The sequence below is a fragment of the Chiloscyllium punctatum genome, chromosome 12 (genome assembly GCF_047496795.1).
Source record: "Chiloscyllium punctatum isolate Juve2018m chromosome 12, sChiPun1.3, whole genome shotgun sequence".
NCBI lineage: Eukaryota > Metazoa > Chordata > Chondrichthyes > Orectolobiformes > Hemiscylliidae > Chiloscyllium > Chiloscyllium punctatum.
In genome coordinates this window covers 96,322,992-96,444,517 of record NC_092750.1, presented here as the reverse complement: position 1 = coordinate 96,444,517, position 121,526 = coordinate 96,322,992, and the positions used below count along the sequence as shown (strand labels likewise).

At 46.2% G+C, this 121,526-nt stretch overlaps 1 long non-coding RNA gene across 4 annotated transcripts; it reads right to left on the bottom strand.

The window, feature by feature from the left end:
- Positions 1 to 21,873: 21,873 nt before the first annotated feature.
- Positions 21,874 to 81,991, bottom strand: LOC140483965 (uncharacterized). 4 transcript variants are annotated; one of them, XR_011962105.1, is made up of 7 exons: positions 81,970 to 81,991; positions 75,454 to 75,562; positions 65,420 to 65,526; positions 59,803 to 59,928; positions 46,237 to 46,814; positions 30,892 to 31,058; positions 21,874 to 24,988 (listed from the first exon to the last, which is right to left on the bottom strand). It is a non-coding gene; the product is annotated as an uncharacterized lncRNA (long non-coding RNA). The 4 variants fall into 4 exon arrangements; XR_011962106.1 differs by lacking the exons at positions 21,874 to 24,988; positions 30,892 to 31,058; positions 59,803 to 59,928 and having other exon boundaries at positions 42,115 to 46,810; XR_011962103.1 differs by lacking the exons at positions 21,874 to 24,988; positions 30,892 to 31,058; positions 75,454 to 75,562; positions 81,970 to 81,991 and adding an exon at positions 66,585 to 66,640 and having other exon boundaries at positions 42,115 to 46,814.
- Positions 81,992 to 121,526: the final 39,535 nt, after the last annotated feature.

Below are 121,526 nucleotides of genomic sequence, written 5' to 3'. Positions count from 1 at the left end.
AAATGTTAAATCAATCACAATGATCCCATTCTGCAGACTTTAGTCCACAGCCCTGCATGTTCCAGCATCTCAGTTACATCCATGTCCTTTTATTCTAATGTGATGCTGGTTACTGCCTCTGCCACCCCATCAATGAGTTCCTGCTCCCCACCATCTCTGAGTGAAATGAATTCTCCCCTCCCCTTCTTTCTGGGAATTAGTTTCAATCTAAATCCTCCAGTTTCTGACCTCTCAGTTAATGAATAGCTCCTTCCTATCCACTCGATCTGGATTCCTCAGCATTTTATCACTTCAATTAAATCTCACCTCATCCTCCTCGGAAATCATCCCCAGCCTATCCAACCTTTCCTCAGAGCAGAAATTTTCCAATTGTAGAAACATTCTGATCAATCTCCTGTGTACCCTCTCTGGTGTGATCACATCAACCCTGGAATAAGGGGATCAGAAGTGTGTGCAGTACTTTAACTGTGGTCAAACGAGTGTTCCTGACATTTCCCGTGTCACGTCCGTGTTCTTGTGGTTGTCGCTCAGACAAGAAGTGTCCTGGTTTTCCCACATGGAACTGGATGTGCATTCCATGGGGCTGGGATTCCCTACCATGTGTTTATTTGTTAACTAATCCTAAATTAACTTCAGATTAAAACAACATTATCAGCTGCTCAAGTCACCTTTTTAAAATCACTTTAAAATTATTACTATCTAAACACAACAGGCTTTAAGTTACTGATCCAACTATTCAGATGTCTCCACTGTTACAATCACTTGAAGATTATCTTTACCTTCAGCTACATTTGGTGAATTGAAAACTGATTGTAAATATATGAATATCAAACAGATTTGAGTTTTATGATAATTAACCCAGTCTGACATTCTTGTTGGTTAATGTCTTGAAGAGAACTGTCCTCAGAACTCCAGCTGTGCTCTGACTTCATTCACAACTGGATGTGGCTGGACTGCAGATCTTAGATCTGTTCTGTTGTTTCCCGGATTGCTTCACTCTGTCTATCACTTGCTGCTTATGCTGTTAGGCACAAGTAGCCCTCTTTGGGAACTTCATCAGGTTAACACCTCATTCATGCTGCTGTCACTGACATGCCCTCCTGAATTCTCTCAGTTGAATGAGGATTGATACTCTGTTTGATGGCATGAGGTAAGTTGGGGAAAATGGGGGGCCGTGATTCTGTAAGTTTTGCTGGAGTACAATTCTACTGCTGTTGTTGGAAGGAAAGAGCTAAACTCTTGCACTCTTGACCCTATGTACTACATGCAGTATCATGAACACTGATAGGCCAAGACATGAAATACGAGCAACACTGTACAATGATGCAGAATCACAACTGCAGCAAGGGGAGTTCAAGATCCAACTTGACATAGGAGTTGGGAAAGAAGCAGTTGATCAGATTGTCTCATTCATAGTCACAAAGAGACTCTGTGAGATTAATGTATTGTTGGAGGTGAGGGTGGAGGAGGTTGGGGAGATAGAGAGCCCTTCAAAAGAAACTAATCTGCCTGAGAGTTGTGAGATAGAATTGATTGCCATGCATTTAACAGAAAGCTAATTGAAACTGTTTTTATCCCCAAAAGATAACAAGACTGATGGTGCTTCCAATCATCCCCAGAAACACACCCCAGAATACATGGTTCGGAGATGGATGTCAATAGCCCATCAACATCCAACTCCTGTAATCATTGAGCAAACATATGTGTGATTACCCTGTTCTGATGAACCAGAAAATCACTGTTCACTCTGTGCAGATGTACAGCGATGTGGGGAAGGATTGGCCTCATGGTGTTGTCGTGAGACAGTTAATCTAAACCCCAGATAGTGTTCTGGAGAGCTGGGTTCAAAGCCTGCTGCAGCAGATGAGGGGGATTTGAATTCAATAAAAAAGCAACTTGTGAATTTAGAGTCTAATGATGACCATTAATCGATTGTCAGAAAAACCCATCTGGATCACTAATGCCCTTTCAGGAAGGAAGCTGCCATTCTTACCTGGTCTGGCCAACATTGTGACCTCAGACCCACAGCAATGGGGTTGACTCTTACCTGCCATCTGGGCAATTAGGGATGGGCAGTAAATGCTGCCGGACCAGCGACACCCTCATCCTGTGAATGAATAAAGGAAAATAAAAGTCTCTACCCAGTGTGAATCTGCGTGTTCAACGATGTTGTGAACATTTCCAAAACTAAGATCTCTATGTGCACAACTTTATGAGCTGCCAAAACCATTGTTCATTACTTGGTGTGAAAAAGAGAAAAAAAAATCCTTCAATTGTGGCTATCAGTAAATTGACTGGGGTCTCAGCAGGATGGATGCCTGAGTGAATCCCTTCCCACCCCACACACACACAGAGCAGGTGAACAACTCCCTAGTCTGACTGGTTTGGCCAGTTTCCAGGTGGGATGGGTAAAGAATTCCCTTCTGGCATTCCCCACATTTCCAGGGTCTGTCCCTAGTCTGGCTGCACTGGTGTTTTGCCATTTCAGATAAATGCTGGCAGACTGTTACACACACCGTTAGCCTGCCCCCAAAAGAACCCAGTATGAAGCAGTAAACATTATCTCCTGCTGTGGAGGGACAGACTGTATTGGTCTGAGTAGGAACATTGAACAGATTTACCTAAATGACAACGTAATCGGTGGCCAGAGCAAGTTAAGCAAGTCCAAATAAAATGCATTATAGCACAGACAGAGGCCCATCAAATCCAGGCTGGCTATCTGTAGCAGAATCCCATATTCTCATTCCCCATACGTACCCCAAACTCTGCAAGTTTATTTCCCTCAGATCTGATCTAATTGTTTTTATCAATCATTGATCTTCTCTACTTGCACCACCATCGTAGGCAACATATTCTGCATATTTCCAGCCAATACAGTCAGCAGAGATACTTACTCATCTCCCACTGTCTCAAAACCTTACAACTGGTCTTAATTCTTGTGCCATCACCTATCAAATACAGATATTTTTGTCTGCTATATCTAGGTCTGTTATAATCTTATACAGCTCTATCGAAAATATATTTAACCTGTTTATTTCAAAGAAAATAGCAATTTCTTCAAATCAATCCAGTGACTGCATTTTCTTCATCAGTGAACCACTCCAGTAAGTCTGTACTCCACACCCTGAAGATCACTCATATCCTTCCTTGTTAATGTCTGTTTTGTTCCACAAATCCAGCCGACACAAGTTTTCTGTACAACAGCAGTAGCTTTATTATTGGACAGCTGGCAAGAATTTCAAAGCATCTCTAAAGTAGCCGAATGTCTATTTGTACAGACTCATCTTCACAAATCTCTGCCTTACGCACAGAGACAGTATATTTAATAAGAATTAGACAAAGGCATATCAGTCACATGGGCGATTGCCATTACATAGTTTAAAGCTGGTAATTATGAATTTACAAAGCTTGATGAATGCCAATGTCCTGTGATAATGTGTGATGGATTACAGAAACTGATTATCGTATTGCCCATGATTATGTGTTGATGGGAAGAGATTAAGGCAGAAGGGTTCTTCCTTCAGTAAATGGGGGATTCACTTACCTATGCTCATATGGAGGGGAGGTAAGACAAGGGAGCAGGAGGCAGTTTAACAGGGTTGTGCCCAGGGCTCTCAGTCTTGTTTGGAAAGGGCAAATTGCTCTATCTGGGGTTATGGTAGAATCCACATGTGTGGCTCCAAGAGGTTCTAATTCGAAGATACGGTCTGCCTCACCCCTACTGAGGTGTTCAGTCTGTATTGGAAGAGTACAGGCCTTGTACTCTTACAATACGTCAGGAAGACCTTTGGCAGGAGAATGTTTAATCCTTGAGTCGCCAATGCATCCTGAAAGAGAAGCAAAGTATGGAACAGGCCCCTCTGTGGTATTTTAACTTCCTCATCCTGACCAGGAATCTGGTGACCACAATTGGATGCAATGATTGACTGTGACCTAACTAGAACTTCGTCAACGGTCAGCATCTTTTCCATGAGTTGTTATCATTCCCTCTATTAATGAAGCCCAGCATCCTATACGTTTACTCAAAACACTTTATGTTATCTCTCCTTTAAGGATTGGTACACATTGTCCCCCATTCCTGCTGTCCTGCTCTCTATGTCTGTGCCATTCAAATATATATTCCCTTTCGACATTGCTTCTCTCAAAATGCATCAACTTACTGTGTGTTCTAAAGAAGAGACATATTATACTCAAAATATTATCTCTCACTCCACACATTCTCCCCCCTGGAAAACAGAACAGTGCAGCACCGGAATAATCAACCCACCATGTCTGTGCGGACCATGATGCCATTCCAAACTGATTCCATCTGCCTGTATATGATCCATATCCCTGCCAACCCATGGCTGCTTATCTGTCTGTCCAAATGCCTCTTAAACATTGTGATTGTTTCTGATTTTACCATCTTTCAGGCAAGTACATTCTAGTCACTGACCACCTTCTGCATAAGAAACTTGTCTGACACAACTCCCTTTTAACTTGCACAGATGTTGTTGAAAATGCTCAGCAGGTCATGCAGCATCTGTGAAGAAAAATCAGTTAATGTTTCGGGTCCAGTCCTCCTTCCTCAGAAATGTTAACTAACTTCTCTTCACAGATGCTGCTAGAACTGCTGAGCTTTTTCAGAAACTTCTGTTTTTCTTTCTGGTTTACAACATCTGCTGTTCTTTCGGTTTTCATTTCCTTTAAACTTGCCCCCTCTCCCCTTAAATCTATGGCCTGTGGAATTGGTAATTTCCACTTGAAAAAAGATTCAGATTATTCACTCTGTCTGTGCCTCTCGGATCACTCCACAGCCACTGACTTTCCAAAGACAACAATCCAAGATTTTCCAACCTCTCCCAATCCAGGCAACATCCTGGTAAACCCATTCCCATCCTCTCCAAAGCCTCCACATCCTCCTTATAATGCGGTGCCCAACACAGCCCACAATCCCCCAAAGGTGGGCCTAATGACAGTTTTATATTCAGTCCCCTGACAGAAGAAGGCAAGCCTGCCATCCACCTCCTTCACCACATTCAGGGAGCTGTGAACCTTGCACCTGAAGATCCCTCTGTATATCAATGCTGCTCAGGGCACTTCCTTTTAGTGTATACATTCTTCTTACAATGAGCCGCCCAAAACGCATCACGTCACACTTGTCTGAATTAAAATCTATCTGAAATTTCTCCGCATAACCTTCCAACTGATCTCGTCCTTGATGTTTCCTTTGACAACATTCTTCACGACTCACAACTTCTTCACTTTGTGCCATCTACAAACTTGCTAATTAAATCATTTACATTTTCAGGCTAATCATTTATATGTGTTACAAACAACGGATGTCCCAGCTCTGACCCTTGTGGAACAGAGGCACTGGTCACAGACCTCCAGCCACCAACATACCCCTGCACAACTGTTACTGGGAGAAATATCAAAGAGGAGCCTTGAGTCCTGTGCTGAGCAGCACGACCAATGTTTATTCAGAGCTCCTTACGAATGCATGATGGAAGAGTTCCCTCTCTGGAATTCTGTGGCTCCCCCAGCCAAGTCCAGCATTTTGATGTGTTTCTTTCATACGTTCCACTAATATTTCCCCCCCCCGACCCGATCTCCTGGTTTCGGGATGTCAGCTCGGATGTTTATGAGCTCCCTTTCCCAGTCTCTGATTCTCTGTCCATCTGCAACTTCCCCTCTCAGCTCATGCAGTTGCTTTGTCAGTTCTTTCACAAATTGTTTCATCCTATTCTTGCCATTGTACATCTCCTGCCCTCCCACTACCATACCCTCTGGCAGCTGCATAGTCCAAATTCAAAGGGGGATTGCTCAGTTCCCTTTGCTGGGGTTGATGTCAGTTTCATTAGGATTGTGGGGAGTACACTAACCCATCCCGGCCTGTCTCTGTCAGGGCCTTAGTCAGACTAGCTTTCAGTGTCTGCTTCATTCCTTCTACTGTCCCTGAGCTCTGGGGGTGGGATGTGAGATGGGATTTCTGCTCAGTACCAAACAAGCCACAGAGCTGCTTAACTTCGTTTCCTGGAACATGTGTCCCTTGGTCAGAATCTGCAGGGGAATGTTTCCACCCACTGAGTAAACCTGTTTATTAAGACCCAGCAGGATTTCCTTCCCTGGGATTGGGATGGGGGTGTATGTAAAATCCATCTGTAATTTTTCACGTGGGCCCCTGCTGCTGTCTCCATTTTATCCTGATTGTTTTTCCTTGCTCGCACTTTATACAGACTACACCCCTTCAACAAAACCTTCTTGTTCCAGAACACTCCTGTAGTTGATCATCCGATATTGCATTTTATCCTGCTCAATATGGGCCAGCCCATGATATGTTTTTAACAATGTTTGTCTTATACAGTGGCACTGCTGGATCATCCTATGTCCTATTACTGCCCCACCCTTTTCCCATTCCTGTTTCTCCTGCTATGGGACTGTTTCTGGAAATGTCTTTAAACTTTCCTTTCTCGCTTCTGAAGCTACTGCCACTGCATCCTCCTCAAATGTTTGCACTGTTTCAGTAAGTATGCTCACCCATGCTCACCAATTACCCCGTTGGTGTGGAGTTTCTACTTTCCTGTGAGCTCTAATCTTCATTATTGCTGCTTCACTGGGAAAGTTAGCTGCTTCCACTAACTCTCTAACCTGTTCTTCATGCTCAATGTGGCCCCCAGACAGGGTGATATACCTTCACCAAGCCCAGTCATGAACTATACCAAAGGCATGCTGACTGTGTGCATTTTGCCCCCCTCACCCCTGGTTAATGTCCACGCTTCTGCCAGGGCTCATGATGGTTCTCTATTTCTGGATAATTCCACACAAAATTCCCACAATAATTAAACAATCCTAAAGTTTGCCTGATCCCTTTACGGTGTGTGGGTGGATAATTTTATAATCATAGTTTTTGTTCCCCCTGGGACATAGTTTTTGTCCCCTCTCCCTTCCTGATTTGATCTCCCCAATATGATGTCCCAGTTCTGTCTCTCCCTACCTTCCCAGTTTCACTCTCTGTGCATTAATTTTCAGCCTGACCTGTCTAACCTGATCCAATACTCTGTCTAATATCTGGGTATGTTCTTTCTCACTGCTTGAGGTGATGAAGTGTTGGTAAGATCAGTGTGACTAAATCCATCAAACACACATCGGTGGGATATACTGGAATATTGCGGGATCCCTGAGGTAATAGTATCCTGGTGGACTGTTCTTCTCGGTCAGTAAACACCACTTTCATATGCCATTCAATGTCCGCAGGTATGGACCCAGATTATTTCCAGTTTATGTCAATCTATCACTCACAATTACTGCCTCTTCAGCCCCAGCTTTGATGAGATCCCGTTTGTGTGGGGAGTGAGAGGGCCCTCAATCTCTACAGGGTCGATAGATAACAACCCACTTTCCTGTTTGAGTTACGCACACCGCTGAGTGGGTCCGAGCTATAACCCACCAGATTCTCTGACTGTCCCAGTCTCCCTGCAATGTAGCTACTCCGGAGAGGTTGCCTCTCCTTTTCTTTCTGTCCCAGTCCTGGCTGGAGCATCCCCATGTTTAAATTCGGGTGTTGATGTCAATAGTTGCCATTTTAGAATAAACAGGAGCAACTCCCAGAATGGTCCCTTCTTGAGTTTCACACCTCCATATCTGAATACGTTTTGTCATACTCCCGGTCTACATCGGGATAGGTTTGCTTCATCCAGCTTCCTAGGTTCCCTCTCTGACTGCTCTCATTTTAGTAATTGAGGGGGTGAGGGGTAAATCCTTATCGGTAACTGACAAAGATGCTCCGGTGTTAGAATCATGCAAATGTTGGCCCCTTAACAGTGCATCAATGAATATTCATGGGCTATGCATATACCTACATGAACACAGGCCACTCACAATATGAACACCTATCTCCCTCTCTGTGCCTACATTCCTTGTCTGTGTGCCCTTTCCTGCTTCCCTTGTAACATTGTGGGTCTGATTACCCTCCCTGTACTGCAGCTATTCCCCTGTGTTTCTGTGTTTGCCTCAGCTCTCACGGCCCAATTCAGAATGTGGTTAGAATTATCTCCCACTGAGAGTCCCATGTTTATAATTACAGTTAAATAGGGTCCCATGTCATCTTTTAAATACATCAAACCGATTTCATCATCACTGGTTGGGGTTTGGTAATTCCCCGTGGTCCTTACATACATCAGACTTCCTCTCTGTATGATCCTCGATATTACCCTTGGGTCCCTGAGTCACCAAGGTTATTTTAGCCCATTCAGTCTGTCCCCTCCCCAGTGTGTCCCTGTAATATCTGTAAATGCCTGGAGCCACTGATCGGCTGTGCATTGGGGGAACCGGCTCACACCCCATCCTCTCATTGCAGGTACAGTTTCTGCTGTACACTTCAGGGCATCTTGGGCCGAGGGAGGGTCCATACATCACCTTCGGTGAGACTGTGTACCTCTACTAATTCATCCATATTGTCCCAATAAGGCCCATTATTACCATTTCTCTATCAGGCTGGGTGTTCATTCACCAACATCTGTCATTCAGCGGGTGAACGGTTCAGGTTTGGTTTCTGTCAGTTCCCTTTGTTGCTCCCTACTGTCTACATTGAGCTTTGATGCCCAGTGGTGCCATAGACACGGCCTTCTGGGTCTTACAGGGCGGTGGGTCATCCCACCCATTGCCGTCCCTCTGTCCATACGTGGGTGCTTTGTCATCGAACCTGTTCCAGTCAGTGACACCATCCTCACTGCCTTCTGAGGACAGCGGGGCACTAGGTACCTCCCCCACTGTAACTACCACCTGGCCCTTTGGCTTTAAGGCCTCACGTCTGACAGCCACCACCTTCACTTGTTCCTGTTTCCCATAATAATGTAACATATTCCGTCATGTCTGGATTCAAACAGAACAAAATGTGAATTTGGTTTTACTTGAAATATTAATAATTTGACATTCACTTTACATATCTATAGAGGTGAAAATTCTACTTTGATTATTTAAGTGAATTTAACGTGATCATACAATGAACTGATAGTCAATGACAATGAATGAACTGAATAATATGTGATTATTTGTACAAGTTCTTACAATGAAAATTCAATTTTATTTAATGTTTGTCACCTATTACACCATGGGCATTGTTATTAGGGAATAGAGTAATGGAAGGATATCAGAGAAAATAGACTTTAATTTTAGCTTCACTGCAATAATGAACCAAAACAATATTTGGAAATATGGTTAAACTACATAACAAAATTTCCAGTGTCATTATTGACATGAAAACTCTTTTAGTTTGCAAGTTGTTTTGCACTAAGAATAATTGAAAATGAATTGTGATTTGGAATACACCATTGAAATTATATTTTGAAGAGAATAATCAAATACATTTTTGGGAGGAAATTAGGAATGGAAATAAATATATATTCATTGATATTAATAGTTTTAAAATGTTGAGAAGTTGACTGGGATTATTTGATTGAGAGAGGCTGCATGATTATAAAGACCAATTCACCTTTTTCATTGCATTGTTGGTTTCACTAGAATCTGTTGTGGTCTGAGCTCTTGTTGTGTGCAGTGGACTGTCACTAATAGCTTAATTAACCTGCGAGTCCCTGATCAGATTTCCTTTGTCTGCAAGTCAGTCTGTAAGTGAGCAACACACCTCCTTTTGTGAGGGGAAACAGGTTCTCTTCAAAGGACAAAAGTGGCAGATCACTCTGAGAATGATTTCTAGCACACACCATCAGCAGGGAAGGGTTTTTTTCTAAAGAATTCCAATCTCTATCTACAAATCTGATTTGTCAGTTTGTGGAGGATTCACCCCCTTTGTTCTGAGCTGTTTTTATACAAGCAGTTGGTTCATTATGTCTTTGCCAAGAATGTTGTTTACTTTCCCCTTTTACTGTGATTCTGCAGGTTAGAATATTCTGTGAGTCAGTAATGTTCAGTAACTGAACATTGAATGATTTTGACTCTAACAGAGCAGTGGCCTTGTTTTCAGCTAATTATTCACTTTCCATTTCCTGGTTGTGTTGAATGTTCCAGAACCAGACTCTGAGCAATGTTTCCATTCACTTGTGTTGGAGTCACTGACAGCCACATGGTCAGTCAGTTTCAGCAGTTTGAATTCAATAATCATCTAGAATTATGAGTCTATTAATGAAATTTTTCTCGATTGTCAGGAAAAACCCATCTCGGTCACTGATGTCCTTTAGGGAATGAAGCTGCCATCCTTACCTGATCTAGTCTACATGTGACCCCTGACCCACAGCAATGTGGTTGACTCTTACCTGCCCTCTGGGTAATAAATGCTGCCCATAGCCAGTGGCACCTACATCCAGTGAATGAATTTTCAACAAAGCTCTTAGTCCAGTGTCATGTGAAAAAGAAGCAGAAGGTGACCATTTTGCCTCTCAAGTCCACTCCATCATTCAATAAGGCCAGGCCAGATCTGTTAGTGATTTGTGTTCCATCTTCCCCCAAGGTCCCTTAACAAGAACCTATCAACCTGTGTCTTAAATTTATTCATTGAGCCCACCTTCTGGGGCAGAGAGTTCCAAAGTTGCACAGCCCTCTGAGAGGAAATAAATCTCCTCATCTCTGTCCTGAAAGGGTGAATCTAATTTTAAAGTAGTTCTCTCGAGTTCACGTATGACCCACAAGAGGAATCATCCTTTCCACATCCTCCTTAACAAACCAAGCAGGATCTTAGACACTTCAGTCATGTCACCCCTCACTCTCCCAAACTCCGGTTGAAACAAATCCAGCCTGTCCAACCGATCCACATTTTATTACTGTTACGCCGGGTTGAAATGTTGTATTGTGTTTATTATGCAGTGAATGTGTTGTTCCACTGTGTGGGGTCTAAGAGTCAACGTGAGCCATACTAGCTTTCCTGTCTCACTGTGTTACATATATCTTACATCACTGTGGTGATCCAATCCCTCCCTACCTCATATAACCAAAAAGAATGGCAGAGAGAGATCAAGAAAAGTTGTTAGAAAATTTGTTGTTGCCGAAAAAGTACTTGGTCTGTTTGTAGAGATTGCATTGTAATTGAAGTAACTAGTTAATGAAAAGTTACTGACAAAATATTTTAAGCGGAGTTGCTGCTGGTGATGGAAATGCTGCTGGTTGGTATAAGAGAGGGCTGGGGGGAATACTGTACTGAGGAGAAAGTTGAGCAAGGTAACCTTTTATCTTTGTCAATAAGAAGAGGCAGAGACTGCAGCTAGGACAGTGTTGAAGCTGTTTTTATCTTGCAGACATTATTTTAATATTTATTTGATGTGATTTGGGTGTCACTGGCTGAGCCCAGCATTTATTGCCCGTCCCGAGTTACCCTTGAGAAATTGGTGCAGAGCTGTCTTCTTGAACCGCTGCAGTCTACCTGCTGTGGGTTGACCCATGATGCCATTGGCGTGGGGATTTCCAGGACATTCACCCACCGACAGTGAAGGAATGGCAATATATTCCCAAGTCAGGGTGGGTTAGTACCTTGGAGGGGAACTTGAAGGTAGTTGCCTTTCCATCTAGCTGCTGCCTTTGTCCTTCGAGATGGAAGTGGCCATCAGTTCCTTGAGTGTTGTTAGGGTGGCACTAATCCAGGCAAGTGGGGAGTATTCCATCACACTCCTGACTTGTGCCTGGTAGCTGTTGGGCAGGCTTTCAGGAGCCAGGAGTTGAATTACTCTTGTAGCCACTGTGTTTGTGTGGTGAGACCAAATCAGTTTCTGAGCGATGATTATCCCCAGGATAATGTTGATAGTGGGTGTTCAGTGATGGTAACAGCACTGAATGTCAAGTGATGGTAGTTAGGTCATTTCTTATACGTGATGGTCGCAGCCTGCATTTGTGTGGCATGTATGTTACTTGCCCCTTGTCAGCCCAAATCTGGATATTGTCTAGATCTTGTTGTTCTTGGGGTTGGACTGCTTCAGTACCTGAGGAGTTAATTGGTTAACAATGTTCAATAATTACAAGATTATGCAAATTCCTTTTTCTATCAAATGTCATGGACTGTATCTTGTGGTCACTCTAATATTAACTTTCGTTATCTCCTTATTTTCTTCCTAATTCAGACACAAATGTTTGAACATCGATCAGGATAAAATTAAATAATTTAAAAACATACGTTTCTACATGTAAACTAATTGAATGAAATACATTACTTCTGTATTGTCTGCATTTTGAGCAAAAGTCATTTCTTTTCAATCATTACCGAATGGCTCATTTATTGTCCTCAATCCATCAATCCAGCTGTTAGATTTTAGTCTTCAATTTACCGATCTTAATGATGTCTAATCAACATCAGAGCAAAGTGCTTTTTAAAATGTTGAGTCAGCTTGTTTGTTCTGATTACAACATTTATTATGAATTCATTATCCTTATAATAATTACAGAATAATTTGTTTGTCTTTCTAACATGTATAGTCAGATCCATATTTTAATTTAATCCATTGTTTCATTTAATCCATTGTATCAATACTATTTTTTTTAGGTCAAGTATCCCACAATGGAACCAATGATTTTGCATCCAACATGCTTTGAAAACTGACTTTTGCTCATTTGAATAATTACAGTAATCTCAGCCTTATAAATTCAGAGAACTGTAATTACTTTTCACTGCAGTGATTGCTGTTCATGTCTACACATTGCACAGTCACATAGCAACATTAAATATCTCCTTCTTTGAAGTGCACTGATATATTTTCAAAAATCTATGTGTTGCTAATATGTAACTCTTGTTCAGTTCAGTAAGGGGTATAAATGTGCAATAATAGCTCAGTACGTGAACTGATGTGAATATATTACAGTGTACAAACTCACAATCATTGTGCAAATCAATTTTTATTTTAACCATGGAAACACAGTTGAATTAATTCAATTATATTTCACTTTTGTGCTTGCATTCATTGTATTTCTAATCACAGTAAGAGTGAACTATTTCATGTGACACAATTATTTAAAATTCATGTCACTTTTTTATGGACACAAAATAGAATTAATACCCGTTTTTGCTTTCCTTTACCTTTCACAGTCAAGTTTGAATTGTAGAAAGTTAGACTGATACAGCACGGAAACAGGCCATTCAGCCCAACTTGGCATTCCGGCCAGGTTTCCGAAACTAAACTAGTCCCATTTTCCTGTGTTTGTCCCATATCCCTCTGGATGTTTTCTATCCATGTAACTGTCTGAAAGTCTTTTAGATGTTGTAATTGTACCAGCCGCTGCCTTTCCTCTCACAGCTCATCTCAATATGCCAAACACATGTTGTGAAAAGAGTTGCCCCTCAGATCCCTTTTAAAACTTTCCCCCTCGCCTTAATAACATTCATACTTTAATCAGTGACCTGAAACAAATAAATTCAAGATATTGTGACCATTATAATCAACAACAGATACAAGTTGAGAAAATGTTGGATTGAAAAGTAATTCAATTGACACTTAGATATGTTCTAATCAACTCTGAGGTGCTTTGACACATCTCTGTTTAAGGTAGGAATTGAACGCCTGCCTCATGGTCTATTTGTACAGACATTACCAGAGCCCTCCATAATGTTCCCATGCAGGAAGGGCAGGACTATAATCACATACTTACTGTGGTTACTCACAGGGAAAACTGCTCAGATATTTATCGTGATAATTGGACTAGGATTATATTAGACACTTCCAGTGTGTAATGGATAAAAAGAATTCCTAATTTCTCGTAATGATGGAACGAAGCGACAATGATCTTAAATAAATATAAGTCTCATGATAATCAAATAATTTAATATGTTTGAAGCAGTTATTCATATACATAAATTAACATTGACCTGCTTTGTAACTCACATGAATTGGAAATAAAGCATTCGCCATTCAACGTGACTACTCAGCAAAAGACAACTTTCCTCACTTTCACAAAATTGTGATTTCTAAGAATTCAAGATTTATTGTAAAAGAATAGATCAAACATTTGTAAATTCAGGTTTGTGTACACAAGAATCACATGAAATTTAAATAATGTTTAATGTGAAAAATAGTTAGCTCTTTTGTAATAATCAGAAATATAGAAATGTTAGCATTGAAGTGAAAAACAATCAGTACAAGAACGCAAAAATCTGTGGATGCTGGAACTCAGAAACAAAATCAGTAATTGCTGGAAAACAACACAGCAGGTCTGGCAGCATCTGTGGGAAGCATTCAGTGTTAATACTTTGGGTCCAGTGACCCTTCCTCAGAATGTATTTTTGCTCACAGCCAAGTCAATCCAACTAAGCTTCCATACTGAAAATTATTTTGCTAAGATTAAAAGATTGTCGAGTGCAATATTGTTTGTCAGTTGATGTATTGAGCCATTGTTCCACATCGACAGCTGGATATATTGCATTTAAACAATGATTACCAGTTAGACATTAGTAATAATTAGTTTTAAAATGGCTGAAACCAAATTTAAGGTTGATAAGAAAATCCTTATTGCAATGTAATTGTGCAGTATATCTGAAAAAACTGAAATATTGAAGTGAAAAATAATTAGCCATTTCTTAATTGATAAGGCTGATTAATAATCCTTCCATTAATGTGAGAATTCAAATGAAAGAGAATGAGATAGTTACTATGAGTGTTGGGTGAGAAAACTCTGGTTGATTGCATGTGTGTTGACCTGAAAAGAATGTTAATATTTCATCGTGATACTGGCACTAAGAAATAATGGATTCAACTAAAATGTGAATCTCATGATGATATGAGAATTGAAATGACAATCAAATAATAATTAATGTTAGAACTCAACGCTTAAAATGATTCAATATATTCAAAGCAGTTTGTACTGGATATTCATTAAGATTAGTAAACTGAGAATTAAAATATTGGGTTAATTTAAAACAAAAATCACAACTTCAGAGATTATTCATCAGAATTGTTTTGTCATTGAAAAAAACACATTTATTCAAGACATTTCCCTCATTTTCTGTCTTTTTTCCACAGGGATCTGTACTGGAACCCTTCTGGTTACGATACAAATATATAGAAGTGACATGAATTAAAACCTAATTGGGTGAGTTAATAAGCTTGCAGATGATACAAAGTTCAGTACAGTTGTGAATAATGTAGAAGGTTGTCAAAGAATGCAACAGGAAAAAGATAAACTGCAGCTATGGGCAGAGAAATTAAAGGTAAAGCTTAATCCATACAAGTGTGAGGTGTCACACTTTGGGAGCTCAAATATTAAAGAAAAGTAGATAGTTAATGGCAGGACCCTGAACAGCTTTGTTGTTCAAAGGGATGTTGGCGTTCAAGACCATGGCTCCCTGAAAGTGTCCATGCAAGTAGATAGGGTGGTAAGGAAGGCAACTGGCAGGTTTGCCTTTATTGGTCAGGGAACTGGTTACAAGAGTCAGGATATCATTTTGCAACTTTGTAACACTTTGGTTAAGGCATACTTAAAGTATTGTATTCACTTCTGTTTGCCACATTTCAGGAAGGGTATGGAGGCTTTGGAGATGGCACAGAGGACGTTTACCGGGATGCTGCCTGGATTTGGAGAGGCTGCTTTTTTGTGAAGTGGCGGTGGCTGAGGGGAAGAATTGATTGAAGTCTATGCAATCATGAGATACATAGGTAGGGTTGTCAGTCAGGACGTTTCTTCCCAGAGTTGAAACGTCAAAACTATGAGGCATGTATTTAAGGTTGTGGGGGGTAGTTCGAGGGGCATGTGAGGGACATTTACTTTTTACACAGGGAGTGGTAGGTGTCTGGAATGAACTTCAAGGGTTGGTGGTGGAGGCAGATACATTAAGGCTATTTAATGTTCATTGAGATAATTTGGACGGATATGGACCAAGGATAGGCAGAAGGGATGAGTTTCTTTTGCATTATATTCAGCACAACGTTACGGGCCAAAGGACCCATTCCTGTGCTGCACACATCTTTCAGAGAAAACTAATACCTCACTCATATGACATTTAATCTAATCAATATTTAGCCACTGGTGTCAGAAATAGGAAGAAAATAAGTAGAGAACAAACTTGACTATAATCTAAAGATAGAGTCCAGGACATTTACAGCGGAATTTTTTTTGGGTTTTTTTGAATGATAAGATTAATAACTTTGGAGATGTGTTGAAAATGTTTGCAGTTACTGATGTGCTGAGCCAAAATTACCCTTTTTAAATTGAAGATTGGACTAGAAACCTTTTAGAAAACTTGAAAATATTCAGTAAGGTGTGATGCACATCATAATTTAATCCATTGATTATTTCTGCTAATGCTACAATAAAAAAAATTCAGCTCTACACCAAAAAGCATCAATTTTCCATCCAATGCTCATTGGAAATATTGGAATGCTACTTATTTCAACAATCAAAGTAATCACAGCCTCATCGATTAAGTGATATCTAATGACATTTCACCAATAATTACTGTTTATTTTGACACATTGCTCGTTAAAACGGCAATGTGAAGTTTCTCATTAATATTCGGTTCACTGACAGCATATTAATAATTGATTTATTGCTAATATCTAACCATTGATCAATCCAGTCAGGGATAGAAAAGTGGAAATATGGCTCAGTACATCAACTGATGGAAAGATATTGCAGTGTTCACTCTGCCAATTATTGTGAATATCGATGTATATTTTGATTTGATTTGATTATATTTTTCTTCAACACAAAGATTTATTGTAATTCTGATGTCAGTAAGATTATTTAAATTTGTGACTTTTTTGTAAACAAAAAAAAATAGAATTTTCAGGCGTTTGCTCTTTCCTTTATCAGTCAGAATACATTTGGAATTGTTGCAAGTTATACATTTGTGGAAGGAAGAGAAGATGTCTGCAGCTGAATAGTCACAGTGAATGACCTTTTCTTCCGATTCCGTCCGACTGCTAAACATTCTCATTGTCTTTTTCTTTATAAGAAAAACTGCTTTAAACGTATTCAGCAGTTGTATTTTTTATGAATTTACAATAAGCTCATGATATGTCGATTTATCTTTCTTCCCATTATTCTGATATTAATTTGTAAGTAAGAGCATATGTGCTTAGTACCATTATTATAGTGAATTACTATTTCATTCTCAGTCCATTACACAGAAACAGTCTAATTCTCGGAATAAACACTGGTTAGTTTTCATTTGAGTAATCCCAATTGATTATAATCCCACCCTTCCTTGTTGGGACGATAATGAAAGGCACTTGTGTATCTCTAGTAGTGTCTCTCCTAAGAGACCAGATCACCAGATGCAGAGCCATAGCCTTTCAAGCTAGTGCTTATAAATAAACCTGTTGGACTATAACCTGGTGTCATGTGATTTTTAACTTTGTCCACCCTAGTCCAATACCGAGATCTCCAAATTATTGTTGCACAAAGGAATTCTCGTAATTTTTAAAAGAAAATATGACTTTAATTAAGATCTTTAACACACGATTATTAATCCCTTCCTATATTCTTAAAATATAGTTGTAATTGAAAAAAAATGCTCACTGAACACGGCACACACAGCTACACAAATGTCTTCCTGGTCATCTAATTACTGCTCCAGAGAAAAACCTGAGTAAGTATCTTATTGTTTCTGAGAACAAGAACCACAATAAACATTTGGTGAGCAGTTCCATCCAATAAATGCACTTGATTTCTTATATTTCACTTCAGTAATTGCACACGAAATATTTTACTAAAAACAATAACAATGCTTGTTACAAATGAACGAGGACACTAACGTCAGCATACATAGCAGATTTCCAATCCAGTTGAAGTATCGCAAAATAAAATGATGTATTTTGGCTTCGTACAACTGTAGGTGAAAACACTTTGAGCTTGCACCTTAAAAATCTTTATCTGCTTATTCAGAGAAAATAATGAAAGATGGCACTGTAAATTTATTTTGACTTTCACTCATGAAAATACTCATGTGAATCGCTTCTCATTTTCTTCCTAGTTCTGATACAAATGTCGAAATATTTACGATAATAAAACTTTAGGAATAATAAGAGTGTTCTTTGCAAGAACGACATGAAGATGTTCAAGGTCCTCGAATTCCTGTTGAGTAGAATCCCCTTCATAAGGGTCTTATTGTCTCGCCCCGATGTTTTTTGTGACTGGGGACTGATGCGTTTTCAAATCATGTGCACTGCAGAAGGATTATTTTAATTTTCAATTTGTTATGAGCAAAAAAACTGCTTTGAACACGTTGATTTACTTTTTTTACTCCAAAGTTATTTATCAATGTACAATCATCACAAAATTATGGAAGTTCCCTGTATCTTATGTTCACTGTCATACGTACTTTCACTATATACTTATTAACTTCCTACTTCTGACAGGAATATCGAAACATTGGTCATGATCAAAAGTATATAAATTAAAAGTATGTCTCAAGAAGCAAACCAATGGATGGTAACATGTCATTCTTGTAATCCTGCATGTTTGACCCAAAAACAATTCTACTGAATAAGAACTGAATGGATCATTTTTGTGAATCCATAAAGCTAGCCATGATATTGTATTCCTCAGTTTATCGCTCTTAATGAATATCCAATAATCATCACAGCAAAGTGCTTTTAGAATATTAAATCAATTTATTTTTTCAGATTATAATGTTATTTTTCCAGTCACTGCCATTACGATAATTGCACAATTATTGGAGTTAATCTTTCTAACAAATATAGTGAGAATCGCATTTTAATTGCATCAATTGTTTCTGAGTACGAACCCTACAATATAAAAATCAATTTACTGTTCAGCTGAACGATCCCATAATGGAACCAATGACTTCCCATTCAATGCCTCATTGTAAATATTTGATGATTGCTCATTTGAATGATCACGGTAATCTCAGCCTGAAGCGTTCAGAAAACTGTAATTACTTTTCATTAGAATAATTCCTGGACGTTTCTCCACATTGTTCAGTGAAATAATCAACTAAGATTTCTCAGTATTCTTAAATTAACTGATAGAACTTTGACAATCCAATTGCTGCTATTATCTAATCATTGTCCAATATAGTTCAGGGTATATCTGTGGAATTATGGCTCATGCATGAAATAATGTAAAGATTTGCAGTGTGTGTTGTAAATATCAATTTTTATTTTAACCCTAGCAAAAGTTGAATTGATTTAATTATGTTTCACTTACATGTTAACATTTACTGTATTTATAAACACGATACAAGTTAATCATTCTTCATGGAACAAAATAATTTAAAATTCTTGTGATGTTTTGAAGTACAACAAAAGGACCTAACATTGTTCCATGAAATAGTCACAGTACATTTTGAACTTTGGGAATTTGAACATTTTGGGAAAGAAGGGAAGTTGTCTTCAGATGAATAGTCGTATTGTGTGACTAATTCATTTATTTTCCTATTCATTTATGTTGCAAAAGCATTTTAATTTTCTTTTCATTCTGTGAAAACTTGCTTTGAACATATGGAACTATTTGATTGATTTTTGTTCATCAGTGTACAATGAGCAAATGATTAGGCTTTTTTTCCTATCATGGATCATCATGAGATTCATATTTAATTAAAGTCATTATTGCTTTGTTACACCTTTACTGTAAATTACTAATTCATTTTGTCAGTTCATTACACACAGAAAATATGTAATTAATTCCCATACAAATTATTACAATAAACATCTGATTCGTTTTCATTTGTGTTGCCACAGTAAGCATGTGACTATGGTCCTACCCTTCCGGGGGTGGGGACATTATGAAGGGTCCGTGTGGAGCTCTGACAGTGTCTCTACGACAAGATCAGGAGGAATGATTTCAATTCCCACCTTCAGCAGAGATGTGTCAGAGCAGCTTCAAATATTCATGAGAAAATACCTGGCATAGATTGAACTGCTTTTCAAAACAACATGAAATATACTTCAATCTGCTGTGCATTTCAATCATCACCATATCTACTACTTATTTTCTTCAGGTCACTAATAAAACGTATCATATCTGCTAGTTCAACATTCCTTGAAAAAGTAGTTGAGAATGTTGCAATCTTAAAGTTGGAAGAGTCTAAGAAATGATACTCACTGATTTTTTTTTTCTCTGTTTGAAAGAACCTAGTTCAGACATTTCAAGCACATAAATACTTATTCTCCAGTATTATAAAGATGAAAAAATAAACAGTCAAAATTCCTCTTCAGCAAAATAACCAAATGCAACTTCATATTATTCATTGGTCAGTTGATCACCTACAATTGTAACTAAATATTGCAATTCATCTAAATATTGTTATGTGCTTTGAACAAATTAAATTTCTTATTACTATTCATTCTTGAATTGTCAGGAATATGTTTTTATTTTCCATCCACCAATTCATAATTCATAAGATTGATATGCTTTCAAAATATCGACGTGTTCATTTGAACATTTAATTTGTCTCTCTCTCACTTATCTCACTTCATGCATGATAGCTTCAATGCATTTTGCTAACTAACTCTACGAAACATAAAAATGTTGTTGACTTTACTTCTTTTGTATGCAAGAAAACAATGTAGGTACACCCATTTGTTTTTTAGCTCAAATAACACGAAATTTTAAATTATTGAAAAGACTACACTGGGGGAAAAAACGATTCTTCATCTCAAATATCACATTAAATGACACTTTTTCAAATCAATACAAAATGATTTGTATTTTAATTTCATTATAAGAAAAAAAAACCTGCTTTGGAAATGTTAGAATCTGTTTCTTTTACTTCCAGCATTAGTTGTCAATGAACAATAATTACATAATTATCAGTCATTTTGTGCAAAATAATTTTCTGTACCAAATGTCATTTATTTGACCTTTTGTTCACAATAGTACTCACTTTCCCGGTCTAATTATTTTCTTCCTTATTCTGACATAGATGTCTAAACATTTATCACGATAAAAATTAAAAAAATAAACATGACTCAACAAAAAAACCCAATGTTGAACTGTGTCAATTGTTGCAGAGTATTTTTTATAATTATTAAAGTGACTTTTTATATATTAATTTTCTGTTTATCAATCTTAATTATGACACAATCGAAGTGCTTTCAAAATATTAAGTTAATTTATCTATCAATATTCTAGAAACAATTAACAATTACAATAATTACGCAGCACTTTGTGCTTGTTACGAAGTCTACATTAATGTGTTATTAATATTTTCCATATTTCTTATTGTGAATGCTACAATATAAAAACCTGTTTGGTCGGGCCAATACACCCAAAAAAAGACTAATAACTGCCCTTGCGACATCCTGTGTAAATATCTGACTTTTGCTCATTTGATAGATCACAGTCATTGATATTCAAAGAACACCAGTTACTTTACACTGCAATATTTCTTACCATTTCTGCACATTACTCAGTGGAATAGTAAGATGAGATACCTAATTATTCTTAAATTCATTAATAGTAGTTTTAAAATCAATTTGTTGCTAATATTAAATAATTGTTCAATTTGGCAAAGATTGTAAGTGTGGAATTATGGTTCCATATAATAACTATTGCAAGGAATTAGCAATGTAGAATCTCTCAATCATTGTGAATATTGCTTTTCATTTTAAACTTGGAAACACTTCTGAAATGATTTGATTGTAATTCACTTCAATGTTAACATTTATTGTGCTTCTAATCACAATAATAGTTGAATATTTTTCTTGTGCACAATTATTTAAATTCTGATGAATTTTTTTGAAGTACACAAAAAAAGGATTGACATCTTTCTTGTTTCATTAAACAATCACAGGAAATGGTGTCTTCTTAGAAACCATACATTTTCAGAAACAATGAAAGTTGTCTTCAGCTGAATAGTCCCATTGACTGACCAATTCATCATTTTGTTCCAAGTTACATGTAGAACAAACAAAATTTACGTTGCATTTTATAAAATGAGAAACTATTATGAACATGTAGAATGATTGTATTCATTTTTATTGATCAATTTACAGTAATCACACAAATCTGTCAAGTTGTCATTCCACAAATTATCATAAAATCATATTTAATTAAGACATCTGTTAATTCCCATCATTATTGTAAATTACTATTTAATTTTAAGTACATTACACACAGGATCCATCCATTTAATTCCAATCCAATTATCACAATAAACATCTGATTATTTTTCACTTGAGTAACCACAGTGAGCATTTGATTGTAGACCTGCCCAGCCTGGTTGGGAACATTATGAAGGAATGTTGTGCAGCTCTGATAATGTCTCTGTTACCAGACCAGGAGGCACAGTTTCAATTCCCACCTTGCACAGAGTTGTGCCAGAGCAGCTCTGAATGTTGATTAGAAAATATCTAAGAATCAATTGAGTTGCCTTTCAATTTAATATTAGATATGTTTCCATCTGTTGTTCATTCCAATAATCACAGTATTTGCTATTTATTTTTTCAGGTCACTAATAACAGAATGTATCTAATTCCACTCAATCAATATTCGTTGGAAAATATTTGAGAATGTTGCAGTCATACAGATGAAATATACAAAGTAATGATATTTGATTTTCTTTTGTTCTGAAGAGCTGAGTTCAAACAGTACATAGAACTTGATGCTCCAGTGCTATAAAAATGAGGAGAAAAAATAAATTTCTTGTTCAGTCAAATAAACAAATGCCAAATCCTTTTATTTATCCATTTTTAATTATTGATCTGTTTATAAATTGTGTGAAATTTGTTTTTCGTTTTCCACTCATCTATTTATATTGAATGTGAGATTGAACTGCTGTGAAAATATCCAAGTGCATTCATTTGAAATTTGACTTTGCATATTTATCACTGTGGGCTATATGTAAAGCAGCGTTACTTCTGCAATCATAATTGTTTATTCAAGGTAAATAAACTCACACCAATGTATAATTGCTTCAGCCAAGAGCCGAATTAACAAGAATGAAAACTATGTGAATGAAATATATTATTGCTTTTGTATTAGCTAAAATGTGCATACAAGAATGAAATGTGTCTGCAAATAATGGTAGATGTTATAGACAAACAGTTAAGGTGCTGTGAGGAGAGGGGTGTAGGATAAGCTATATATGCCTGTACAGTTACAAGCATCTGTTTCCCGCTTCAGCAGGAATAAAAAAAAAACCATCAAAAGGTCATAAGGCTCGGTGTAAATAAAGAATAAAAAGAAATTATGCTTTGGTTAGCACGGAAACAGATGGCAGTGAAGAAGGATAAATAACAATAAGACCACAGAGGGAGGTGGTCAAACGGCCTTATGAGGCCAGAGATAAACATTTTGTCAGGGACGAGGCTGGATGAGTTCAGAGATAAACAGCCGGTTTAGATTAGAAATAGATGTAAACAGGGGACGAGCAATAGGAGGAAGGAAGAGAAACGAATTACATAAATATTGTGTACTCGTTAAATTCAGTGTGTGTGTGTGCCTTGTGGACAGTGGACATCACACCCCTCTTGCAACAGCGTAATAAACGATACTACTGATTCAGGTCTTGTTCCAGACTGAAGTTATTGAAGTGACTGAACTTCATTTCTCACAATCACTTATCTCATTTATTGCATGATGTCTGAAGTGTGTTTTGCTCAGCAATTCTATCAACTATTTAAAAAGTCTAATCGTAAATAAGATCCTTAACACCCAAATATCAATCTATTCCTAATTCATGTAAATATCTCAATTTTCTTGAAGTCAATGTTCACACAACAGTGCACATAAAGCGACACAAAGATATTCATCATCAGCTAATTACTGTTCAGTGGAATAACCTGAGTATCTTATTGTTCCTGAGACTAATGACAACAGTAAGCATTTGTTTACTCGTCCATGCAGTAAATGCATTTGATATCTTACATTTCAGTTCCGTCGTTAATGAAAATTTTTGTTGTTTAAACCAATAATTCTAATTTATCATGGATAGTGACTGTAATACAATAACACTGGAAACATTTTTTAAAAATATTCTAACAATCTTTAAGCTCCTCTTCTGTTGTGTGTGTGCAAAAGACAATTCAAATTATAACCATTTTGTTGCAAATTCAACAAACGCTACATTTTGAATTTATGAGCTTCTTACAGTTTTGCAAAAAGGTTAGTCTTCACTGTATGTCATATTAAAAGACTGCTTTTTCCAATCATGCATGCTACAAAATGATTATTGCTTTCATTGCATTGTAAGAAAAGAAGTGTTGATTTTTTTGTTGTTTCAATTCCAACATTATTCATCATTGTGCAATAATGACACAATTATTACAATCGCTTTATATACCACCCAGCAGTGACTTCATTGTTTGTTTATTTTCATGCTCATTTTCATGATCTATTAATTCTCTTCCTAATTCTGACACTTTGATTATAATATTAATCAACGTACTATCTCTACAAGGAATCCAGTGAAAAGAAATTCGCAATTTGTATATTGCATATATTTTTGAGTTCAGAAAAGAATTTTGTTCAATAATTACTGAATGTCTCATTTTTTCTTTAATACGTAAAGCTAGCTACTATGTTTTATTCCTTAGTTCACTGATCTTAATAAATACTCAATCGACATCACAGCAAAGTGCTTTTGAAATATTGAATCATGTTAATTCTTCATATGTATTGCACTGTACAATCTCTCATTCATTGTAACAATCAATATTTATTTTACCTGTTGAAACATAGTTGTATTAATGTAAATATATTTCACTTCAATGCTAACACTTAAGACTTAAGCATTTTTCATGCAACAAAATCCAATGAAAAAGCATCAGCATCTCTTTATTATTTCATTAAATAATGACAATAAATTTTGAATTTTTGAAAGTTGAACATTTTTAGAAAGAAGGAATGTTGTCTTCAGTTGAATGTTCGTATTGAATGACTTCTTCACAGTATCTGCTGTTTATTCTCTTCTTCGGGTTCCCAAGAAAAGAAATTAACTAGTTCTGCTGGTTCTAAATTCCTGAAAAATATTTGCGAATGTTGTGGTCTTAAAGGTGAAATGGCTCAGTGATTGTAAGTGATTAGTTTTTTGTTCGAAAGAGCTTGATTCAAACATTTCGGACATTCACATTGTTATTCTGCCGTGTTACAAGGAGAGAAAACAAGTCGCTTTCTTTGTCTGTAAAGTAAACATATGCCACTTCCAATTATTCATTAGTCAGCTCATTACCTACATTTGTTATTAAAAATTGCAATTCATCTAAATATTGGAATGACATTTGATCAAATGAAATTTCTAATTATTTTTCATTCATGAATTGTTGGAGTTTTTTTTGTTTTCCATTCATCTATTCGTATTGAATGTAAATTTTATGTGCTTTGACAATAGCGGAGGGTGTTTATTTGAAATTTGTCTTTGCTTACCTCTCACTGATTTTACTTATTGCATATAGTTGCACAGTGGCTCAGTCATTAACAATGCTACCTCACAGTGCCAGTGATCTCGGTTTGATCCCATCCTTGGTGACTGTCTTTGTGTACTTTACCCATTCTCTCCAAGTCTATGTGACTTTGCTGTGGTTTCCTCCCACAATCCAAAGACGTGCAGGTTAGGTGAGCTGGCCATGCTAAACTGCACATTGTGTTCAGGGATGTGTATATTAGTCAGCAGTAAATGTAGAGGAGTATGGTTGGGAAAGTGTTTGGCTGGGTTACTCTTTGGAGGGTCATTTTTTTCAACGAAATGACCTGTTACCACACTGTGCTAACAGGGATTCTACAATAGTTTAATTGTGTTTCTCTAAGCAATTCTAACTTTTTTAAAGTTGACTTTAGTTAATACCTTGAACACTTGATTATCAGTGTTCCTAAATCTTGTAAAATATCTCAATATTTTTAAAATCATTGCTCACACAAAACACTAAACATGAGGCCACACAAAGTTCTTCATGACCATCTAATTACTGTTCAGTGGAATAATCAGAATTGTTCCTGAGATCAATCCCCACTGCGACAGTAAGGATCTGGTTATCATTCCCTCCAATAAATGCAGAAGTTGTCCTCTGGTATTTCAGTTCAATAATTACACACGATACTGGTTGTTCAAAGCAGTGGTTATTCTTTATTATGAATGGCAAAGGATTCTAATGGAAGAGGTGTTCATATGTCCGAATGTGTTGCATGATCACAAACAGTTTTCAGTCCAAATATTGCACAAAAAAGTGTAAATTTGGTTTTGTTCAACTACTGAGGCTAACATTTTCAGTTCATGTCCATTACAAATATTTGGAGAAAGTGAGGAAAGCAGATGCTGAAGATCAGAGTCAAGAATGTGGTGCTGGAATAGCACAGAATGTCAGGCAGCATCTGAGGAGCAGGAGAAACCATGTTTCAGGCATAAGCCTTCATCGGGAATCTCCGGCTCCATGGATGCTGCCTGGTCTGCTGTGCTTTTCCACCACCACACTTTCGACATTAAAAAAAATTTGCTTATTTGGAGCAAATACTCTCTGTTTCCTCTATAATTTAAATTTACTGTGCTTTCTATTCACTCAAGTTCTCATTTTAATAGCTCCTCATTTTCGTCTTAATCTGATACAAATCTCAAAACTCCGGGCACAATAAAAGCGATATGAATTATTAACTAGCATCTGGACAAGAGAACCAATGAACAGCTACATAGACCTCTTGAACAACAAAGATATTAGAATTAAAAAAGCAATGCCTTCCAAAAAAATCTCTGTACATCTGTATCCTTTTTCAATTCAATAATCCTGCAAATAGCTGCAATATAATTGTCAGTTGATCTCTCTTAATGACTATCTAATCAATGTCATTGTAAACCACTGATAAAATTGAAACATTTTATTTGTTAAAATGCAAAGATTCATTCTCAATTCGTTATTACAACAATAAGTGAACCATATTTTATCTGTCCGCTAAGGTCAAGTGACCTGTGGCCCATAATTGAACATTCTAAATATTCCTACAGCTGGGGAAAGCAGAGCTAAAAAGGTCAAAGTAAAGGAAACAGTAGACAAAGTAACCAGCTCCAGAAAACAGTGGAAAGCCCGGTCAAAGAGCTCACAAAGGTTCGGGAGATCCTGTTACAACCAGCCCAAGAGCTGTGTTTTGGAGAGGTTGAAGCAGACTTCCTGGCACCTTGACTTCCAGCCAGTGCCTGAGCATTAGACACCTCACTTGAGAATGACGACAAGTGAAGGGTGTTTGCACGAAACACATTGAATGCTTAGAATCCAGAATTTTGGTAAAATGTTGTGAAACATTTCCCAGATCATGGAAATCAGCTCAACATTATTGAAATCAAAGTACTTGTAATGGTCTTCAAGACCATTAATTACTGGTCGGTGAAAAACACTTTGTACGTGCCTTATTGTGCTCAGGATGAATAATCATAGCAAACATCACAGTCTCACCAGATCCAAACATATGGAGGAGACACCTTATTATCATTTACACACTACATCTTTCCCAGACCCATGATGACATGTTATGACTACGTGTAACATGTATCGAGATGAAGCAAGTCCTGAATATAGGATTTATTTTCTGATAGATTTCCAATCCAAAAATTATGATAAAATGATATTGTGGTTCATTACATTGTCAACAGATCCCCATTAAATGTATTTATCCGTTTATTCAGAGACATTATTGAAACAAATACGTTGATAAATGCTGTTGACTGTATGCTTCTGTGAAAATAAATCTTCCTTATTGACTTATTTTCATTATAATTCTGACTCAAATGTCTAAATATTGATGATATGAAAAATTGCATGAATTAAATACAATGCAGAATTTGTTCTTGTTATATATTATATTTCTCCAGAAGACAAGTAGAGAAACCAAGGATAGAAGTCTTGAAGATCTGAGAATTGTGAATGACAAACCATTTCTGATCAACGTTCACTGAATGTCTAATGTCTTTCCATGTCATCACGCCAGAATTTGCATTCTCAGCTGACAGATTAAGAAATATCTAGTCAACATCAGAGCAAATCCATTTGGAAATATTGAATCATTTACTTTGCCAAAGTTCTAAAATTAATTATCAATTCATTGTCATTCCAAAAATCACACAGTAATTCAGTTTAGGTTTTGAAACAAACATCATCAAATTCACATTTTAATTTAATCCATTATTTCTTAGTGTCAATATTAAAAGAAGAATAATAGTTCTCTTATTCCTGGATAACGCAAACACAAACTAATTAATGATTCCCTATCCAACACTCACAGATAATATCTGTTCCCTTCTCATTGGAACGTTCACAGAAATCATTGGATTAATATTCGTCCTTACATATTAAGAGACGTCTGATTATTTTACACTCCAATAAATGCTGTTCATTTTTACACATGAGATTTCTAATCATTTTTAAGTTTGCTATGAAATGTTTTTAAGATTAATTGTTGCTTATATCTAATATTTAAGAATTGATCAAATCCAGTATATCCAGCTTTAAGTGTGAAATTAAGGCTCAGTAACGTAAACGTATTGCATTGTACAGAAACCAATGGTAGCGAATGGTGATTTTTATTTCAATACTTGAATCTTAGCTGATTTGCTGTTCTGGGCATGGCCTACCCCCACCTGCAATAGAATGGTCCATATTGGCTCATACAAAATGCCTGACAATCAAAAACACGCAGCCTACCTTAGAACTAAAATACAAGGTGTCAGGGGGTGATAAACGACACTAACATTCTGTTTCAGCCTTAAATTAAAAGAAAGCACACTACCAATGGACCTACTCCAACGCCAGGACTACAGCATTCCAGAAATTTCTTGATAACAGCATGCCGACATACAGACAAATGACCAATCCTGATCCTCATAAATGAAAGGATAATTGTCCCAGTAAATGAATAAACAGCAGCTGCAGGGTGCAGCCCAGTTAACTCACTAAGCAGCTATCATGACAACAGAAAAGTTCATTTGTCAGATATAGTTATTATTTTACAGTTACTCAGAATATTAAACAAAGGTTCTAATTACAGATTCTTGAGTATAATAGGGGAAATTTGCAACATAAGTTTGATATATGTAACCAATGCCTCCTAAAAACATTATAGAAAAGCATTTAGCCAGAGATTTGAAGTTAGCTAGTTTTAGGAATTAACTTCACGGTATGATGTTGACTGCTCATTAATTATAAAGTCCTGACAGAAAGAGTAGCTGTATAATTTTACACAATATAACAAACTTTATAACTAAGTCATATTACTAATCTTATAGCAAGTAAGCTAAAATTAACTGTCTTTTCTATTTCTTTGTACTATATAATTAAGACAGTGAACAATATGAGGAGTAATTGGCTTTGATAAAATAAAATATAATGAATAGCAGAACTCAAAATGTCCCAACTGATAAGATATCCTGAGAGGCCTGAGGGAGTTCAGGAATAACTTTGGAATCTAAGTCAATAAGATGCATGGAATGATCCCAATAGGAATCTGGGAATGTCCATTAGAATGCCCATCTGCGATTATGTGTTTCAATTGGGTGGCTGGATGAGGAGGGAAGGGCTGTAATCACATTGCATGTGGCCATTGTGATGCAGAAAGTCCATAAAAATGCTGCTTTTTACTGTACATGTTACAGTGTGTTATGGATCTCCCTTCCGAGATTGATCTCGGGGGATGATCCCTTCATTAACTGATTGCTGCATGAGTAAACATGAGTAAACATCTTCCACATGCCTGAGCTCAGATTGCCTCCTGAGTCCTCATTCCCTGCCAGTGAAAACAATTCTACAGCTATGATGACATTTCAATTCAACACATACATTTATTGTGTGTGAAATGATTACATTCAGAGCGATATAATTTTCATGATAAAATTGCTTTACATTTACTTTTTTTGGTGTACAAGAAAACATTTCGATTATATCCATTTGTTCTTTTGTTCAACCAACACTAAGTTTTAAATTATTGTGAAGACTACAATGGGGGAAACGGGAACGAGTCTTCAGCTCAAATGTCATATGAAATCACTGTTTCCTTTTTTCAAACAAATTGCCCTACAAAATTATATTTATTTTCATTTCATTATAAGAAACAAAATTGCTTGGAAATGTTGACAATTCTCCTTTTCCTCCCATATTAGATGTCAGTGAACAATAATCACACAATTATGAGAATTCCTTTCCGTATCAAATGTCAGTGACCCTGTATTTTGTTCACAATAATAGTCACTTTCATGGCCTAATTCTTTTCCTCCTAATTCTAAAATAAATCTCGAAACATTTATTGTGGTAAAAATTACATCAACAAAATTGACATGACTCTTCAATAAAACTATTGGAACCATATAAATCTTGCATTGCCTGCATTTTTAAACAAAATCATTTTTTTTCAATTGCTGCTGAATGATTTTTTCACATCATACAGCTAAGTTTTATGCTTTAATTTTCAGTTTCTTAATCTTAATGAATATCCAATCAACATCAGAGCAAAGTGTTTTCAAAATATTAAGTCAATTTATCTGTCAGGATTCTAAAAGCAATTATCAATTACAATAATTGCACAGCAATTTAACATAGACTTTGTAAAAATGCAGTGTTTTTTTGAACATTTCATTCATTCTTTCTTATTGTCAATGCTACTATATTAATACCTATTTGTTCAGGCCCATACACATACCAAACGACCAATAATATCCCTTGCAAAATTCTTTGTAAATATCTGATTTTTGCTCAGGTGAAATATAACAATTATCTCAGCCTTTGAAATTCAGAGAACTCCAATTCCTTTTCCCTGCGATATTACTCTTCATTTCTACATATTACTCAGTCTAATATCAAGATGAGATATCTCATTATTCTCAAATTCACGAATATATATTTTTAAAATCCGTTTGTTGCTAATATATCTTATATCTAATAATTGTGCAATCCAGTAAGGGCTACAAATGTGGAATTATGCTTCTGTACAATAAATACTGCAAGGACATTACAATGTACAATCTCTCAATCATTGTGAATATTGTATTTATTTTAAACTTGGAAACATTTTTGAATTGATTTGATTATAATTTACTTTGATTCTGACACTTACTGTATATCCAATCACAATATCAGTAGATTATTTGGAGGTCTCATCGTCCATTCCAATAATCACAGTATCTGCTATATACTTTCTTCTAGTTACTCATAGCAAAATGTATCTAATTCCACTCAATCAATATTCCTCAGAAAATATTTGAGAATGTTGCAGTCATAAAGCTGAAATATACAAAGTCATGATAGTCATTAATTTTCTCTTGTTCTGTAGATCTTAGTTAAAACAACACAGAATTTTATGTTCCAGTGCTATAAATATGAGAAAAGATCAATTACTTCTTCAGTAAAATAAACAAATGTCACTTGCTATTATTTATCAATTTTTAATTACTGGTCAGTTTATGAATTGTGTGAGATTTGTTTTTAGCTTTCCAGTCATCTATTTATATTGAATGTGACATTGAAATGGTGTGAAAATATCAGGGTGTGTTCACTTGAAAGTTCAATTTGCATATCTCTCACTTATGCCATTGATTGCATGATGGTTTAAGAACGTTTCATTCAGCAATCCTCGTAAATATCAAAAACTGTCTGATTTTAAATCAGATCATTCGCACCCAATTATCACTCTGTTCCTAATTCATGCAAATACCTCAATTTTATCGAACCCAATGTTCACACTGAACAATACACATAAAGCAACACAAAGACTTCCATCACCATCTGATTATTGTTCAGTAGAATAACCTGAGTAAGTACCTTATTGCTCCTGAAACCAATGACAACAGTAAGCATTTGTTTACTATTCCATGCAACAAGTGGAACTGATATCTTCTATTTCAGTTCAGTAGTTAAAGATGATTTATGTTGTTTAAAACAATGCTTCTACTTTATCACGGATATTGACTGTAATACAATCATGCAAACAACAAACGTTTTGTCATTCTAAAAATCTTTAAGATTACTTATTTTAAATTTGTGTGCAAGAGATATTTCAAATTACAACCGTTTTTGTTGTATAATTCAGCAAACCTAAGTTTTGAATTTGGGAAAGTTTCCATTTTTGCAAAATGGAAGTAGTTTTCAGTTTATATAACACAGTAAATGACTGGGTTTTTTTTTCCAAATCACGTGCTTTGCAAAATGATTATTGGTTTCATTTAATTGTAAGAAAAGAACTGTTTTGAACATGTTAATTCTTTGTCTTTTCTATTCCAACATTATTCATCACTGTACAATAATGAACAATTATTATAATTCCTTTATGTACCAAATGTCATTGACTGTATCATTTGTTCACTTTCATGCTCACTTTCATTATCTATTAACTTTCTTCCAAATTCTGGCAAAAATGTCTGAATTCTGACCATAATATTTATCATCTAAATTAAAATAACATGTCTCTATGATGAAACCATTTGATAGAAATTTATATTTCTTGTGTTACCTTCAGTTTTTAGTAAAGAAAGAAAAAAATTTCTATAATCACTGAATGGCTCATTTTTTCTTCAATTCATAAAGCTAGTTACTATATTTTATTCCACAATTTACCAATTTTAATAAATATCCAATCAACATAACAGCAAATATTTTGAAATATTGAATCATTTTAATTGCTCATATAGCAACATTATCAAGTCATTGTCATGGTAATAATCGTGCAATTATTTAAGAAAGTCTTTTGAACAAGTAAAGTGAGATTCACATTTTAATTTAACCAATTGTTTCTGAGTACCAACATTGCAATATGAAACTTTATTTTCAGGTCAAGTTTCCCACAGTGGATCTAAGGACTTCCCATCCAACATTAATTGTGAATGTCTGATGTTTGCTTATTTGAATGATCTCTGTAATCACAGAATTTAAATTCACAGACCTGCAATTACTTTTCATTGCAATAATTCCTGTTTGTTTGCACATATTCCTCAGTCACATAGCAAAACGAGATTTCTCATTATTTCTAAATTCATTGATCGAATTTTATAATTCAGTTGTTGCTCATACCTAATAATTATTCAATCCAGTACGTGCTGTAAACGTGGAATTATGGCTCTTTACATGAATAACTAATATAGTGTGCAATCTCTCAATCATTGTTAATATTAATTCTTATTTTACCGAAAGAAACATAATTGAATTCATTTAAATATATTTCACTTTGATGCGAACATTTACTGTATTTCTAATCATCATAAGATTGAAGTATTTTTCATGACACAAAATCATGTATAATTCCTGCGTTTTGTTAAGTCAAATGAAAAAGAATTAACATTTCTGTATTGTTTCATTAAACAATGACAATGGATTTTGAATTTTTCAAAGTTGAGCATTTTTGCAAAGATGGGATGTTGTCTTCAGCTGAATAATCACATTGAATGACTAATTCACAGAATCTGCTGTTTATTCTCTTTGAGTTCCCAAGAAACCAAATTAACTAATTCTGCTAGTTCTAAATTCCTGGAAAGTATTTGATATTGTTGCAGTCTTAAAGATGAAGAAGTCAATGTGATTGTACTGATTTCTTTTATTGGGGAGAGCTTAATTCAAACATTTCAGGCACATAAATTGTTATTCTGCAGTGTTACAAAGATGAAAAGCAAGTCAATTTCGTCATCAGTGAAATAAACAAATGTCACTTCCCGTTATTCATTAGTTAGCTCATTCCCAAATTTGTACTTAAACAATGCAATTCACCTGAATATTGTTGTTCCCTTTGATCATATTAATTTTCTAATTATTGTTCATTCATGATTTGTCAGGGATTTCTATTTTTTGTTTTCGATTCACCTATACATATTGAATGTAAGATTGATACGCTTTGGCAACATCAGAGAGTGTTCGTTTGAAATTTGACTTTGCACGTCTCTCACTTATCTCACTTCTTGCATGGGGTTAGGCATTGAGAACAGAGGATCAGTGGTTAGCACTCGTGTCTTACAGTGTTATGCACTTGGGTTTGATTCCATCCTCGGCCACATGTTTTTGTGGAGTTTGCATGTTCTGGTTAACTCCCACAATCCAAAGATATGCAGGTTAGGTACATTGACCATGCTAAGCTGCATGTTCTGTTCAGGGATGTGTAGGTTATGTGCATTAGTCAGGGGTAAATGTCCAGTAATCGGAGAGCAGAATGGTGCTGAGTGGATTATTCTTTGGAACGTCAGTGTAGATTTGTTGGGCCAAATGGCCTGTTTCCACACAGTAGGGATTCCATAAACTTAGAATTGTGTTTTGCTAAACAAAACTGACAATTTTTTAAAATGTTGCATTTAAAACTTATCTTTAACTGTCAATTGTCAATCTTGTAAAATATCTCAATGTTACTGAAATCAACGTTCACACAAAACACTGCACATAAAGCCGCACAAAGCTCTTCATGACCATCTAAGTACTGTTCAGTGGAATAATCACAGTAAAATGTTATTGTTTCTGAGATCAATCACCATTATCACATAAAGGATCTGGTTATCATTCCCTCCAATAAATGCAATTGTTGTCCTCTGGTATTTCAGTTCAGTAGTTATACACCATACTGGTTGTTCAAAGCATGGTTATACTTTATTATGAATGGCCAAGGGTTCTAACGGCAAGAGGTGTTGTTTGATCTGATTTGTTGCATGTTCTCAAACAGGTTTTCACTATAAATATTGCAAAAAATGTGTTAATTTGGTCTTGTTCAACTGCTGACGCGAACATTTTCAGTTCGTGTTCATTTAACATAGTTGGAGAAAGTGAGGAAAGCTGTAGCATTGGAAAAGGGCAGGCACATCCAAAGAGCAGGTGTATCAACCTGTTGGGCATTAGGCCATCATCAGAAAAGATTCCTGATGAAGGGCTCATTCCCAAAACGTTGATTCTGCTTCTCCTCGAATGCTGCCTGACCTGCTGTGCTTTTCCGGCACCACTCTCTTTTGACATTAGAAATATTTGACTGAATATTCAGAGATAATACTAAAAGTTGCCTCTGTCAATTTAATTTACTGTGCTTTCTATTCACTGAAGTTTTCATGTTAATTCTTCCTCTTTTTATTCTTAAATCTGATGCAAATTTCAAAATACGAACACATTTGCATTCACATGAATTATAAATTTGATTTCTCTTCAAGAAAACCAGTGAAAGGCGATATAGAATTCTTGAAAAGCCTACACATTTGAATGAAATAGCAATTCCTTCCAAAAAATGTTTGCACGTCTGAATCTTTCTTTCAATTCAATAATCCTGCAAATAGTTTATAATTGTCAGTTGATCTCTCTGAATGAGTACCTAATCAATGTCAATGTAACCAGCTGAAACATTAACATCAGATTGATAACTGGGTGTTAAAGACCTTATTTGAAGTGAACAAATGTCTGGAATTTACTTGAATTCCACCAGAAAACATTCTTGAATCATAATACAAGAAATGAGATATGTGAGAGATGTGCAAACCTTATTTTTAAATGATAAACTCCAATATTTTCAAAGCATTTCAATCTTACGGTCAAAATGAACAGGTGAATGGAAAAATAAAAACAAGTATCTGACAATTCATAAACTGAACAACAATTACAAATTCACTTTGATCAAAGGACAGAGTAATATTTAGATGAATCACAACATTTAGTTACAAAGTAGGCAATCAGCTGACTGACAAGTAATAGATGGTAGAGTTTGTTAGTTTACTGAAGAAGGTATCAACTTTATTTCAAATTTATAGCATGAGAGAACAATGTTTAATGTGTTTCAATTGTTTGGACTTGCCCCTTTGTAACAAAAAAAAATCAATCTAATTACTTAGACATCGTAATCTTGAATTCTGCAACAGTTTCAAATATTCTCCAGGAATTTATAAGCGACAGAATTCGATACAGATATCCCCACTATCTGAAATTAAAGCATTATTATGAAACCTTACATAATCTGAAAAGGCGTTAGTCGAAGAAGCATTAATTTATATGGGAAACATGTCCCCTTTTTTCGTAAAAGTGAAAATCTTCTTCAGATTTCTTTCACTTAGAGAAAACAGGGACAGATGAAAGTCTTTTGTAAAAGCAAAGTGGCTAAAGCGAATTTTCCAACACATATTTCTTGGTAACCTGGTAATCTGATAAGTATCAGATTTTATGATTATTGATATAATAGATAAAAGCAGATCTAATGTTGGATTGAATAGCAATTCAGTCTGTGCTTAGGTACTCTCGAATCAACATTCAGAGCAGCTCTTGATAGATTTCTGTTGGAGGTGTGAGTTGAAACCTTCCCTCGGGTTTAGTAATAGAGATACTACCACAGCTCCATAAGCTCCTTTCATAATGTTCCCACTCAGGACGGTAGGACTGCAATATTGTGTCTCATTGTAGTTTCTCAAATGAAAACTAATCAGCTGTTTATTGTTGTAATTTGAATGGGAATTAATTAGGTAGTTTCTGTGTGTAATGAACTGGAAATTAAACAATATTTTAAAATAAGAATAGAATAAATGAATAATACTGTTAAATAAACAGGAATCTCATGACAATTCTTTAAAATACAAATTGACAAAACTGCGTGATCATTGCATGGGACAAGGACTGCACAAAACACTACATAGGACAAACAGGAAGACAGCTAACGATCCGTATCCATGAACACCAACTAGCCACGAAACGACACGACCAGCTATCTTTAGTAGCCACACACACAAATGACAAGCAACATGAATTCGACTGGGACAACACTACCATTATAGGGCAAGCCAAACAGAGAACAGCCAGGGAATTCCTAGAGGCATGGCACTCATCCACAGACTCTATGAACAAACACATCGACCTGGACCCAATATACCAGCCACTACAGCGGACAGCTGGAACTGACAACCGGAAGCAGCAGAGACAGGCCACTATAAATGCCGGAGGAAACGGCACAGAAGCGCTTCACAGGAGGCTCCCAAGCACTGAGGATGTCACCTCAACAGGGGACGAAACGTTTGCAAGACAAATTCCCAGCTCGGCAAACAGAACCACAACAATGAGCACCCGAGCTACAAGTCTTCTCCCAAACGTTGAACATCCAGGATTAGTCCTTGTGGGCATTCCTGCAGTAATACAAGACAGCATTCCATGATGAGAGTTAAACCCGGGTGGCAGGAGAGGGAGCCACTGACCATGAGCAGGTTTGTTCAGTCAGTAACAGTGTGTTAGACATGGAGATGAAGTGAGCAGTGAGGGGAAATGTAACAACAAGCTGCCGATGGGTAACTTTCATTGGAACAGGAGGAGGCCATTCAGCCCCTCAACTCTGCTCTGCCATTCATGATGATCATAGCTGATGTGTGACCTAATGTACAACTTTCAAAACCGTCTAATTTCATCAATAAACTCCTCTGAAACACACAAGATGAGTTTTGGAAAACTAAACATCTGCAAATGCTGGGAAATCAGAAATTGCTAGAAAAATTCAGTAGGTCTGGCAGCATCTGTGGAGAGTGAACCGTTCGTGTCCAGTGATCAGTCAGGTGACCAGCTGTAGCTGACCATTCTGTTGTTTCTGTAACACTGGAACAGGCTCTGGTGCGAGGGGAATGAGATTGTCGATAACAAACGAGAAAACAGGAGGACGTACTCAATCAGAATAAGGAATTCACTCACCCCACCCAGTGGGACACCCACCGAGACAGTCACACTGCGGAGAGGCTGTTCACCTGCCCCACGTATGGGAAGGGATTTACTCGATCTTACAATCTGCTGAGGCACCAGAGATAGCACAGTGGATTTAGACCCTTCACCTGCTCCATGTGTGAGAAAGGATTCATTCAAATCTCTCACCAGCGGAGACATTAGTGCATTCCCACTGGGGAGAGGCCTTTCACCTACTCAGTGTGTGGGAAAGGATTCACTCAGTCCTCTGATCTGCTTAAACACCAGCGAGCTCACTCTGGGGAAAGGTCATTCACTTGTTCCCAGTGTGGGGGGGAGATTCACTCAAATGCAGCACCTGCGGAATCCCGAGTGAGTCCACACACGGGGGGAGAGGACATTCAGATGGTCAGTGTGGGAGAGGGGATTCAGTGATTCATCCTGCCCCACTGAGACCCCAGCGTGTTCACACTGGGTAGGAGCTGTTCACCCCTCTGTGTGACACGGGATTTGCTGCATCTTCAACACGATTGAGAGCCCAGTGAGTGCTCACAGGGACGTGGTCATCCACCTGCTCCGTGTGGACTGCAGGACTCTGATTCTGATGTTACTGTCCATCAGAGTCAGGAGTGGACCTTGTACATGATGACACTGTTGGAGTATTGATGTCGTTGTTAACCACATTAACTGGGCTGGAGGTGACTGAACTTACATTGCCACTTTCTGAACCTCAGGATGTCTCTCTGAGCAGTAAGTCTCCACAAACAGCAATGCGACAATGAGCAGGGATCATCCGTTTTGATTTAAATTGTGATTGTAGCACGGCTACTTCACAGCACCAGGTACAAGGTTGGAGTCCAGCCTTGGTCAACGGCCTGTGTGGAGTCCCCACATTCTCCCCGTGATAGTGTGGGTCCCCTCCAGGTGCTCTGGTTTCCCCACAGTCCAAAGATGTGCAGGTTAGGTGGATCAGTTGTGCTAAATTGTCCAGTGTCCAGGATTGTGCAGAATAGGTGCATCATGGGAAATGCAGTGTTACACTGTTAGAGTGCTCTGGGCGTGATGTTCTTTTGATGGTCGGTGGGGTCTGATGGGCCACTGCTCTCCTTCCACACTGTAGGGATTTTATTCTATGATTAAGGATAAAGGCTACACAGCAGGGTGTCCTTGGAGAAGGAGCATGTAGTGTGGATCAATGCTCTCGATGCCTTTAGATAGAGGTGGGCACTGTAGGGGATACAGTACTTTATCTCCACCGCTACCCCCTCCCCACAACTCTACTTTGATTTAGTCCCTTCTCACTCTGTCACTTGTAATGGTTTGCTTGACCCGTAATAGGCTTTGTTTGGAAATATTCAATTGGTTACACAAATGGTTTACTGCTGGTGATTATATGTGTAGATTAGAGTGGTGCTGGAAAAGGACAGCAGGTCAGGCAGGATCCGAGGAGCTGGAAAATCAACGTTTTGGCGAGAGGCCTTTGCCAGCACCCCTCTAATCAAGGCTCTGGTTTCCAGCATCTGCAGTCCTCACTTTTGCACTGCTGGAGATTATAGGTTAACCAAAAGCACAATGGCAGAATGATAATTTTGATGGTGGGAAGGTTGCTGTACTCACATTTCTGGGTCAGAGAAATGGGGAAAAAGAACGCTTCACACCTCACAGAATGACAACTGAAAAGCAGTTAAATCACTGAATGGCTCATTTTTTCTTCAATTCATAAAGCTAGTTACTATATTTTATTCCACAATTTACCAATTTTAATAAATATCCAATCAACATAACAGCAAATATTTTGAAATATTGAATCATTTTAATTGCTCATATAGCAACATTATCAAGTCATTGTCATGGTAATAATCGTGCAATTATTTAAGAAAGTCTTTTGAACAAGTAAAGTGAGATTCACATTTTAATTTAACCAATTGTTTCTGAGTACCAACATTGCAATATGAAACTTTATTTTCAGGTCAAGTTTCCCACAGTGGATCTAAGGACTTCCCATCCAACATTAATTGTGAATGTCTGATGTTTGCTTATTTGAATGATCTCCGTAATCACAGAATTTAAATTCACAGACCTGCAATTACTTTTCATTGCAATAATTCCTGTTTGTTTGCACATATTCCTCAGTCACATAGCAAAACGAGATTTCTCATTATTTCTAAATTCATTGATCGAATTTTATAATTCAGTTGTTGCTCATACCTAATAATTATTCAATCCAGTACGTGCTGTGAATGTGGAATTATGGGTCTTTACATGAATAACTAATATAGTGTGCAATCTCTCAATCATTGTTAATATTAATTCTTATTTTACCCGCAGAAACATAATTGAATTCATTTAAATATATTTCACTTTGATGCGAACATTTACTGTATTTCTAATCATCATAAGATTGAAGTATTTTTCATGACACAAAATCATGTATAATTCCTGCGTTTTGTTAAGTCAAATGAAAAAGAATTAACATTTCTGTATTGTTTCATTAAACAATGACAATGGATTTTGAATTTTTCAAAGTTGAGCATTTTTGCAAAGATGGGATGTTGTCTTCAGCTGAATAATCACATTGAATGACTAATTCACAGAATCTGCTGTTTATTCTCTTTGAGTTCCCAAGAAACCAAATTAACTAATTCTGCTAGTTCTAAATTCCTGGAAAGTATTTGATATTGTTGCAGTCTTAAAGATGAAGAAGTCAATGTGATTGTACTGATTTCTTTTATTGGGAAGAGCTTAATTCAAACATTTCAGGCACATAAATTGTTATTCTGCAGTGTTACAAAGATGAAAAGCAAGTCAATTTCGTCATCAGTGAAATAAACAAATGTCACTTCCCGTTATTCATTAGTTAGCTCATTCCCAAATTTGTATTTAAACAATGCAATTCACCTGAATATTGTTGTTCCCTTTGATCATATTAATTTTCTAATTATTGTTCATTCATGATTTGTCAGGGATTTCTATTTTTTGTTTTCGATTCACCTATACATATTGAATGTAAGATTGATACGCTTTGGCAACATCAGAGAGTGTTCGTTTGAAATTTGACTTTGCACGTCTCTCACTTATCTCACTTCTTGCATGGGGTTAGGCATTGAGAACAGAGGATCAGTGGTTAGCACTCGTGTCTTACAGTGTTATGCACTTGGGTTTGATTCCATCCTCGGCCACATGTTTTTGTGGAGTTTGCATGTTCTGGTTAACTCCCACAATCCAAAGATATGCAGGTTAGGTACATTGACCATGCTAAGCTGCATGTTCTGTTCAGGGATGTGTAGGTTATGTGCATTAGTCAGGGGTAAATGTCCAGTAATCGGAGAGCAGAATGGTGCTGAGTGGATTATTCTTTGGAACGTCAGTGTAGATTTGTTGGGCCAAATGGCCTGTTTCCACACAGTAGGGATTCCATAAACTTAGAATTGTGTTTTGCTAAACAAAACTGACAATTTTTTAAAATGTTGCATTTAAAACTTATCTTTAACTGTCAATTGTCAATCTTGTAAAATATCTCAATGTTACTGAAATCAACGTTCACACAAAACACTGCACATAAAGCCGCACAAAGCTCTTCATGACCATCTAAGTACTGTTCAGTGGAATAATCACAGTAAAATGTTATTGTTTCTGAGATCAATCACCATTATCACATAAAAGATCTGGTTATCATTCCCTCCAATAAATGCAATTGTTGTCCTCTGGTATTTCAGTTCAGTAGTTATACACCATACTGGCTGTTCAAAGCATGGTTATACTTTATTATGAATGGCCAAGGGTTCTAACGGCAAGAGATGTTGTTTGATCTGATTTGTTGCATGTTCTCAAACAGGTTTTCACTATAAATATTGCAAAAAATGTGTTAATTTGGTCTTGTTCAACTGCTGACGCAAACATTTTCAGTTCGTGTTCATTTAACATAGTTGGAGAAAGTGAGGAAAGCTGTAGCATTGGAAAAGGGCAGGCACATCCAAAGAGCAGGTGTATCAACCTGTTGGGCATTAGGCCATCATCAGAAAAGATTCCTGATGAAGGGCTCATTCCCAAAACGTTGATTCTGCTTCTCCTCGAATGCTGCCTGACCTGCTGTGCTTTTCCAGCACCACTCTCTTTTGACATTAGAAATATTTGACTGAATGTTCAGAGACAATACTAAAAGTTGCCTCTGTCAATTTAATTTACTGTGCTTTCTATTCACTGAAGTTTTCATGTTAATTCTTCCTCTTTTTCTTCTTAAATCTGATGCAAATTTCAAAATACGAACACATTTGCATTCACATGAATTATAAATTTGATTTCTCTTCAAGAAAACCAGTGAAAGGCGATATAGAATTCTTGAAAAGCCTACACATTTGAATGAAAAAGCAATTCCTTCCAAAAAATGTTTGCACGTCTGAATCTTTCTTTCAATTCAATAATCCTGCAAATAGTTTATAATTGTCAGTTGATCTCTCTGAATGAGTACCTAATCAATGTCAATGTAACCAGCTGAAACATTAACATCAGATTGATAACTGGGTGTTAAAGACCTTATTTGAAGTGAACAAATGTCTGGAATTTACTTGAATTCCACCAGAAAACATTCTTGAATCATAATACAAGAAATGAGATATGTGAGAGATGTGCAAACCTTATTTTTAAATGATAAACTCCAATATTTTCAAAGCGTTTCAATCTTACGGTCAAAATGAACAGGTGAATGGAAAAATAAAAACAAGTATCTGACAATTCATAAACTGAACAACAATTACAAATTCACTTTGATCAAAGGACAGAGTAATATTTAGATGAATCACAACATTTAGTTACAAAGTAGGCAATCAGCTGACTGACAAGTAATAGATGGTAGAGTTTGTTAGTTTACTGAAGAAGGTATCAACTTTATTTCAAATTTATAGCATGAGAGAACAATGTTTAATGTGTTTCAATTGTTTGGACTTGCCCCTTTGTAACAAAAAAAAATCAATCTAATTACTTAGACATCGTAATCTTGAATTCTGCAACAGTTTCAAATATTCTCCAGGAATTTATAAGCGACAGAATTCGATACAGATATCCCCACTATCCGAAATTAAAGCATTATTATGAAACCTTACATAATCTGAAAAGGCGTTAGTCGAAGAAGCATTAATTTATATGGGAAACATGTCCCCTTTTTTCGTAAAAGTGAAAGTCTTCTTCAGATTTCTTTCACTTAGAGAAAACAGGGATAGATGAAAGTCTTTTGTAAAAGCAAAGTGGCTAAAGCGAATTTTCCAACACATATTTCTTGGTAACCTGGTAATCTGATAAGTATCAGATTTTGTGATTATTGATATAATAGATAAAAGCAGATCTGATGTTGGATTGAAAAGCAGTTCAATCTGTGTTTAGGTACTCTCTAATCAACATTCAGATAGCTCTTGATATATTTCTGTTGGAGGTGTGAGTTGAAACCTTCCCTCGGGACTAGTAATAGAGATACTACCACAGCTCCATAAGCTCCTTTCATAATGTTCCCACTCAGGACGGTAGGACTGCAATATTGTGTCTCATTGTAGTTTCTCAAATGAAAACTAATCAGCTGTTTATTGTTGTAATTTGAATGGGAATTAATTAGGTAGTTTCTGTGTGTAATGAACTGGAAATTAAACAATATTTTAAAATAAGAATAGAATAAATGAATAATACTGTTAAATAAACAGGAATCTCATGACAATTCTTTAAAATACAAATTGACAAAACTGCGTGATCATTGCATGGGACAAGGACTGCACAAAACACTACATAGGACAAACAGGAAGACAGCTAACGATCCGTATCCATGAACACCAACTAGCCACGAAACGACACGACCAGCTATCTTTAGTAGCCACACACACAAATGACAAGCAACATGAATTCGACTGGGACAACACTACCATTATAGGGCAAGCCAAACAGAGAACAGCCAGGGAATTCCTAGAGGCATGGCACTCATCCACAGACTCTATGAACAAACACATCGACCTGGACCCAATATACCAGCCACTACAGCGGACAGCTCGAACTGACAACCGGAAGCAGCAGAGACAGGCCACTATAAATGCCGGAGGAAACGGCACAGAAGCACTTCACAGGAGGCTCCCAAGCACTGAGGATGTCACCTCAACAGGGGACGAAACGTTTGCAAGACAAATTCCCAGCTCGGCAAACAGAACCACAACAATGAGCACCCGAGCTACAAGTCTTCTCCAAACGTTGAACATCCAGGATTAGTCCTTGTGAGCATTCCTGCAGTAATACAAGACAGCATTCCATGATGAGAGTTAAACCCGGGTGGCAGGAGAGGGAGCCACTGACCATGAGCAGGTTTGTTCAGTCAGTAACAGTGTGTTAGACATGGAGGTGAAGTGAGCAGTGAGGGGAAATGTAACAACAAGCTGCCGATGGGTAACTTTCATTGGAACAGGAGGAGGCCATTCAGCCCCTCAACTCTGCTCTGCCATTCATGATGATCATAGCTGATGTGTGACCTAATGTACAACTTTCAAAACCGTCTAATTTCATCAATAAACTCCTCTGAAACACACAAGATGAGTTTTGGAAAACTAAACATCTGCAAATGCTGGGAAATCAGAAATTGCTAGAAAAATTCAGTAGGTCTGGCAGCATCTGTGGAGAGTGAACCGTTCGTGTCCAGTGATCAGTCAAGTGACCAGCTGTAGCTGACCATTCTGTTGTTTCTGTAACACTGGAACAGGCTCTGGTGCGAGGGGAATGAGATTGTCGATAACAAACGAGAAAACAGGAGGACGTACTCAATTAGAATTAGGAATTCTCTTACCCCTACCAGTGGGACACCCACCGACACAGTCACACTGCGGAGAGGCTGTTCACCTGCCCCACGTATGGGAAGGGATTTACTCGATCTTACAATCTGCTGAGGCACCAGAGATAGCACAGTGGATTTAGACCCTTCACCTGCTCCATGTGTGAGAAAGGATTCATTCAAATCTCTCACCAGCGGAGACATTAGTGCATTCCCACTGGGGAGAGGCCTTTCACCTACTCAGTGTGTGGGAAAGGATTCACTCAGTCCTCTGATCTGCTTAAACACCAGTGAGCTCACTCTGGGGAAAGGTCATTCACTTGTTCCCAGTGTGGGGGGGAGATTCACTCAAATGCAGCACCTGCGGAATCCCGAGTGAGTCCACACACGGGGGGAGAGACCATTCAGATGGTCAGTGTGGGAGAGGGGATTCAGTAATTCATCCTGCCCCACTGAGACCCCAGCGTGTTCACACTGGGTAGGAGCTGTTCACCCCTCTGTGTGACACGGGATTTGCTGCATCTTCAACACGATTGAGAGCCCAGTGAGTGCTCACAGGGACGTGGTCATCCACCTGCTCCGTGTGGACTGCAGGACTCTGATTCTGATGTTACTGTCCATCAGAGTCAGGAGTGGACCTTGTACATGATGACACTGTTGGAGTATTGATGTCGTTGTTAACCACATTAACTGGGCTGGAGGTGACTGAACTTACATTGCCACTTTCTGAACCTCAGGATGTCTCTCTGAGCAGTAAGTCTCCACAAACAGCAATGCGACAATGAGCAGGGATCATCCGTTTTGATTTAAATTGTGATTGTAGCACGGCTACTTCACAGCACCAGGTACAAGGTTGGAGTCCAGCCTTGGTCAACGGCCTGTGTGGAGTCCCCACATTCTCCCCGTGATAGTGTGGGTCCCCTCCAGGTGCTCTGGTTTCCCCACAGTCCAAAGATGTGCAGGTTAGGTGGATCAGTTGTGCTAAATTGTCCAGTGTCCAGGATTGTGCAGAATAGGTGCATCATGGGAAATGCAGTGTTACACTGTTAGAGTGCTCTGGGCGTGATGTTCTTTTGATGGTCGGTGGGGTCTGATGGGCCACTGCTCTCCTTCCACACTGTAGGGATTTTATTCTATGATTAAGGATAAAGGCTACACAGCAGGGTGTCCTTGGAGAAGGAGCATGTAGTGTGGATCAATGCTCTCGATGGGCACCGCAGGGGATATAGTGCTTTATCTCCACCGCTACGCCCTCCCCACAACTCTACTTTGATTTAGTCCCTTCTCACTCTGTCACTTGTAATGGTTTGCTTGACCCGTAATAGGCTTTGTTTGGAAATATTCAATTGGTTACACAAATGGTTTACTGCTGGTGATTATATGTGTAGATTAGAGTGGTGCTGGAAAAGGACAGCAGGTCAGGCAGGATCCGAGGAGCTGGAAAATCAACGTTTTGGCGAGAGGCCTTTTCCAGCACCACTCTAATCAAGGCTCTGGTTTCCAGCATCTGCAGTCCTCACTTTTGCACTGCTGGAGATTATAGGTTAACCAAAAGCACAATGGCAGAATGATAATTTTGATGGTGGGAAGGTTGCTGTGCTCACATTTCTGGGTCAGAGAAATGGGGAAAAAGAACGCTTCACACCTCACAGAATGACAACTGAAAAGCAGTTAAATCAAACCAAAGGTTCAGACAGGGAGGGAATATTTCCCTGGAGTTTGAGTAGCTGGAAAGTGATGGTGTCTGGGAATAGACAGGATTTTGTTTTACAGGAGGTTGAAAGCGTTAAAACTGTTATATTCAGACAGTTTACGTTATTTTCTTTAATTTTATTTGCTGTGCAAAAAGCTTTTGCAACATTTTAAAGCCAAAATTTAGAAACCTTGTGTTAAAGATAAATGTTAAATAAAATCCATCAAACCATCCCTCACTGAAAACTGATGTGGAAGTGCAATCTCCTGGAGAATCCCTGCCCACTCCTTCCTACCCGTGCTCCATGACTATATACATACCTGGGAGATAGCAGCAGGAGGAGACCATTCAGCCTTTCACTCCTGCTCCACCATTCAATGGGAAACAGCTGACCATCCAGCTCAGTCTCCTGTTCCTGCTGTGTTCCAATCCCCTTTCATGACTTTACCTTGAAGAACTATATTTCAGTCCTCCTTTAGCCTCACTGCCTTTTGTTCCATTGGCGTTGTGGTGTTACTGTGTGGATGTAGGCAGGGGAAATGTGATGGTGCTGCCTCCTGGAGGATGCACTCAGCCTCCCTCATCATCCTGCAGTAACATCAATTGGGTTTCAGCAACTAGAGATAGAAACCATTTCCAGGATATGGGCATCACTGGCTCAGCCAGCATTTATTCCCCATCTGTCGCTACCCTTCAGAAGATGATAGTGAGCTCCTGTCTTGAACCATTCACAGTCCATTTGGCGCAGATAGACCGACAATGCTGGGAGAGAGAGTGTTGCAGGATTTTGGCCGAGTGATTCTCCATCTTTGGTTCATCAAATACTGGTTAACTTAATCACAATCTGCATGTGATTTTGAGATTTCAGTCTGCAAATCTTCACCATCTAGCACCCTGTCTAAAGGAATATGTACAGATTAGAAATTCAGAACAGACAATTCTAGTTTCTCTGGAATATCTTTTTCCCCTTTCTCCCCCCAAAGCTGTAACCCTCCAGCCCACTTACTCTCTCCTACCATTCTGACTCTGCTACCCCCTAAAGTACACCCTCCCCATTCTCATGGAGTTGTTGATAAACAGGTCTCTGCCACCACTTCCCGTGCCTGGTTAGAGTCTGCACACTTTCTGGGTTCACTTCCTTTCACTTCAGTTGCTGCAAGTCAATAATGTAACAGCAGAATGAAACAAAAGGAAACAGAAAGGGAGGTGGCAGATCCTGGACAGAAGAGGAACCTTCAGGCTGGGAGAATGGGTCAGATTCTTCCTTGTTTCCCATTGGTCAATTCCCACTGTTATGACAAGTTGCGAATGGAACTTGGTCCCATCTAGGCGTAGTGTCACTTTGACCCCCCCCAACAGATCAATATTATAGGCAGATGCGTCCCTTCTCCAGCCATTCACAATGTGAAATGCTTTCTGCTAGTTACCCCAAAGAACATGCTCCAAAACCCGTCCACATTCTGTCCATGTACATGGCTGGGTTTCCCCACACACGTGTGGTCCCTGCCTCAGGGCTTGTGGGAGTTGTAGTCCCCATGAAGCCTCTGGGGACCTGCCCCTGGAAAGTGAAAGAAAGTGTGGGCTGGAGGGTGTTGTCTATAGGATATCTATTCAGACACACAGGACATGTGGGCTGTCACTGGGATTTACTGAGACATCCACTTAGACACCCGGACTTCTGACGTAAGGAATATACATTCAGCCAATTGTGGGGTGGGGAGGGTAATAATGGGCAGCAGATTTTAAGCAGAGGTGGCTCAGTGGCGAGCACTGCTGCCTCACAGCGTCAGGGACCCGGGTTTGATTCCAGCGTTAGGCAACTGTGTGGAGTTTACACATTCTCCCCATGTCTGCATGGTTTTGTTCGATGCTCCAGTTTCCTTCCACAGTCCAAAGATGTGCAGGTTAGGTGGATTGGTCAAGCCAAATTGCTCACAGGGTCCATGCATGTGCTGGTTAGGCAATTAGCCACGGGAAATGCAGGGTTACAGGGAATGGGTGGGTCTGAATGGGATGGTCATCAGAGGGTTGGTGTGGAATCGATGGATGAATACCCTGTTTCTGCACTATAGGGACTCTATTCTATTCTCATGAGGAAGAATGTACTTATCTCGATGTGTTGTGAATCTGTGGAATTCCCTTTTCAAACTGCGGTGGATGCCAGGACAATGAGCCAATTTAATGAAGAGATACAGTTGTTGAATTTGCAATGGGTTGAAGGGTGAGAGAGAGCTGGCGGGAAAATCCAGTTGAGACAGAGGTGAGCTCAATCATCACTGTATTAAATGGTGGAGCTGGTTCGAAGGGCTGCATTGCCTCTCCTGTGCCCAGTGCTTATCTTCTTACAGTAATAACCAGAAAGATGAATCCAAAACTCACCATCTTCACCAAAGGAGATCTTCAGAAACAGCAGGATAGTCAGGTGGATTAGTGTTCCAAACTTAGATAGTGAGGAAGCGTGTAGGAGATAATGATTTTGCAATTTTAAACTGAGGGGAGACAGTGATTTATGATTTTAGACCTTGTGTTGTGAATATCTATCCTGTACTTTATTACAAAGCCAAGGTGGTCGCTGACAATGAAACCCAAAACTCCCAGGAAACATCGTCTCACCTCATAATCTGATAAAAAGACTTGTGATAAGTCTGATAGAATTTAGAACACAGATGGAAAGCGGGAAGATTAAATCCAATCCCAAGATCCTGTGCTTAAACGAAGGAGACTACAATAGGATGAGGCAGGAGTTGGCTAATGCAGACTGGAAGCAAAGACTTTACTGTGGGACAGTTCTCAGACAGTGGAGGAATATCAAAGTAATTTTTCAAATTTCTCAGCAAAAGTATATATCAGTGAAAAGGAAGGACTGTAGGAAAAGGAGTAATCTGCCATGTCGAAGGCAATAAGGGAGTCTATGAAATTGAAGTAGAAGGCATACAAATTGGCAAAGACCAAGGATAAATTCAGAGATTTTAAAACCTCAAAGATCAACAGAAAGCATGATGGATTTGGGGATAAAAAGTGATGAGTAGCTATCCCCAGGGACAGAATAGCAGTTTACACTGCTCGAGGGGAACCTATTGTGTGGGGAACACATGGCCTCTGTAATTGTTGAAGCACTTAACTGTTACCATAGAGATAATCCTGATCAAGTTAAAAATCACAGCACACTCCAAAAGCTTGTACTTCCAAATAAACCTCTTGGACTATAACCTGGTGTTGCGTGATTTTTAACTTTGTCCACCCCACCCCAACCCTGGCTCCTGCACATCAGCATCCTGATAGAGAGCCCCACGGAAACTGAACTGCCTGTCAGGTACTTGAGGGAGCCACGGGGGCGTTGGGGGGGCGGGGGTGGTTAACCACAAAGTGCTGAACTGACCTCGACTTTCTAACTGCCGTTGCCATGGAGATAATACTGAGAGACAGTCTCTATTCAAGGTCCCAAACCACAAAGGTTTAAGAATGGGAGTGGCACATCGGACAGGCGGGGAGTTACCTGATGCTGCCTGGAGGTGTTTTGCATGTACACTATCCATGTAACTGCCATGTTTCATCAATAAAAGACTCAAAGAAGACCTCTCAGAGTTCTGTGCCTGGTTATTCCTGTCCAGCAGGGTTCAGGAATATGAGCACACAGCAGTCAGGCTTCACAGTGGAGGATACGAAGAACATGCCAGTAATTGATAAGGAGACTGAGGAAGGTGAGGACCAAGAAACAATCATTATCACGAAAGAGTTAGAGCTGGGCAAGCTAATGGAGCTAAAGGTAAACAAGTCTCCTTGCCCTGATAGAATACATACCATGATACCAACAGAATTAGGGGGAGAAATAGCAAATGCACTTAGAGTTATAGCATCCTGCAGCAGAGACAGGCCCTTTGGCCCAAACTGGCCCATGCCAATCAGAATGTCCATCCACACTAACCCCATTTCCCTGCACTTGGCCCATCTGCTTCTGAAACTTTCCTATCCATGCATTTGTCCAAATGTCTTTTACTTGTTGTTAATATACCCACCTCAACCACTTCCACTGGCAGCTCATTCCATATACATACCACCTTTGTGTGGAACAGTTGCCCCTCAGTTTCCCATGTATTCTTTCTCCTCTAACTTTAACCTGATGCCCTCCAACACTTGAGTCCCTGGGAAAAAGACCGAGTTCATTCACCTTACCCATGCCTCTCATGGTCTTATACACTTCTATAAAATATTCCCCCACAGTGTCCTCTGCTCTAAACAAAAAAGTCCTCACTTGTCCAACCTCTCCCTGTACCTCAGACTCCTGAGACCTGGCATCATCCTTGTAAATTTCTTCTTCACCTTTCCAGTTGAATAACTGAAACCTACACTGCATTCATCACATTTCCCGTGTTTCCCTACGGCGCTGGAACCGATGTGACAACACCAATGGATTACATAATTCACTCCATTACAACAATCCCATTTTCATAGATTTTTCCATGATGCAGGAATCCTTTGGTCTTTCTGGTTTCATGGCTAATTGTCCTCATACAAAACCAATCTGTGGCTTGACTATTCCAGGGAAATGTGCCATGATTTTTTAGACTTTCAAAAACCAAGTCCCCACACTAACATGGACTTCACTGTCTCAGTACTTTTCCAGTCACACTGACATTTGAAATATTCACCCACGGACAGAATACACACCTTTCCTTCCAGATGAAAAGGCCAATGATATTCAGATCGGCACGGATCCAGTAACATGAAGTTCAATTTGAATTTCTCAACTGCAAATCCCCCCTTTCAATACTCTATAACAGAGAAAACAGAAAGTGCTGGAGATCCTCAGCAGGTCTGGCAGCATCTGAAATGGTGACAGATGCAGGAAACATTGCAGCCTTGAAGAAGTGTTGAGATGATCACACCAGGCACGTGCGCTTGATGACCATTATGGATAAGATGGGGGCAGGGATCCCTTTCTGGAAGGGCCTTGGTGAGACCACACCTGGAGTACTGTATACACCTTTGTTCCCCTTTTCCAAGGAAGGCTCTCCTGCTTATTGAGAGAGTGTAAAGGAGGATAACCAGATGAGTCCTGGGATGTGAAGATAGTTAAGGACTGCAGATGCTGGAAGTCAGAGTCTGTACAATGTGGACCTGGGGAGGTGCAGCAGGTCAGGCAGCATCAGAGGAGCAGGAAGGTTGATGTTTTGGGTCGGGACCCTTTGTCAGTCTTGATAAATAACCCTGACCCAAAACGTCAACTTTCCAGCCCCATCGTATTCATGCTGGTCATCAAGCACCTATTTATGCTAGTCCCATGTTGTGGCACTCAGCGTGTAACCAATATTGTAGTGCTTGGTGTGATCATCTAAACACTTCTTTAAGGCTGCAATGTTTCCTGCATCTGTCACCATTTCAGATGCTGCCCGACCTGCTGAGGATCTCCAGCGCTTTGTTTTTTTTGTAGATTTCCAGCATTTTGCTGAAGCACATAGAGTCATCGACATGTAAACAGCTCCAGATTTTGTTGACTCACATTCCTGGGATGTCAGGACTGATGGATGAAGAGGGACTCAATCTTCGTTTAATCCTCCTTTCCTGTGGCTTTCTGAGCCGCTAACTACATCATTAATATTCTACCTCCCATTCCCTGTCCTGAATCTGACCCATCTAAGCCTACACTTTCGTTCCCATCCCCCTGCCAGACTAGTTACAAACTCACCAATGGAACTGGCAAAAGCCCCCACCAGATTTGTCTCAGCTCTGCCCAGGGGTAACCAGTCAGGCTAGTACAGGTCCCACCCAGAAACAGAACCAGTGCCTGAAGAATCATAACCCTTCTCTGGTACACCATTTCCCCAGCCACACATCCAGCTGATCGACCTTCTCATTCCTGCTCTCATTAGCACATGGCACTGGGAGTAAGTCTGACATTATTACAATTCAGGAGCTACATTTTAATGCATCTCTGCTCTCCCTATGTCCAGCTTTCAGGCCCTCATCCCTCTGTTTAGCGATGTCCTTGGTATCTGTGTGTTGCACAACCATGGGTTGTTTACCCTCCAGCTCCAGAATGTCCTGCAGCCACTCCATGATATCATGGATCTTGGCACCAGGGAGATTACATACCATCCTGGATTCATGTCTGTGGGCACAGAAGTGCCTGGCTGTACCCCTGATTATTGAATCCCCTGTCACTATAGCCCTGCCACTTGCAGTCCTCTTGTTCTGATCAGCAGAGCTCTCTGTGGTGTCATGAACCTGGCTGTTGCTGATTTCCCGAGAAGCCACCCCACCCATTCCCGCCCTTACAGAATCCCAAGCGGTATACAGTATCTGTATGAGAAGGGGATAACAACGGGGGACTCCTGTACTCCCTTCCTGAGCCTTTTACTAGATCTGATGTTCACCCATTCCCTTTCTGCCTGTGTAACCCTCATCTGCAGGGTGACTAACTCACTAAACGTGCTGTCCATAACATTCTCAGTATTGCAGATGCTCCACAGTGAGTCCACTTTCAGCTCCAGCTCTGAAAAGCAGTTTCCCAGTAGCTGCAGATGGGAACCCTTCCTGCACAAATAGCCGTCAGGGACACTGGAAGCAGCCCTTATTTCCCACATTGTGCAAGAAGAGCACACCACGGGTCTGAGGGCTCCTGTCATAACGTCTCTCGACATTCATCTAGTTATTCCCATTAAGAGAATTTAAATGAGTGAGTAACCTTCCTTCACTTCAAACATGTCCATTATAATACCAAAAAAACATCTTTACTTAAGCTGATATGTCATACTTTAAAAACTTAAATACTCCACAGGTATCACTGACAAATTGGCTGTTCCCATTGGGACTGTGAATTCCTGAACGGCCTGAACTAAAACTGAGTTTCAGCTTCACCTTCTCCCTGTCTCACCTCACTATTTACATCCAACTCCAAAACACTCTCATTGAGCCAAGCAGCACTCACAGTGCAGCCCTGTCATTTTCATTGTCTGGTCACACCTACACTGCCCTCAGCCTCCTGTACTGTTCCAATGCATCTCAATGGGAGCTCAGGACCAGCATTGCATCTTTCAATTCAGCCCTTTGTAACCCCAGAGTCATAATGGACTTCAGCAGTTTCTGAATGAACAGACAATTGTCAGAATCTGGAACGTTCCACCTGAAATGGTGCTGGAATTTGAGTCCACAAGGAATTTCAATGAGAAATTTGCAGAGAATTGGAAGTAGGGAGTTTACAGATTAACATAATAAAGTGGATGATTAAGACAAAATCTGACAGCTCCTGCAAAACGACGAGGTGTAATTTGGATAAATCTGTTCCCTCTCTCAGGCCAATACCCCCTTCCACAGCTGCAGGGCCAAGAATTGAACACATACCCCAAGGGTTATCCAATCATGAACTTGAACATCTTTCTGCTTTTGGTTTGACAAAAATATTGAAGATATTTTCCCACAGACAGAACAGACAGACTTTTCTCGTTCCACAGTTAAATGCCAATGATATTCAGATCCTGATGACTCCGCTGACTGTAGAAACTTGTTTAATGAGATCCCAGTCTCAATTATTCTGAATTAATATCCTATAAACTGAATTCACAAAACAAAGCTCACAGTCAGTGCAAGATGAATAGTGAAGGTAAACACTTCTCTTGGTATGTGTTTGATGTGTAAATGCTCCTCTTCAAATCACCCCGCCCCCACCCAGGAAGAGGACACATTCATGCTCCTTGCTGTACCTTGCCCCAAATAAAGATGGTGGCCATAACCCAGGTCCTCTCACTGCCTGAGGCCCAAGCCATCTTCCCCTTTGCTGCAAACGTGGGACCAAGAGTTTCTAATTCAAACTAACTACCTGCACAGAGTATAACTAAACCCTCCCAGTCTACACTGATACATTTCATCCGGTTTCTGCTGCCATTTTCCCCTTTCTCCTTTCTGCCTCCTGCACACACCATGGGTCATCACGGGTCCAGTGACCCTTCCTCAGAACCGATGACAGCTGGGAAAATTAGAATCCCTTCAGGAAACAGGCCCTTTGGCCCAACAATTCCACACTCACCCTCCGAAGTTTATCCCACCCAGACCCATTCTCCTACTCTATTACTCACCGTTTACCCGGACTAATGCACATCCCTGAACCCTACAGGAAACTTAGCTGGGCCAATTCACCTAACCTATAGATCTTTAGACTACAGGAGATAGGGGTTAAAGAGTAACTCATAGGTGGAGACAGAGCCCAAAGAGACACAGGAACATTTGGAAAGATAAAGGAGTGGGGAGTTGGAAAGCTGTTAATGGAGGAGACAAGAACCTTCTAGCATCTCAGTGGCGGTGGTGAAAGTGGCGGCTGATGATCTACATTATGCCTGCAAAAAAGGCCTTGAGCTTCCAGTTGCCTGCTCTTTAACACAAGACTGTTCCCTGTCCAACATCTCTGTCTCATGCTTACTGCAGTGTTCCAGTGAAGCTTGATGCATGCTGGAAGAACACTTCAGAACATACCAAATGGCTTCCTATTTCAAGGACTGCAAATGTCCCCGCATATGTGGTCAACAATGCCCTCCAGTGTATCTCCTCCACTTCCCACACCACTGCCCTTGAACCCCACCCCTCCAAATGCAACAAAGATGGAATCCCACCATCCTCACCTTCCACCCAGATACAACGCATCATCCTCTGCTCTTTCCACCATCAGATCCAACCCCCTGAGATATATTTCCCTCCCCATCCCTTTCATTTCCACAGAGATCATACCTTCTGTGACTTCCACGTTAGATCCACACTCCCCACCAACCCACCCTCCACTCCAGGCACCTTCGCTTGCCACTGCAAGAGGTGGAAAACCTGTACCTACACCTTCCCCTCACCTCCATCCAAGGCACCACTGTATCCTCCCACATCCAGCAGAGAATTCCCTGCCCACCCAAACACCTCACCTATTGTGTCCCTTGCTCTCAGGACGCCAAATTGTGGAGTATTTCAGGGAACATTTCTGGGACACATACACCAGCCAACCCCACCGCTCTGTAGCTGACCATTTCGGCTACCGCCCACCCCCTCCGCCACCATGCTGCCAAGGACATGCAAGTCCTCCATCCCACAAATCCGAGCCACCCGACACCTAGAGGAAGAACACCTCATCTTCCACCTTGGGAACTTTCAACCACACGGCATCAAGGTTTCCTCATCTCCTCTCCCCCAACTTATCTCCGATTCAACCCTCCAACTCGGCAAGACCCTCTTGAACAGCCCCACCTGATATTCTTCCTTTCCAATTGTCCATTCTACCCCCCATCTACAACCATCTATTGCCTCCCTAGCTCCCTTCGCCCAACCCCAAACACCCCTCCCTATTTATCTCTCAGCCATATTCCACCACCCACATTTCTGATGAAGTGCTGACATGCCCAATATGTCAATTCTCCTGCTCCTTGCATGCTGCCTGACCTGCTGTGCTTTTCCAGCGCCACACTTTAACACAAGCTGGAAGAACAACACCTAATCTCCCACTTGGGGACCCTGCAACTCTCTGGCTTCAACATCAAATTCAATAATTTTAAGTCCTGAACTCTCCCACGTCCTAGTGTCTTTGCCCCCTACCCCACATACCAGGCCTTGTTATTACGTAGCCTGTCATTACACATTACCTATGGTTAGCCACTAACAGTCCCCATAAACAGCTATTCATCCTCCCCCCATCCGATCGTTATCCACTCCTTTGTCCAACTGCTCCTCTCTCTCTCTTTGGACTCTATCCCCACCGATCATTTACTCCTTAACCCCTACCTTCTGTATAAAAACGGACATTTTTTTCTCAGTAACATCAGCTCCTGAGGAAGCGTCACTGGATCGAAAATGCGAAATGATTTCTTTTCACAGATGCTGCCAGATCTGTTGAGCTTTTCCAGTACCTTCTGGTTGTGTGTGATTTACAGCATCAAGAGTTCTTGTGGTTCTAATTTACCCGGAGTATCTAATTCAGGTCTAGCAGACTGAAACAGTGTTTATCAACCTTCTCAGTCCACACTAACTCCATCTCTCTCCCAGTATCTGCTGTCTCTCCCACTCCTTCACATTCAGTCCCCTCTCACAGTGACACTGCGTCTGCAAAGCTGATGGTCATGTGTTGGCCTGCTGGACCCACCCCTCATTCACTCCCATTGGCTAGAGGGTGACGCCAACTCTCCTATTGGTCTGAAGCTGTGTCAATCAGCCAGGCCCCATTGTGACCTGAGTGTTGGGATCCTCCCAGGTGCATCAGAGGCTGAGGGGTGACCTCATAGAGGTTTATAAAACCATGAGGGGCAATGGGTAGGATAAATAGACAAGGTCATTTCCCTGGGGTCGGGGAGTCCAGAATGAGGGGGCATAGGTTTAAGATGAGAGGGGAAGAATTTAAAATGGATCTGAGGGGCAATGTTTTCCCCCCACTGAGGTTGGTGCGTGTATGGAATTTTCTGTCGGGAAGTGGAGGATGTTGGTGCAATTAAACCATTTGCCATCTGGATGGGTATATGAATAGGAAGGGTGTAGAGTGATATGTGCCAAGTGTTGGCAAATGGGACAAGATTAGGTTGGGATATCTGGTCAGCATGGCCCAGTTTAACCAAAGGGTTTATTTTCATGGTGTACATCTCTACGGCTCTGCCCTGTGATGAGCTTCATCATTCACAGTGAATGCGTCAGTATCACAGAGGACAGGGGCTGGGGGCTATTCAGCCCATTGGGGCTGTACTCTCTCCCTCTGGAGATGGTGCCAATCTATCCCAACTCACCTCCCATTTGGACATAGCCCTCCAAATCCTTCCTTAAAAAAGTTAAATTTCAAATTTGTTTTGACAATAACTACTGAATCTGCATCCAGCTCTTGGTCAAACTGTTCCAGATGCTCAGAACTTAGTGAGTAAAATAATCTTCACATTTTTAACCTGCATTATTTGCCAGTTACCTGAAAATAGTTACTAAAAATTGTGACGTTAAAAATTTCTCACTCTGTCTCTCTGTAAATGAAATACCCTGGAAACAAATCAACTCCTGGTCAAAATCACTGCTTAACCTTCTCAGCTCCAAGGAGAATTGTCTGACCTTCTGCTAAATCTTAATTTTAATTTATTAGTGTCATAGAGATGTACAGCACTGAAACAGACCCTTCAGTTCAACTTGTCCATGCCAACCAGATATCCTAAATTAATCTCATCCCATATGTCAGCCCTTGGCCCATAGCCTTCTAAACCTTTCCCAATCACATATCCAATGAGATGCCTTTTAAATGTTGTAACTGTACCGGCCTCCACACTTTCTCTGGCAGCTCATTCCATACACGTACCATGTTCAGCTTGAAACTTTACCCCTAATATCCCTTTTCAGTCTTTTCCCTCATGCCTGTGCTTTCTAGTTTTGGACTCACCTAAACAGGAATAAGACCCTGGCTGTTTACCCTATCCATGACCCGAACGATTTTATCAACCTCTATGGTCACCTCTCAGCATCCGATTCTCCAGTGAAAACAGCCTCAGTCTATTCAGCCTCTCCCTATAGCTCAATCCCTCAACCCTGGCAACGTCTTTGCATTATTTCTGAATCCTTTCAAGTTTAACAATATCATTCCGATAGCAGGGAGACCAGGACTGAAAGCAGAATTCCAGAAGTGGCTGAATGAATGTCCTGTACAGCCGCAAAATGACGTCACAACTCCTGTACTCAATGCACTGACCAATAAAGGCAAGTACACCAAACACTTTCTTCAGTACCCTGCCTATCAATGACTCCACTTTCAAGGAACTATGAACCTGCACTCCAAGATCTCTTTGTTCAGCAACACTCACCAGGACCTTTCCATTAAGAGTAGAAGTCCTGCCTTGATTTGCTTTTCCAAAATGCAGAACCTCATATTTATTTAAATTAAACTGCATCTGCCACTCCTCAGCCCATTTAATTGGAGTCTCATTGTACTCTCGGGTAACTTTGCTGTCCACTGCACCTCCAATTTTGGTGTCTATTGTAAACCTACTAACCATAGCTCCTATATTCACATAGAAATCATTTATATAAATGGCAAAAAGCAGTGGACCCAGTACACAGCCTGACAGCATATTGGTCATCACAGGCTTCCAGTCCAAAAAGTACCCTCCACTATGACACTGACTTCTCAGCAAGGTTAGAGCTCATGGCATACAGGGAGAACTAACCATTTGGATACAGAACTGGCTCTTCAGACTGGAGGCCTGTGACTAGTGGACTGTTACAAGGATCACTGCTGGATTCACTACCTTTCATCATTTATATCAATAACTTGGATGTGAACATCAGAGGTATAGTTAGTGAGATGACACCAAAACTGGAGGTGTAGTGGACAGTGGGATCTTGATCAGATGGGTGAATGGGCTGAGGATTGGCATTTTGGAAACTCAAATCTTAGCAGGACTTATACACTTAATGGAAAGGACCTGCTGAGTGTTACTGAACAAAGAGACCTTGGAGTGCAGGTAGATAGGATAATGAAGGCGGCATTTGGTATGCTTTCCTTTATCGGACAAAGTATTGAGTACAGGAGTTGTGAGGTCATGTTGTGGCTGCACAGGACATTGGTTAGGCCACTTTTGGAACGTTGTGTACAAATCTGGTCTCCCTCCTATTGGAAGGATGTTGTGAAACTTGAAAGGGTTCAGAAAAGATTTACAAGAACTTTGCCAGGGTTGAAGGATTTGAGCTAGGCTGGGGGTTGAATAGATTGGGGCTGTATTCCCTGCAGCGTCGGAGGCTGAGAGGTGATCTTATCGATGTGTATAGAAACATGAGGTGCATGGATAGGATAAATAGACAAAGTCTTTTCCCTGGCGTGGGGGATCCCAGCACAAGAGGGCATAGGTTTATGATATGAGGGGAAAGACTTTAAAGAGACTTAAGAGACAATGTTTTCACACAGAGGGTGGGACGTGTATGGAATGAGCTGTCAGAGGAAGTGGTGGAGGCCATTATGATTGCAACATTTAAAAGGCATCTTCATATGGATATGAATAGGAAGGATATGGGCCGGGTGCTGACCGGGGGGACTAGATTACATTGGGATATCTGATCAGCATGTACTGGTTGGACCGACGGGTCTCTGTTTCTGTGCTGTCCATCTATGACTCTTTGACCTTCCAGCCAATTCCATATCCAAACAGCTAGTTCCGCCAGAATTCTATGGTATTGAACCTGCTAACCAGTGTTTTATGTGAAACCTTGTGTCTTTCTCAAGTCCAAGGTACTGATTTCAATGCACAAAGCTATGCTGACTCTCCCTAATATTTTCTTGCTTTTGCAATGACATGTAAATCCTGTCCCTAAGAATCCCTTCCAACAACTTCTGTGCCACTGACTTCAGGCTCACCGGTCTATAGTTCCCTGGCTTTTCCTTACCACCTTTCTCAAATAATGGCACCAATCCTCCAGCACCTCACCTGTGGCGATCGATGATACAAATATCGCAGCGAGGGGCCCAGCAAAAGCTTCTCTAATTACCCACAAAGTTCTGGGATACACCTGATCAGATTCCAGGGATTTATCCATCTTTATGCATTTTAAGACATCCAGTACCTCCTCCTCTGTAATATGTACACTTGCCAAGTTATCACTATTTATTTCTCCAACTTCTCTAACTTCTATATCCCCTTTCAGTAAAAACTGACATGAAATACTCACAGAATCTCTCCCACCTCCTGTTGTTCCATAGGCAGTCTTGTTGATCTTTGAGGGTCGCTATTCTCTGCCTAGTTATTCTTTTGTCTTTAGTGTATTTGTAGAATCTCTTTGGATTCTCCTTAAACCTTTTTCCCAAAGCTATCTCATGTCCCCTTTTTCGCCTCCTGGTTTCCCGCGAGTATACTCCTACTACCCTTACAGTCCTCTAGGGATTCACACAAACACAGTGGGGTCTGTACCTGACATATCCTTCCTTCATTTTCTTGACCAGAGCCTCAATTTCTCAGGTCATGCAGCATTCTCGACGCCTCCCAGCCTTGGCCTTAACAGGAACATACTGTCTGTGTACTCTCATTGTCGTAGGCCTATGGAGGATGTGGCAGATGAGGACAGAGAAACAATCATCATCAGTAAAGAGGTCGGGTTGGGAAAGCGAACAACTCATCCTTATCTCTGTAATTCCTCTCTAGCCTCAGAACTACCACTATCTCTGCATCAAAGACATCTCAATATCTCTGCAACATCCTCCAACCTCTAATCTCCTCCAGTCTCAACACACTCTCTATCTTTAATCTTGTCCACCCTCTCAAATCTCTGTGATGTGCCTTTCTTTAATTCCAGCCTTCAGGATAACCCATTTTTATTTCAGATTCATGCACCCAGAGATCCACAATGTCCCGCTTAACCTCTGTCACATTTTTCCTCCAAAAAACATTATTTAATCACGTATCATCTATTCTAATATCATCTTCTCTGACCTGGTTTCTATTGTGGCTTGTCATATTCCTATATTACGCGTTTGTGGTCTACATGAAAAAACTGGTTTGTGGTCCATTGGATTTATGCTGTAAAGAAATCTCCCAGCTAACTATTTTAATCCCATTTTCCAGCACAGAGCCCATAGACCTGTCAGCCTTGGCCTTGCAAGTGTGTTCCGAAATAGATTTTAAATGCCTTCAGGATTTCTGTCTCTCACTCTCTTCCAGACAGTGAGGTTTAATGCAACTGTTGCTCTATGCTATCACCCACAGGAACACAGAGCAGCTGGGTCTGTGCGAACCACAGATCGCCCACACATTGTGAAGGATGGCAGGGTCCCTGACAGGGGGCACAGGAGATTTACCAGGATGGTTCAAGGAATGGGGGATTTTAGTTGCAGAATTTGTGGGCCTTTTTTTAACATTAATTGTTCACGTGACATGTGTGTTGCTAATACACATCAAGAATAACCATCCGTAATTAATGGACTCTCCTTTTCAACCTCTCCCCTTGCCTGCGCTGTGGTAATATTCAGGTTAACCACTACCAGACATCTCTCTCTCATGAGAGCGCAGTCCTATGGTCGGGGAGGACAATGCTGACTTGATCTTTTACACAGTGATGCCACTGTGCCTCGAGGGTGGGGAAAGGGAATGCTGAAGGTGGTGGATGGGAAATCACTCGGGTACAGTACTTTATCCTGGAGGATGTTCACTTTCTTTAATATTGTTGGGGGGTGGGGGTGCACTGATGCAGGCAAGTGGAGAATGTTCCAACACAATCCTGATGTGTACCTTATAGAAGCAAACAGACATTGGGGAATCAGGAGTTTGGGGTGTTCTCCTTGTAGCAAAAGAAATTTGGGGAGCTGTGACAAAGTGGTTTACAAAAGTTACGCATTATTATAATAAACCTTAGACCCTTCAGCTCATTATACAAGGATTCCAGGACACATGTTGAAGATTTGGGAAGATCTATTGAAAGGATGGTTTGTTTCAAGGGAGAACTTTTATTCAGCAAATGGTATTGATCTGGAACACAATACGAATATCCAGGCCCTGATGTATTGAGTAATTCTGTCAGTTTGGCGTTACAGTGACTGAGATTACCATCTGAATATCTGCCTATAATACAAGTTTATAAAATCCGTCACTGTCAGTTCAAGTTTGAAACTCATACAATCCCTTCCTCCTGGCCCAGGAGGACTGTACACATTACCCCTGGTGGAGGTCAGCAGGCTCTTCAAGGGCAAATCTATGTGGGTTTCTATGAGTTTCCACCTTGGGACTTCATGTGACTGAACATGGGACAGAATATCCCAAGATTCAGTGAGATATGGAGAGTAGGATTTGCCTCCTTTTCTTTCTTTCCGTTCTGCCGCTGAGCCTCCTCAATAAGACATGGGGTGTGAAAGGCTCATGCAGCTCGATGGGCAAGATGTCTCCATTCTGACCAATGGGCAACAAGCTCCTCCCAGTCATGAAACAGAGTATCCCTGAAAGATAGCAACTGTGCATGCTTCCCACTGCCCAGTGCTCACAGTACATGTTTCGAATTATGAGGGGGGAATCTCCTAGAAAAGGCATAACAGGAAAGTTCCAAAAGGTTATAAACAGTTTACAGAGAGATATTCACAGGAAACTTGGGCAACAAGTTGGCAAATAGAGTATAACTTGGGATAAACTGTAGAAGGCTGCATCACAAAGGGACTGGGGGAAAATGAGCAGGAAACAGAAAGCGAGCACACAGTTACAACAGGGAATCAGGAAAGGGAATGGAATACTGTCCCTTATTTCAAAGAGTTTGCAATATAAGAGTTTGGAGTATATACCTTAGGGCAACTAAACAAATGACAAGTGAGACCACATCTGGAGTAACGTGAACAGATTTGGTCACTTTAGTTCATGAAATAGAGCAGTTTATTGGAGGCATTTCAGAGAAGATCCATTGGGATGATCCCTGTTTTGAAGGGATTATCCTGTAAGCAAAGGGTGAACAAGTTGGGAATCTACTCACTGGACTTTGGAAGAATGAGAGGTGATCTCTTTGAAACATACAGGATTCTGTCAAGGTTTGACAGGGTAAATATGGAGAGGATGTGTCCCATTACGGGTGAGTCTTGAACCAGATTCTGGATCAGTCGCGGAATCAAGGGTTCTGTTTCAGATTTCTCAAGTTAAAGGCAACACCAACACAGGTTAGGGTTTCAGCAGCAATGGAGCTGGAGTGAGAAGGAGATAAGCAACGTTTTAGAGATTGGAATTCCTGGTGTTTGTGATTGTGTAGATGTCTGATCAGAAGGTCACCTTGGGGTCAGATATGAGAGCAATATTGTGAAGAGTGTAGTTCTGCCTCAGACACTTCCCAGTGAGAGGGAGGGACACAGCAGTAAGGGAAATGAATTTGGAATAGCAACTGAAGGCAATGGGTTTAACAATGACAGTGTATCATTGGAGTGAATTGCAGCTAATCGAAGCGTGGTAAGCAGTTTGATAACTGAGTAATAGTGGAGTAATGGAGAGGGATGATGGGGAGGGAGAGCTGGACATTGTCAGTGTACATGTGAAACTCAACAGTGCTTTTGGGCAATGTTACCTCCTGGCAGTATGTAGGTCAGAAACAGGACGGACCAAGGATAGACCCTGGAGGGACACCAAATACAAGGAATTCAGAAAGGAAACGGAGAGTGGAGACGGAGCAGGATTTTCCAACGATGGTGAGGTCAAATATTAGGTTTTAGGAGAATGGGAGAGAAGGACATAACCAGAAAAGACAGACAGACAGATCATGGAACAATATCTGTGAATTGCAAGTGGGGGGGGAGGGGGGGGGGGGGGGGGGGGAGGTGACCGTGGTGGAGGGAGGGAGGGCGGTGACAAGCAGGAGGATGAGACAGTTTTGGAATGTCCATGATTTAGCTACACGAGGGTAAATGGTCAAGATGACCTCTAATAAGGCTTGACAAGGGACTCGAAATGCAAGTTTAGGACTAAAATGAGGAGCACTCTTGTGAGGCAGTTTGGCTCGGTGGGCTAGTGGAGAGGGAGGAAAGAAGCAGAGGCAGCTGATTGGATTGTCTCAATGTTATTGACAGAGAAACTCCATGTGCTCCTCACTCTTGTTGTTGGAGGGGAGGATGGAGGAAACAGGGTAATGGACAGTGTTTTTATTTCCAAAACAATAAACAAAACCTTGATAGTGATTCTAAAAATAAGTGAACAAACCTGTCGTATTTATCATTTATCAAGAATATTAAAATATACAACTGAACTTCAGGTTTGAATCCCAAATCGGTAGAGGGTGGCTCTGAATTCAAGAAAAAAAATAACTGGCATGAAGAATCTACTGTTTGCCATGGAACCATTGGGGATGTTTTTCTGCCATTGACAATGTCCTTGAGGGAAAGAAACCCGACAGTGGCCCATCAAGTCACTCATTGTATTAATCACTGCACAGTCTCAACAAAGGAATGAAACTGGATGGACCACATTACATCTACCAATGCACTGGAAAATACAACACAATCAGCCCTCTTGACCCTGCAACTTCTGCCTCACTGTGGGCCAACAACAGCAGCATAACTGTACTCCAGCCCAATCTGAAATCTCATGGCCTGATATCCCCCACTCAACCATTAACATCAAGGCAGGGGAATCAACCCTGGTTCAATGGTGAATGCAGGAGGGCATGTCAGGAACAGTACAAGGCATACCTAAAAATGAGGTGCCAACCTGGTGCAGCTTCCAAACCTGCATGCCAAACAGCACAAGCAACACTAAATAGAACTAAGTGATCCCATAACCAACAGATTAGATCGGAGTTCTGCAGTTCTGCCACACCAAGTCAAGAATAGTGATGGACAATTAAACAACTCACTGGAGGAACCATCACAGATATCCCCACCCTTACCGATGGAGGGGTCTCACACATCCATGCAACAGATAAGAGGACAGCATTAGCAGCGCTTTTCAGCCAGCAGTGCCAGGTGGATGAGCCTTCTCCATTGGTCCCTCACATCACAGATATGAATCAACTTGGCTGAAAACTCATTTCAAATCAGATCAAGAAATGGATAAGCAGTGTAAATGTATGGGCCCTGCCAATATTCTGGCAATAATACTGTTGGCTGTGCTCCAGAATCTGCTGCCCACGAAGGCAAGTACTGTTCCAGCACTGGCGCCTACCGACTTTGTGGAACATTGCTCAGGGATGTTCCAACACAACAACACAGGGCAGATCCAACTCAGCCAATTGTCCTCCATCAGTCCACACTCACTCAGCAGTGAGGTGATGGAAGGTGTCATCAACAGTGCTGTCAAGCAACTGCTCAGCAATAACCTGCTCAGCGATGCCCAGTTTGGGTTCTGCCAGGGCCACTCAGTTCCTGAGCTTGTTACAGACTTGATTCACAAACTGATAAACAGCTGAATGAGGTGAGGATGACAGGCCAGACCCCCTCCAGGTCCACTATTTCGACTTCAGTGATATCACCTGACCTCACCACAGTCTCAGCTCATTTGCTGAAACTCTCATTCATTCCTTTTGTTAACTCTAGATTTCACTATCTAAACCCACTCCTGGCCAGCATCCCACATTCACCCTCCCGATAATCTCAAGAATATTGAAAACACTACTGCCGAACTGCTCACTTGTACCAAAACTTGCTGATCAATCAAAAGACTCCCATTTATAAGCAACAACCATTTACTTTCGCACCTTTGAATTAATTCCTGGCTGTAATCATTCCTATCTCCCTGCACCACACACCTTTTCATATCTCAATAACTCATTTTAGTCCAGACTCTCAATGATGTGTTTATTTTTGAGTTCTCCTGTGTGAATGTTTCTATAGACTCCAAGGGAACTTGGTCTGGAATCCCCACTCTAACTCTCTAAGATCTACTTTCTTCCTTTAAGGCATTCTTGAAAAACTGCTTATTTGGCAATGGTTTTGGTTACTGTACACAATATTCTCCATCTGTAGCCTTATGTCAAAACTTCTCAATAATATTTTTGTGAAATTAAAACCATGATGATTTGCACAGATATCTTCTACTCTTCAATATTGCTGAGTGAATAATCTGTAACGTCTCTTACCCAACCACATTGTGGGAGCACCTTCACCATACAAACTGCAGCAGTACAAGTCAGTCAAACATCACCCTCTCCACTGGCAACCAGGCTTTGGCATTGATCACTGGTTTCTGTGGAAGGAGAAATACACAGTTGATGTTTGAGGGAGTACAACATGAATTACAGGGAATGAAAATGGTGCAGAATTTGACTGTCAGAAATTGAAGGAAAATGCACTCGCTTATTGGAAAAAAGAATTCTTGACTGTCAAAGATATTGTGGAAAAAATAACATGATAATCGAACAGCGTATGGTCAGGAGCCAAGCAGCAGTGGACAATTCATTTACATTCCTGAAGAAGGGCTTCTGCCCAAAACGTCGATTCTCCTGCTCCTCGGATGCTGCCTGGCCTGCTGTGTTTTTCCAGCTCTACATTTTTCAATTCATTTACAAAACAGCTGTGAAAGTAATAGTAAAATACTATACCGAGCAAAAATACACCCATGAGAGACTGAGGAAGCTAGATAATGAACAAGTGGACATCAAAGAACCCAGAGGTGAACCAGAGCAGAGTTCACTTTTATGATCCCACAGTCAAAGATGTCTAGCACAAAAACAGGCTTTTTCGGTCCAACCTATGCCAACCAGATATCCTAGCTTAATCTATCTAAATTAAATCCTATCTGCCACTTCTCAGCCCATTGGCCCATCTGACCAATATCCCACTGTACTCTGAGATAACCTTCTTCATTGTCCACAATACCTCCAATTTTGGGGTCACCTGCAAACTTACTAACTATACGGCCTCTATTCACATCCAAATCATTTAAATGAATGACGAAACAAATCCAGAAAAAAAAAAATCAATTTCTGTGGGTTTGAATGTGCTCTGTGTAAATCCTGCCCTATGACTCTTTTTACCAGGGAAGGCTGTACATATATCCCTCTGAACTTTGCCCCCTACAAAGATGGCGGCCGCGCACGTGTCCAGTGAATCATTGCCCCGAATAAAGATGGCGGCGCTCACTCGGGCCGATTCCTCAACGAGGCATATTCCCGTTTGCTGCAAAAACGGAACTGTAAAGTTTCAAATTGGTATTTTCCGATGTGTACCAAATGATTGTAAAACCTCTCAGACCATACCAACACCATTTCCCTCCCGCTTCCTGCTGTTTATTTCTTTCCTTACCGACAGCTCTCCGCGCACACACATTCCGAACATCCGCACCCACCGCGAGGATGATCACGTGGTATAGTCTAGTCCCGCCCTCATTCACTGATTGGCCGGAGGACCAACTGCCCCGCCAGGTCCTCCAGCTCCGCCCCTGCCTTTCCATTGGTCCGCCGCTGACATCAATCACTTCTTCGGTCCAACCTGTCTATGACAACCAGCTGTCCTAACCTAATCTATCTAAATTAAATCCTATCTGCCACTCCTCAGCCCACTGGCCCATCTGATCAATATCCCACTGTACTCTGAGATAACCTTCTTCATTGTCCACAAACCAACTGTTGGCTGGAGCTTGCACACGGCTTTTGTTGCTGTTTATCAGTTACAAGAGTGAGGGACAAAGTTAAAAATCACACAACCACCTGATGAAGGACCAGCAACATAGTGCTTCCAAATTAACCTGTTGGACTATAACCTGGTGTTCTGTGAATTTTAATTTTGTCCCTCCTAATCCAACACCAGCCCCTGCAACAAGCACCAAGACGTGGCTTGGCTGGCGGTGAGAAGGGCTCTGCCTGTGAGATCCTTTATGCACGCGCGGACTCTCTGCCGCACCGCACGCTGTCCTCGAAGTGGCTGCGGGGGGGAAAGAGACTGTCACACACCTCCTTCTGGAATGTGCCTATGCAGAGGAAGTCTGGAGAGGAATGCAGTGGTGCTTGTCGAGGTTCGTCCCGAGCAGCGCCGTGACGCAGGACTCCGTGCTCTACAGCCTGTTCCCCGGGACTCACACCGAGACGAACATTAACTGCGCCTAGAGGATCATCAACTCGGTGAAGGACGCTCTCTGGGCGGTCCGAAACCTGTTGATCTTCCAGCTGAAGGAGTTGACCCTGACCGAGTGTTGCAGACTGGCACAGTCCAAGGTCCAAGACTACGTGTTGAGGGACACGCTGAAGCTTGGGGCAGCTGCCGCCAAGGTGCGGTGGGGAAAGACCACCGTGTAAGATCGGCCTGCCTAAAGAAGAACAGGGGGCCCATGCGGACGTTTTTTTGGGCTCTGCTGATGCCTCAGCCAAAAATATGTACAAGATTGAAAAATGCACAGGATTGTAAATGACAAGGATAAATTCGAATCTGTGTTTGTAAATGTGGACATATGTATGGCATGATCAAATGTACAGACCATCAAATCTTTTTATGAATAAAGTATATTTTTGAAATAAAAAAAAACACCAGCCCCTCCAAGTCACGAGTGACGGAGGCATGCATAACATAAGAACAAAAGATCGAGGAAAAGGAGAAGGCCATCCTGCCCTTCGAGCCTGCTCTACCATTCAATAAGATCATGGCTGATCATTTCGTGGATGCAGAACCATTTACCCACGTTCTCACCGTGTTCCTTAATTAATTATTTCTTTTAAAAAAAACTAACTTATCTTTAAAAACGTTCATTGAACCAGCATCAAATGCTTCCCTGGGCAATGCACTCCATCAAGGTCAAGACGTTCCTTCTCAATTCACTCCTAAATTTGCTGCCTCTAACCTTGTGGTGATGCCCTCTTGTCCTAGCTTCACCTGCCAGTGGAAACATCCTCTCTACTTCTATTTTATTCGTTCCATTCATTATTTTATATCTATCCATTCTTCTGAATTCCAATTAATATAATCTCAATCTACTCAGTCTCTGTTAAGTCAAACCTCTCACCTCTGTAATCAACATAGTTATCCTCCTCTGCACCCCCTCTAGTGCCGGTACATCCTTGAGCAAGAAAGGAGACAGAAACTGCATGCAGTACTCCAGGTGTGGCCTCACCAGCACCCAATACAGCTGGAACATAACCTCTGCTTTTAAACACGATCCCTTCAGCAATGAAGGCCAAAATTCCATTTGCTTTCTGAATTGATTGTTGTACCTGGTGACTAACCCTCCTGCAGAAGGATGTTCAGGTGCCTCTGCATAGCAAATAATGTAACTTTTTTAAAATTCAAGTAATAATCGTTTTATTAATGTTACTCCAACCAAAGAATATGACTTTACATTTATGAATATAATATTTCACTTGCCAAACCATTGCCCACTCACATGTATCTATGTTCCCCTGCAAAGTTTCCCAGTCCTCCACACACTTTGTCCTGCTACTCATCTTAGTCTAATATGCAAACTTTGACACCCTACATGTGGTCCCCAACTCCAAATCATCTGAATCACTTCTAAATAATTGCAGTCCCAACACTGATCCGAGAGGCACGCTACTAGTTACTGATTGCCAGCCAGAATAAGGCTTATTTATCCCCACTCTTTGCTTCCTGTTAGTCAACCAATCTTGTATCCATGCTAATACTCTATCCCATGCACCCTTATATAAAGCAACAGCCACTTGCGTGGCACACTGTTGAAGGCCTTTTGGAAATCCACGTACACCGCATCCACTGGGTCACTGTTGTCCACCTTGTTCAAAATGTCTTCATAGATTTCCAAACGATTTGTCAAGCATGACCTGCCCTTTGTGAATCCATGCTCTGTCTGCCCAATGGGACAATTTGTATCGGGATTCCCTGCTATTTCTTCCTTGATAATAGACCCAAACATCTTTCCAACTGCAGAGAATAAACTAACTAGTGAAGAATTCCCTATCTTTTGTCCACCGCCTTTTCTTACAGTCCTTCCTTATCACTGGAATATGCCTTTGCTGAACACTTCCTAAAATGTCTTTGAAAATCTTTCACTGCTCATCAACTGTTCCACCATAAAATGTTTGTTTCCAGTCTACTTTATCCAGGTTCTCCCTCATTCTATTTTAGTTCCCCATGTTCAAGCACTGGACCAAGGTATTAGATTTTATCTTCGCACTGGAGAAGAAAGTGAGGACTGCAGATGCTGGAGCTCAGAGCTGAAAATGTGTTGCTGGAAAAGCGCAGCAGGTCAGGCAGCATCCAAGGAACAGGAGAATCGACGTTTTGGGCATAAGCCCTTCTTCAGGAATGAGGAAAGTGTGTCCAGCAGGCTAAGATAAAAGGTAGGGAGGAGGGATTTGGGGAAGGGGCGTTGGAAATGCGATAGGTGGAAGGAGGTCAAAGTGAGGGTGATAGGCCGGAGTGGGGGTGGGGGCGGAGAGGTCAGGAAAAAGTTTGCAGGCTAGGAAGGCGGAGCTGAGTTCGAGGGATTTGACTGAGAGAAGGTGGGGGGAGGAGAAATGAGGAAACTGGAGAAATCGGAATTCATCCCTTGTGGTTGGAGGGTTCCTAGGCGGAAGATGGGGTGCTCTTCCCCCAACCGTCGTGTTGCTATGGTCTGACAATGGAGGAGTCCAAGGACCTGCATGTGCTTGGAGTGGGAGGGAGAGTTGAAGTGTTGAGCCACAGTGGTTGTGTTGGTTGGTCCAGGTGTCCCAGAGGTGTTTTCTGAAACGTTCCGCAAGTAGGCGGCCTGTCTCCCCAATATAGAGGAGGCCACATCGGGTGCAACGGATGCAGTAAATGATGTGTGTGGAGGTGCAGGTGAATTTGTGGTGGATATGTAAGTATCCCTTGGGGCCTTGGAGGGAAGTAAGGGGTGGGGGGTGGGAGGTGTGGGCGCAGGTTTTGCATTTCTTGCGGTTGCAGGGGAAGGTGCTGGGAGTGGAGGTTGGGTTGGTGGGGGGTGTGGACCTGACGAGGGAGTCATGGAGGGAGTGGTCTTTTCGGAACGCTGATAGGGGAGGGGAGGGAAATATATCCCTGGGCGTGGGGTCCATTTGGAGGTGGCTGAAATGATGACGGTTGATACGCTGTATATGGAGGTTGGTGGGGTGTTAGGTGAGGACCAGTGGGGTTCTGTCCTGGTGGTGGTTGGAGGGGCGGGGCTCAAGGGTGGAGGAGCAGGAAGTGGAGGAGATGCGGTGTAGGGCATCGTCGACCACATCTGGGGGGAAATTGCGGTCTTTGAAGAAGGAGGCCATCTGGGTTGTACGGTATTGGAACTGGTCCTCCTGGGAGCAGATGCGGTGGAGACGAAGGAATTTGGAATATGGGATGGCGTTTTTTACAGGGGGCAGGGTGGGAGGAGGTGTAGTCTAGGTAGCTGTGGGAGTCGGTCGGTTTATAGTAAATGTCCGTGTTGATTCGGTCGCCCGAGATAGAAATGGAAAGATCTAGGAAGGGGAGGGAGGAGTCTGAGACAGTCCAGGTGAATTTGAGGTCGGGGTGGAAGGTGCTGGTAAAGTGGATGAACTGTTCAACCTCCTCGTGGGAGCATGAGGCAGCGCCGATACAGTCATTGATGTAGCGGAGGAAAAGGTGGAGAGTAGTGCCAGTGTAGTTGCGGAAGATGTTCCACATATCCTACGAAGAAGCAGGCATAGCTGGGGCCATGCGGGTGCTCATGGCTACTCCTTTGGTTTGGAGGAAATGGGAAGATTGGAAAGAGAAGTTGTTCAGGGTGAGGACCAGTTCAGTCAGTCGAAGGAGGGTGTCAGTGGAAGGATACTGGTTGGTACAGTGGGAAAGGAAGAAGCGGAGGGCTTTGAGTTCTTCGTGACGGGGAATGGAGGTGTATAGGAACTGGTGAAGATAAGGCGTTGGGGGCCGGGGAAACGAAAATCATGGAGGAGGTAGAGGGCGTGGGTGGTGTCCCGAACATAGGTGGGGAGTTCTTGGACTAAGGGGGACAGGACCGTGTCGAGGTATGCAGAGATGAGTTCGGTGGGGTAGAATCAGTCTGAGACAATGAGTCGGCCGGGGCAGTCATGTTTGTGGATTTTGAGCAGGAGGTAGAAACTGGCAGTGTGGGGTTGAGGGACTATGGGGTTGGAGGCAGTGGATGGGAGATCCCCTGAGGTGATGAGGTTATGGATGGTCTGGGAGATGATGGTTTGGTGGTGGGAGGTGGGGTCATGTTCAAGAGGGCAGTAGGAGGAGGTGTCCACAAGCTGGCGTTTAGCCTCAGCGGTCTAAAGGTCGGTGCGCCAAACTACTACTCCCTTGTCTGCCAGTTTGATAGTGAGGTTGGGGTTGGAACGGATGGAGTGGAAGGCTGCACGTCCCGAGGTGAGAGGTTGGAGTGGGTGAGAGGGGTGGAGAAGTTGAGGCGGTTAATGTCGCAGCGGCAGTTGGCTATGAAGAGATCGAGGGCAGGTAATTTATCTTCACACCTCTCCATATGTATTCTAACTTCAACTATACAGTGATCACTTCTTCCAAGAGGATTCCTAATTCTGAGGTCATTAATTATTCCTGTCTCATTGCACAGGGGCCAGATCTTGGATAGCTTGCTCCTTGTCGGTTACATTTCATACTGTTCAAAAAAACTATCATGTATACACTTAATGAACTCCTCAAGGCTACCCTGACTGAGCTGGTTCGACCAATCTACATGTAGATTAAAATCACCCATGGTAATAGACATGCCATTTTTACAGGCATCAGTTATTTCTTTGTTTATTGTCCATCCCAATGTGATGTTATTATTTGGCCGACACACTGCGCCTATCAGTGACTTTCTTGTTAGAATTTTGAAAGCATCATTTCTGTTTCCCCTAATGTACAGCAATAACAACAACTACTTGCTTTATATGGAATCTTTCACAATGGCAAATCTCCTAAGGTGTTTCATGGATGATCAAAACATTGATTAAGGAGAATGATTTTAAAATACATCTTAAAAGAGGCTAGAGAAGGTTAGGGAGGGTATTCCACAGACTTCTGCTCTTGACAGCTCCAATTGTGGAGTGATGCAGGTGGGGTGGGGTGGGTTGAAAAGGGAACGTGCAAAAGGGAAATGGAGGAGCGTAGGCAGTGCATAAGGTCTTAAGGACAGAGGAGGTTCCAGACTGAGTCTGTCTGTCATAGACAGTATGGCTGCCTCATGGAATTTGAAGCAACGCAATGGGCCCATGCATGTCATGTTAGTCAAGGACAGTATAACGGTGGCTGAGAGAACATTTGGGGAGGACTTGTCTACTGAAGTAGCGTGGGCTGAGGTTAGAAACAGGAGAGGGGAGGTCACATTGCTTGGATTTTTTATAGGCCACCACAGAGTTCCAGGGAGGGGGAAGAGAGGATTAGAAAAATTACTCTGGGTAGGAGTGAAAGTAACATGGTGGTGGTTATGGAAGACTTTAACTTCCCCAACATTGACTGGAAATGCTATAACTCTAGTACATTGGATGGATTAGTTTTTGTCCAATGTGTACAGGAGGGTTTCCTGACACAGTATGTCAAAGTGTTGACAAGAGGGGAGGCCACATTGGATCTGGTGCTTGGTCATGAACCAGACTCGGTGTTTGATTTAGGTGTAGGTGAGCACTTTGGAGAGAGTGATCATAATTCAGTTATGTTTAGTTTAGCAATGAAAATGGATAGGTACATGCCACAGGTGAAGACTTATCAATGGGGCAGTGGCAATTATAATGCGATTCTGCAAGAATTCGGATGCATAGGATGGGGTAGCGAAATGCAGTGGATGCAGACAATGGAAATGTGGAGCTGGTTTAAGGAACAGATATTGTGTGTCCTTGATAGGTATGTCCCTGTCAGGCAGGGAGGAAGTGATAAGGTAAGGGAACCGTGGTTTACCACAGAAATTGCATCTCTTGTTCAGAAGAAATTGGAGGCTTATGTGTTGATGAGACAAATGGTACAGATGAGGCGATGGAGACTTACAGATCAGCTCGGGAGGATTTAACGAGAGTTAAGAAGAGCAAAGAGAGGACATGAGCAGTCTTTAGCAAATAGAATAAAGGAGAACCCTAAAGCTTTCTATAGGTATGTGAGGAATAAACGATAGGGTAGGAATAGGGCCAATCAAAGACAGAAGTGGGAAGTTGAGTGTGGACACTGTGGAAATCGGAGAGGTGCTAAACAAACATTTCTCATTGGTTTTCACTCAGGAAAATTAGAATATTGTAGAAAATAATGAGGTAGAAGATGTTAGACTAGAAAGGATCGAGGTAGTTACGAACAGATGTTATCAATTCCAGAAGGATTGAAAGTAGACAAGTCCCCTGGGCTAGATGGGATTTATCCGTAGATTGTCTGGGAAGCTAGGGAGAAGTTAGCAAAGACTTCAGCTTTGATATTGAGTTGTCATTGCCTACAGGTTCAGTACCAGAGGACTGGATGATTGCAAATGTTATGCCCTTGATCAAGAAGGGCAGTAGAGATGACCCAGGTAATTATATACCAGTGAGCCTTACTTCTGTTGTAGGATAGGTTTTGGAAAGGATTATAAGAGACACTATTTGTAATCATCTGGCAAACAACAATATGATTTCAGATCGTCAATATGGTTTCGTCAAGGGCAGGTCGTGTCTCACAAACCTCATTGAGTTTTTCGAGAAACACACAGAGTAATAGACATGTAAACAGCTCCATATTTTGTTGACTCACATTTCTGGGATGTCAGGACTGATGGCTGAACAGGGACTCAATCTTCGTTTAATCCTCCTTTCCTTTGGCTTTCTGAGCCGCTAACTACATCACTAATATTCTACCTCCCATTCCCTGTCCTGAATCTGACCCATCTAAGCCTACACTTTAGTTCCCAACCCCTGCCAGACTAGTTACAAACTCACCAATAGAACTGGCAAAAGCCCCCACCAGATTTGTCTCAGCTCTGCCCAGGGGTAAACGGTCAGGCTGGTACAGGTCCCATCCAGAAACAGTCCCAGTGCCTGAAGAATCAAAACCCTTCTCTGGTACACCATTTCCCCAGCCACACATCCAGCTGATCTACCTTCTCATTCCTGCTCTCATTAGCACATGGCACTGGGAGTAAGTCTGACATTATTACAATTCAGGAGCTACATTTTAATGTATCTCTGCTCTCCCTATGTCCAGCTTTCAGGCCCTCATCCCTCTGTTTAGCGATGTTGTTGGTATCTGTGTGTTGCACCACCACGGCCTGTTTACCCTCCAGCTCCAGAATGTCCTGCAGCCACTCCATGATATCATGGATCTTGGCCCCAGTGAGAATACATACCATCCTCGATTCATGTCTGTGGGCACAGAAGTGCCTGGCTGTACCCCTGACTATTGAATCCCCTGTCACTATAGCCCTGCCACTCTCAGTCCTCTTGTTCTGAGCAGAGCTCTCTGTGGTGTCATGAACCTGGCTGTTGCTGATTTCCCGAGAAGCCACCCACCCATTCCCACCCTTACAGAATCCCAAGTGGTATACAGTATCTGTATGAGAAGGGGATAACAACAGGGGACTCTTGTACTCACTTCCTGAGCCTTTTACTTGATCTGATGTTCACCCATTCCCTTTCTGCCTGTGTAACCCTCATCTGCAGGGTGACTAACTCACTAAACGTGCTGTCCATAACATTCTCAGTATTGAAGATGCTCCACAGTGAGTCCACTCCAAGCTCCAGCTTTGAAAAGCAGTTTCCCAGTAGCTGCAGATGGGAACCCTTGCTGCACAAATAGCCGTCAGGGACACTGGAAGCGGCCCTTATTTCCCACATTGTGCAAGAGGAGCACACCACGGGTCTGAGGGCTCCTGTCACAACGTCTCTCTACATTCATCTAGTTACTCCCATTAAGAGAATTTAAATGAGTGAGTAACCTTCCTTCACTTCAAACATGTCCATTATAATAACAAAAAAAAATCTTTACTTAAGCTGATATGTCATACTTTAAACACTTAAATACTCCACAGGTACAGATTACAGATTAACATTATAAAGTGGATGATTGAGACTAAATCTGACAGTTCCTGCAAAAAGACGAGGTGTAATTTGGATAAATCTGTGCTCTCTCTCAGGCCAATACCTCCTTCCACAGCTAGGGGGCCAAGAATTGAACACACAGCCCAAGGGTGATCCAACCATGAACTCGAACATCTTTCTGCTTTTGGCTTGACAAAAATATTGAAGATATTTTCCCACAAACAGAACAAACAAACCTTTCTCGTTCCACAGTGAAATCCCAATGATATTCAGATCCTGAGGACTCTGCTGATTGTAGAAACTTGTTTATTGAGATCCCAGTCTCAATTATTCTCAATTAATATCCTATAAAATGAATTCACAAAACAAAGCTCACAGTCAGTGCAAGATGAATAGTGAAGACAAACACTTCTCTTCGTACGTGTTTAATGTGTAAATGCTCCTCTTTAAATCACCCCTCCCCCACCCAGGAAGAGGACACGTTCATGCTCCTTGCTGTACCTTGCCCCAAATAAAGATGGTGGCTAAAACCCAGGACCTCTCACTGCCTGAGGCCCTTTGCTGCAAATGTGGGACCAAGAGTTTCTAATTCAGACTAACGACCTGCCCAGAGTGTAACTAAACCCACCCAGTCTACACTGATACATTCCATCCGGTTTCTGCTGCCACTCTCCCCTTTCCCCTTTCCGCCTCCTACACACACCATGGGTTACCGCGGGTCCAGTGACCCTTCCTCAGAACAGATGACAGCTGGGAAAATTAGAATCCCTTCAGGAAACAGGCCCTTTGGCCCAACAATTCCACACCCACCCTCCGAAGTTTATCCCACCCAGACCCATTCTCCTATTCTATTACTCTCCATTTCCCCCGAACTAATGCACATCCCTGACCCCTACAGGAACCTTAGCTGGGCCAATTCACCGAACCTACAGATCTTTGGGCTACAGGAGATAGGGGTTAAAGAGTAAATAATAGGTGGGGACAGAGCCCAAAGAGACACAGGAACATTTGGAAAGATAAAGGAGTGGGAAGGTGGAAAGTTGTTAATGGAGGAGACAGGAACCTTCTAGCATTTCAGTGGCGGTGGTGGAAATGGTAGCTACATTGTGCCTGCAAAAAAGACCCTGAGCTTCCAGTTGCCTGCTCTTTAACACACAAGACTGTTCCCTGTCCAACATCTCTGTCTCATGCTTACTGCAGTGTTCCAGTGAAGCTTGATGCAAGCTGGAAGAACACTTCAGAACATACCCAAATGGCTTCCTATTTCAAGGACTGCAATTTCCCCTCACATGTGGTCAACAATGCCCTCCAGTGTATCTCCTCCACTTCCCACACCACTGCCCTTGAACCCCACCCCTCCAAATGCAACAAAGATGGAATCCCACCATCCTCACCTTCCACCCATAAACAACGCGTCATCCTCTGCTCTTTCCACCATCAGATCCAACCCCCTGAGATATATTTCCCTCCCCTCCCCTTTCAGCATTCCACAGAGACCATACCTTCTGTGACTTCCACGTTAGATCCACGGTCCCCACCAACCCACCCTCCACTCCAAGCACCTTCGCTTGTCACTGCAAGAGGTGGAGAACCTGTGCCCACACCTTCCCCTCACCTCCATCCAAGGCACCACTGGATCCTCCCACATCCAGCAAAGATTTCCCTGCCCACCCAAACACCTCACCTATTGTGTCCCTTGCTCTCAGGACGCCAAATTGTGGAATATTTCAGGGAACATTTCTGGGACACATGCACCAACCAACCCCACCTCCCTGTGGCCGACCACTTCGGCTACCCCTCACCCCCTCCGTCACCACGCTGCAAAGGACATGCAAGCCCTCCATCCCAAATCCGAGCCACCCGACACCTGGAGGAAGAACTCCTCATCTTCCATCTTGGGAACTTTCAACCACACGGCATCAAGGTTTCCTCATCTCCCACCCCCCAACTTATCTCAGATTCAACCCTCCAACTCAGCACTGGCCTCTTGAACAGTCCCACCTGCCCATCTTCCTTCCCAATTGTTCATTCCACCCTCTCACCACGACCCTCCATCTACAACCACCTATTGCCTCCCTAGCTCGCTTCCCCCAACCCCAAACACCCCTCCCTATTTATCTCTCAGCCGTATTCCACCACCCACATTTCTGATGAAGTGCTGACATTCCCAATACGTCAATTCTCCTGCTCCTTGGATGCTGCCTGACCTGCTGTGCTTTTCCAGAGCCACACTTTAACACAAACTGGAAGAACAACACTTCATCTCCCACTCGGGGACCCTGCAACCCTCTGGCTTCAACATCATATTCAATAAGTTTAGGTCCTGAAATCTCCCACGTCTGAGTGTCTTTGCCCCCTACCCCACATACCAGGCCTTGTTATTACGTAGCCTGCCAGTACACATTACCTATGGTTAGCCACTAACAGTGCCCATAAACAGCTATTCACCCTCCCCCCATCCGATCGTTATTCACTCCTTTGTCCAACTGCTCCTATCTCTCTCTTCGGAATCTATCCCCACTTATCATTTACTCCTTAACCCCTACCTTCTGCATAAAAACAGACTTTTTTTCTCAGTAACATCAGTTCCTGAGGAAGCGTCACTGGATTGAAAATGTGAACTGATTTCTTTTCACAGATGCTGCCAGATCTGTTGAGCTTTTCCAGTACCTTCTGGTTGTTGTATGTGATTTACAGCATCCGCAGTTCTTCTGGTTCTAATTTACCCGGAGTATCTAATTCAGGTCTAGCAGACTGAAACAGTGTTTATCAACCTTCCCAGTCCACACTAACTCCATCTCTCTCCCAGTATCTGCTGTCTCTCCCACTCCTTCACATTCAGTCCCCTCTCACAGTGACACTGCGCCTGCAAAGCTGATGGTCATGTGTTGGCCTGCTGGACCCACCCCTCATTCACTCCCATTGGCTGGAGGATCACGCCAACTCTCCTATTGGTTTGAAGCTGTGTCAATCAGCCAGGCCCCATTGTGACATGAGTGTTGGGATCCTCCCAGGTGCATCAGAGGCTGAGGGGTGACCTCATAGAGGTTTATAAAACCATGAGGGGCAATGGGTAGGATAAATAGACAAGGTCATTTCCCTGGGGTCGGGGAGTCCAGAATGAGGGGGCATAGGTTTAAGGTGAGAGGGGAAGAATTTAAAATGGATCTGAGGGGCAGTTTTTTTCCCCCACTGAGGTTGGTGCATGTATGGAGTCTTCTGTCAGGAAGTGGAGGATGTTGGTACAATTATACCATTTGGCATCTGGATGGGTACATGAACAGGAAGGGTGTAGAGTGATATGTACCAAGTGTTGGCAAATGGGTCTAGATTAGGTTGGGATATCTGGTCAGCATGGACCAGTTTAACCAAAGGGTTTATTTTCATGCTGTACATCTCTACGGCTCTGCCCTGGGATGAGCTTCATCATTCACAGTGAATGGGTCAGTATCACAGAGCACAGGGGCTGGAGGCTATTCAGCCCATTGGGACTGTACTCTCTCCCTCTGGAGATGGTGCCAGTCTATCCCAACTCACCTCCCATTTGGACATAGCGCTCCAAATCCTTCCTTAAAATTGTTAAATTTCAAATTTGTTTTGACAATAACTACTGAATCTGCATCCAGCTGTCGGTCATACTGTTGCAGATGCTCAGAACTTAGTGAGCAAAATAATCTTCACATTTTTCTTTGCATTATTTGTCAGTTACCTGAAAATAGTTACTAAAAATTGTGACATTAAAAATTTCTCACTCTATACCCTAGAAACAAATCAACTCCTGGTCGAAATCACTGCTTAACCTTCTCAGTTCCAAGGAGAATTGTCTGGCCTTCTGCTAACTCTCCATAAAAGAGAAACCTATATTAATTTTAATTTATTAGTGCCATAGAGATGTACAGCACTGAAACAGACCCTTCAGTTCAACTTGTCCATGCCAACCAGATATCCTAAATTAATCTCATCCCATATGTCAGCCCTTGGCCCATAGCCTTCTAAACCTTTCCCAATCACATATCCAGTGAGATGCCTTTTAAATGTTGTAACTGTACCGGCCTCCACACTTTCTCTGGCAGCTCATTCCATACACATACTACATTCAGCTTGAAACTTTGCCCCTAATATCCCTTTTCAATCTTTTCCCTCATGCCTATACTTTCTGGTTTTGGACTCACCTAAACAGGAATAAGACCCTGGCTGTTTACCCTATCCATGTCCCTCACGATTTTATCAACCACTATGGTCACCTCTCAGCATCCGATTCTCCAGTGAAAACAGCCTCAGTCTATTCAGCCTCTCCCTATAGCTCAATCCCTCAACCCTGGCAACATCTTTGCATTATTTCTGAATCCTTTCAAGTTTCACAATATCATTCCGATAGCGGGGAGACCAGGACTGAAAGCAGAATTCCAGAAGTGGCTGAATGAATGTCCTGTACAGCTGCACACTGATGTCACAACTCCTGTACTCAATGCACAGACCAATAAAGGCAAGTACACCAAACACTTTCTTCACTACCCTGCCTATCTATGATTCCACTTTCAAGGAATTATGAACCTGCACTCCAAGATCTCTTTGTTCAGCAACACTCCCCAGGACCTTCCCATTAAGTGTAGAAGTCCCACCCTGATTTGCTTTTCCAAAATGCTGATCCTCACATATATCTGAATTAAACTTCATTTGCCACTCCTCAGCCCATTTGATCAGAGTCTCATTGTACTTTCAGGTAACTTTGCTGTCCACTGCACCTCCAATTTTGGTGTCTATTGTAAACCTACTAACCATAGCTCCTATATTCACATAGAAATCATTTATATAAATGGCAAAAAGCAGTGGACCCAGTACCCAGCCTGACAGCATATTTCTCATCACAGGCTTCCAGTCCAAAAAGCATCCTCCACTATGACACTGACTGCTCAGCAAGGTTAGAGCTCATGGCATATAGGGAGATCTAACAATTTGGATACAGAACTGGCTCAAAGGCAGAAGACAGAGGGTGGTGATGGAGGGTCGCTTTTCAGACTGGAGGCCTGTGACTAGTGGAGTGTTACAAGGATCACTGCTGGATCCACTACCTTTCTTCATTTATATCAATGAGTTAGATGTGAACATCGGAGGTATAGTTAGTGAGATGGCACCAAAACTGGAGGTGTAGTGGACAGTGAAAAAGATTACCTCAGAGTATAATGGGATCTTGATCAGATGGGTGAATGGCTGAGGAGTGGCATTTTGGGAAAACAAATTTTAGTAGGAATTATACACTTAATGGTAAGGTCCTGAGGAGTGTTACTGAACAAAGAGACCTTGGAGTGCAGGTAGATAGGATAGTGAAGGCGCCATTTGGTATGCTTGCCTTTATCGGACTAAGTATTGAGTACAGGAGTTATGAGATCATGTTGCAGATGTACAGGACATTGGTTAGGCCACTTTTGGAATGTTGCGTACAAATCTGGTCTCCCTCCTATTGGAAGGATGTTGTGAAACTTGAAAGGGTTCAGAAAAGATTTACAAGAATGTTGCCAGGGTTGGAGGATTTGAGCTAGGCTGGGGGTTGAATAGAGGTTGAATTGACTGGGGCTGTTTTCCCTGCAGAGTCGGAGGCTGAGAGGTGATCTTATCGATGTATATAAAAACAAGAGGAGCATGGATAGGATAAATAGACAAAGTCTTTTCCCTGGCGTGGGGGATCCCAGCACTAGAAGACATAGGTTTATAGTACGAGGGCAAGACTTTAAAGAGACTTGAGAGGCAACGTTTTCACACAGAGGGTGGGACGTGTATGGAATGAGCTGCCAGAGGAAGTGGTAGAGTCCATTACGATTGCAACATTTAAAAGGCATCTTCATGTGTATATGAATAGGAAGGATATGGGCCGGGTGCTGACAGGTGGGACTAGATTACATTGGGATATCTGATCAGCATGTACTGGTTGGACCGACGGGTCTCTGTTTCTGTGCTGTCCATCTATGACTGACCTTCCAGCCAATTCCGTATTCAAACAGCTAGTTCCGCCAGAATTCTATGGTACTGAACCTGCTAACCAGTGTGTTATGTGAAACCTTGTGTCTTTCTCAAGTCCAAGTTACTGATTTCAATGCACAAAGCTATGCTGACTCTCCCTAATATTTTCTTGCTTTTCCAATGACACATAAATCCTGTCCCTGAGAATCCCTTCCAACAACTTCTCTGCCACTGACTTCAGGCTCACCAGTCTATAGTTCCCTGGCTTTTCCTTACCACCTTTCTCAAATAATGGCACCCATCTTCCAGCACCTCACCTGTGGCGATCGATGATACAAATATCGCAGCGAGGGGCCCGGCAAAAGCTTCCCTATTGACCCACAAAGTTCTGGGATACACCTGATCAGATTCAGGGATTTATCCATCTTTATGCATTTTAAGACATCCAGTACCACCTCCTCTGTAATATGTACACTTGCCAAGTTATCACTATTTATTTCTCCAACTTCTCGAACTTTCATATCCCCTTTCAGTAAAATCTGACATCAAATACTAAGAATCTCTCCCACCTCCTGCTGTTCCATAGACAGTCTTGTTGATCTTTGAGGGTCGCTATTCTCTGCCTAGTTATTCTTTTGTCTTTAGTGTATTTGTAGAATCTCTTTGGATTCTCCTTAAACCTATTTCCCAAAGCTATGTCATGTCCCCTTTTTTGCCTCCTGGTTTTCTGCGAGTATACTCCTACTTCTCTTATCATCCTCTATGGATTCACACAAACACAGTGGGGTCTGTACCTGACATATCCTTCCTTCATTTTCTTGACCAGAGCCTCAATTTCTCAGGTCATGCCGCATTCTCGATGCCTCCCAGCCTTGGCCTTAACGGGAACATACTATCTGCGTACTCTCATTGTCACAGGCCTATTGAGGCAATGGCAGATGAGGACAGAGAAACAATCATTATCAGTAAAGAGGTAGTGTCGGGAAAACTAACAACTCATCCTTTTCTCTATAATTCATCTCTAGCCTCAGAACTATCACTATCTCTGTATCAAAGACATCTTAAAATCTCTGCAACATCCTCCAATCTCTAATCTCCTCCAGTCTCAACACACTTTCTATCTTTAATCTTGTCCACCCTCTCAAATCTCTGTGATGTGCCTTTCTTTAATTCCAGCTTTCAGGATAACCCATTTTTATTTCAGATTCCTGCACCCAGAGCTCCACAATGTCCTGCTTAACCTCTGTCACATTTCCTCCAATAGACATTAATCAATCACGTATCATCTATTCTAATATCACCTTCTCTGACCTGGTTTCTATTGTGGCTTGTCATATTCCTATACTACGTGTCTGTGGTCTACATGACCGAAAACGGTTTTGTGGTCCATTGGGTTTATGCTGTAAAGAAATCTCCCAGCTAACTATTTTAATCCCATTTTCCAGCACAGAGCCCATCGACCTGTCAGCCTTGGGCTTGCAAGTATGTTCCTAAATAGATTTTAAATGCCTTCGGGATTTTGGTCTCTCACTCTCTTCCAGAGAGTGAGGTTTAGTGCAACTGTTGCTCTATGCTATCACCCACACAGTTCAGAGCAGCTGGGTCTGTGCGAACCACAGATCGCCCACACATTGTGAAGGATGGCAGGGTCCCTGAGACAGGGCACAGGAGATTAACCAGGATGGTTCAAGGAATGGGGGATTTTAGTTGCAGAATTTGTGGGGCTTTTTTAACATTAATTGTTCACGTGACATCTGTGTTGCTAATACACATCAAGAATAACCATCCGTAATTAATGGACTCTCCTTTTCAACCTCTCCCCTTGCCTGCGCTGTGGTAATATTCAGGTTAACCACTACCAGACATCTCTCTCTAATGAGAGAGCAGTCCTATGGTCAGGTAGGACAATGCTGACTTGATCTTTTACACAGTGATGCCACTGTGCCTCGAGGTTCGGGAGAGGGAATGCTGAAGGCGGTGGATGGGAAACCGCTCGGGTACAGTACTTTCCCTTGGAGGATGTTCACTTTCCTTAATATTGTTGGGTGGTGGGGAGGGGGTGCACTGATGCAGGCAAGTGGAGAATGTTCCAACACAATCCTGATGTGTACCTTATAGAAGCAAACAGACATTGGGGAATCAGGGCTTTGGGGAAACTGAGGTGTTCTCCTTGTAGCAAAGGAAATTTGGGGAGCTGTGACAAAGCGGTTTACAAAAGTTACACGTTGTAATAATAAACCTTACACCCATCAGCTCATTATACAAGGGTTACAGGACACATGTTGAAGATTTGGGAAGATCTATTGAGAGGATGGTTTGATTCAAAGGAGAACTTTTATTCAGCAAATGGTATTGATCTGGAACACAATACTCTCACACAATATGAATATCCAGGTCCTGATGTATTGAGTAATTCTGTCAGAGTTTGGCGTTACAATGACTGAGATTTCCATCTGAATATCTGCCTGTAATACAAGTTTATAACATCCGTCACTGTCAGTTCAAGTTTGAAACTCATACAATCCCCTCCTCCTGGCCCAGGAGGACTGTATACATTACCCCTGGTGGAGGTTAGCAGGAACTTCAAGGACAAATCTATGTGAGTTTCTATGAGTTTCCACCTTGGGACTTCATGTGAATGAACATGAGACAGAATGTCCCAAGATTCAGTGAGATGTGGAGAGCAGGATTTGCTTCCTTTTCTTTCCTTCCGTGCTGCCGCTGAGCCTCCTCAATAAGACGTGGGGTGTGAAAGGCTCATGCACCTTGATGGGCAAGATGTCTCCATTCTGACCAATGGGCAACAAGCTCCTCCCAGTCATGAAACAGAGTATCCCTGAAAGATAGCAACTGTGCATGCTTCCCACTGCCCAGTGCTCACAGTACATGTTTCGAATTATGAGGGGGGGAATCTCCTAGAAAAGGCATAACAGGAAAGTTCCAAAAGGTTATAAACAGTTTACAGAGAGATATTCACAGGAAACCTGGGCAACTAGTTGGCAAATAAAGTATAACTTGGGATAAACTGTAGAAAGCTGCACCACAAGGGGACTGGGGGAAAATGAGCAGGAAACACAGAAAGCGAGCACACAGTTACAACATGGAATCAGGAAGGGGAATGGAATGCTGTCCCTTATTTCAAAGAGTTTGCAATGTAAGAGTTTGGAGTATATACCTTAGGGCAACTAAACAAATGGCAAGTGAGACCACATCTGGAGTAACGTGAACAGATTTGGTCACTTTAGTTCATGAAATAGAGCAGTTTATTGGAGGCATTTCAGAGAAGATCCATTGGGATGATCCCTGTTTTGAAGGGATTATCCTGTAAGCAAAGGCTGAATAAGTTGGGAATCTACTCACTGGACTTTGGAAGAATGAGAGGTGATCTCTTTGAAACATACAGGATTCTGTCAAGGTTTGACAGGGTAAATATGGAGAGGATGTGTCCCATATCGGGTGAGTCTTGAACCAGTTTCTGGGTCAGTTGCGGAATCAAGGGTTCTGTTTCAGATTTGTCAAGTTAAAGGCAACACCAACACAGGTTAGGGTTTCAGTAGCAATGGAGCTGGGGTGAGAAGGAGATAAGCAACGTTTTAGAGATTGGAATTCCTGGTGTTTGTGATTGCGTAGATGTCTGATCAGAAGGTCACCTTGGGGTCAGATATTAGAGCAATATTGTGAAGAATGTAGTTCTGCCTCAGACACTTCCCAGTGAAAGGGAGGGACACAGCAGTAAGGGAAATGAATTTGGAATAGCAACTGAAGGCAATGGGTTTAACAATTACAGTCTTTCATTGGAGTGAATTGCAGCTAATCGAAGCGTGGTAAGCAGTTTGATAACTGAGTAACAGTGGAGTAATGGAGAGGGATGATGGGGAGGGAGAGCTGGGCATCGTCAGTGTACATGTGAAACTCAACAGCGCTTTTGGGCGATGTTACCTCCTGGCAGTATGTAGGTGAGAAACAGGACAAGCCAAAGATAGACCCTGGAGGGACACCAAATACAATGAATTCAGAAAGGAAAGGGAGAGTGGAGACGGAGCAGGATTTTCCAATGATGGTGAGGTCAAATATTAGGTTTTAGCAGAATGGGAGAGAAGGACATAACCAGAAAAGACAGACAGACAGATCATGGAACAATATCTGTGAATTGTGAGGGGGAGTTGGGAGGGCGGTGACAAGCAGGAGGATGAGACAGAGATTTGGAATGTCCATGATTTAGCTACACTAGGGTAAATGGTCAAGATGACCTCTAATAAGGCTTGACAAGGGACTCGAGGAAATGCAAGTTTAGGACTAAAATGAGGAGCACCCTTGTGAGGCAGTTTGGCTCGGTGGGCTCGTGGAGAGGGAGGAAAGAAGCAGAGGCAGCTGATCGGATTGTCTCAATGTTATGGACAGAGAAACTCCATGTGCCCCTCACTCTTGTTGGAGGGGAGGATGGAGGAGACAGGATAATGGACAGTGTTTTTATTTCCAAAACAATAAACAAAACCTTGATAGTGATTCTAAAAATAAGTGAACAAACCTGTCGTATTTATCATTTATCAAGAATATTAAAATATACAACTGAAGTTCAGGTTTGAATCCCAAATCGGTAGAGGGTGGCTCTGAATTCAAGAAAAAAAACAACTGGAATGAAGAATCTACCGTTTGCCATGGAACCATTGGGGATGTTTTTCTGCCATTGACAATGTCCTTGAGGGAAAGAAACCCGACAGTAAGCCATCAAATCACTCATTGTATTAATCACTGCACAGTCTCAACAAAGGAATGAAACTGGATGGACCACATTACATCTACCAATGCACTGGAAAATACAACCACACAATCAGCCCTCTTGACCCTGCAACTTCTGCCTCACTGTGGGCCAACAACAGCAGCAGAACTGTACTCCAGCCCAATCTGAAATCTCATGGCCTGATATCCCCCACTTAACCATTAACATCAAGGCAGGGGAATCAACCCTGGTTCAATGGTGAATGCAGGAGGGCATGTCAGGAACAGTACAAGGCATACCTAAAAATGAGGTGCCAACCTGGTGCAGCTTCCAAACCTGCATGGCAAACAGCACAAGCAACACTAAATAGAACTAAGTGATCCCATAGCCAATAGATTAGATCGGAGTTCTGCAGTTCTGCCACACCAAGTCAAGAATAGTGATGGACAATTAAACAACTCACTGGAGGAACCATCACAGATATCCCCACCCTTACTGATGGAGGGGTCTCACACATTCATGCAACAGATAAGAGGACAGCATTAGCAGCGCTTTTCAGCCAGCAGTGCCAAGTGGATGAGCCTTCTCCATTGGTCCCTGAGATCACAGATATGAATCGACTTGGTTGAAAACTCATTTCAAATCAGATCAAGAAATGGATAAGCAGTGTAAAGGTATGGGCCCTGCCAATATTTTGGCAATAATACTGTTGGCTGTGCTCCAGAACCTGCTGCCCACCAAGGCAAGTACTGCTCCAGCACTGGCACCGACTGACTTTGTGGAACATTGCTCAGGGATGTTCCAACACAAAAACACAGGGCAGATCCAACTCAGGCAATTCCCCTCCATCAGTCCACACTCACTCAGCAGTGAAGTGATGGAAGGCTGATGCACCTGCTCAGCATTAACCTACTCAGCGATGCCCAGTTTGGGTTATGCCAGGGCCACTCAGTTCCTGAGCTTGTTACAGACTTGATTCACAAACTGACAAACAGCTGAATGAGGTGAGGATGACAGGCCAGACCCCCTCCAAGTCCACTATTTCGACTTCAGTGATATCACCAGACCTTACCACAGTCTCAGCTCATTTGCTGAAAATCTCATTCATTCCATTTATTAACTCTAGATTTCATTATCTAAACCAACATCCCACATTCACCCTCCCGATAATCTCAAGAATATTGAAAACTCTACTGCCGAAGTGCTCACTTGTACCAAAACTTGCTGATCAATCAAAAGACTCCCATTTATAAGCAACAACAATTTACTTTCGCACCTTTGAATTAATTCCTGGCTGTAATCATTCCTATCTCCTTGCACCACACACCCTTTCATATCTCAATAACTCATTTTAGTTCAGACTCTCAATGATGTGTTTATTTTTGAGTTCACCTGTGTGACTGTTTCTATAGATTGCAAGGGAACATGGTCTGGAATCCCTACTCTAACCCCCTAAGATCTGCTTTCTTCCGTTAAGGCATTCTTGAAAAACTGCTTATTTGGCAATGGTTGTGGTCACTGGACACAATATTCTCCATCTGTAGCCTTATGTCAAAACTTCTCAATAATATTTTTGTGAAATTAAAACCATGATGATTTGTACAGATATCTTCTACTCTTCAATATCGCTGAGTGAATAATCTGTAATGTCTCTTACCCAACTACCTTCACCATACAAAGTGCAGCAGTACAAGGCAGTCAAACATCACCCTCTCCACAGGCAACAAGGCTTTGCCATTGTTTACTGGTTTCTGTGGAAGGGGAAATACACAGTTGATGTTTCAGGGAGTGCAATATGAATTACAGGGAATGAAAATGGTGCAGAATTTGACTGTCAGAAATTGAAGGAAAATACACTCGCTTATTGGACAAAAGGATTCTTGACTGTCAAAGATATTGTGGAAAAAATAACATGATAATGGAACAGCACATGGTCAGGAGCCGGGCAGCAGTGGACAATTCATTTACATTCCTGAAGAAGGGCTTCTGCCCAAAACGTTGATACTCCTGCTCCTCAAACTCTGCCTGGCCTGCTCTACATTTTTCAATTAATTTACAAAACAGCTGTGAAAGTCATAGTAAAATACTATACCGAGCAAAAATACACCCATGAGAGACTGAGGAAGCTAGATAATGAACAAGTGGACATCAGAGAACCCAGAGGTGAACCAGAGCAGAGTTTACTTTTATGATCGCACAGTCAAAGATGTGCGAGCAGCAGCTAGGGTAAGACTGTTTGTTTTAGAAGTACTTACCAGTAGCGGGCAGCGGTGTTTTTTTTTCACTCTCTCTTCACAGAAAGAGCAGGAGCAGCAGGGGGAAGTGACGATGACCAGAGAGGCAGCCGAGACCCGGAAGCAGGTAGAGCGTAAGCTTACCTGGGTAGGTTTGTTTCCCCTTTAAAAGCACGCAGCTGAAGATGGCAGATGGATGGGTGACAGTGAGGGGGACTGGGAGGAAGCAGCCAGTGCAGGGACCCCCTGTGGTCGTTCCCCTCAAGAACAAGTATACCGTTTTGGATACTTGTGGGGGGGTGGGGGGACTTACCAGGGGTAAGTAACGGGGCTCAGGCCTCTGGCACGGAGCCTGTCCCCGCTACTCAGAAGGGAAGGGTGGAGAAGAGCAGAGCAATAATAATTGGGGACTCGATAGTTCGGGGCACAGATAGGCGGTTTTGTGGGAACGAGAGACTCACGTTTGGTATGTTGCCTCCCAGGTGCAAGGGTACGTGATGTCTCTGATCGTGTTTTCCGGGTCCTTAAGGGGGAGGGGGAGCAGCCTGAAGTCGTGGTCCATATTGGCACCAATGACATAGGTAGGAAAAGGGCTGAGGATGTTAGACAGGCTTTTAGGGAGCTAGGTTGGAAGCTCAGAGTTAGAACGAACAGAGTTGTTGTCTCTGGTTTGTTACCCGTGCCACGTGATAGAGAGTCGAGGAATAGGGAGAGAGAACAGTTAAATGTGTGGCTACAGGGATGGTGCAGGAGGGAGGGATTTCGGTACTTGGATAACTGGGGTTCTTTCTGGGAAGGTGGGACCTCTATAAACAGGATGGTCTGCACCTGAACCTGATGGGCACCAGTATCCTTGGGGGGAGGTTTGCTAGTGCTCTTGGGGGGAGGGGGGGGGGTTTAAACTAACTCTGCAGGGGCATGGGAACCCAGACTGTAGCTTTTGGGTGCAGGACCTGGAGTGTAGGGAGGTTAGGAATATGGCATCAATATTAAAGGAGGGTGCCTGTAAACAGAAGAGTGGCTTGAAGTGTGTATACTTTAATGCCAGAAGTATACGAAATAAGGTAGGTGAACTCTCAGCGTGGGTTGGTACCTGGGACTTCGATGTTGTGGCTATTACGGAGACGTGGCTAGATCAGGGACAGGATTGGCTGTTGCAGGTTCCAGGGTTTAAATGTTTTAGTAGGGTCAGAGGTGGGGGTAAAAGAGGGGGGGGGTGTGGCTTTGCTTGTCAAAGATAGTATTACAGCGGTGGAAAGGAAGATGGACGAAGATTTGCCATCTGAGGTAGTTTGGGTTGAGGTTAGGAATAGGAGAGGTGAGGTCACCCAGTTAGGAGTCTTTTACAGGCCTCCTCATAGTCCTCGAATCGTTGAAGAAAGGATTGCGAAGATGATTCAGGAGAAGAGTGACAGTAATAGGGTGATTGTTATGGGAGACTTTAACTTTCCTAATATTGATTGGGAAAGCTATAGCTCAAGTTCGTTAGATGGGTCAGTGTTTGTGCAATGTGTGCAGGAGAGTTTCCTGACACAATATGTAGATAAGCCAACAAGAGGTGAGGCCATACTGGATTTGGTTCTGGGTAACGAACCAGGCCAGGTATTAGAACTAGAGGTAGGTGAGCACTTTGGGGACAGTGACCACAATTCGGTGATTTTTACTCTAGTGATGGAGAGGGATAAGTGTGTACTACAGGGCAAGAGTTATAGCTGGGGGCAGGGAAATTATGATGCGTTGAGGCATGACTTAGGATGTGTGGATTGGAAAAGTAGATTCCAAGGCAAGAGCGTAATTGATATGTGGAACTTGTTCAAGGAGCAACGATTGAGTGTCCTTGATAAGTACGCACCTATCAGGCAGGGAGGAAAGGGTCGTGTGAGGGAGCCGTGGTTTAATAAGGAATTGGAATCCCTTGTTAAATGGAAGAGGGCGGCCTTTGTAAAGATGAGGTGTGAAGGTTCAATAGGGGCGATTGAGAGTTATAAGGTAGCCCGGAAGGACCTGAAGAGAGAGCTAAGTGCAGCAAGGAGGGGACATGAAAGGTCCTTAGTTGGTAGGATTAGGGAAAACCCTAAGGCTTTCTATAGATATGTTAGGAATAAAAGAATGACTAGGGAAGGAATAGGTCCAATCAAGGATAGTAATGGGAAGTTGCGTGTGGAGGCTGAAGAGATTGGGGAGGCACTGAATGAATACTTTTCGTCAGTATTCACTCAGGAACAGGACATTGTTGTCGATATGAATACTGAGGCACGATTAAGTAGAATGGATGGTTTTGACATATGTAGAGAAGAGGTGTTGGAAATTCTGGCAAGGGTGAAAATAGATAAGTCCCCTGGGCCTGATGGCATTTATCCTAGGATTCTCTGGGAAGCAAGGGAGGAGATTGCAGAGCCATTGGCCTTGATTTTTGTGTCCTCTTTGTCTACAGGAGTAGTGCCAGAGGACTGGAGGCTAGCAAACGTGGTTCCCTTGTTCAAGAAGGGGAGTAGGGATAATCCTAGTAACTATAGGCCAGTGAGTCTCACTTCTGTTGTGGGCAAAGTCTGAGAGAGAATTGTAAGGGATAGGATTTATGCACATCTGGATAAGAATGATGTGATCAAGGATAGTCAGCATGGTTTTGTGAAGGGCAGGTCGTGCCTCACAAACCTTATTGAATTCTTTGAGAAGGTGACTAAGGAGGTGGATGAGGGGAAAGCGGTAGGTGTGGTATATATGGATTTTAGTAAGGCGTTTGATAAAGTTCTCCATGGTAGGCTACTGCAGAAAATACAGAGATATGGCATTGAGGGTGAGTTGGAAGTTTGGATTAGGAATTGGCTGGCTGGAAGAAGACAGAGGGTAGTAGTTGATGGCAAAGGTTCATCTTGGAGTGCCGTCACTAGCGGTGTTCCGCAAGGATCTGTTTTGGGACCATTGCTGTTTCTCATTTTTATAAATGACCTGGAGGAAGGGTTAGAAGGTTGGGTGAGCAAGTTTGCGGATGATACGAAAGTCGGAGGAGTTGTAGACAGTGAGGAAGGATATGGCAGGTTACAGCGGGATATAGAGAAGCTGCAGAGCTGGGCAGAAAGGTGGCAAATGGAGTTCAATGTAGCTAAGTGTGAGGTGATTCACTTTGGTAAGAGTAACAAAAAGATGGGGTACTGGGCTAATGGTAGACTACTTGGTCGTGTGGAAGAGCAGAGGGATCTTGGTGTCCATGTACACAGATCTCTGAAAGTTGCCACCCAGGTAAATAGTGCAGTGAAGAAGGCATATGGCGTACTGGCTATTAGTGGTAGAGGAATTGAGTTCCTGAGTCCTGAGGTCATGCTGCAGTTGTATAAGACTCTGGTGCGGCCGCATCTGGAATATTGTGTGCAGTTTTGGTCGCCATACTATAGGAAGGATGTGGAGGCACTGGAACGGGTGCAGAGGAAGTTTACCAGGATGTTGCCTGGTATGGTAGGAAGATCCTATGAGGAAAGGCTGAGGCACTTGGGGTTGTTTTCATTGGAGAAAAGAAGGTTTAGGGGTGACTTGATAGAGGTGTACAAGATGATTAGGGGGTTAGATAGGGTTGACAGTGAGAACCTTTTTCCACGTATGGAGTCAGCTATTACAAGGGGGCATAGCTTTAAATTAAGGGGGGGGTAGATATTGGACTGATGTTAGGGGTAGGTTCTTCACTCAGCGAGTCGTAAGCTCATGGAATGTCCTGCCAGTAGCAGTAGTGGACTCTCCCTCTTTATAGGTATTTAAGCGGGCATTGGATAGGTATATGGAGGATAGTGGGTTAGTGTAGGTTAGGTGGGCTTGGATCGGCGCAACATCGAGGGCCGAAGGGCCTGTACTGCGCTGTATTCTTCTATGTTCTATGTTCTCTCTCTCTCCACCCATCTCTCTCCACCCATCTCTCTCTCCACATCACTCTCCATCCATCTCTCTCCCCCTCTCTCCCCCCTCTCTAACCCCCTCCCCCTCTCTCTCTCCCCATCCCACGCCCACTACCTTCCCCTCTGTCTCCGCCCCCTCTCTCCCCCTCCCCGTCTCCCTTCCGTCTCTCTCTCTCCCCACCTCTCTCTCCCTTCCTCTTTCTCCCCACCTCTCTTCCCGTCTCTCCCTGACTCTCTCCCCATCTCTCTCCCCATAATTTCTTCCCTAGCCCCCTTTCTAGCTCCATACTCTCTCGCCACTCTCTCCCCACTCACTCTCCTCTCTCTCTCTTTCTCTCTCTCCCCACTCACTCTCCTCTCTCTCTCTCCCCCGTCTCTCCCCCTCTCTCCCCCATCTCTCCCCCTCTCTCCCCACTCTCTCTCCCCCTCTCTCTCCCCCTCTCTCTCCCCCTCTCTCTCCCCCTCTCTCTCCCCCCTCTCTCTCCCCCTCTCTCTCCCCCTCTCTCTCCCCCTCTCTCTCCCCCTCTCTCTCCCCCTCTCTCCCCCTCTCTCTCCTCCCTCTCTACCCCCTCTCCCCCTCTTCCCCCTCCCTCCCCCTCTCTCTCCCCCCTTTCTCCCCCTCTCTCTCCCCCCTCTCTCCCTCTCTCTTCCCGCTCTTTCTCCCCCCTCCCTCACCCCCATTCTGTCCTCCTCTCTCCCTCTCCCTCCCTCTCTCTCTCCCCCTCTTCCCCCCACTCTCATGTCTCTGTCCCCCGCTCTCCTGTCTCTCTACCGTCTCTCTCTCCCACTTCTCTCTCCCCCTCTCTCCCACCCTCTCTCTCCCCTTCTCTCTCCCCCCTCTCTACACCCCACTTTCTCCACCCCACTGTCTCCACCCTCTCCCCCCTCTCTCTCCCCACACTCTCTATCCCCGCTCCTCACCCCTCTCTCTCTCACCCCCCGCTCTCTCACCCCCACTCTCTCATCCCGCTCTCTCACCCCGCTCTATCAAACCACCCTCTCCCCCTCACTCTCCCCCTCACTCTCCCCCTCACTCTCCCCCTCACTCTCCCCCTCACTCTCCCCCTCACTCTCCCCCTCACTCTCCACCCTCTCTCTTCCCCCTTTTTATCCCTCCGCTCTCTGCCCCCTCTCTCTCTCCATTGCCTCTCTCTCTCTCTACCCCCTCTCTCCCCACGATTCTCTACCGATCTCCACCCACTCTCCCCACACCCCCTCTCTCCCCTCCCTCTCTCTCCCTCCTTGCCTCCTCTCTCTCTCTCTCCTCTCTCTCTCTCTTCCTCTCTCCCCCCTCTCCCTTGCCTCCTCTCCCTCCCCTCTTTCGCCCTCCCTCTCTAGCCCCTCTCTCTCTACCCCTCACGCTGCCCTCTCTCTCTCTCTTTTCACTCTGTCACCTCACTCTCCCTCCCTCTCTCTCACTCTGTCCCCCAATCTCACTCACCATCTTTCTCTCCCCCTTTCCCTCCCCCCTTTTTCTGCCCTCTCTCTCTCCCCCAACCCCCACAATTCCCCCCGACCTCTCTCTCTCACCCCCTCTCTCTCACCCCTTTCTCTCTCACCCCCCTCTCTCACCCCCCCTCTCTCACCCCCTCTCTCTCACCCCCTCGCTCTCACCCTCTCTCTCCCCTTCTCTCTCACCCCCTCTCTCTCACCCCTCTCACTCGCCCCACTCTCGCGTGGTCGCTCTCTCAACCCCAGTCTCTCCCCCTCTCTCACCCCCTCTCATACACCCTCTCTCTCACACCCTCTGTCTCACCCATCTCCCCACTCTCTCTCCCTTTACGCAAACCTCTCTCTCCCCCACTCTCCCAAACACCCTCTCTCCCTCTCTTCCCCCTCTCTCCCCCTCTCTCTCGCCTCTCTCTCTCACCCCCTCTCTCTGCACCCTCTCTCGACCCCCTCTCTCTCGCCCGCTCTCGCTTGTCCCCCTCTTTCACACCCTCTGTCTCGCCCCCTCTGTCCCCCGTCTCACCCACTCTCTCGCCTTTTTCTCTCTCTCCCCTTTCCCTCCCCTCTCTTTCTCACCTCCTCTCTCCACCCCTTTCTCTCCATCTCTCTCGCTTCACTAGCTCCCTCCCCTTACTCTGTCACCTCACTCTCCCTCCGGCTCTCACTCCATCCCTTTCTCCCTCCCTCCCTCTCACTCTCCCCTCTCTCACCCCCACTCACTCGCCTGTCTCACCCCCACTCACTCCCCTCTCTCTCTCCCCCCTCTCTCCCCCTCTCTCCCCCTCTCTCTCTCCCCCTCTCTCTCAAAACGCCTCCATCACTCCCTCTCTCTACCCTCTTTCTCCACCCCGCTCACTCCCTCTCTCTACACATCAATCTCTTTTTTCCCCTCTCTCTGTCCACTAACTCTCTCCCCCACCCTGTCACCTAAATCTCTCCCCTCTCTTACCCTCCCTCTCTCACTCCCTCCATCTCTCCCCCTCTTACTCTCCCCTCTCTCCCCGCTGTCTTTCCCCAATCTCTCCCCAATATCTTCCCCCACTCTCACCGCCATCGCACTCCCCTCTCTCCCTCTCCCTCTTTCTCTCTCCCCCTCTTTTCCCTCTCTCTCCACCCTCTTTCTCCCATCCCTCTCTCACCCTCTCACTCTCCCTCTCTGTCTCTCAATTGCTCCCTACTCTCTCCCCCAATCTCACTCCCCCACTTTCTCTCCCCATCTCTGCCCCTTTCTGTCCTCCTTTCTCTGCCCCCATCTCTCTCCCCTACATCCCACTTTTCCCTCCCTCTCTGTCCCCCACTATCTCTTTTCCTCCCTCTCTGCCCCCCTCGCTCTGTCCCCCCTCGCTCTGTCCCCCTGCCCTCTGCTCCCCTCCTCTGTGTCCCCCCTTCCTCTCTGTTCCCCCCTTCTATCTGTCCCCCTCTCTCTCCCCTTCTCTCTGTCCCCCTCTCTCTCTCTGCCTCCCTCTCTTTGTCCCCCTCTTTCTGTCCCCCTCTGTCCCCCCAGTCTCCCTCTCTCTGTCCCTCTCTCTCTGACCCCCCTCTTTTTGCCACCTCCCTCTTATTCCCCACCCCCCTCTGTCCCCCTCTCTCTGTCCCCTCTCTCTGTCCCCAATCTTTGACTCCCCCTCTCTCTGTCATTCTCTCCCTCTCCCCCGTCCCCCTCTCTCTTCCCCCTTCTGTCCCCCCCTCTCTGTCCCCCCCTCTGTCTGTCCCCCTCTCTCTTCCCCACTTCTGTCCACCCCTTTTTTCCCCTCTCTCTGTCCCCCCTCTCTCTGCCCCCCTCTCTGCCACTCTCTCTGTCCACCCTCCCTGTCCGCTGTCTCTCAGTCTCCCCCTCGCTCTGTCACCTCCTCGCTCTGTCGCCCCCTCGGTCTGTCCCTCTGCTCTCTACCCCCCTCCTCTCTGTCCCCCAATTCCTCTCTGTTCCCCCGTCTCTGTGTCCTCCCTCTTCCTGAACCCCTATGACCCACTCTCTCTGTCCCCGTCTCTGTGTCCCCATCTCTGTCCCTTTATCTCTGTCCCCCTCTTTCTGACCTCCCTCTCTCTGTCCTCACTCTCTCTGTCCCCCACTCTCTATCCCTGTCTCTCTCTGTCCCCACTCTCTGTCCCCCTCTCTCTACCCCACTCTGTCCCCCACATTCTGTCGCCCCCACTCTGTGCCCCGCTCTCTGTCCCCCCTCTGTCCCCTCTTTCTATTCCCCTCTTTCTGACCCCCACTCTGTCTGCACTCTCTCTCTCCGCCCTCTTTCTCCGCCCTCTTTCTCTGTCCCCATCTCTCTGTCCCCATCTCTCTGTCCCCATCTCTCTGTCCCCATCTCTCTGTCCCCATCTCTCTGTCACCCTCTCTCTGTCCGCACTCTCTTTCTCCGCCCTCTTTCTCCGCCCTCTCTCTCTGTCCCCATCTCTCTGTCCCCATCTCTCTGTCACCCTCTCTCTGTCCGCCTCTCTCTTTCCCCCTCTCTGTGTCCCCCCCACTCTGTGTCCCCCTTGCTCTGTGCCCCCCTCGCTGCACCCCTTGCCCACTTCTCTCTGTCCCCTTCTCTCTGTTCCCTTCTCTCTGTCCTCCTTCTCTCTGTCCCCCCTCATTCTCCCTCACTCTCTGCCCACTCTCTCTGCTCCCTGTGACACCCATCTCTCTGTCCCCCATCTCTCTGTACCCACCCTCTGTTCCCCCCTCTGTCCCCGTCCCTCCTCTTTCTGTTCCCCTCTTTCTGTCCCCCCTGTTTTCCCCCCGTCCCCCCCTCTGTCCACCCCTCTCTGGCCCCCCTCGCTGTCCCTCACTCTCTCTGCTCCCCATGGCCCCCTTTCTCTGTCCCCGTCTCTCTGGTCCCCGTCTCTCTGGTCCCCGTCTCTCTGTCCCCCGTCTCTCTGTCCCCCGTCTCTCTGTCCCCGTCTCTCTGTCCCCATCTCTGTCTCCCTCTCTGTCCCACCTCTCTGTCCACACCCTCTGTCCCCCCCTCTGTCACCCCATCCCTCCTCTTTCTGTCCCCCTCTCTCTGTCCCCCTCTTTCTGTCCCGCTCTCTCTGTCCCCCCTCTCTCTGCTCCGCTCTCCCTCTGCCCCCTCTCTTTCCTCCTCTCCGTGTCCCACTCTCTATGTCCCCTCTCTCTATCCCCCTGTCTCTGACCCCCTCTCTCTGTCACCCCTTTCGCTATCCCTCTCTCTGCGTCTCCCTCTCTGTCCCTTTCTCTCTGTTCCCTTCTCTCTGTTCCCGCTCTCTCTGTACCCCACTCTCTGTCCCTCCTCTGTCTGCCCCCTCTGTCCCCTTCTCTCTGCCCCAGTCACCCTCTTTCTGTCCATCTGTCTCTCTGTCCCCCCTCTCTCTGACCCCACTCTCTCTGTCCCCCTCTCTCTGTCCCCCTCTCTCTGTCCCCACTCTCTCCCTGTCCCCACTCTCTCTCTGTCCCCCCCCTCTCTCTGTCCCCCCCTCTCTCTGTCCCCCCCTCTCTCTGTCCCCCCCCCTCTCTCTGTCCCCCCCCTCTCTCTGTCCCCCCTCTCTCTCTGTCCCGCTCTCTCTGTCCCCCCTCTCTCCCTGTCCCCACTCTCTCTCTGTCCCCCCTCTCTCTGTCCCCCCTCTCTGTCCCCAGCCTCTGTTACCCCTTCCTCTTTCTGTTCCCCTCTTTCTGTCCCCCTGTCTGCCCACCCTCTCTCTGTCCGCGCTCTTTCTCTGTCCCTCTCTCTCTTTTCCCCTCTCTCAGCACCCTCTCTGGGTCCCGACTCTCTCTGTCCGCTCTCTCTCACTGTCCCCCCCTCTCTGCCCCCTCTCTCTTTCGTCCTCTCCGTGTCCCACTCTCCTTATTCCCTCTCTCTATCCCCCTGTCTCTGTCCCCCCTCTCTCTGTCACCCCCTCTCTGTCCCTCTCTCTGTCCCTTTCTCTCTGTCCCTTTCTCTCTGTTCCCGCTCTCTCTGTACCCCACTCTCTGTCACCCCTCTGTCTCTCCCCCCATCTGTCCCCCCTCTCTCTGTCCCCTCTCTCTCTCTGACCCCCCTCTCTCTGACTTAATCTCTCTGACCGCCTCTTTCTGTCCCCCCTCTCCCTGAACACCCCTCTCAGCCCCCTATGACCCCCTTTCTCTGTCAGCCGTCTCTCTGTCCCCATCTCTGTCCACATCTTGTTCCTTTCTATCTGTACCCCCTCTCTGTACACCACTCTCTGTCCCCCCTCTCTGTCCCCACTCTCTCCGTCCCCCACTCTCTGTCCCTGTCTCTCTTGTCCCCCTTCTGTCCACCTTTCAATTTCCTCCCTCTCTCTGCCCCCAATCTCTGCTCCCCCGCCCCCTCTCTCTGAACCCCTCCCACAGTCGACCTCTCTGTACCCACTCTTTCTGTCCCCCTCCCTCTGTCCCCCCTCTCTCTGTCCCCCCACTCTCTGTACCCCCTCTCTGTCTCCCCCCCCCGCACTCCCCCCCGTACCACCCCCTCTGTCCCCTATCTCTGTCCCTTCTCTCTCTGTCCCCCCGTTCCCCTCTCTCTGTAGCCCCTCTCTCTGTCCCCCTCTCACTATTCCTGCTCTCTCTGTCCCCCTCCCGTTGTCCCCCGCTCTCTGTCCCCCCTCTCTGTCTCCCCTCTTTCTGTTGCCCATCTCTTTGTCCGTCTCTCTATTCCTGCTCTCTCTCTCCTCCTCTCTCTCTCCCTCCTCTCTCTGTCCCCCTCTCTCTGTCCCCCGATCTCTGTCCCCCGATCTCTGTCCCCCGCTCTCTGTTCCCCCCTCTCTGTCGCCCCTCTTTCTGTCGCCCCTCTCTCTGTCCCTCTCCCTATCCCTTTCTCTGTCCCTCCTCTCTCTTTCCCCCTCTCTCTGCCCCCTTCTCTCTCTCCCCGCTCTCTGTCCCCCCTCTTTCTGTCTCCCCTCTCTTTGTCCCTCTCTCTATTCATGCTCTCTCTCTCCTCCTCTCTCTGTCCCTTCTCTCTCTGTCCCACTCTTTCTGTCCCCCTCTCTCTGCCCGCCCTATCTGTTCCCCCCCTCTCTGTCCCCGTCTCTCTGTTCCCCTCTCTATTGTTCCCTCCCTATTTCCCCCTCTCTCTGCACCTCTCTCTGCCCCTCTCTCTGCTCCCCTCTCTCTGCACCCCTTACTCTGTCCCCCTCCTCTCTGTCACCCTGCTCTCTGTCCCCCGCTCTCTGTCCCCCGCTCTCTGTCCCCCGCTCTCTGTCCCCCGCTCTCTGTCACCTCCTCTCTGCCCCCTCCTCTGACCCCCTCCTCTGACCCCCTCTCTATTTCCCCCTCTCTATTTCCCCCTCTCTATTTCCCCCTCTCTCTGTCCCCCTTACTCTGTCCCCCTTACTCTGTCCCACTCTATCTGTCCAGCTCATCTCTGTCCCCCTCCTCTCTGTCCCCCGCTCTCTGTCCCCCCGCTCTGTCCCCCTCTATCTGTCCAGCTCCTCTCTGTCCCCCTGCTCTCTGTCCCCCTGCTCTCTGTCCCCCTCTCTCTCTGCCCCCCTTTCTATATCCCCATCTCTATGTTCCCGTGCTCTATGTCCACCCTCTCTCTGTCCCCCTCTCCGTCCCTCCTCTCTCTGTCAATCTCTCTCTGTCCCCCCTCTCTCTTCAACCTCTCTGCACCCCTCTCTCTGTCCCCCATCTCTCTATCCCCATCTCTCTGTTCCAGCGCTCTCTGTCCCCCGTTTCACTGTCCCCCTCTTTGTCTCTCCTCTCTATATCCCCCTCTCTCTGCCTCTCTCTCTGCCCCTCTGTCTGCCCCACATCTCTGACCCATCTTTCTGTCCCCTCTTTCTGCCCCCTCTTTCTGCCCCCTCTTTCTGCACACTCTTTCTGTCCCCTCTTTCTGTCCCCTCTCTCTGCCCCCCTCTCTCTGTCTGCACTCTCTCTGTCCCCCCTCTCTCTGTCCACCCTCACTCTGTCCCCATCTCTCTGTCCCCGTCTCTCTGACCCCCGTCTCTCTGTCTTCCCACTCTCTGTCCCCACTGCCTCTGTCCCTGCGCTCTCTATCTCCCCTCTCTCTATCCCCCTCTCTCTGTCCGCCCTCTCCCTGTCCCCCTCTGTCTCCCACTCTCTCTTTCTCCACCTCTCTGTCTCCCCTCTCTGCCCCCCGTCCTCACGTCTCTCTGTCCCCCTAAGTCTGTCGCCTCTCTCTCTGTCATCCTTCTCTCTGTCCCACCCGATCTCTGCCCGCTCGCTCTGTCCACCCTTCCTGTCCCACTGTCTCTCTGTCGCCTCTCTCTGTCCCCCTCTGTTCCCTCTCTCTGTCCCTCTCTCACTGTCCCCCTCTCTCTCTGCCCCCCGCCACCTCTATCTATCCCCCCTCCCTGTCCCCTTGTCTCTGTCCTACCATCCCTGTCCCCTGACTCTCTGTCACCCCCCTCTCTGCCCCCTATCTCTCGCCCCCCGCCCCCTCGCTCTGTCCACCCTCCCTGTCCCCTTGTCTCTCTGTCCACTCTCGCTCGCTCACCCCTCTCCATCCCCCTTCACTCTGCCCCCCCTCTCTCTGTCCCCACGGTTCTCTGTTCCCCAGGTCTGTCCCCCCTCTCTCTGTCCCCCCTCTCTCTGTCCCCTTCTCTCTGTCCCCTTCTCTCTGTCCCCTTCTCTCTGTCCCCTTCTCTCTGTCCCCTTCTCTCTGTACCCTGCTCTCTGTTCCCTTCTCTCTGTCCCCACTCTCTGTCCCTCACTCTTTGTCCCTTTCTCCCTCTGCCCCCTCTCTCTGTCCCCATTCTCTCTGTCCCCCTCTCACTGTCCCCCTCTGTATGTCCCCCTCTCTCTGTCCCTGTCTCACTCTGTCCCCTCTCTCTCTGACCCCCCTCTCTCTGTCCACCTCTCACTCTGTCCACCTCTCTCTGCACCTCCTCTCTGCCCCCTCTCTCTGCCCACCCTCTCTCTGCCTCCCTCTCTCTGACACCCTCTCTCTGACCCTCTCTCTCTGCCCTCCCTCTCTCTGCCCACTCTCTCTGTCCCCTTCTCTCTGTACCCTGCTCTCTGTTCCCTTCTCTCTGTCCCCACTCTCTGTCCCTCACTCTTTGTCCCTTTCTCCCTCTGCCCCCTCTCTCTGTCCCCATTCTCTCTGTCCCCCTCTCACTGTCCCCCTCTGTATGTCCCCCTCTCTCTGTCCCTGTCTCACTCTGTCCCCTCTCTCTCTGACCCCCCTCTCTCTGTCCACCTCTCACTCTGTCCACCTCTCTCTGCACCTCCTCTCTGCCCCCTCTCTCTGCCCACCCTCTCTCTGCCTCCCTCTCTCTGACACCCTCTCTCTGACCCTCTCTCTCTGCCCTCCCTCTCTCTGCCCACTCTCTCTGCCCCTCTCTCTGTGACCCTCTCTCAGCACCCTCCCTGAAACCCTCTCTCTGCCCCCCTATGACCTCCTCTCTTTGTCACTCATCTCTCTGTTCCCCCCTCTCTCTTTCCCCCTCTCTCTTTCCCCCTCTCTCTTTCCCCCTCTTTCTGTCCCCCTCTCTCTGTCCCCACTCTCTCTGTCCCCACTCTCTCTGTCCCCCTCTCCTTGTCCCCACTCTCTCTGTCCCCACTCTCTCTGTCCCCCATCCCTCTGCCCCCCATCTCTCTGTGCTCACTCTCTCTGTCCCACTCTCTCTGTCCATCTCTCACTGTACCACGCTCTTTGGCCCTGTCCCTCTGTCCCCGTCTCTCTGTACCCTGTCTCTCTATCCCCCCTCTCTCTGTCACCCCTCTCTCTGTCCCCCTCTCTCTGCCCCCCTCTCTGTCACCCTCTTTCTGTCCTCCCAACTCTCTGCCACCTCTCTCTGTTCACTCTTCCTGTCCCTCTGTTTCTCTGTCCTCCCCTCTCTCCGTCCCACTCTCTTTTTGTTCCCCTCTCTCTCTGTCCCTCTGTCTCTCTATCCCCCACTCTCTCTGTTCCCATCTCTCTGTCTCCATCTCTCTGTTCTCCTCTCTCTGTGCCCCCCCTCTCTGTCCCCTATCTCTCTGTCCCCTATCTCTCTGTCCCCTATCTCTCTGTCCCCTATCTCTCTGTCCCCTATCTCTCTGTCCCCCCTCTCGTTCCCCCCTCTCTGTCGCCCCCGTCTCCCCCTCACTGTCCCCCTCTCTGTCCCCCCCTCTCTCTCTGTTCCCCCCCTCTCTCCCCCTCTCTCACTCCGTCTCTGTCTCTCACCTCTCTCTCTTCCCCTTTCTCTCTCCCCCTCTCTCTGTTCCCCTCTCTCTGTCCCACCTCTGTCTGTCCCCTCTCTCTGTCCCCCCTCTCTCTGTCGCTCTCTGTCCCTTTGTCTCTGTCCCCCCTCTCTGTTCCCCACTCTCTCTGACCACACATCTCTGTCCCCTTCTCTCTGTCCCACTCTCTCTGTCCCCCGCTCTCTGTCCCCCTCTCTCTGATCTTCTCTCTCTGACCACCTCACTCTGTCCCGCTCACTCTGTCCCCCTCTCGCTGTCCCCCTCTCGCTGTCCCCCTCTCGCTGTCCCCCTCTTGCTGTCCCCCTCTCGCTGTCCCCCTCTCGCTGTCCCCCACTCTCTGACCCCCTCTCTGACCCCCTCACTCTGAACCCCCTCTCTCTGTCCCCTATCTCTGCTCCTCCTCTTTCTCTGTCCCCCTTTCACTCTCCCCCCATCCCCCCTCTCGCTGCCCCCCTCTCTCTGTCCCCCAGTTTCTGACCATTCCTCCCTCTGTCCGCCCGTCCACCCCCTCTCTGTCCATCCTTCACTCTGCCCCCCTCTCGCTGTCCCCCTCTCGCTGTCCCGCTCTCTCTGACCCCCTCTCTCTGACCCCCTCACTCTGACACCCCACTCTCTCTCTCTGTCCACCCCTCACGCTGTCCCCCTCTCTATGTCCCGCTATTTCTGCTCCTCCTCTCTTTCTGTCCCCCTTTCACTATCCCCCTCTCTGTCCCCCCCTCTCGCTGTTCCCCCAACCTTCGACCTCTCTCTGCCCCCTCACTCTGTCCCCCCTCTCTCTGACGCTCTCTGTCCCTTTGTCTCTGTCCCTCCTCTCTGTCCCCCACTCTCTCTGACCACACATCTCTGTTCCCTTCTCTCTGTCCCACTCTCTCTGTCCCCTGCTCTGTGTCACCCCCTCTGACCCTCTCTCTCTGACCCCCTCACTCTGTCACGCTCACTCTGCCCCCCTCTCTCTGCCCCCCTCTCTCTGCCCCCCTCTCTCTGCCCCCCTCTCTCTGCCCCCCTCTCTCTGCCCCCTCTCTCTGCCCCCCTCTCTCTGTCACCCTCCTCTCTGTCCCCTCCTCTCTATCCCCTCCTCTCTGTCCCCCTATCTCTGCTCGTCTTCTCTCTCTGTCCCCATTTCTCTTTCCCACCTTTCTGACCCCTTCTCGCTGTCCCACTCTCTCTTCTCCCCCCGTCCCCCAGTCTCTGACCATCCTCTCTTTGTCCGCCCGTCCACCCCCTCTCTGTCCACCCCTCGCTCTGTTCCCCCCTCTCTCTGTCTCCCTATCAATATTCCCCTCTCTCTGTTCCCCTCTCTCTGTCCCCCTCTTTCAGTTCCCTCTCTCTGACCGCCCTCTCACTGACCCCCTCTCTCTGTCGGCCTTTCTCTATCCCCCCTCTCTCTGTCTCCCCTCACGCTGCCGCCCCGTCCCCTAGTCACTGACCATCCCCCTCTCTGTCCGCCCGTTCACCCCCTCTCTGTCGACCCCTCGCTCTGTCCCTCTCTCTCTGTCCCCCCCTCTCTGCCCCTCCTTTCTCTCTGTCCCCTTTCACTATCCCCCGTCCCCCCTCTCTGTCCCCCGCTCTCTGTCGCCCCTCTGTCTGTCGTTCCTCTCTTTGTCCCTCTCTCTATTCCTGTTCTCTGTCCTTCTCTCTCTGTCCCCCGACTCTCTGTCTCCCACTCTCTGTCCCCATCTCTCTGTTCCCATGCTCTCTGTCCACCCTCTCTGACCCCACCCTCTCTGTCCCCCTCCCTCTGTCCCCTCTCCCTCTGTCCCCACTCTCTCTGTCACCCATGTCTCTCACCCCCATTTGTCCCCGTCTCTCTGTGCCCCTCTCTCTCTCCCCTCTCTCTGCCCCCCTCTCTCTGTCCCCACTTTCTCTGTCCCCCTCTCTCTGTGACCTTCTCTCCGTGCCCCTCTCTGTGCCCCCTCTCTCTGCCCCCCATGATCCCCTCTCTCTGTCCCCCCACCCTCTGCCCCCCTGTCCCCACTCTCTCTGTCCCCACTCTCTCTGTCCCAACTCTCTCTGTCCCACCTCTCTCTGTCCCCCCTCTTTCTGTCCCCGCTCACTCTGTTACCCATTTCTCTGCCCCCCCATCTATCCCTCTCTCTCTGTACCCTTCTCTCTGTCGCCCTCTCTCTGTCCCCACTTTCTCTGTGACCTTCTCTCTGTGCCCGTCTCTGTGCCCCTCTCTCTGTCCCCACCCTCTCTGCCCCCCTCTCTCTTTGACCCTCACTCTGTTACCCCTCTCCCTGCCCACCATGACCCCCTCTCTCTGTCCCCGTCTCTCTGTTCCCACGCTCTCTGTTCCCACGCTCTCTGTCCCACCATTCTCTGTCCCCCTCTCTTTACCCCTCTCTCTGTCCCCCTCTCTCTGTCCCCCTCTCTCTGTCCCCCCCTCTCTGTCTGCCCTCTCTCTGTTACCCCCCTCTGCCCCCCTCTCTCTTTGCCCCTCTCTCTGTCCCCTCCCTGAAGCCCTCTCTCTGCCCTTCTATGACCTCCTCTCTATGTCCCTCATCTTTCTGTACCCCCTCTGTCCCTCCTCTCTCTGTCCCACTCTCTCTGTCCCCCTCTCTCTGTCTCCACTCTCACTGTCCACCTCTCACTGCCTCCTTCTCGCTCTGTCCCCCGTCTGTGACCCCATCTCTCTGTCCCCCTCCCTCTGCCCCCTCCTCTCTGTCCCCCTCCTCTCTGTCCCCCTCCTCTCTGTCCCCCTCCTCTCTGTCCCCTACTCTCTGTCCCCTACTCTCTGTCCCCTACTCTCTGTCCCCCTCTCTCTGTCCCCGTGTCTCTGTCCCCCCTCTCGGTCCCCCTTCTCTGTTCCCCCCTCTGTCCCCCTCACTGTTTCCTCTCTCTCTGTCCCACTCTCTCTGTCCCACTCTCTCTGTCCCCCTCTCTCTGTCCACCTCTCTCTGTCCCCCCTCTCTGTCCCCCCTCTCTGTCCCCCCTCTCTGTCCCCCTTCTCTGTTCTCCCCTCTGTCCCCCTCACTGTCTCCCCTCTCTCTGTCCCCGACTTTCTGTCCCCACCCCCCGTCCCGCCTCTCTGTCCCGCCTCTCTGTCCCACATCACTGCCCCTCCTGCCCCCCCTGTACATCCACCCCGGACCCCCCACTCGCGGTCCACCCTCTCTCGGTCCCCCCTCTCTCTGTCCCCAGTCTCTCTGTCCACCCCTCTGTCCCTTTCTCTCTGTACCCCATCTCTGTCCCCCAACTCTCTGTACCCCCTCTCTCTCTCCGCCCTCTCTAAGTTCCCACGCTCTCTGTCCCGCCTCTCTCTGTCCCCCTCTCTCTGTCCCCTCTCTCTGTCCACCATCTCTCTGTCCCTCCTCCCTGTCTCCCTCGCTCTGTCTCCCTGAACACCTCTCTGCCCCCCGTCCCCCTCTCTCTGTCCCCACTCTGTGTCCCATGCTCACTGTTCCCTTCTCTCTCTCTGCCCCCTCTCTCTGACCCCTCTCTCTGCTCCCCTCTCTCTCTATCCCCCACTCTCTGTCCCTGTCTCTCTGCCTCCCTCTCTCTGCCCCTCTCTCTCCCCCTCCTCTCTGTCCCCCTCCTCTCTGTCACTCTCTCTCTGTCCCCACTCTCTCTGTCCCCCCTCTCTCTGAACTCCCTTGCTCTGACCCGCTCTCCATGAACCTCTCTCTCTGCCCCTTATTACGCCCTCTCTCTCTCTGTGCCCCCTCTCTCTGCCCCCTAACTCTGTCCCCACTCTCTGTCCCCCACTTTCTATCCCACCTCCCTCTGTACCCCTCTCTCAGTCCCCCTTCTCACTGACCACCTTCTCGCTGCTCCCCCTTCTTACTGTCCCCCCCTTCCTGTCCCCCACTCTCGCTGACCCCCTCTCTGCTCCCCCGTAACCCCTCACTCGGTCGCCCCTCTCTCTGTCGCCCTCTCACTGTTCCCCTCTCTCTGACCCCCCTTGCTTTGTCCCTCCTCTCTCTGTCCCGCTCTCTCTGGCCCCCTCTCTCTGTCCCCCCTCTCTCTGCCCCCCCGATCTGTCCCCACTCTCTGTCCCCTCTCTTGCTGTTCCCCCCTCCCCGTACCCCCTCTCTCTGTTGCCCCTCTCTCTGTCGCCCCTCTCTGTCGCCCTCTCACTGTTCCTCTCTCTCTGCCCCCCTTGCTCTCTCCTCCCTCTCTATGTCCCCCTCTCTCTGCTCCCCTCTCTCTGTCCACCTCTCTCTGTCGCCCCAACTCTGTCCCCCTGTCTCTGTCCCCCTCACTCTGTCCCACCTTGCTCTCTGCCCTGTCTCTCTCTGCCCCCTCTCTCTGCCCCCTCTCTCTGCCCCACCTCTCTCTGGCCCCTCTCTGTCCACCTATCTCTGTCCCAACTCTCTGTACCCCCCGTCCCTCTCTTTCTGCCCCCCTTTCTCTGTCCCACTCCTCTCTGTCCCTCTCTCTCAGTCCCCCTCTCTTCGCCCACCCGTCCCTCCTCTCGCTGTCCCCCTCTCTCTGTCCCCCACTCTCTGTCACCCTTCTCTCTGTTCCACCTCTCTCTATCCCCCCTCTCTCTGTCCCTCTCTCTCTGCCCACTCTCTCTCTCCCCCGTCCGTCTCTCTCTGTTCCCCCATCTCTCTGTCAGCCCTATCTCTATCCCCCCTCTCTCTCTGTCCCTCTCTCTCTGCCCCCGTCCCTCTCTCTCTGTCCCCCCACCTCTCTTTCCCCCAACTTTCTGTCCCCCAACACTGTCCACAACTCTCTGCACCCCCTCTCTCTGTCCCCCTCTCTCTGTCCCCCTCTCTCTGTTCCACGTTCTCTGTCCCTCTCTCTCTGCCCTCCTTTCCCTGTCCCCTTCTCTCTGTCCACCCCTCGCTCAGTCCCCCTTTCACGCCCCCCGCTATCTGTCACCCGTCTCTCTGTCCCCCACTCTCTGGCTCCTCTATCTATCGATCCTCTCTCTGTCGCCCACTCTCTGTACCCTCTTTGTTCCCCTATCTCTATTCCCCCCTGTCCCCCCAGTCCCGCCTCTCACTGTTCCCCTCTCTCTGTACCCCATCTCTGTTTCCCCTCTCTGTTCCCCCCTCTCTGTCCCCGCTCTCAATGTCTACCCTCTCTCTGCCCCCAACTCTCTGTCCCACCACTCTCTGTACACCTCTCTTCCCGCCTCTCTGCCCCCCTCTCTATACAACTTTCTCTGTCCCCCTCTCACTGTCCCCCCTCTCTCTGCACCCCCGGCCTCCTCTCACGTTACCCCCTCTCTCTGTCGCCCCTCTCTCTTTCGTCCCTCTCTCTGTCGTCCCTCTCTCTGTCGCCCTCTCATTTTCCACCCTCCACCCTCTCTCTGCCCCCCCCTCTCTGCACCCCCTCTCTCTGTCCGCCCTCTGTCTGTTCCCACGCTCTCTGCCCCCTCTCTCTGAGCCCCCCCTCGCTGACCCCCCTCTCTGACCCCACTCTCTCTGACACCACTCTCTCTGCCCCCTCTCTCTGTCTTCCCTCTCTCTGTCCCCCCTCTGTCTATCCCACCATGTCTCTGTCCCCCTGCCTCTGTACCATCTGTCTCTGTACCCCGTCTCTGTCCCCCCTCGCTCTTTGCCCCCTCTCTCCCCCCCTCTCTCTATCCCTCTATCTCTGTCCCAACTCCCTGTTCTGCCTTTCTCTGTCCCTCTCCTCTCTGTCCCCCTCTCTCTGTCCCCCTTTTCTCTGTTCCCCCTCTCTCTATCACCCCTCTCTCTGTGCCGCTCTCTCTGCCCCCAGTCCGTCTCTCTCTATCCCCCATCTCTCTGTCAGCCCTCTCTCTATCCCCGCTCTCTCTATCCCCCTACTCCCTGAACACCCTCTCTCTGTCCACCCTCTCTTTGTTCCCACGCTGTCTGTCCCCTTTTCTCTGCCCACTCTGACTGTCCACCCTCTCTCTGACCCCACTCTCTCTGACCCCACTCTCTCTGACCCCACTCTCTCTGACCCCACTCTCTCTGTCCCCCCTCTCTCTGTCCCCCTCTCTCTGTCCCCTTCTCACTGTCCCAATCTCTCTCTGTCCTCCCTCTCTCTGTCCCCTTCTCACTGTCCCCATCTCTCTCTGTCCCCCTCTCTCTGTCCCCCTCTCTCTGTACCCCCCATCCCCCTCTTCTCTGACCCCCTCTGTCCTCTCCCTCTCTGTTCCCCCTCTCTCTGTCCCCCCACTCTCTCTGTCCCTCCTCTCTCTCTCTGTTCCCCATCTCTCTCTCCCCGCTCTCTCTGTCCCCCCTCTCTGTACCCCCCTCTCTGTCGCCCCTCTCTCTGTATTCCTCTCTCTGTCCCCCCTCTTGTACCCCACTCTCTGCCCCCCCGTCCGCCATCTCTCTGTCTCCCCCTCTCTGTACACCCCTCTCTGTCCCCCTCTCAGTCCCCCTCTTCTCTGTCCCCCTTCTGTCCCTTCCCTCTCTATCTCCCCTCTCTGTGCCCCTCTCTCTGTCCGTCCTATGTCTGTTCCCGCGCTCTCTGCCCCGTCTCTCTGCCCTCCTCTCTCTGTCCCCACTCTCTGTCCGCCCTCTGTCTGTTCCCGCGCTTTCTGCCCCCTCTCTCTGCCCCCTCTTTATGTCCCCCTCTCTCTGTCCCTCTCTCTCTGTCCCCCTCTCTCTTAAACCACTCTCTCTGCCCCCCTCTCTCTGCCCCCCTCTCTCTGTCCCGCTCTCTCTGTCCCCCCCTCTGTCCCCTCTCTCTGACCCCACTCTCTCTGACCTTCTCTCTCTGTGCCTCTCTCTCTGTCCCCCTCTCTCTGTCCCCCTCTCTCTGACCCCACTCTCTCTGACCCCACTCTCTCTGACCCCACTCTCTCTGCCCCTCCTCTCTCTGTCCCCCTCTCTCTGTCCCCCTCTCTCTGTCCCCCTCTCTCTCACCCCAATCTCTGTGACCCCACTCTCTCTGTCCCCCTCTCTCTGTCCCCCTCTCTCTGTCCCCCTCTCTCTGTCCCCCTCTCTCTGTCCCCCTCTCTCTGTCCCCCTGTCTCTGTCCCCCCTCGCTCTGTCCCACCTTGCTCTCTGCCCCGTCTCTCTCTGCCCCGTCTCTTGCTGCCCCCTCTCTCTGCCGCCCCTCTCTCTGCCCCCTCTCTGTCCCGCTATCTCTGTCCCAACTCTCTGTCCCCGTCCCTCTCACTCTTCCCCCCTTTCTCAGTTACTCTCCTCTCTGTCCCCCTCTCTCTGTCCCCATCTCTTCGCCCTCCCGTCCCTCCTCTCTCTGTCCCCCTCTCTCTGCCCCCCTTCTCTCTGTTCCACCTCTCTCCATCCCTCTCTCTCTCTCCCACTCTCTCTGCCCCCCCCTCTCTGCCCCCCGTCCATCTCTCTCTGTCCCCCCATCTCTCTGTCCCCCCATCTCTCTGTCAGCCCTCTCTCTATCCCCTCTCTCTCTCTGTCCCTCTCTCTCTCTGCCCCCCGTCCCTCTCTCTCTGTCGCCCATCTCTCTTTCCCCCAACTCTGACCCCAACACTCTGCACCCCCTCTCTCTGTCCCCCTCTCTCTGTTCCCACTCTCTGTCCCAATTCTCTCTGCCCCCACTCTCTGTTCCTCTCTCTCTGTCCCTCTTTCTCTGCCGTCCTTTCTCTGTCCCCTTCTCTCTGTCCACCCCTCGCTCAATCCCCCTTTCACGCCCCCCGCTATCTGTCACCCGTCTCTCTGTCCCCCACTCTCTGCCTCCTCTCTGTATCGATCCTCTCTCTGTCGCCCACTCTCTGTACCCTCTTTGTTCCCCTATCTCTATTCCCCCCTCTGTCCCCCCCCGGCCCGCCTCTCACTGTCCGCCTCTCTCTGTACCCCATCTCTGTTTCCCCTCTCTGTTCCCCCCCTCTGTCCCCGCTCTCAATGTCTACCCTCTCTCTGTCCCCAACTCTCTGTCCCCCCACTCTCTGTACACCTCTCTCCCCGCCTCTATGCCCCCCTCTCTATACACCTTTCTCTGTCCCCCTCTCACTTTCCCCCCTCTCTCTGAACCGCCGGCCCCCTCTCACGTTACACCCTCTCTCTGTCGCCCCTCTCTCTTTCGTCCCTCTCTCTCTGTCGCCCTCTCATTTTCCACCCTCTCTCTGCCCCCCCTCTTTGCACCCCCTCTCTCTGTCCGCCCTCTGTCTGTTCGCACGCTCTCTGCCCCCTCTCTCTGACCCCCCTCTCTGACCCCACCCTCTCTGACCCCACCCTCTCTGACCCCACCCTCTCTGACCCCACTCTCTCTGTCCCCCTCTCTCTGTCCCCCTCGCTCTCTGCCCCCTCTCTCTCCCCCCCCTCTCTGCCCCCTTCTCTGTCCCCCTCTCTCTGTCCCTCTATCTCTGTCCCAACTCTCTGTTCCGCGTTTCTCTGTCCCTCTCCTCTCTCCCCCTCTCTCTGTCCCCCCTTTCTCTGTTCCACCTCTCTCTATCACCCCTCTCTCTGTCCCGCTTTCTCTGCCCGCCGTCCGTCTCTCTCTATCCCCCATCTCTCTGTCAGCCCTCTCTCTATCCCCCCTCTCTCTGTCCCCCAACTCCCTGCACACCCTCTCTCTGTCCACCCTCTCTCTGTTCCCACGCTGTCTGTCCCCTTCTCTCTGCCCCCTCTGTCTGTCCACCCTCTCCCTGTTCACCCTCTCTCTGACCCCACTCTCTCTGACCCGACTCTCTCTGTCCCCCCCTCTCTCTGTCCCCTTCTCTCTGTCCCCCTTCTCTCTGTCCCCCTTCTCTCTGTCCCCCTCTCTCTGTCCCCCTCTCTCTGTACGCCCCCGTCCCCCTCTTCTCTGTCCCCCTCTGTCCTCTCCCTCTCTGACCCCCCTCTCTCTCTCCCCCCACTCTCTCTGTCCCTCCTCTCTCTCTCGGTCCCCCCTCTCTCTGTCCCCCCTCTCTCTGTCCCCCCTCTCTGTACCCCACTCTCTGCACCCCCGTCCCCCATCTCCCTTCCCCCCTCTCTGTACACCCCTCTCTGTCCCCCTCTCTGTCCCCCTCTTCTCTGTCTCCCCTCTGTCCCCTCCCTCTCTGTACCCCCCCTCTCTGTCCGCCCTCTATCCCCTCTCTCTGACCCCACTCTCTCTGACCGCATTCTCTCTGCCCCCCTTGCTCTGTCCCCCCTCTCTCTGCCCACCTCTCTCTGTCCCCACTCGCTCTGTGCCCCCTCTCTCTATCCCCCCATGTCTCTGTACTCCCTGTCTCTGTCCCCCCATCTCTGTCACCCCTCGCTCTGTCCCACCTTGATCTCTGCCCCCTCTCTCTCTGCCCCATCTCTCTCTGCCCCCTCTCTCTGCACCCCCCTCTCTCTGTCCCCTCTCTCTGTCCCAACTCTCTGTCCCCCTCTCTCTGTCCCTCTCTCTCTGCCCCCTTTTCTCTGTCCCTCTCCTCTCTGTCCTCCTCTCTCTGTCCACCCCTCGCTCCGTCTCCATGCCAAGCCCCCCGCTTTCTGTGCCCCGTCTGTCTCTGCCCCCCCCACTCTCTGCCCCCTCTCTCTGTATGCCCTCACAGTGCCCCCTTTCTCTGTCACTCCCTCTCTCTGTCCCCCACTTTCTGTACACCCTCTTTGTTCCCCTCTCTCTATCCCCCTCTGTCCCCCACTGTCCTGCCTCTCACCGTCACCCCTCTCTATGTCCCTATCTCTCTGTACCCCATCTCTGTCACCCCCTATATTGTCCCTTCTCTGTTCCTCCACTCTGTCCCCCCTCTCAATGTCTCCCCTGTCTCTGTCCACAATTCTCTGTCCCCCCACTCTCTGTAGACCTCTCTGTCCCGCCTATTTGTTCCCCCACTCACTGTACCTCTTTCTCTGTCCCCCCTCACTTTCCCCCTCTCTCTGCACCCCGGCCCCCTCTCTCTGTCCCCTCTCTCTATCGACCCTCTCTCTGTCCCCCTTTTTCTTACCCCTTCTCTCCGTTCCCCCTCTCTCTATCCCCCTCTCTCTGTCCCCCTCTCTCTGTTCCCCTTCTCTCTGTTCCCCTCACTATATCCTCCCTCTCTCTGTCCCGCTCTCTCTGCCCCCCCCGTCCGTCTCTATTTGACCCCCCATCTCTCTGTCAGCCCTCTCTCTCTATCCCCCCTCTCAGTTCCTCTCCCTCTGCGCCCCCGTCCCTCTCTCTCTGTCCCCCATCTCTCTGTCCCCCCTCTCTCTGTCCCCCTCTCTCTGTCCCCTTCTCACTGTCCCCATCTCTCTCTGTCCTCCCTCTCTCTGTCCCCCCTCTCTCTGTCCCACTCTCTCTGTCCCCCTCTCTCTGTTCACCCCGTCCCCCTCTTCTCTGTCCCCCCTCTCTCTGTCCCCCCACTCTCTCTGTCCCTCCTCTCTCTCTGTCCCCCATCTCTCTCTCCCCGCTCTCTCTGTCCCCCCTCTCTGTCCCCCCTCTCTGTACCCACCTCTCTGTCGCCCCTCTCTCTGTCGCCCCTCTCTCTGTTCCCCCTCTCTGTACCCCACTCTCTGCCCCCCCGTCCCCCATCTCTCTGTCTCTCCCTCTCTGTACACCCCTCTCTGTCCCCCTCTCAGTCCCCCTCTTCTCTGTCCCCCCTCTGTCCCTTCCCTCTCTATCTCCCCTCTCTGTTCCTCTCTCTCTGTCCGCCCTATGTCTGTTCCCGCACTCTCTGCCCCCTCTCTCTGCCCCCCTCTCTGTCCCCACTCTCTGTCCGCCCTCTGTCTGTTCCCGCGCTCTCTGCCCCCTCTCTCTGCCCCCTCTCTCTACCCCCTCTCTCTGTCCCCCTCTCTCTGTCCCCCTCTCTCTTAAACCACTCTCTCTGCCCCCCTCTCTCTGCCCCCCTCTCTGTGTCCTGCTCTCTCTGTCCCCTCTCTCTGTCCCCACTCTCTCTGACCTTCTCTCTCTGTGCCCCTCTCTCTGTGCCCCTCTCTCTGTGCCCCTCTCTCTGTCCCCCTCTGTCTGTCCCCCTCTGTCTGCCCCTCCTCTCTCTGCCCCTCCTCTCTCTGTCCCCCTCTCTCTGTCCCCCTCTCTCTGTCCCCCTCTCTCTGTCCCCCTCTCTCTGTCCCCAATCTCTCTGACCCCTCTCTCTGTCCCCCTCTCTCTGTCCCCCTCTCTCTGTCGCCCTCTCTCTGTCCCTCTGTCTCTGTCCCCCCTCGCTCTGTCCCACCTTGCTCTCTGCCCCGTCTCTCTCTGCCCCGTCTCTCGCTGCCCCCTCTCTCTGCCCCACTCTCTCTGCCCCCTCTCTGTCCCCCTATCACTGTCCCAACTCTCTGTCCCCCGTCCCTCTCACTCTTCCCCCTTTCCCTGTTACTCTCCTCTCTGTCCCCCTCTCTCTGTCCCCCTCTCTTCGCCCTCCCGTCCCTCCTCTCTCTGTCCCCCTCTCTCTGCCCCCCTTCTCTCTGTACCACCTCTCTCCATCCCTCTCTCTCTGTCCCACTCTCTCTGCCCCCCTCTCTCTCTGCCCCCCGTCCGTCTCTCTCTGTCCCCCCATCTCTCTTTCCCCCAACTTTCTGTCGCCCAACTCTGTCCCCAACTCTCTGCACCCCCTCTCTCTGTCCCCCTCTCTCTGTTCCCACTCTCTGTCCCAATTCTCTCTGCCCCCACTCTCTGTTCCTCTCTCTCTGTCCCCCTCTCTCTGTTCCACGTTCTCTGTCCCTCTCTCTCTGCCCTCCTTTCTCTGTCCCCTTCTCTCTGTCCACCCCTCGCTCCGTCCCCCTTTCACGCCCCCCGCTATCTGTCACCCGTCTCTCTGTCCCCCACTCTCTGCCTCCTCTTTCTATCTCTCCTCTCTCTGTCGCCCACTCTCTGTACCCTCTTTGTTCCCCTATCTCTATTCCCCCTTCTGTCCCCCCGTCCCGCCTCTCACTGTCCCCCTCTCTCTGTACCCCACCTCTGTTTCCCCTCTCTGTTCCCCCCCCTCTTTCCCCGCTCTCAATGTCTACCCTCTCTCTGTCCCCAACTCTCTGTCACCCCACTCTCTGTACACCTCTCTCCCCGCCTCTCTGCCCCCTTCTCTATACACCTTTCTCTGTCCCCCTCTCTCTGTCGCCCCTCTCTCTTTCGTCCCTCTCTCTCTGTCGCCCTCTCATTTTCCACCCTCTCTCTGCCCCCCTCTTTGCACCCCCTCTCTCTGTCCGCCCTCTGTCTGTTCCCACGCTCTCTGCCCCCTCTCTCTGACTCTCTCTCTCTGACCCCCCTCTCTGACCCCACCCTCTCTGACCCCACTCTCTCTGTCCCCCTCTCTCTGTCCCCCTCGCTCACTGCCACCTCTCTCTCTCTCCCCCTCTCTCTGCCCCCTTCTCTGTGCCCCTCTCTCTGCCCCCCTCTCTCTGTCCCGCTCTCTCTGTCCCCCTCTCTCTGTCCCCTCTCTCTGACCCCACTCTCTCTGACCTTCTCTCTCTGTGCCCCTCTCTCTGTCCCCCTCTGTCTGTCCCTCTCTCTCTGACCCCACTCTCTCTGCCCCTCCTCTCTCTGTCCCCCTCTCTCTGTCCCCCTCTCTCTGTCCCCTTCTCTCTCACCCCAATCTCTCTGACCCCACTCTCACTGCCCCTCTCTCTGTCCCCCTCTCTCTGTCCCCCTCTCTCTGTCCCCCTCTCTCTGTCGCCCTCTCTCTGTCCCTCTATCTCTGTCCCCCCTCGCTCTGTCCCACCTTGCTCTATGCCCCGTCTCTCTCTGCCCCGTCTCTCGCTGCCCCCTCTCTCTGCCCCCCTCTCTCTGCACCCTCTCTGTCCCCCTATCACTGTCCCAACTCTCTGTCCCCCGTCCCTCTCACTCTTCCCCCCTTTCCCTGTTACTCTCCTCTCTGTCCCCCTCTCTCTGTCCCCCTCTCTTCGCCCTCCCGTCCCTCCTCTCTCTGTCCCTCTCTCTCTGCCCCCCTTCTCTATGTTCCACCTCTCTCTGTCCCACTCTCTCTGCCCCCTCTCTCTCTGCCCCCCGTCCATCTCTCTCTGTCCCCCCATCTCTCTGTCAGCCCTCTCTCTGTTCCCACTCTCTGTCCCAATTCTCTCTGCCCCCACTCTCTGTTCCTCTCTCTCTGTCCCTCTCTCTCTGCCCTCCTTTCTCTGTCCCCTTCTCTCTGTCCACCCCTCGCTCCATCCCCCTTTCACGCCCCCCGCTATCTGTCACCCGTCTCTCTGTCCCCCACTCTCTGCCTCCTCTATCTATCGATCCTCTCTCTGTCGCCCACTCTCTGTACCCTCTTTGTTCCCCTATCTCTATTCCCCCTTCTGTCCCCCCCGTCCCGCCTCTCACTGTCCCCCTCTCTCTGTACCCCATCTCTGTTTCCCCTCTCTGTTTCCCCCCCTCTGTCCCCGCTCTCAATGTCTACCCTCTCTCTGTCCCCCCACTCTCTGTACACCTCTCTCCCCGCCTCTCTGCCCCCCTCTCTATACACCTTTCTCTGTCCCCCTCTCACTGTCCCCCCTCTCTCTGAACCCCCGGCTCCCTCGCATGTTAGCCCCTCTCTCTGTCGCCCTCTCATTTTCCACCCTCTCTCTGCCCCCCTCTTTGCTCCCCCACTCTCTCTGTCCGCCCTCTGTCTGTTCCCACGCTCTCTGCCCCCTCTCTCTGACCCCCCTCTCTGACCCCACCCTCTCTGACCCCACTCTCTCTGTCCCCTTCTCTCTGTCTCCCTCGCTCTCTGCCCCCTCTCTCTCTCCCCCTCTCTCTGCCCCCTTCTCTGTCCCCCTCTCTCTGTCCCTCTATCTCTGTCCCAACTCTCTGTTCTGCCTTTCTCTGTCCCTCTCCTCTCTCCCCCTCTCTCTGTCCCCCTTTTCTCTGTTCCACCTCTCTCTATCACCCCTCTCTCTGTCCCGCTTTCTCTGCCCGCCGTCCGTCTCTCTCTGTCCCCCCATCTCTCTGTCAGCCCTCTCTCTATCCCCCCCTCTCTGTCCCCCAACTCCCTGCACACCCTCTCTCTGACCACCCTCTCTCTGTTCCCGCGCTGTCTGTCCCCTTCTCTCTGCCCCCTCTGTCTATCCACCCTCTCCCTGTTCACCCTCTCTCTGACCCCACTCTCTCTGACCCGACTCTCCCTGTTCACCCTCTCTCTGACCCCACTCTCTCTGACCCGACTCTCTCTGTCCTCCTATCTCTCTGTTCCCCCTCTCTCTGTCCCCCTTCTCTCTGTCCCCCTCTCTCTGTACGCCCCCGTCCCCCTCTTCTCTGTCCCCCTCTGTCCTCTCCCTCTCTGTCCCCCCTCTCTCTGTCCCCCCACTCTCTCTGTCCCTCCTCTCTCTCTCGGTCCCCCCTCTCTCTGTCCCCCCTTTCTCTGTCCCCCCTCTCTGTACCCCACTCTCTGCACCCCCGTCCCCCATCTCCCTTCCCCCCCTCTCTGTACACCCCTCTCTGTCCCCCTCTCTGTCCCCCTCTCTGTCCCCCTCTTCTCTGTCTCCCCTCTGTCCCCTCCCTCTCTGTCTCCCCTCTCTGTCCCCCTTCTCTCTGTCCCCCCCTCTCTGTCCGCCCTCTGTCTGTTCCCGCGCTCTCTGCCCCCTCTCTCTGCCCCCTCTCTCTGCCCCCTTCTCTCTGTCCCCTCTCTCTGACCCCACTCTCTCTGAACGCATTATCTCTGCCCCCCTTGCTCTGTCCCCCCTCTCTCTGCCCACCTCTCTCTGTCCCCACTCGCTCTGTGCCCCCTCTCTCTATCCCCCCATGTCTCTGTACTCCCTGTCTCTGTCCCCCCGTCTCTGTCACCCCTCGCTCTGTCCCACCTTGATCTCTGCCCCCTCTCTCTCTGCCCCATCTCTCTCTGCCCCCTCTCTCTGCACCCCCCTCTCTCTGCCCCCTCTCTCTGTCCCCTATCTCTGTCCCAACTCTCTGTCCCTCTCTCTCTGTCCCTCTCTCTCTGCCCCCTTTTCTCTGTCCCTCTCCTCTCTGTCCTCCTCTCTCTGTCCACCCCTCTCTCCATCTCCATGCCAAGCCCCCCGCTTTCTGTGCCCCGTCTCTCTGTGCCCCGTCTCTCTCTGCCCCCCCCACTCTCTGCCCCCTCTCTCCGTACGCCCTCACAGTGCCCCCTTTCTCTGTCACTCCCTCTCTCTGTCCCCCACTTTCTGTACACCCTCTTTGTTCCCCTCTCTCTATCCCCCTCTGTCCCCCACTGTCCTGCCTCTCACCGTCACCCCTCTCTATGTCCCTATCTCTCTGTACCCCATCTCTGTCCCCCCCTATATTGTCCCTTCTCTGTTCCTCCCCTCTGTCCCCGCTCTCAATGTCTCCCCTGTCTCTGTCCACAATTCTCTGTCCCCCCACTCTCTGTAGACCTCTCTGTCCCGCCTATTTGTTCCCCCACTCACTGTACCCCTTTCTCTGTCCCCGCCCCTCACTGTCCCCACTCTCTCTGCACCCCGGCCCCCTCTCTCTGTCCCCTCTCTCTATCGACCCTCTCTCTGTCCCCCTTTCTCTGACCCCTTCTCTCTGTTCCCCCTCTCTCTATCCGCCTCTCTCTCTCCCCCTCTCTCTGTCCCCCTTTTCTCTGTTCCACCTCTCTCTATCACCCCTCTCTCTGTCCCGCTTTCTCTGCCCGCCGTCCGTCTCTCTCTGTCCCCCCATCTCTCTGTCAGCCCTCTCTCTATCCCCCCTCTCTCTGTCCCCCAACTCCCTGCACACCCTCTCTCTGTCCACCCTCTCTCTGTTCCCGCGCTGTCTGTCCCCTTCTCTCTGCCCCCTCTGTATGTCCACCCTCTCCCTGTTCACCCTCTCTCTGACCCACTCTCTCTGACCCGACTCTCCCTGTTCACCCTCTCTCTGACCCCACTCTCTCTGACCCGACTGTCTCTGTCCTCCTATCTCTCTGTCCCCCCTCTCTCTGTCCCCCTTCTCTCTGTCCCCCTTTCTCTGACCCCTTCTCTCTGTTCCCCCTCTCTCTATCCGCCTCTCTCTGTCCCCCTCTCTCTGTCCCCCTTCTCTCTGTTCCCCCCTCTATATCCTCCCTCTCTCTGTCCCACGCTCTCTCTGCCCCCCCGTCCGTCTCTGTTTGACCCCCCATCTCTCTGTCAGCCCTCTCTCTCTATCCCCCCTCTCAGTTCCTCTCCCTCTGCGCCCCCGTCCCTCTCTCTCTGTCCCCCATCTCTCTGTCCCCCTACTCTGCACCTCCTCTCCCTGTTCCCGCGCTGTCTGTCCCATAGAACATAGAATATAGAAGAATACAGCACAGTACAGGCCCTTTGGCCCTCGATGTTGCGCCGATGCAAGCCCACCTAACCTACACTAGCCCACTATCCTCCATATGCCTATCCAATGCCCATTTAAATGCCCATAAAGAGAGAGAGTCCACCACTGCTACTGGCAGGGCATTCCATGAACTCACGACTCGCTGAGTAAAGAATCTACCCCTAACATTTGTCCTATACCTACCACCCCTTAATTTAAAGCTATGCCCCCTCGTAATAGCTGACTCCATACGTGGAAAAAGGTTCTCATGGTCAACCCTATCTCAACCCCCTAATCATCTTGTACCCTAATCATCTTGTCCCCTTCTCTCTGCCCCCTCTCTCTGTCCCACTCTGTCTGTCCACCCTCTATCTGTCCACCCTCTATCTGTCCACCCTCTATCTGTCCACCCTCTCCCTGTCCACCCTCTCCCTGTCCACCCTCTCCCTGTCCACCCTCTCCCTGTCCACCCTCTCCCTGTCCACCCTCTCCCTGTCCACCCTCTCTCTGACCCCACTCTCTCTGTTCCCCCTCTCTCTGTCCCCCTTTCTTTGCCCCCCCACTCTCGCACCCCACTCTCACTGAACCCACTCTCTCTGTCCCCCCCCTCTCTCTTTCTCGCTCTCTGACCCCATCTCTCTAACCCCCCTCTCTCTGACCTCTCTCTCTGTCCCTACCTCTTTGTCCCCCACCTATCTGTCCTCCCCTCTCTATACCCTCCTCTCTGTTCCCCCCTCTGTCCCCCTCTTCTCTGTACCCCTCTGTCCCCTCCCTCTCTGTCCCCCTTCTCTCTGTCTCCCCTCTCACTGTCCCCCCTCTTTCTGTCCCCCATCTCTCTATCCCTCTCTCTCTGTCCACCCTCTCTCTGTCCCCCTTTCTCTGACCCCCTTCTCTCTGACCCCCCTCTCTGTCCGCCCCCCTGCTCTTCCCCCCCCACTCTGTCCCCCCTCTCTCTGTCCCCCTTCTCTCTGTCCCCCTTCTTTCTGTCTCCATCCCTCTCTATCCCCCCTCACTCTGTCCCCTTCTCTCTGTCCCCCTTCTTTCTGTCTCCATCCCTTTCTGTCCCCCCTCTCTGTCCCCCTCTCTCTGTCCCCCTTCTCTCTCTCCCACTTCTCTCTGTCTCCCTCCCTCTCTGTCCCCCCACTCTCTGTCCCCCTCTCTAGTTCTCCCCTCTCTCTTGCCGTCCCCTCTCTGGTCCTCCTCTCTCTCGCCCTCCTCCTCTCTCGCACTCCCCTCTTTTACACTCCCGTCTTACACTCTCCCTCTCTCTCGCGCTCCCCTCCCTACCGCCTCTGTCTCGTCCTCCTCTCTCTCAACATCTCCACTCTCTCTCTCACCCCTCCCTCTCCACCTCTCTCGCCCTCCAAACCCTCCCTCACCTCTTTCGCACTCTCCCTCCCTCTCGCCCTGCCCTCCCTCTCCCCTCTCTCTCGCCCTCCCCCTCTCTTGCCCTCCCCCTCACTCGTGCTGCCTCACCTTTCTCAACCTCTCCTTTCCTCTCACCCTCCCCTCCCTCCGTCCCCTCTCTCACCCTCTCCCTTCCTCTTGCCCTCCCTTCCCACCCTTCGCTCGCCCTCCCCTGCCTCCATCCCCCTCTTGCCCTCCACCCTCTCCATCCCCTCACTCGCCCTCGTCTCTCGCCCTCTCCCTTCCTCTCGCCCTCGCTTCACTCCCCTCTCTCACTCTCTCCCTCACTCTCGCCTCCCCTCCCTCTTCCCCCTCTCTCACCCTCCTCCTCTCTCGTCCTCCCCTCTCTCACTCTCACCCTTCTCTCGCCCTCCCCTCCCTCCCTACCCTCTCTTGCTCCCTCTCTCCCTCTCGCCCTCCCCTCCTTCCATCATCTCTCACGCCCTCCCTGCTGTCTCGCCCTCCCCTCTCTCGCCCTCTCCTTCCCTCTCACCCTCACGTCCTTCACTCCCCTCTCTCGCCATCCCCCTCGCACTCCCCCTCTCACCCTCACCCTTCTCTTGCCCTCCGCTCCCTCCCCTCTATCGCCCTCCCCTCTCTCGCCCTCTCCATTCCTCTCGCCTTCACCTCGCTCCCCCTCTCTCGCACCCCCCTCTCTCATCATCCCCCTCTCTCGCACCCCCCTCTCTCACCATCCCCCTCTCTCGCCCTCTTCTCTCTCACCCTACCGTCTATCACGCTCCTCTCTCACGCCCTCCTCTCTCTCACCCTCCTCCTCTCTCACGCTCCCCTTTCTCGCCGTCCTCTCCTTCCCTCGCCTGTCGTATCCTCCGCTCTCTCAACCTCTCTCCTCTCTCGCCCTCCCCACCCTCCCTCCCCTCTCTCGTCCTCTCCCTTCCATTCTCCCCTCTCTCGCCCTCCCCCCTCTCCCATCCCCTCTCTCGCCCTCTCCCTCCCTCTTTCTCTCCGTCCCCTCCCACTGTCCCCTCTCTCCCTCCCCTCTCTCATCCTCTCCCTCCCACTCTCTCCTCTCTCGCATTCCCCCACTCTCCCATCCCCTCTCTCGCCCTCTCCCTTCCTCTCTCTCTCCCTCCCCACCCTCCCTCCCCTCTCTCATCCTCTCCCTCCCACTCTCCCCTCTCTCGCACTCCCCCTCTCTCCCATCCCCTCTGTCACCCTCTCCCTCCCTCTCTCTCTCCCTCCCCACCTCCCTCCCCTCTCTCGCCCTCCAGTTTCTCACCCTATCTCTCCCTTGCCCCTCTCTCTCCCTCCGCTCCTTCACTCTTGCACCACCTTATCACTCTTGACCCCCTCAATCAGTGTCTCTCTCTGTCCCCACCTCCCTCTTTTTGTCTCTGACTGAATCGCTCTCCCTCCCACCCTTTCTCTCAGTCACAATCTGTTTTCCTGCTCCTTCCGTCTTCCTCTGACCCAGTGACTGTGGGTTGGGGGTGTGATTGGTCGTGAGGCTGCCTGTGGTGGGGGGTGGCAGATGTGGGAGGTAGGAGGAGGGGAAAATGGGGTATAGATGGAACTGCTGGAGGGAGACAGAGACGGCAGGACAGAGAGAGTGAGGGTGAGGGAAAAGGGAAGAGAGGAGGCAGGTGGAGAAACCGGGGTTGGGGGTTGTGTGTGAGAGGGGGAACGAGGGAATGTGAAGAGGAGGGGTGGTGAGAAAGAGGGAGAGAATTGTGTAGAAAGTGGGGGGAAGATGAAATGGGGAGACCAGGCTGCAGTGGTGGGACAGGGGGAGTGAAACCCCGCTCCTGAGCTCAGGGCGCGGTGCCCTCCCCTTCCCTGAGGCCCAGGACTTGGGGCTGAGTCTGTCTCTCTCTAGCTCAGCTTCTCCAACACAAAGACACACAACAACATCGGTCACTCTGCTGCTCAGCACACTTTAATCAACATTTTTATTGGTTACAAATGGAAGTGATGGATACAGTCAGTGGGATGGTGCCTTTCCTCAGTGGCCCCTGAGTTGTGAGAAACATTGAAATGTTTCCCTGTAACCCCCTTGGGGGATAAGGATGGACAAACCAGCGCTACCCTCAGTCTGTTATCATAGCGACAGGCTGCTCCATCGCTGAAACACTGAACTGAAATGAGAAAATCCCGGATGGATTGCTTAATGAGGGAATTTGATGGATGGGTGGATTTGTGTGAAGGGATATTTCAGCACATTCTTCAGCTGCTGCCTGAACTTCGTCTGGGTCACGGCATAAATCACGGTGTTTGTGCAGCAACTGAGGAGCTGCAGCATGAAGCCCAATTCCTGCACAAAGGGATGGAGATTCACAGGGGTATACACAATCCACCACATCCGGTTCCATATAGAAAACAGCATTAACGTTGACCATAACAGGATGAAATTGGCCGAGATCACAAACAGTAAAATGATGGATTTTTTTCGGTTTCTCATTTCAGTGTCAGACTGAGCGTCCCCATTGGTGTGAGCGCGGAGTCTCCTGCGGGCTCTGCTGGTCACTAAAATGTGTCTGACGGTGAGAACATTGAGCAGCAGAATCAGGAGAAATGGGACACACGGGGTTAGAATGTGGTGGAGGAACTCGATTGTGACCCAGACAATGGAGGATCGAACAGCGCGTGTTACATCACAAAACCA